This window comes from Capra hircus, chromosome 18 (assembly GCF_001704415.2).
Source record: "Capra hircus breed San Clemente chromosome 18, ASM170441v1, whole genome shotgun sequence".
NCBI lineage: Eukaryota > Metazoa > Chordata > Mammalia > Artiodactyla > Bovidae > Capra > Capra hircus.
This window is the reverse complement of record NC_030825.1, coordinates 58,792,156-58,936,334: the sequence shown is the minus strand read 5'-3', so window position 1 is coordinate 58,936,334 and position 144,179 is coordinate 58,792,156. Positions and strand designations below refer to the sequence as shown.

The window sequence follows — 144,179 nt, the reverse complement described above, 5'->3', positions numbered from 1 at the left end:
TTGCAAACTCAAACCAAGGATCTCCAGGGAGTCCCTCCGCAATCACGAACCCCACAGGCCTCCCAAAGCAAAGACTTCCATGAGCTCACCTGTCAGACACCGATACTTAGGTCTCCCCAGTCATGAGAATATGCTAACACCAATCTCATTCCATCGCCTGCCTCAGTAATAGTTCTAAACGCTGACTCCAGTACCCATCAGTGACCCTCCTCCAAGCCCCTAATATCCCTCAACAACTCCATCACTGCCCTCTAATACCTCATCCTCAACCTCTATGAGGTCCCCAGACCTCCACATTAGTAATAACCACACTCTCCCATAATAGACTTCAAGGCTCCCCATCACAAACCCTAAGTCCTGTCAGCTACCATACAGACAGCGTCGGTTACCAGCTCTCACAGACTTCCCCATCAGCGACCTCGTAAACGTCCATCCCTCATTCTCCAGGCCCTGACATTTGAACCCGCGGATTCACCATGCCGTCGCTGATCCCACGTTCCCTCCATCACTGAACCATAGATTCACGCAATGAAAACCTGCACAGATCACTAATTTCAGCACTCCTGGACAGTCCCAGATTATCGACTAAACAAACGGCCTATCAACCCAATACGCCCGCTTCCTCGACCCTCACAGAGTGTTGCCACTGACCCTACCAAAACAACATGCAACGCCACGGAAGTCTCTCCTCTTACCAGGTCTTCTCACTAACGCGGCTAAAACAATACGCTTCCAAAGTCTACCTTTAGAATCAGGTCGCCTGGCAGCGCCGCAGCGCCTCAGCAGCAAACACTCGGCAGAGAACACTCCAAAACTACAAACCACCTGAGAGCCAGCAACAGCCACCGGTCACGTGATGAACCGCCAGGAAACCAGATTCTGCAAGATGGTGGTCAGCGCCTGTGGAGAATCTGTTTTCCAAGTTGCGCTCTCTTTTGAAGCTGTGATCTTTTCAGCCGGACACCTGAGCTCTGAAGCCTCCATTTCCCCAAGTGCCATCAATAGTGTGGCACACGTACAGACTCTGACCATGCAGCCTAGGCTTCTTCTCTGTCAATTAAGTGGGACCAAGACCTAAAATGCCTGTGTCCACCGAGTCTGTCGCAGGAGGCTGTGGCCATGTTGAAGGAAGTGGTTGTGTCCAACTGGCTGAGGTCTTTTATCCTTAGCAGAGAAGAGTCTGGTCAATAGGCAGACCTTGAGAAAGTTTTTGGCTAGAGAAGGCTCTAGAATTTGACATTCATTTGTTGCCAACATTCAACATTCCAATTTGTTGGCAAGTGTCTAATGTCTAATGTATGTCAACATTAGGTTGTTGTCTAGAATGTATGGAATGTGGTAAAACCATCAAAATGTCTCAACTAACTGTACACCAGAGAACACATACAGGAGAGAAGCCATTATAAATGCCTTAAATGTGGTAAAGCCTTCTGCAGGAAGGCAGAGCTTAATATACACACGCAAGTTGAACGAGAAGTAAAACCCCATGCGTGCAGTGAGTGTGGGAAAACCATCTCCAGGAAGTCTCAGCTCCTTGTACATCAGAAAACTCACATGAGAGAGAAACCCTATATGTGCAGTGAATATGGGAAAGGCTTCATTCAGAAGGGTAACTTCCTTATACATCAGCGAATTCATACTGGAGAGAAGCCCTATAGATGCAAAGAGTGTGGTAAAGCCTTCAATCACAAGCCATGTCTCGTTGCACATCAAACATTTCCCACTGGAAATCCTCCCTATGAATGCAGTGAGTGTGAAAAAGCCTATTTTCAGAAGTCTCATTAGACATCAAAGAGGTCACACAGAAGAGAAGTCCCACAAATGCAATGTGTGTGGGAAAATCTACTCCACGAAGTCCATACTTAGAAGACACCAGAGAGTCCATACGGGAGACAAACCCCATGGGTGCAGCAGCTGTGGGAAAGCCTTCTGCCACAAATCCTCCCTCACTAAACATAAGAGAACTCATACAATAGAGAAATGTGTCGATTCAGTCAAGGTGGAAAAGGATTCTTTAGAGAGCCATGACTCATGTACCACAGAACCCAAACAGGAGAAAACCTCTCTTGAGACAGTGACAGTGCAGGGGCCTGCTATGGCAGTGCAGGCATCATTAAACATCCATGGGCTCCTTGCCCAAGGGAATGTGGTTCTTGTGGGAGAGCCTGTGGCCAGATGTGTCCCTTCAGGAGATGGCAGAGAGTTTTCACAGGAGAGGAACCTCATGAATGTTGTTAATGTGGTACTGCCTTCAGTTACCAATTATGTCTTTTATGTCACAGGAAACATGTAAGGAGGAGTGTATTCAATATGGACAAGTCTTTGGAGCAAATTTTAGCTTTTTATGTAGTTGAAAACTGTCACTGAGAGAATGCTAATGAATGTAGCGATAGTGGAAAGGTCAGTCAGTCAGTCAGTGTTAGTCGCTCAGTTGTGGCTAACTCTTCGTGACCCCATGGACTGCAGCCCGCCAGGCTCCTCTGTCCATGGAATTCTCCAGGCAGGATTACTGGAGTGGGTTGCCAATCCCTTCTCCAGAGGATTTTCCCAACCCAGGGATCTAACCTGGGTCTCTCCCATTGCTGGCAGATTCTTTACCATCTGAGCCACTAGGACAGCCCAGTACAAAGAAATGTCTCATTAAACATCAGCAGCTCTTAGTAGGTTGAACTGTAGCAAGCTTCATTTTAAAAGCATCATAAATTCACATCAGAAAGAAATTTTGGGAAGGCAAATATGTTCAGTCCATAATACCACCCTCATGTTTGATTATTCTCTGAAAGCACTGACTCAAAAACTAAAAAACCCTGCCGAAACCTCAAAAACTCAAAAAGAAGAAAAAAAAGAAAAGAAAAACTCAAAAGCTGCTATACTTATGATTACAAGTTATGACAGTGAATAGTTACAGATTAGCAAGTCTAAAAGGTGCTTAAGGCAGACTTTAGGAGAAACCAGGTACATCCATTGTGCTCCCAGTGGAGTTGTATGGACTCCGAGTAATTCTGCCAGCAATGATGTGACAACTCATGTGCATATTGCCAACCAGAGAAATTCACCTGAGCCTTTGTACCCGGGGACTTGAGGGGTCAGTAAGGGTGCTCCTTATGCCAGCATGGAGAAACCACATGACTGACTTTAGCTTTTCAAGCTCTAGCCTTCTTGAAGTCAAACCAATACAGCATGGCCAAGAGACCCCCAGGCAAACAATAGCAAGTGTTCACCAAAAATAATTGCTGGCATAAACTGTATGACATGGTTCAAACCCCAGGTATACAAAGATGCTCTTGGCAGGCAGGCTGTTCCAAGGGCTTAGAGGTTCCCTCTCAGGTGCGGATCAAAAGACAGGCCTTTATTTGGAATGTGCAGGATCTGAACACCCCCAACCTGCCAAGTCACCTTCTAATTTGCACACTAGTGAAAACAATAAGGTTTTTAATAACATTGTTCCTCATCATGTGTCAGAAATAAATGTCTATGGATACATGGAATGTGTAGAACCTTTAGCAGAAAGGCAGCCAATCTCATAAAGGAGATAAGCTTGTGATTGCAGTGGAAACTTGGAAACTTGTTGATGTAAAACTACCCTCATTTTCCATCATATTAACACCCTTAATGTGTGTGTGTGTGTTTTCATTGTTTGGCTGCACCCCCTATGGCATGTGGAACTTCCCTGACCAGGGATCAAACCCATGCCCCTGCAGTGGAAGCATGGAGTCTTAACCTCTGGACTGCCAAGGAAGTCCTTAATGTGTAGTTTGATAGAGAAAGACTCTTTTTCATTGCTAGGGGATGACTCCATAACTCACCTGATGTTGGTTCATAGGCAGCTTCATAATAAGTTCTGCCAATGTGGGGACACTAAAAAGAACAGATAGGCAGAATGAAGATGGAGATGGGCCTTGCTTTTTCCTGTTTGTCTCCCTGCTGCAGAGAAAACAGTTGGTGTTTTCAGTTTTTATCCAGTCTCAGAATCATCTTCATCCCATGTCCTCAGGCATTCTAGCAGCAGCCAGCCATATACTCTCCTCAGAGAGTGGAAAAAGAGTTCCAGGGTGGAGAGGGGAAACTGAGAGGAGAGCAGTGGGGGAAGAAACTGGGGAGGGGGGGAGGGGGTGTAGTAATTGTTCATCCTCCAGGGTCCTGACTCGGCACAAAGTTTCAAGTGAATAACTGGTAAGCAGTGACCTCTAGCTAAATCCCTCCTATGTAACAAACAAGGTGACATTTATGAGATTTTCTTAGTCAGGACCCTCCTCCCATGAGACTGGGTGTTCTCAATGGTACTGGTGTTGTTGAGGAACGCCAGGGAGACAGATTTTTAATGTAGGAAAATCCGTGTGTATTTTGACACAACCATTCTGAGGTGGGTATCTTAGTACAGACATAAAGAACTCAACTGGAAAGAGGAACTTGGAGAAGATTTTGGTTAGAGGACAAACATGGGGTTATCTGTACGGGCATAGCTCAGAGATATTCCAGGTTCAGTTCCAGACCTCCACAATACAAGTATTGCATAAAGTTAGTGACATGAATTTGTTTCCCGGAGCGTATAAAAGTTATGTTTACACAAGACTGTAGTCTGTTAAGTGTGCAGTAGCATTATGTCTAAAACAGAGTACATATCTTAATTTCAAAATACTTTCTCATTAAAAATTGCTAACCATCATCTGAGCCTTCTGTGACTTGTAGAAGTAACATCAAAGATCATGGATTACAAATCAGCATAACAAACAATAATAATGAAAAAGTTTGAAATATTGAGAGAATTATCAAAATATGAGAAAGACACAAAGTGAGCAAATGCTGTTGGAAAAAATGGTGCCAACAGATTTGCTCTACACAGAGCTGCCACAAACCTTCAATTCAATTTGGTTTTTTTGGCTCCACCACACAACTTGCAAGGGATCTTAGTTCCCTGACCAGGGATCTAGTCCGGTCCATGCCCACTGCAGTGGAAGCACGGAGTCCTAATCACATGACTGCCAATGAATTCCCTCTTTGGGTAATATTTCTACACAAACACAGCTCATTTTATTGTGCTTTGCTTTATTGTACTTTGCAACATTCATTTGACATTACTTTGTCAACAAATGAATGTCTAATGTCTTAGTTATAGTCACTAACCAGAGTTTGTTGACCCATACATATGACTTGAATTTTTATAAATGATAGATGCTTAGTCTCCCCTTAGGCCTCAGACAGATTTATTTCATCTAGGATCTTGATTTGTTTTGCTTAGATTTTTGCTTTTTTCCTTTCTGTGGATTCTCAAGTTTTTGCTACTCCAAGAGGAAAGCTACTTCCAAGGTGTAGCTGCATAATCTGTTAATATAAATGGGATCATTGAACAGTGTTTAGATTTCATGCCCAAAGATTTTGCTAAATAGTATGTTATTTTTTTGTGAATAGGGTATCAAAGTCCCAAAGCAATTGAAATCTTCAAGTTGAAGCAAGGAGACAAACCATGGATAGAAAGGGGAAATATCTATGATCCAGGTAAGTGAATGAGAAACATCCAGGTAGAAAAGAAGTAAATTCTTAGATCTGTGAAGGCCTCACACCTTTAAAATCGTGTTATGATGACTCATCTTCTAGTTTCTAAACTTTGACAGTATCTCAACAGAGCCTCTGAGGATTCCTCTCCTATGTTAGTATTCATGACTTAATCATTTAAAGGAAAATACTCATGTTTTCACCTCTGGATTTCATCTGATTTATTTCATCTAGAGTCTTGATTTGCTTTGCTTAGATTTTTAAAATTTCTATGGATTCTCAAGGTTTTCCTTCTTCATTGACTGCCATGGTACCACTGCTTATTCCTTCCTCTTACCCTGCTTTGAAAATTCAGTCCATTATTGAAACCCATTCAAGTCTTCTGAGAACTGGAGATACAAAAATATTACAGAGTTTCTGTCTGAGGAATTCATAGTACCTTTTGGAGGGCAGTCAAGTCAGCATGATGGTCTAGAAAGATGATCATCTTCAGTCATCCCTTGTATTGACATGTTGTCTATTGGATGCCTTTTGTACTTTCTATTGTTAGTACCACAATGTAGTTGCAATTTTATATTTAATGTATTATTGTTTTTGAGACTGGCGTAGAAGGTGTACCTGACTGCTATCTGAAGAAGTAACAACTAAGATGACTCATGAGAGAACAGCCATAGTAACTAATATTCTCTCATTGCTTCCTGTGTGCCAAGGACTTCAATGGAGGGAAAGTATTCACAAATTCTTGGTAGCCTATGAGACCACAAGGTCTTGGAAGCAAGCAGAGTAGTGGAAGAATTAAGTGGGAGGCAGGGAGTAATGAAGATGATAATGGAGAATCTGTTCAGTGTGTGCCTCTATATAGCCTTAAAAGCATTCTCTTGAGATCTTGCTTTAGTCTGTTATCAGTAAACTAATTAAGGGTTTTGTGGAGGGTATAATAACAAAGATGGTTGCAGTACGGGAAAAGAGGTGGTTGGAGAAGCATTCACTTCTGAGGCTGGTGTGGTGGGCAAATTCAGTAATAATTCATATGAACGGAGTAAAGCAATGAGGGTGAGCACAGGGAGTGATTCTGGAGTTATTTTTGAGATGGTATTAACAGGAATCAGTGGCCAGTGTGATGGTGACACAGGTTATATTTTGGGTTGATCCTCTGACCTTCACATCAACCTACAATCCAGGTAACACATCTCCATTCTTGATTTACTGTGTAGTAGTAACTGCTAGATGAGAAACAAAATAAGGGAAAATTCAATCTGGAAGGGAGAGGGCTTACATTTTAGAGTTGTGCACTTTTAGGAGCTTCCAGACTGGAGCAGGCAGTATGTATGTTGTGATGCTATGTTAATCTTTGAGTTTAGTGAAGATTCCATCTCCAAGTCCATACCCCAAATATAACCAAACTTTTAAGTTTTTCTTAATCCCTTCAAATTTTTGAAATGCTTAGTAATGTTTGCCGTAGGATCACATTATGATGAATGCTGTTCTGGAGGTCAATATTTCATCCTTTCAATAAGTCACTTAAAAAATACAGGTAATTCCATAATTGGCTTATTTATTTATATTATTTTCAGTTTGGCCACACCACATGGTATATGGGATTGTAGTTCCTGGTTCAGGGATCAACCCGCAGGGCTGTACTGGAAGCATAGTCATCACCACTGGACCACAGAGGAAGTCCCTATAACTGGCTTTTTAAAGGTTACTGTAGACTGTTCTGTTGAAGAGATCTATGTTTAATTTACCAAACTATTCACCTGCTGACTGTATACTCAGGTTATCCCTAGTTAAAAAAAAAAAAAAAAATTACCAAACAAAAATTCCTAGCATTGGAAATTCTGCATCAATGAGAATGAAAAATTTAAATTGTATAGATAATTTCTAAATTGCCCTCTAGAAAGGATGTACAGATAATATCCTCTACTACCTGTGTAAAATAATGGCTAATATTTAAGTGTTTTATTTGGGAATGATGCCAAACACTGAAATACTTTACATCACCATGTAATTATTCGGAATTGCCCTTTGTTTTCTAAGGAAATATTTGCATTTCTTTTAAGCCTCGCCCCTCTCGGTTCGCAGTTGGAAACAGCCACATTCCCAGCCCCCGGTATATGTGTTTACAGTGCTGGGCTCTTCAGCATCGGCGGCTCCGCCCCTTCAACAGGTCTCAAACCGACCTTACTCATTCTCCATCCCCGCTCCACCTCCTTTCCAGATTTCACCCTGTCTTTGACAGCCGCGTTTATAACGTGTCTTCACTCCTACAAACTTCATTGACCTTCCAAAGGCGGCTCCTAACGCTAGCTCCTCGTGTCTTTCCGCCGTACGGAACTGCACTTCCTGCAAGATGGCCGCCCCCATAGTGCTTCTCCGTGGTGGTGGCGGGCGCTGCCATCTCTCCGTATGCCCCAGAAAGCAAAATAGAATCCAGCCCGCGCCGCCACGGTCTTGGATAGGGTCCAGCCTCTCAAAACTTGTTCAGCATGGTGCGTTTGACCGACAACAAGGAGGGAAAGGGAAAGTGTCCCACGGTGATTTCAGTTCCCGCTCTGAGCCCTAGCCTCTGCGATGACCGTTTCCTCTCGCATCGCTGCAGTGGGCGTGGTCTCGTTACGTCATAGAGCTGGGCGGGAGGCCAGAACTCCAAGACCTCAAAAGGCTGAGGTTGCGCCGGTTCAGAAGCGTCCCTAGCGACAGCCAGAGAGGGGAACTTGCGCTCGACAAGATGGTAATGGGAATCACTTTGGAAGTGAATTCAGCCTTTGGTAGCTGCCCGGAGCCTTGAGAATCTCAGGGTCAGGTGGGTAGTGTTCGGGACGTCTAACCGGAGTGGGGCCTGCGAGGCCAGTGGGAGGCCTTCAGGCGGTTTTTTGGGGTTCAGTCACTGGGGAGGCTTGGCTTTAGTCTTACGCCCTTTGGCAGTCAGTGCTATTAAATCTCTGAAGAGAGAAGCGATCGAGGCGCTGACTGAGGGTTTGTGTCTGTGTTTTGAAACCAAGCCTTCCTAAAATCCCTTGCTGACTTTATAATTGACCTCTCCAACCAAAACTTTTATTTTCCGTGTCCCACCCTGTTCCCCTCAGGATTGAGGACTATCAAAGGAAAGGGGGATTGAAAGTGAGCTGGATTCTGAAGGGCCCTCTTGGGTACCAAAGGCCCTCTCTATCAGCCCCCTTTCTTGTTTGTAGAAAAAGGCTTTGATCTCCTGGACTTTGAGGGATATCCAAAGAGCTGACTAATTAGGGAAGTGCGAAGTGAGGGAATGCAGAAACTAAGGAAAAAGAGGCAAGAAACAATAGTTCATGGAATCTTAGTTCCTCCTTAAGGGATATGCATAGGATCTGATGCATACCTTTGCGTTCTGCAGAAACTCAGACACCTGCCGGGGTGGAAGATGTGGTTATTTGCTGAGCACAAGCTTGTAGACTGCAGACTGATTAGAACTAGAAAGTTGATGATGAAGGTTCCTGAAACTTACCTCACCACCAACCAATAAGTAGGAAGTCATGAACCCTGCATCCCTCATCACAAATAATTGCTTTAAAAAACCTTCCCCTGAAAGGCATCAGGGAGTTGAGGTCTTCTAAGCCTGAGCTGTCAGTTCTCCCAGCTGGGCCTTGCGGAAAATGCTGGGCTTTGCTTCACAACAAAGTGGTGTCAGTAAATTGGCTTTGCTGCTCAGCAGCTGAGCCGACCCAAGTTTGACTTGATAATGATTTCTGCTCATGAGGCTCAGTGATTAAGAACTGGAGTGGTAGGTGAATATCAATGAATTCAGTGTTTTGTCTAGGTGGGAAATAGATGGGGAAACAGTGGCAGACTTTATTTTTGGGGGCTCCAAAATCACTGCAGATGGTGATTGCAACCATGAAATTAAAAGACGCTTACTCCTTGGTAGGAAAGTTATGACCAACCTAGACAGCATATTCAAAAGCAGAGACATTACTGTGCCAACAAATGTTGACATTCTAGAGCCTTCAACATTAGACATTCATTTGTTGCCAACAACCTAAGGCTGTTGCTTGCCAAGTCTCCCTTGGCAATATCAACTTTGCCAGGTTTAAAGGATGACATCCCGGTTTTGAATTCACACTTCACTTTGGCTGGGGGTAACTGAATTGATACCAACACACCCCATATGCCACCAACTGAGTATTAGCCCTCTTGTGCTTTTTCCACATACACATTATATGCTTAAAAATTCACCTCCTCATTTCCCCACTTAGTTGAATTCAAGCTTCCTTCATTTGCTTTCTCAATGGTTCAGCAGATAAAGAATCCGCCTGCGATGTAGAAAACACAGGAGATGTGGGTTCCATTCCTGGGTCAGTAAGATCCCCTGGAGAAGAAAATGGCAACCCACTCCAGTATTCTTGCCTGGGAAATCCCATGGACAGAGGAACCTGGGGGACTACAGTCTATGGTGTCACAAAGAGTCAGACACGACTAACCACACACTTCTTACCTTACCTTCCTTCATTTATTTGACACAGTAGAACAACTGAAGTGTATCTGTTGGGTTAACATGAGATTATTCCTCTGTACCAATGCATATATCTAACTGGATGAGGACATTATGCCGTTCCAGTCTCCACATTCATATGAATTCTTACGGTGTATACTTTCAGCCACCGTCTGAGGTAGAAATTTTTGCTCAACCCTTTTCCTCAGACAATGTGTTTTTTTTTTTTTCCTACTAGTTTCCAGTGACATAAAATAAAATGCAATTGACCACTGAAGGCACGACCACATTCACTGAGTTCATAAGGGTCCTCTCCTGGGCCAGCCCCTGGTTGTCTCCAGTGGGTGGCCATCGGGTCACAGGCTGTCCCACTAAGACCATGCTCCTGTTAGCCAGGAGCCCACTGATGCCAACTGGCGACTGAGGGGCCAGAGGAGGCAGGTGCATTTTCACCGTGTTCAGGTTTTTCTCCTGGAGGACAACACTGCTCTGGGGGGACTTCGCTGAGGGAGGGATTTCCTTGACTGAGTGAGTTCTCAGGTGTTTATTGAGGACCGACTTCCCTCTGAATGATTTCCCACACTTGCTGCATCTGTAGGGTTTCTCCCCCGTGTGGATCCTCTGGTGTATCACGAGCTGTGGTTTCTCGATAAATCCCTTTCCGCAGTGGCTGCATTCAAAGGGCTTCTCTCCTGTGTGAGTCCTCTGGTGCTTGATGAGACCCATTTTCTGGGAAAGCGTCTTCCCACACTCACCACACACAAAGGGACTCGTGCCAGTGTGAATCCGCTGGTGTGCCGTGAGACACGTCTTCTGGCTAAAGCCTTTCCCACACTCGGTGCACGTGTAAGGTTTCTCGCCTGTGTGGATCCGCAGATGGACCACGAGGTTTCCCTTCTGGATGAAGCCCTTGCCACACTCAGTGCAAATAAATGGTTTCTCTCCCGTGTGGGTTTTCTGGTGCACATTGAGCCCTGATTTCTTGAGGAAGGCTTTGCCACATTTAGCGCACTCGTAAGGTTTGTCCCCCATGTGCATCCTCTGGTGCTCAGTGAGCTGGAACTTTCTGAAGAAGCCTTTCCCACAGAGGTTACATCGATGGGGCTTCTCTCCTGTATGAAGATTCTGGTGATCAGCGAGCCAAGACTTCTTGACGAATGCTTTCCCACATTCACTGCACACATGAGGCTTCTTCATTTGTTTAGTGTGCTGATGCTCCATGAGTTGGGACTTAGTGCTGAGGAGTTCAGGATGAAATGGTTCCCTGTCAGCATGGGGGCAGTATTTCCCATCTGCAGGAGGCTCAGCGGGGCTCTTTATTTCACAGTTCGGACTCTTGGAGAGTAAACTTGAATTTGATGTCACGCTTCTTCCATGTAAGTCAAACACATCATGATTGTGCCTGAACAGAGTTCTGCTCTGATGACCAGAATTGTCCAGTGGGTTCTGTTCAAGCCATTGTTCTAGTCTTTTCTCCACTCTCTTGTTTTGTAAGTGTTCCAGCAGGTGGCCATGAACTTTCCAGACTTCTAGGGAAGAAAAGAAGAATGAATTCCTCTATCTTTTAGATCTGGAATAAAAGGTTTGTTTGTTTGTTTTTTGCCTCATGGCATGTGAGATCTTGAGGCTTCCCTGATGGCTCAGATGGTAAAGAACCTGCCTGCAATGCAGGAGACGCCAGTGTGATCCCTGGGTCGGGAATATCTGGAAAAGCAAATGGCAGCTAACTCCAGTATTCATGCCAGGAGAATCCCATGGACAGAGGAGCCTGGCAGGCTGCAGTCCATGGGGTCGCCAAGAGTCAGTCAGGACTGAGTGACTAATAGACACGTGGGATCTTAGTTCCCCAACCAGAGATCAAACCTGCACCTCTGCAGTGGAAGTGCACAGTCCAAACCCAGGGACCACCAGGGGAGTCCCAGAATAAAGGTATTTTTAAAAACACTTCGATGTGAGATGTCTTTTTAGTGATGAGCCTATAGTATGAGTGTAAATAAGACTCTGTTTAATATTCTTCATACCCTGGGGGTGGGGGACAAAATAGTCATAATGAATAAAGACAGATTTGGTTACTTTGTAAATAATGTAGAATACAAGCAATGTCCTGTGAGCACGAGACTGCAGGCTACAGGGCCACCTCATCTACATTGTGACGGATCATTCAGTCCACAGATCCTGACTGATGTCCACAGTGGACCAGGAATGGTGCTAGTGTTGGGGAGTCACAAACGTACTCCTCAGGTGCACAGAGCCTATGTTATAGTGGGGTCAAACCACTTCACAGGGCAGAGACAGAACACGAGGAAAACAGCTGTAAGCTGTGAAAACTGGTGGGAAGGAGCAATGAAGAGGGAGGGGGTGGAGGAAATCCAGGCTCAATTTGGAGGAAGATAGGCCTCCCCGTGGATCCTGCATTGGGGTTGCCGGGAGGGGAATGAAGAAAATGATACAGCGACTTCCCTGGTGGTTTAGCAGTTAAGACACTGTGCCTCCAGTACAGGGGGCTTGGGTTCAATCCACAGTGTGTTAGTTGCTCAGTCGTGCCCATGACTCTTTGCAACCCCATGGACTGTAGCCCACCAGGTTTCTCTGTCCATAGAATTCTCCAGGCAAGAATACAGGAGTAGGTAGCCATTTCCTTCTCCAGGGGCTCATTCCAGCATCACAAGCAGATTCCTTACCATCTGAGTAAGATCCCATATGTCATATGGCAAAAAAAAAAAAAATTTTTAAGGGGGGGGGGGGGGAACAGAAAATGACACAGCAGAGAATTGCAACCACACCTAAGTTACATCCTACATCCCAGAAAGCTGCTCCCTCTCCTAAAAGAGGAGCCCCAGCTCACACTGGTCCATGACGCAATTTAATTCCATCACAGCCCTTTTCACCCCCTGGTCATATTATTTATTTTAAATTTTGATTAAATTGATGTCTCATCCTCTTAGAACGAAAGCTCTCAGGCTATTAGTTTTCTCAGCTGCTGTAACATTCCAGTTTACAACAGATTATCAAAAAAATTCATAGAGGAAGGAATCAAGGAAACAGTCCCATGTATGAAACAGACTGGGAGGTTTAGGAATAAGACAGAAATCTCTGGGAATAAAATGATCTATCATGATGATCACAGAAAGGAGAATTTTTATGTCATAAGAGGGAACATGATTGCTGCTGCTGCTGCTGCTAAGTCACTTCAGTCGTGTCCAACTCTGTGCGACCCCACAGACGGCAGCCCACCAGGCTCCCCCGTCCCTGGGATTCTCCAGGCAAGAACACTGGATTGGGTTGCCATTTCCTTCTCCAATGCATGAAAGTGAAAAGTGAAAGTGAAGACGCTCAGTCATGTCCGACTCTTCATGACTCCATGGACTGCAGCCTACCAGGCTCCTCCATCCATGGGGTTTTCCAGGCAAGAGTACTGGAGTGGGGTGCCATCGCCTTCTCCGGGGAACATGGTTACCTGGGACTTAATGCTATCAGGATATGAGGGGGAAAAAATGAAAGCTTTCAGGAATACAATGTTAAGGTCTACAATAAATGAGAAGAAAGTTCAAAACTAGTACATACACAAAGGAATTAACTGGAAGTAGGCAAGAGTTAGGGCTTCCCAGGTGGCTTTAGTGGTAAAGAATCCACCTGCCAATTCAGAAGATATAAGCGACGCAGGTTCAATCCCTGGGTTGGGAAGAACCCTGGAGAAGTGAATGGCTAACTCCATCCAGTATCTTGCCTGGGGGAGCATAACATCAGAAGAGAGATGCACAGAGCCTCCAACCCCTGGCAGCTGTGGCTCTTCTCTGACAGGGTCATTTCCACAGCCTGTCCTCTTGCTGATCTCTCACTCACCTGAAAGGGTTTGACAGTGGATTTCATCATCCATCATCCATGGTTCTCCTTGATCCAATTTGGAGAGTACCTCTGATGTGCTTGCTTGAAAACCTGTTCATCGGAAATGACAGACTATTTAGGCCCAGTGAGTTCACCTTGGGGTCTGTGAACATGGCAGAATGCTACATGTGAGGCCAAAACAATTTCACAACCTACAGAGTCAAGGCTTTTCTTGCAGAAGAGAGAATACACCCACTTCTCTTGAGCCAGAGAGGACATACGAGCATTACAGACCACTCCAGAGCTTTCAGAAGCTGAGAAAGGAAAGGCCACTGACTGGGGACCTGGTCAGTGACCCAGGGGAGCCATCCTCACCCGCAGACACCAGGTTGCTATAGTTCTCCAGCATCACGTGCCAGTACAGGGCCTTCTGAACAGGGGCCAGGAGCTGCCACTCCTCCCATGTGAAGTCCACGGCCACATCAGCAAATGTGAGGGTTTCCTGTAATGAGAGGGGTGTAATGATGATGTCATCTTGATGATATGGAAGAAATGTTAAAGGTGTTCTGCTCATTTCCACTTTACAGGCTGCACTGAGATATCCAGTAGGGCTTTTATTTTAATGTATCATTAGAGAAGCAAATGCTGAATACAATATTTTCTAATTGCGTAGTCAGCCATCCATTCCTTTATCCAATTGGAACTTTCTATATAGTATGTAGAACTAAATCTTCTTGTTAAGCTAGAAACACTACAACCTCACATATATATACGCACATATATATATACGACACGAAAAGATATACAAATTTATACTTTATGGAATAATGAAAGTGATTTTTTACAGGCCTCTAAAAATCCATTAGGGAACAAAGGAAAGAATAAAACAAATCAAAAGTCACCTGGGCCTGGATCATTTTCTTCTGTTCGCTGAAAACACCTGGTACTGTTGATGTGTCTCGTGGATCTGCTCTCAATTTCTGCTCTGAAACTTGTCTTCAACCGAGCATATCCCAAGAAAATGCTGCTACCAAATCTGTAACTTCTTTCTCCTTCAACTGATTATTTTGCTCCTGGGAACTCAGGACCTTGGGTGGAGGAGAAAATTCAAGCTGAGGGTACGTTTCCACTGGGCTCGGATACTATTGCTGCTCCTGGGTGCTCACCTTAGCCCAAGACCCATTGCTGAGTGTCCCTTCGTTTGCTGGCCCAGAAGAGTTTATACCTCTGGCCAAGAAGTCTAAGCTTCTCACTGTGCTGGTGATATATTCTTTTATTCTGTGAACTTGAAGTGGTGTGACTATCAAAGGAGATGAGGGAATCGAGATCCATCCCAGTAGCAGGCCTCAGGGGCATGAGAATCACAAGTGGCTCTGTTATACAAAAGGGACCACGTGGCAGGAGAGGCGCTGAGCACTGTTTTCTTTAAATCGTGTGCACTCAGGGACCTTGTCAAATGTTCTTATACGCCCCGTGAGTACATGCACTCATTTTGAAAACCAATGCACTGGTCAAACCAGAAATGTATTCTTATAAGCAATAATGGTAATATCTTAGGAGGTTTCAAATACATGAAAATTAAAATACAAAATAATTATACATAATTAAAGTTGAAGTGCTCTAAAACTACCATATCGTCCAGAAGAAAGCACAAAAGTACAAATTAACAAGAATTTGACAAACAAAAATTATATGTGGTACATACTCTTCAGTGTCATAATGCACACTAACAACTGTCTTAAAGAACATAGATTGTGGTGCTATCAAAACAAAAACTCATATACAACAAGGTGTGATTCTGACACCAATTTGATACATAGTTCTTTTCTAACACATCACGAAGCAGGTCTATAACACAGGCTGGATGTCCTACACTTCAGCTCAATTCTGCCACTATGAACCTGAAGATAATATCAATTGCACGAGTTACAGATTCATCCTATGAGACTGGCCTCTACCCTCTGCTTCATGTGCAAACACAAATCCACGTTGTCACCTGTGCTTCTGAGCAACTGGCCACCGATCCCAGGTCCCAATGACCCCCTCCCTGGGCTGATTAATTTGTTAGAGCAGGGAATTCTCTGGTGGTCCAGTGGTTAGGACTCCATGCTTCTATTGCAGGGGGCATGAGTTTGATCCCTGGTCTTAGGACTATGATCCCACATGCTGTGTGGCACAGCCAAACACAAAACAACAAACAAAACCAAGACCAAAAACAAACAAAAATATGCTAGAACACCTAACAAAATGTAGAGAAATATTTTAGGTTCTATATTTATTTATAAAAAGATGTAACTCAGGAACAGATAGATGGAAGAGGGTCCCAAGACAGGGTATGTGTGGAAGGGTGAGGTGTGCCCCCTACAGGAGGGTCACTCTCCCTGCATCTCCACATGCTCAAGCCAGAAGCAACTTCACTCTGAAGAATATATCTAAGAAATAACATCCCTCCAAAAATCTGGGTTGAACCAGAGGACACTGTCATGAATTTCCATAGTAACATTATTCATAATAAACCAAAATGTAAACAACACACATTTCATAAATAGTCGGAAAATCATATATTCAAACAATAGAATAATATTGGAAAAGTACAGTCTTTGCTCAGCTTCAAGCTAAAAATGCCTTTTACACTTCTCAAAGACTATAAAACAAAAATAAAGAAGTATACATGAGAGAATGGTGCCATGAAAACCCCAAAATATTTACTATGTGGATATTTAATATTTTCCTGACCCTGTTACACAGGGGGGAAAAAAAGTACACCTATGTGCAAAAACATGAATGATTCTCACAAATATTGAACCTGACATTAAAAAAAAAAAGCATGATGTGGAGAAAACTCTAATTTGAAAAGATACAGGTATCCCAATGCTCACAGCAGAACTAACTTGTAATAGCCAAGACTCAAATGCAACCCGTATCCTTCAACAGATGAACAGATAAAGAAGACGTGCTGTATAAATATAAGCAGTTGAAATTTTAAAAAATAAATAAACTATAATGAGGAATGAATAATTATAACACCATAAAGAAAAATGCGAAAGAATAAGTTAACATTGAAAATCGGGCCAATACTTTTCAGCAATATCATTATCAACGTGAAATGATACTTATTTGAAAGAAAAAATGCTCCCCTAGAAACCCCAAAGGACATCTACATACATAGCTGGTTAGAAATGCCCAAGCTCATTTCTTAGTACTAATTGGGTCACTAGCAATGGGAACTTGAAATACACGATTGACTAAGACCAGCCAGGACTTCCCAATAAACTGGGATATGGGTGGCCTTTCCAGAGGTCACCTTGCCAGATAATTAAACAAAAAGAAGATTGTTAGCAGATAACAGAGAGTTCATGTATGTCAAGGAGGTAAGTAATGGTGCTCTTGCAACATACCAATATTAGGAGGTGAGTGCAGGTGTTGGCAAATATTTTCTGCAAAAAAGAACAGACAGATTTTCAAATTTGCAGGCCAGAATGTCTGTCACAACTATATTCTGCCTTTGCTGTGTGAAAGCGGCGCAGGCGGTACAAAACAGATCGGCATTGCTGGTTCAGCCTCTCGTCCTGTAGTCAGTGCCTCGATTAAAGCTAAACAAGGTCCTACAGTATAGCACAGGGAACTATATTCAATGTCCTGTCATAAATCATAATGGAAATTAATATCAAGGAGAATGTGTGTGTATATATATATATGTAACTGAATCACCTTGCTGTACAGTAGAAATTAACATACCATTGTAAATCAACTATACTTCAGCAAACTTAAAAAGAAACACACACACACAAAAGCTAAAATACAGATGGTTTGGAACTACTGCCCTGGGATGTACAGTCTTCCGTTGCACCAGCACAAACTGGAGCCTCAACGCAACTACCAACGCAACCATCTTTGGCGTCCAAATCTTCAGTCATCACACACCTCTCTGTACCAGACACTGACTACACTACACACTTTCTTATTAACCCAAACCCTGGGCCAGACACCCTCATGTTATGATCCAGTCCCCGCCACCACTGTAGCCCGAATTAAATCCCCAACCTGAATCCAACACTGCGATCGTTGTCAATGCCACTGAAGAGGAAAAGTTAAAACTTTACATAACCTCCTGCTTGTTCTGCCTCTGCTTGCTCCTTGCAAAGTCTGGATCACAGGTTACCTCGTCTCAGGAAGTGGGGACTTACAATACTAGGAACTGGAGCTTATCTCACTCACCCTTGTCCTGCTCTTTGCAATTACCCGGCCCCTGCAATCCTGCTTAATCATGCCTGTCCCTGTAAAGGTCAGGCATCCCCCTCCCCGTCTTGACCGCTGTTCCCGCGCGCGCGAAGTCCCTTAATTTAAACCACCCTATTAGCAGCTAATGTTGCCTACTATAGTCTGTCTATAAAAACTCTATAAACCCTTTGTTTATGGCTCAGAACTTGGAGTGTTAACTCCTCTGGGCCCACCTGCTTAATAAACCTGAGTTCTCCAACTCAGAGTGCGGTGCTTGGTTTCTCCATTACTGGTTTCTGCAACACATGTACACCTTGCAAGCCGAGTGATCTACAAAACCCCAAGGCCTGACAACTGGAAGTTTGATCTCTACACAATCTAATTACACTGATTCACAGGACACGCTCCCAATCCAAACCACAGACAAACTCCACGTCTGGTTCTCCACAAATCCGGTACCCACCTGGTTCCCCTTAAATATAACCACCTCGGCATCTCTACCCTCCCCCTCTGCCCTCTGGCAATAATCTCACGGGTCCAGACGGCACCAAGTCCATCTAGCACCCTGGACGAAACAATACCACCACTGTGATAACAACAAAAGCAACAACAAATTCCAGGGACAAAAATTGCACACTAACCTGATTTTCCTCAGACTGACCAACCGCCTAAACAGCATCGTGCTTCCGTGAACTGCTTTGACCTCCAGAACTGTCTACGGAAGCCGAAGTGGATCTGGAGTGTGCAGGAGCAGAGGACCCGACTTCCGGTACGTCCTAGAGAAGCAGTATGTCTGCGCCCAGCTCACAGCGGCCCGTGGGAGCAGCCATGTTGGCACACCTGACGTACACAACACCCAGGGATGCGTGTGTGCCCCAGAAGCTGGGGATGCCTGGAGGGTGAGAAGCCGCTGAACTTCTCTCATTTCCTGGCACTTCGATTATTGCAGAAAATAGGTACATTTTCAGTCTCAGGCTTCGCGAGACAAAACTGATGCTGACTAAGATGATTTCAAGCCTGCTAGGCAGGGAAGTAAAAGGCCACGGTGTATATTATCCACTTTGTATTTAAAAAAAAAAAAAAATCCGAACAGAAAGGTAAGAGTTAAATCGTCCAGTTGGCAGCGGAGATGCACTCCCAGAAAGGGAAAAAATACGTCTGGTAAACGGATACCACGGAAAGCTTCTAGAGGGAAAACAGTTTCCAGGAAGCTGGTTTTTTTAGAACAGAAAATGATTACCGGGAGCTGCACAGTATGGGGCTTGCCATTAACAGGGAAAAGAGCAGCAGGGACTACCCAAGTTGTGACTGGGGGTGGGGGCTGGGGAAAAGGCCCCCAGAAGTGACGCCATTAATGGTGTGGAGTTGATGGAAAAAGCTCGACTTGAATCCATCCCACTATAATGTAAGCGTGGTGATGGGGACAGTAACCCAAAATGTAGGGCAAAGAACGTCAAAATTAAGTGGGCCTCAGGCCGTTGTTAAAAATGAGGGGTCCTCATTTGTAGCCCCCAGAGGTTCTGGTTTAAGAGCTGGGGGGACATGGCTAGGATATTTGCATTAAGTTTCTCAGAGAATCTGAGGCAGGAAGGTTGTCAAATACAATCACTAGAAACAGTCCTGGAATATTTGCTCATTTCAGTTCAGTCGCTCAGTCGTGTCCGACTCTTTGCGACCCCATGAATCGCAGCACGCCAGGCCTCCCTGTCCATCACCAACTCCCTGAGTTCACTCAGATTCACGTCCATCGAGTCAGTGATGCCATCCAGCCATCTCATCCTCTGTCGTCCCCTTCTCCTGCCCCCAATCTCTCCCAGCATCAGAGTCTTTTCCAATGAGTCAGCTCTTAACATCAGGTGGCCAAAGTACTGGAGTTTCAGCTTTAGCATCATTCCTTCCTAAGAAATCCCAGGGCTGATCTCCTTTAGAATGGACTGGTTGGATCTCCTCGCAGTCCAAGGGACTCTCAAGAGTCTTCTCCAACACCACGGTTCAAAAGCATCATTCGGCGCTCAGCCTTCTTAACAGTCCAACTCTCACATCCATACATGACCACAGGAAAAACCATAGACTTGACTAGACGGACCTTAGTCGGCAAAGTAATGTCTCTGCTTTTGAATATGCTGTCTAGGTTGGTCATAACTTTTCTTCCAAGGACTAAGCGTCTTTTAATTTCATGGCTGCAGTCACCATCTGTGGTGAATTTGGAGCCCAAAAAATAAAGTCTGACACTGTTTCCACTGTTTCCCTATTTATTTCCCATGAAGTGATGGGACCGGATGTCATGATCTTCGTTTTCTGAATATTGAGCTTTAAGCCAACATTTTCACTCTCCTCTTTCACTTTCATCAGGAGGCTGTTTAGTTCCTCTTCACTTTCTGCCATAAGGGTGGTGTCATCTGCATATCTGAGGTTATTGATATTTCTCCTGGCAATCTTGATTCCAGCTTGTGTTTCTTCCAGTCCAGCGTTTCTCATGATGCACTCTGCATATAAGTTAAATAAGCAAGGTGACAATATACAACCTTGACGTACTCCTTTTCCTGTTTGGAACCAGTCTTGTTCCATGTCCAGTTCTAACTGTTACTTCCTGACCTGCATACAGATTCCTCAAGAGGCAGGTCAGGTGGTCTGGTACCCATCTCTTTCAGAATTTTCCACAGTTTATTGTGATCCACACAGTCAAAGGCTTTGGCACAGTCAATAAAGCAGAAATAGATGTTTTTCTGAAATTCTCTTGCTTTTTCCATGATCCAGATGTTGGCAATTTGATCTCTGGTTCCTCTGCCTTTTCTAAAACCAGCTTGAACATCTGGAAGTTCAGAGATCACGTATTGCTAAAGTCTGGCTTGGAGAATTTTCAGCATTACTTTACTAGCTTGTGAGATGAGTGCAATGGTGCTGTAGTTTGAGCATTCTTTGGCATTGCCTTTCTTTGGGATTGGAATGAAAATTGACTTTTTCCAGTCCTTTGGCCACTGCTGAGTTTTCCAGATTTGCTGGCATATTGAGTGCAGCACTTTCACAGCATCATCTTTCAGGATTTGAAATAGCCCAACTGGAATTCCATCACCTCCACTAGCTTTGTTCGTAGTGATGCTTTCTAAGGCCCACTTGAATTCACATTCCAGGATGTCTGGCTCTAGATGAGTGATCACACCATCGTGATTAGCCAGGTCGTGAAGATCTTTTTTGTACAGTTCTTCTGTGTATTCTTGCCACCTCTTCTTAATATCTTCTGCTGAAGAGATAACCCATGGCCAAAGTAAGAGAAACCCAAGTAATATGGTAGGTGTTACAAGAGGGCATCAGAGGGCAGACACACATACTCACAGAAAACTAGTCAATCTAATCACACTAGGACCACAGCCTTGTATAACTCAATGAAACTAAGCCATGCCCGAGGGGCAACCCAAGACGGGTGGGTCATGGTGGAGAGGTCTGACAGAATGTGATCCACTGGAGAAGGGAATGGCAAACCACTTCAGTATTCTTGCCTTGAGAACCCCATGAACAGTATGAAAAGGCAAAATGATAGGATACTGAAAGAGGAACTCCCTAGGTCAGTAGGTGCCCAACATGCTATTGGAGATCAGTGGAGAAATAACTCCAGAAAGAATGAAGGGATGGAGCCAAAGCAAAAACAATACCCAGCTGTGGACATGACTGGTGACAGAAGCACGGTCCAATGCTGTAAAGAGCAATATTGCATAGGAATATTCTCTAGTTACCTATATTATGATGCAGGACTCCCGTTAGTAGTTAAGTCTTAGTTCAAATTATATCCAGAAAACCTTGGGATGGGGAACCTCCCTATTATTACCAAAGTATCCATGCATGTGTGCTATCTCGCTTCAGTTGTGTCTGAGTCTGTGCCACCCCCGTGGACTGTAATGTAGCCCGCCAGGCTCCTCTGTTCATGGCATACTCCAGGCAAGAATACTGGAGTGGATTGCTGCATTCCTCCAAGGGAAATTCCCAATTCAGGGATTGAACCTGGGCCTCCTGCATAGCAGTAGATTTTTTACTGTCTGAGCCACCAGGGAATCCTTTGTTGTATACTTGAAACTAACACAGCATTGTAAATCAACCATATTCCAATAAAATTAAAATATTAAAAAGAAAATAGAATGGTATTAAGAAGTGGGGCATTTAAGAGGCAACTGGGTCCAAAAGATGCAGCCCTCATGATTGGGAATAGTGCCTTTATAGAAGAGAACCCACCCCCTCTTTGCCCCTTCCCCAACATGAGGATACAGTGGGATGACCATCTTCTATGAACCAGGAGCCCTCATTAGATACCAAGTCTGTCTCTGGCTGTAATACCCTGAATGTGCTGATCTCATTTGAGCTGAAAAGCTCAGAGGATCAGGCCTGCTTAGTACTTGGATGGGAGATACTAAATCTGCAGGCCCCTTAATCTGGGACTTTTTAGCTTCCAGAACTTGAGAAATGAATTTCTGTTTCTATAAGCTATGCAGGTGATGGTCTTCTCTTATGGTAACTGGAAGGGTCTAAGATCTATTTCATTTAGTGTATGTATTTACATCCTCTTACTATTAACAGATTAGCTGATGTGTTACTTAAAAATAATAGTTATCTCAGAGCTCTATCTGGGAGACCATAGGTTTTCTCATGGGCTTAATCACCACTGTATCCTCAGCTACTAGGACAGGACCCAATAAAAAGGGAAGTATTCAACAAATACTCAGTAAATGAATACAATGACCCAATCTAAGACTCAAGCAAACTGGCTCAATCTAAATCCTTCTGCATAATGTAAAATTTCTTAGAGTTTAAGGTAGACATCCCAGTTTTCAGTCAATCCTTCACCTTGCCCTGGAGAAACAGAACTGATATATATATATATATATATATATACACATGTCCCATAGCCCACCAAACCAGTATTAGCCCTGTTTGTTCACAGGAACCTTCCACATACAAATTGTATGCTTAAAAACTTCACCTACTTATTTCTTCCACTTAGTTGGATTCAGGCTTCCTTCCTTCATTCAACTGACACAACAGAGCAATTGATGTGTTTGTGTTTGGGTTAACATCAGATTGTGCCTCAGTATCAATGCATATATTTAACTGGATGAGCATATCATGGGTTCCTGGCCTCAGCATTTATACAGTTTCTCCCAGTATAAACTTTTCAGCCACCATCTGACCTAGAAATTTTTGCCTACACATAGTATGTCTCAAGTTTTTTTCCTAGGGGTTTTCTGTGACACAAAATAAAACGTAGTTGACCACCGAAGGCACAACCATGCTCACTGCACTCTTAAGGGTTCTGTCCTCTGCAGACCCTCTGTCATCTCCTGCGGGTGCACACCTGCCCACGGGTGGTCCCGTTATGATGACGTTCCTATTTGCTAGGAGTTCACTGATGTTGACTGATGGCTGAAGGGCCATGGAAGGCACATGCACAGCCACCAAGTTAACAAGGTTCTTCTTCTGCATGGCATCACTTGTCTGTGAGGCAGGATTCTCCCCCTTGATTGCATCTCCATGTTTCTCTCTTGTGTGTATTTTCTTATGTTTACCAAGGCAAGACATGTAGGCAAAGGCTTTCCCACACTCATTGCAGGTATACGGTCTCTCTCCCGTGTGAGTCCTTTGATGGACAATGAGCTTTTGCTTTGTAGCGAAGGCTTTCCCACAGTCACCGCATTCAAAGGGTTTCTCTCCTGTGTGAATTCTTTGATGTTTAATGAGACCTGACTTCTGGGAACAGGATTTTCCACACTCACTACACACGAAAGGAGTCTTTCCCGTGTGAAATCTCTGATGGGCGATGAGGCAGGTCTTCTGGATGAAGCCTTTTCCACATTCACTGCATGTGTAAGGTTTCTCACCTGTGTGAATTCGCTGATGTACAATGAGATTTCCCTTCTGGATGAAGCCCTTTCCACAGTCACTGCAGATATACCGTTTCTCTCCGGTGTGGGTTTTCTGATGTATATTGAGCCGTGATTTCTTGAGGAAGGCTTTGCCACAATCAGTACACTGGTAAGGTTTCTCTCCTGTGTGCGTTCTCTGATGTTCAGTGAGCATGAATTTTCTAGAGAATGCTTTGTCACAAAGATTACATCGATGGGGCTTCTCTCCTGTGTGAATTATCTGATGATCAGTGAGCCAAGACTTTTTGATGAAAGCTTTCCCACATTCATCACATACATGAGGCTTCTCTGTTTTTTTAGTTTTCTGATGCTCATTGAATGGGGATTTGGAGCTGATGAGTTTTTGGCTTTGGGGGAATTTAATTTTAGGATGAAACTGTTCACTGTCAGCATGGCGACAGGATTTCTCATCTCCAGTAAACTCACTGGAGCTCTTTATTTCATAGCTGAGGTTTTGAGAAAGTAAAGTTAAATTTGATTTCATACATTTACCATGTAAACCAAACACATCATGATGCTGCCTGAGCAGAAAATGAGTTATGCTCTGATGAAAAGCATTTTCTAGTGGGTTCTGTTCATGCCATGGTTCTAGTCTCTTCTCCATGCTCTCATTTTGTAAGTACTCCAGCAGGTGGTCATCAAATTTCCAGACTTCTAGGAAAGAGAAGAAAAATGAATTTCCTAAAAATACCTTATATGAGGAATCTTTCTGGGGATGTTTTTATAAGTGTAAATAAAATTCTATGTTTAATGTTCCCTGCACATTGGAATAGTGCCACAAACCAGTCAAAAGGAAAAAGTAGTTAGCATAAAACACAGGGTTGGATAATTCACAATGAAAAAATACAGATTTGAATACCTTCTAAACACTAGCCTTGCAGACATGCAGAGACTGTAAAATACAAGCAATATTCTGTGAGAAGGAGCCCAGAGGTTGCAGGGCACCTTATCCACATTGTGATATGGACTCATCCAGTCCACAGATCCTGACTGCTGATCATGGTGGACCAGGAGTGGTGCTAGTGTTGGGGAGTCACAGACACATTCCACAGGTGTACAGAGCCCATGCTGTAGCGGGGATAAAACCACTTCATGGGGCAAAGACAGAACACGAGGAAAACAGCTACAGGCTGTGAAAACTGGTGGGAAGGAGTGATGGAGAGGGAGAGAGGTGGAGGAAATCTGGATCAATTTGGAGGCAGACAGGCCTCCCTATGGATCCAGTGTTGCTGGCATGAGGGGAATGAAGAGAATGATACAGGGACTTCCCTAGCAATTTAGCCATTAAGCCTCTTTGCTTCCAGTACAGGAGGCTTAGGTTTAATCCCCAGTGTGTTAGTTGCTCAGCCGTGTTCAACTCTTTTGTGACCACATGGACTGGAGCCTGCCAGATTCCTCTGACCATGGAATTCTCTAAGCCAGAATTCTGGAATGGGTTGCCATTCCCTTCTCCAGGGCATCTTCCCAACCCAGGGATCAAACCCAGGTCTCCCACATTGCAGGCAGATTCTTTAGCATCTGAGTAAGATTCCACATGTCTTTTGGCAAAAACACTTTTTAAAAGAAGGGAAAAAAAGAAAGAAAGAAAATGACACAGCAGACAACTGCAAGCACATCTAAGTTACAATCTGCACCTCAGAGAGCTGCTCCCTTTCCTAAAAGAGGAGCCCTGGCTCACACTGGTCCATTATGCAACTTAATTTCATCACAGCACTTTTCAGCACCTAGACATATTATTTACTATAAATTTTGATTAAATTCATGTCTCATCCTCTTAGAACAAAAGCTCTCGGTCTGTTTTTTCAACTGCTGTGTTTGTGTATGTGTTAGTTGCTCAGTTGCATCCAACTCTTTGCAGTCTCAAGGACTGCAGCCCAGCAAGCTCCTCTGTCCACGGAATTTCCCAGTGGGTTGGAGTGGGTTGCCATTTCCTTCTCCAGGGGTCTTTCCAACCCAGGGCTTGAACCTGGGTCTACTGCCTTGCAGGAGAATTCTTTCCCATCTGAGTGGCTTAGACTGCTGTAACGTCCCAGTTTACACTTCACTATCAAAAAAGTTCATAGAGGAAGGAATCAAGGAAGCTAGCTATTCCATGTATGGAACAGACCGGGGGTTTAGGAAGATGAAAGTCTCTGTGTGAATAAGATGATCTGTCATGACGATCACAGAAAAGAGAACTGTTTTGTCCTGAAAGGGAATGTGGGTACCTGGTACTTAATGTTATCAGGATACCAGGGGAAAGAAATGAAAGCTTTCAGAAGTGAATGAGATGGTAAGGTCTACAACAAATGAGAAGAAACTTCAAAACCAGTAAATACACAAAGGAATTAACTGGAAGTAGGCAAGAATTATGATAAAGTTGAGGCTGGAACTAAGAATGCAGGATGTTAGAATAATTTTCTAGTTAAAAATTCATCCTGAACAGCTGAGTCCTTTACAGAGGAGAGCTCTGCAAGGGGGGACAGTGGAGGTAAAGTCTGACTAGCCAGGATGGAGGCTGCACAGGAGTAAGGGAGACGCTAACTTGTAGGGTTTCCTGGGAGGGAAGATAATCCACAACCAGGTAGTTACGAGGAACTAGGGAGAGCTGCCTTCGAGATGAGGAAATCGTACAGAACCAAGTCTGTGCTGGATCACACTGGGGAGGTAACAACTTGGGAGTTTTCTCCAGTCAGCCAAAGGAATTTGTTAGCTTATTAGAAAGAAGAAAACTTGGAAGGTCAAGAGATCATTGAGTAAGAGGGAAAGCAAAACACTAGTAAAACCTCAGAGCGGAGAGAAGGCCCAGTGAAGACCAGTTTACTTTGGGGCTGGCATCCAATGGGATGGTTGTGAGAAAGGAAATCAATATGAGCAGTGGAGCAGGAAGGGGCAGCAGACGGCAGCAGACAGAGAGGAATTAAAAGTTTTCTCTGTGGAGGGCTTCACTGGTAACTCCGTGGGAAAGAAACTGCCTGCCAATGCAGGAAACACAAGTTTGATCCCTGATCCGGGAAAACCCGACATGCTGGGGAGCAACAAAGCCCGTGGGCCACAACTATCGAGCCTGTCCTCTAGCACCTGGGAACTGCAACAACTGAAGCTCTTAGCTCTAGAGCCCATGCTCCACAGAGAAGCCACCGCAATGAGAAGCCTGTGCACCAAAACTAGCGAGCAGCGCCCCTTCACCGCAACTAGGGAAAGCCAGCATGCAGCAACGAAGGCCAAGCACAGCCAAAAACAAACATTTTTAGAAAAAGTCTTCTCTGTGGCGAGAGGTCCTGGAAGGGGGAATTTCATAGAAAATGAGGTGGAAGAGTATGGAGGAGGAAAAGATATGAAAATGGTAGGAAAAAGAACACTAGGCAAACAAAACTCAACATGACAGTAAAATAAAGAAACAGATCCCAGAAGACACAGCATGTTTCCTAAAAAGGGCTATATTCTTCTCTAAGCTCCTACAATACTTTGGCCACCTGATGCAAAGAACTGACTCATTTAAAAAGACCCTGATGCTGGGAAAGATTGAAAGCGGAAGCAGAAGGGGACAACAGAGGATGAGATGGCTGGATGGCATCACTGACTCAATGGACATGAGTTTGAGTGAACTCCGGGAGTTGGTGATGGAGAAGGAGGCCTGGCGTGCTGCCGTCCATGGGGTCGCAAAGAGTCGGACACGACTGAGCGACTGAACTGAACTGAAACTCCTACAAAGAAAAGTTCTCTGATGCCAGGAGAGAAATGCAGGGAGGCACTGTTCACCCATCCTCCAACCCCCTCGCAGCTGCGGCTCTTCTCTGACAGGGTCATTTCCACAGCCTGTCCCCCTGCTAGTCTCTCACTCACCTGAATGGGTTTGACAGTGGATTTCATCATCCATCATCCATGGTTCTCCTTGATCCAGTTTGGAGAGTACCTCTGGTGTGCTTGCTTGAAAACCTGTTCATGGGAAATGACAGACTATTTAGGCCCAGTGAGTTCGCCTTGGGGTCTGTGAAGACAGCAGAATGCTACATGTCACAACCTACAGAGTCAAGGCTTTTCTCACAGGAGAAGAGAGCATACACCCACTTCTCTTGAGCCAGAGAGGACACTGAGCATCACAGATGCTCCAGAGCTTTCAGAAGCTGAGAAAGGAAAGGCCACTGACTGGGGACCTGGTCAGTGACCCAGGGGAGCTGTCCTCACCCACAGACACCAGGTTGCTATAATTCTCCAGCATCACATCCCGATACAGGGCCTTCTGAACAGGGGCCAGGAGCTGCCACTCCTCCCATGTGAAGTCCACGGCCACATCAGCAAATGTGAAGGTTTCCTGTAATGAGAGGTGTGTAATGATGATGTCATCTTGATGATATGGAAGAAATGTTAAAGGTGTTCTGTTCCACTTTACAGGCTGCACTGAGACATCCAGTAGGGCTTTTATTTTAATGTATCATTAGAGAAGCAAATGCCTAATACAACATTCTCTAATTGCGTAGTCAGTCATCCATTCATTTATCCAATTGCAACTTTCTATAGTATGTAGAACTAAATCTTGGTAAGCTAGAAACACTACATTTGCACATATATATGTGTGTATATATATAACAGGAAAAGACATACAAATTTATACTTTATAGACTAACAAAAATGATTTTTTACAGGTTTCTACAAACCCACTGGGGAACAAAGGAAAGAATAAAACAAAAGTCCCAGAAAAATAAAGCCCCAGAAGTCACCTGGGCTTGGATCATTTTCTTCTGTTCTCTGAAAACACTGTTGATGTATCTCGTGGATCTGCTCTCAATTTCTGTTCTGAAACTTGTCTTCAACCAAGCATATCCCAAGAAAATGCTGCTACCAAATCCTATAACTTCTTCCTCCTTCGACTGATTCTTTTGCTCCTGGGGACTCAGGACCTTGGGTAGAGGAGAAAATTCAAGCTGAGGGTACATTTCCTCTGGGCCCAGAAGCTATTGCTACTCCTGGGTGCTCATCTTAACCCAATGCCCACAGCATTGCTGAGTGTCCCTTTACTGGTAGCCCCAGAAGATTTTATACTTCTGGCCAAAAAATCCTAAGCTTCTGACTGTGATGGAGGTAGTGTCCTTTGTTCCATGAATCTGAAGTGGGGTGACTGTCAAATGAGATGAGGAACAAGAGATTCACCCAGCAGCAGGCCTCAGGAGCAGGAGAATCGCAGGCACTTCAGTTATACAAAAGGGACCACATGTGAGGAGAGGTGCTGGGCGCTGATCCTTTAAACCATGTGTGGTCAGGGACTACTCAAAAATTTTTATACATCCCGTGACTACACACACTTCCTTTTGAAAACCACCATACTGCTCAAAGCAGAAACACTTTGTTATAAAAAATACTGGTAATATCTTAGAAGGTTTTAAAATACATAAGAAATTAAAATACAAAATAATCATATATAAATGAAGTTGAAGTGCTCTAAGACTACTGTGTTATCAGAAGAAAGTATAAAAGTACTAATTAACATAAGAATTTGACAAACAAAAATTATATGTCATATGTATTCTCCAGTGTCATAATGAACACTAATAACTCTCTTAAAACATGGTTTGTGGTGCCATCACAAGAGGGAAATGTAATAACAAGAAACTCATCCACAACAAGGTGCGATTCTGACATCAATTTGATACGTAGTTCTTTTTTTAACACATCAGGAAGCAATTCTACAACACCAGCTGATGTCCTACACTTCAACTCAATTCCGCCACTATGTACCTGGAGATAATATCATATTTCATGAGTTACAGGCTCAGTCCTATGAGACTGGCCTCTACCTTCTGCTTCAAGTGCAAACACAAGTCTAGGTTATCACCTGTGCTTCCAAGCAACTGGCCACAGAGCGCAGGATCCAATGACCCCCTCCTTGGGTTGATTCATTTGCTAGAGAAGGGAATTCTGTGGAGGTCCAGTGGCTAGGACTCTGTGCTTCTCCTGCAGGGGGCGTGGGTTCCATCCATGGTCAGGAAACTAAGATCCCACATGCTGTGTGGCACAGCCAAAAACAAAACAAAACCAAGACCAAAAACAAAACAAAGAAAAATATGCTAGAATGGCTCCCAGAACTCAGAGAAACATTTTAGGTATTATATTTACTTACAAAAAGATGTAACTCAGGAACAGGCAGATGGAAGAGGTGCCTGCCTAGGACAGGGCAAGTGTGGGAGGGTGAGGAGTGCCCCCTAAAGGAGGGTCACTCTCCCTGCATCTCCACATGTTCACCAAGCCAGAAGCAACTTCACTCTGAAGAATACATCTAAGAATACATCCCTCCAAAAATCTGGGGCATCCCTCCAAAAATATGGGTTAAACCAGAGGACACTGTCATGAATCTCCATAGTAACATTATTCATAATAAACCGAAATGCAAGCAACACAAATTTCACAAGTAGTCGGAAAATCATATATTCAGACAATAGAATGCTATGGAAAAACAACAGTCTTTGCTCAGCTTTCATGCTAAGAATGCCTTTTACGTCTTTCAAGGACAATAAACCAAAAATAAAGACTTATACATGAGAGAATGGTGGCATGCAAACTACAAAATATTTACTATGTGGATATTTATATATTTGCATAATCCTGTTACATGGCGGGGGTGGGGGGAGTACATCTATGTGCAAGAACATAAATGAGTCTCACAAATATTGAACCTGACATTAAAAAAAAAAGTACATGATGTGGAGAAAACTCTAATTTGAAAAGCTACAGGCATCCCGATGTTCATAGCAGAACTACTTACAATAGCCGAGACACAGATGCAACCCAAGGGTCCATCAATAGATGAACAGATAAGGAAGACGTGGTATAAAAAAATATACAGTTGAAAACAGGCAAAACTAAATAAACTATAATGATGAGGAATGAATAATTACAACACCATAAAGAAAACCTGAAAGAATAAGTTAACATTAGAAAACTGGGCCAAAATTTTTCATCAATATCATTATCAATATGAAAAAAGAGATCCCAGGCCTTACTTCTTTAAAAGAAAAAAATGCTTCTCTAGAAACCCCAAAGCACATTTCTACACACACAGCTGTTTAGAACCGCCCCATATGCATAAGCTCTTTTCTTAGTACTAACTCAATCACTCCCAATGGGAACTCAAACACTCCCATGGGAACCCATGATTGACTAAGGCCAGTCAGGACTTCCCAATAAACTGGGATATGGGTGACCTTGCCAGAAGGCACCTTGCCAGATAATTAAGCAAAATGAAGATTCTGTTAGCAAAGAACAAAGTTTTCACGTATGTCAGGGAGGTAAGTAACAGTGTCTGTTAGTTGCTCAGTCGTGTCCTACTTTTTGCATCCCATGGACTGCAGCCCGCCAGGCTCCTCTGTCCATGGAATTCTCCTGGCAAGAATACTGGAGCGGGTTGCCGTTTCCCTCTCCAAAGTAACAGTGCTGTTGCAACATATCGTTATTAGGAAGTGAGTGCAAGTGTTGACAAATATTTTCTGCAAAAAGTACACAGGGCTTTTCAAATTTGCAGGCCAAAATGTTTCTGTCACGATATACTCTATCTTTGCTGTGCAAAAGCCGCACAGACAATATAAGACAGATTGGCATTGCTGGCTCAGTCTCTCCTTCTATAGTCAACTTCTCAATTAAAAGCTAAACACCAGGATAACCAAGGTCCTACAGTATATCACAGGGAGCTATATTCAATGTCCTGTCATAAATCATAATGGAAAAGAATATTAAAGAGAATGTGTATATATATATATATATATATATATAACTGAATCACCTCGCTATACAGTAGAAATTCACAATGTTGTAAACCAATTATACTTCAATAAATTTTAAAAGAAAAACACACATACACAAAAAGATAAAATATAGATGGTTTGGAACTATTGCCCTGGGATGTACGGTCTTCTGTCGCTTCCTTATGAACCCGAAACCTGGTATAGACACCCTCATGTGACGACCCAGGCACACCCCGCCATCACTGAGCCCCGAATTAAATCCCCAATCTGAATCCGACACTGCGATCGTCGTCAATGCCACCTGTATACCCTGCAAGCGGAGTGATCCACAGAACCCCAAGCCTTGAAAACTGGAAGAAGAGCACTGATCTCTACAGAATCTAATCATACTGACCCCCAGGACACCCTCAAAGCAAACCACAGACAAACGCCGCGTCTGGTTCCCAAATCCAGTACCCACCTGGTTCCCCTTACATATAACCACCTCGGCACTTCTGCCGTATGCCTCTGCCCTCTGAAGATAATCCCAGGGGTCCAGACAGCACCAACTCCACGCATCACCTTGGGCGAAACAACACCACTACTGTGACGACAAAAAAAAAAGGAAGAAAATCCAGGGACAAAAATCACACACTAAACAGATTTTCCCGACACTGACTGGAACCTAAACGCCCTCCTACTTCGGCGAACTGCTTTGAAGTCTAGACCTGTCTACGGATGCCGAGGTGGATCTAGGCTGTTACTGGAGCCGACGAACCAACTTCCGTTACGTCCTAGACAGGCAATATGTCTGCGCCCAGATCACAACGGCCCCCAGGAGGGCGGCCATGTTGGCACACATGACGTACGGAAAGTCAGGGATGGATTTGGAGGCCAGGAGCTGGGATGGCTGGAGAGTGAGGAGCCACTGAAATACTCTCATTTCCTCACATTTCGACTCTTGCCGAAAATAGGTAAGTTTTCAGTCTCAAGCTTCGTGAGACAAAAATAATGCCGGCTAAGGTGATGCTAGAGGGATTGGGGGCAGGAGGAGAAGGGGACGACAGAGGATGAGATGGCTGGGTGGCATCACTGACTCGATGGACGTGAGTCTGAGTGAACTCTGGGAGTTGGTGATGGACAGGGAGGCCTGGCGTGCTGCGATTCATGGGCTCGCAAAGAGTCGGACACTACTGAGCGACTGAACTGAACTGAACTGAAGGTGCTTTCAGAAGGCTAGTCATGGAAGTAAATACGGCCTCGGCATATATTATCCGTATTTTGCATAAATTTTTGTATAAATTGTATAAATTTTTGTGTAAATTATATACAATGATATACAATATACAATTTTGTATAAATTATATACGTAAATTGTATAAATTTTTGTATTAATACGTATTTTTATACTTTGTATAAACATAAAAAATTCCAGAGAGGTAGGCGTTCACTGGTTGGCTTGGCAGTGAAGAACACCCTCCCGGAAAGGGAAAAGAAAATACACTGGGTAAACGGACTCCAAGGAGAGCTTCCGGAGGGAAAATAGCTTGCAAGAAGCTGATTTTAAGACGAGAAAAAAGATTTCCAGAAACTGCTGCAGTATGGGGCTGGCCATCAACGAGGGAAAAGAGCGGCAGGGGCTACCCACGTTGTGACTAGGGGTGGGGGCTCAGGAAAAGGCCACCAGAAGTGAGGCCATTAATGATGTGGAGTCAATGGGAAAAGCTCGACCTGAATCCATCCTGCCATAACGGAAGGGTGGTGATGAGGACAGTAACCCAAGATTTACAGCAAAGAACGTGAAAATTAGGTGTGCATCAGGCTGTTGTGAAACTAGGCCGTGGTTAAAAGAAACAGTCCTGGAATATTCTCTAGTTACCAATATTTTGATGGGGGACTTTCTTTAGTATTTCAGTGTTGGCTCAAATCTTATCCAGAAAAGCTTGGGGTGGAGAGCCTTCCCTATTATTACTAAAGCATGCATATGTGTGCTAAGTCACTTCAGTGGAGTCCCACTCCTTGCGATCCTATGGACTTTAGACCACCAGGCTCCTCTGTCCATGCAAGAATACTGGAGTGGGTTGCTTTGCTCTCCTCCAGTAGATTTTCCCCACCCAGGGATTTAACCGGAGTTTCCTGTCTCCTGCCTGAGAAGGCAATGGCAACCCACTCCAGTACTCTTGCCTGGAAAATCCCACGGACAGAGGAACCTGGTAGGCTGAAGTCCATGGGGTCGCTAAGAGTCAGACACGACTGAGCGACTTCACTTTCACTTTTCACTTTCATGCATTGGAGAAGGAAATGCCAACCCACTCCAGTGTTCTTGCTTGGAAAATACCAGGGACGGGGGAGCCTGGTAGGCTGCTGTCTATGGGGTCACACAGACTAGGACACGACTGAAGTGACTTAGCAGCAGCAGCAGCATGTCTCCTACATTGGCAGGTGGGTTCTTTACCACTAGCTCCACCTGGAGCTTCCCGGATAGCTCAGTTGGTTAAGCATCCACCTGCAATGCAAGAGACTCCGGTTCCATGCCTGGGTCGGGAATATCCCCTGGAGAAGGGATAGGCTACCCACTCCAGTATTCTCTAGCTTCCCTTGTGGCTCAGCTGGTAAAGAATCCTCCCACAATGTGGGAGACCTGGGTTTGATCCCTGGGTTGGGAAAATCCCCTGGAGAAGGGAAAGGCTACCCACTCCAGTAACATTGGACACGACTGAGTGACTTTCACTTTCTACCTGGGACACCCAATAAATTATTATTACTAGGCTTTTTCTTCAAAGGACTTATCACTTGGTGACATAGTATCTCTTGACTGTCTCTTCTTCACTGTTCTGTAAGATCCATAAGGGGTATTCCCTTGCCTGTGTTGGTCTCTGATGTATCTTCAGTGTGGAGTACCGTGTTTTGCACAGTGTTGCTTTAAAATATATCTGAAGGAGTGAATTGTCCAATAACCCAACATTTCAGATTGAATTCCAAGACAGCCGCAGCATGGCAAATTTCCATTTCCTTTCCTGTGAATAAGACCCAAATGTTTATAACTTGGATAGGTGGATAACTACAGGGTAGTTAGGAAATTAAGGGAAAGTAGGGCTTCCCTGGTCGCTCAGACAGTAAAGAATCTGCCTGCAATGTGGGAATCCTGGGTTCAATCCTGGGTCTGGAAAATCCCCTGGAAGAGGGCATGGCAACCAACTCCAGTATTCTTGCCTGGAGAATTCCACAGACAGAGGAGCCTGGCGGGCTATAGTCCATAGGATCACAAGGAATCGGACATTACTGAATCGACTTAGCATGCATGCGCTCAGGATAGTGAGAGGCCAACAGCCCCACTCTCAGAAGAGGGAGAAAGAAGAGAAAGCACATCTCAGTTCAGCAGGTGACAGTGAAGCTGGAATTTTTGAAATGCCAGCAGCTCTCAAGAGTTTTGAGATCTTTGCCCTTTAGACAAAGTTTTTTCATCACATCCTTTAAGAATGTCACCTCCCATCTCCTATATTTTCCTCCATTCTTAGACATGAAACCAGTCAATCCTAAAGGAAGTCAACCCTGAATATTCATTGGAAGGACTGACGCTGACCCTCCAATACTTTGGCCACCCAATGCAGAGAGACGACTCAATGGAAAAGACCCTGATGCTGGGAAAGGTTGAGGGTAAGAGAAGGGGGAGGCAGAGGATGAGATGGTTAGATAGCATCACGGACTCGACAGGAATTTGAGCAAACTCTGGGAGATAGTGAAGGTCGGGGAAGCCTGGCGTGCTACAATCCTTGGGGTCACAAAGAGTTGACATGACTCAGTGACTGAACAACTTGGAAAGTGCAATTCTTGTCCTTTCTATCTGAGGATCCTCTTTCATTTTGCTTTTCCCAGTTTATATTGAGTCTTTAATCACACACAATTTAGAAGACAGCTATGTTATTTAGAACTGTCTTCCAGTGGCTCACTGCCTTAAATGACAAAAAACTGATTAGTCCATTAGCTTGTTCATTCAAGTCCCAAATAAATAATTGGTTTTTATCTTTCTGCGCTGGGAAATATAACTTTCTAGGATGATGGAAATGATGACAGATTTCTCTCAGTATGTACTTTTCAGCCATATCACTCAGTCAGTTCAGTTGCTCAGTTGTGTCCAACTCTTTGCGACCCGTGGACTGCAGCACGCCAGGCTTCCCTGTCCATCACCAACTCCTGGAGCTTGCTCAAACTCATGTCCCTGAGTCAGTGATGCCATCCAACCATCTCATCTTCTGTTGTCCCCTTCTCCTCCTGCCTTCAATCTTTCCCAGCATCAGGGTCTTTTCTAATGAGTTAGCTCTTCAAATCAGAGGTGGTGACAGTATTGGAGTTTCAGCTTCAGCATCAAAGGACAATCAATCAAGTCCTTCCAATGAATATTCAGGATTCATTTCCTTTAGGATTGACTGGCTGGATCTCCTTGCAGTCCAAGGGACTCTCAAGAGTCTTCTCCAACACCACAGCATCAATTCTTTAGCACTCAGCCTTCTTTATGGTCCAACTCTCACATCCATACATGACTACGGGAAAAACCATAGCTTTGACTAGACAGATCTTTGTCAGCAAGGTAATGTCTCCGTTTTTTAATACACTGTCTAGGTTGGTCATAGGTTTTCTTCCAAGGAGCAAGTGTCTTTTAATTTCATGGCTGCAGTCACCATCTGCAATGATTCTGGAGCCCAAGAAAATAAAGTCTGTCACTGTTTCCGTTGTTTCCCCCACCTATTTGCCATGAAGTGATCAGACTGGATGCCATGATCTTAGTTTTCTGAATGTTAAGGTTTAAGCCAGCTTTTTCACTCTCCTCTTTCACACTCATCAAGAGGCTCTTTAGTTCCTCTTTGCTTTCTGCCATAAGGGCCATGTCATCTGCATATCTGAGGTTATTGATATTTCTTCCAGCAATCTTGACTCCAGCTTGTGCTTCATGCAGCCCAGCATTTCACATAATGTACTCTGCATATAAGTTAAATAAGCAGGGTGATAATGTAGGGAACAAGGTATAAAGAAGGTTGAGAAGTGCTTGCAAACGAGACTCTCAACCAGGGCTGAACATTCTTGCAAACGAGATGTTCAGCTAAGAATCCTGTTTGTTCCCATGGGAAAAGAACATTGCTTGCACACAAGGATGTTTCTCTGATTCCTCAAAAACAGACCCTGGGACAAAACGGATTCTAAGTTGATAAGGAAGTTCCCCAAAACAAAGTCTTAGCTGCAGTAAATAAGCCAAGGAAAAGGTTATCTCGCCCTGCGCCTGCGCACTGTATAGTCTCTGAATCGTAGTGCTTGGCAGCTTGCCCTGTAGGTGGTTGTGCAAGGGATATAAAATAAAGCAGCTGTAAGAAGCAAGTGTTAAAATATAAAGATTTAAACCACTCTGCAGTGTTGGTGTTTCATTCCGTCGCCGGCATGATAATATACAGTCTTGACTGTGTGGATCACAACAAATTGTAGAAAATTCTTGAAGAGATGGGAATACCAGACCACTTTACCTGCCTCCTGCAAAACCTGTAAGCAGGCCAAGAAGCAGCAGTTAGAACTGGACATGGAACAACAGACTGGTTCAAAATTGGGGAAAGAATATGTCAAGCCTCTGTATTGGGAAAGATTGAAGGCAGGAGAAGGGGTAGACAGAGGACAAGATGGTTGGATGGCATCACTGACTCCTGAGCAAGCTCCAGGAGATGGTAAAGGGCAGGGAAGCCTGGCATGCTGAGTCACTGAACAACAATATATTGGAACATCTGATGTATAGAAGGCCAAGGGGATGGGTTTGGGGACCAGGAACCAGGGATGAATGGGATGGTGACAAGCCAGTGCAGTTGTCTCATTTGCTGGCACTTAAGCTGTTCAGAAAATTAGTAGATTTTCGGGGACTCAGGTTTGCAAAGCAAATAAGGAGCTACCTAAACGGTTCAACAGACTAGGCAGAAAAGTAATAGTGCCATGGCCTTTATTTTACACTTTGTAATTTAAAAGGAGACCCAAGTTCAAGCCCTGAATTGGGAAAATCCCCTGGAAAAGGGAATGGGTGCTTGGAAAGATTGAGGGCAGGAGGAGAAGGGGACGACAGAGGATAAGTTGGCTGGATGGCATCACCGACTCGATAGACGTGGGTTTGGGTGGACTCTGGGAGTTGGTGATGGACAGGGAGGCCTGGTGTGCTACAGTTCATGGGGTCGCAAAGAGCTGGACACAACTGAATGACTGAACTGAACTGAACCCACCTGAGTATTCTTGCCTGGAGAACTCCATGGACAGAGGAGCCTGGTGGGCTACAGTCCATGTGGAAAAGACTCGTCAGAGCCCCTTGGATAGCAAAGAGATCAAACCAGTCAATCCTAAAGGAAATCAACCCTGAATATTCACTGGAAGGACTGATGTTGAAGCTGAAGCTCCAATACTTTGGCCACCTGAGGCAAAGAGCTGACTCATTGGAAAAGACCCTGATGTTGAGGAAGATTGAAGGCAAAAGAAGAGGGCAGCAGAGGATGAGATAGGTAGATAGTATCACTGATGCAAGGGACATGAATTTGAGCAAACTCTGGGAGACAGTAAAGGACAGAGAAGCCTGGCATGCTGCCCTCTATGGGGTCACAAGAATCAGACACGACTTATCAACTGAACAACAATTAAAGAGGAGGGGGATGAGTTTCAACAGGGACTAAGACTTCTGGTGTTGGTACCCCAACAGAGAACGAACTCCTGGAAAGTTAAGTTGCTAAGTCCATGGACTGTGGCCCACCAGGCTCCTCTGTCCATGGGATTCTCCAGGCAAGAATAGTGGAGTGGGTTGCCATTTCCTTCTCCACTCCTGGAAAGAGAATTGGCAATACATCTAGTAAACAGACATCCCCAAAAAGCTTTGTAGGAAAATTTCTCTCAGGAAGTATCTTTTAGGTCAGAATAAGATTTCGAGGAAGTGACACAGTGTGGAATAAGTCATCATGTTTCAAAAGAAAAGAGCAGCTGGTATGAAGCTTAATTTTTTTTAAATATAAATTTATTTATTTTAATTGGAAGCTAATTACTTTACAATATTATATTGGTTTTGTCATACATCAACATGAATCCGCCACGGGTGTACACATGTTCCCCATCCTGAACCCCCCTCCCATCTCCCTCCCCATACCATCCCTCTGGGTCATCCCAGTGCACCAGCCCCAAGCATCCTGTGTCATGCATTGAACCTGGACTGGCGATTTGTTTCATATATGATATTATACATATTTCAATGCCATTCTCCCAAATCATCCCACCCTCGCCCTCCCCCGCAGAGTCCAAAAGACTGTTCTGTACATCTGTGTCTCTCTTGCTGTCTCAAATACAGGGTTATTGTTACCATCTTTCTAAATTCCATATATATGCGTTAGTGTACTGTATTGGTGTTTTTCTTTCTGGCTTACTTCACTCTGTATAATAGGCTCCAGTTTTATCTACCTCATTAGAAGTGATTCAAATGTATTCTTTTTAATGGCTGAGTAATACTCCATTGTGCATATGTACCACAGCTTTCTTATCCATTCGTCTGCTGACGGACATCTAGGTTGCTTCCATGTCCTGGCTATTATAAACAGTGCTGCGATGAACACTGGGGTACACGTGTCTCTTTCAATTCTGATTTCCTTGGTGTGTATGTCTAGCAGTGGGATTGCTGGGTCGTATGGCAGTTCTATTTCAAGTTTTTTAAGCAATCTCCACACTGTTCTCCATAGTGGCTGTATTAGTTTGCATTCCCACCAACAGTGCAAGAGGGTTCCCTTTTCTCCACACCCTCTCCAGCATTTACTGCTTGTAGACTTTTGGATAGCAGCCATTCTGACTGGCATGAAATGGTACCTCATTGTGGTTTTGATTTGCATTTCTCTGATAATGAGTGACGTTGAGCATCTTTTCATGTGTTTGTTAGCCATCTGTGTGTCTTTTTTTTTTTTTTTTCCTTATGGATCATGTTCCTTCTTATCTGTATCAAAACTCATACTGAACAATGAGTTGTGGGTTGCAAAAGAGGATTTACTTTCGCACTTGTTTGTTAAGTCTTTGTCCACAAATTAAACAAAAACAAACACAAGTGCTACTGTAAAATACATTATATACAGTGGTGATGAAAATGATATTTGAAATACAGGTAATTAGGAAGGGAAAATTAAGTTATTACAGTACTCAGCATTTCACACTAAACTCGTCTAAGTCAAACAAAAACAGGAAGTTGTAGGTCCCCTAAGGTGAAAAAAAAATTTGTTTATGCAAACTTTTCAAGATTACAATCTGTTATTTGATTCAGTGCTCAAATGGTACCTTTAAGTTCTCTTACCTAGAAATAAACCATCATAGGCAAAAACAGTAGGACTTTTGTTTATTATTTGTAAAGTCAATCTCTGCAGTAACAGCTTCAATTTTTTCTACATAATTTTTCTTATAATTACTACTTCAAGAGTTTCACAAATCTGTTTAAGTATTCTTTATTTTCTTACAGGGTTGTTTTTTTCCAAGGCTGGCCTATATAGACACTTATCTTCGCTTTAATTCTGTTTACCTTGTCTGGTATTTATAATCCTATCTCTCTTCAGGCCATTTTGTCCTCTGTCCAGTGTTTAGATTTTGATGTTCTCTTTTTAAGCAAAGCAGTTTCTTCAGTATATTCCTCTTGATCTGAATATACATTCTTCTTCTTTGGAAATTCAGAACTTATTATGAAATAACTATTCTCTACCAACTTAATATCACATTCATCATGTTCAAGGTTTGCTGCAACCTCCTCCTCTGCTGCTGGCTCTTCAATAGGAGAGAGAGATCCATCGTCATCCAAGTATCTGTATCTTCGACTATCAAGGTCTTCTTTTTCTAAATCTTCAGCAACATTCATCTGTTTCAAGGATTCCTTGAGGTAGTATTCATACTTCAGTTTTTCAAGGTAATTAAAAAATCCTCTTGCCACTGCTTGCTCAAAGGTTAAAATTTTTCTCCAAGGTAATGGTTTTCTTCCATTTTCTGATTCTAAAAATGGGAAACCAGGTCTTTTGTCTTTAAATTGTTTCTCAGTAATTTGTGAGTATCTAGTGGTTCTCCTTCCTTTTGGTCTTCCCACTGATCTTCCTGTTGGCTTGTATTTCTTTTTACATTTACGTTTCTTATTTTTGAACCTTTCAAAAATAGCCTTTAAAGTCAGTGGTCTTGGCTCTATAGATGAGTCACTAGATGACTCTGTTGCCTGAGTACTTTTGGGTATGTGAACGAACTTTCTAATAGTGTTTCTTTGCCTCCGTTTAGGTGGGACAGGAACACACTGAGTTTTAAACAAGCTGCTACCAGAGGAAGAGTTGTCACTTTGATTCTCAGTTTCCACAGCTGAATCAGATGCCGTTGTATAGTTAAGAGAATCCATTCTTGATCCAAGTCCCTCTCAAATTATCTTTTGCTTTCAATAGATTTCTGACCATGTAAAATCTGGTAAATGTGGTGTAGTTTCCTGCGCCGGCTCGGCACGGGCCTCTGGTGCGGACAGCAACCTACCTGACCATAGCACTCCCTCTGTGTGTCTTCTTTGGAGAAATCTGTTTAGTTCTTTGGCTTATTTCTTGATTGGGTCATTTATATTTCTGGAATTGAGCTGCAGGAGTTGCTTGTATATTTTTGAGATTAATCCTTTGTCAGTTGCTTCATTTGCTATTATTTTCTCCCATTCAGAAGGCTGTCTTTTCACCTTGCTTATAGTTTCCTTTGTTGTGCAGAAGCTTTTAAGTTTTATTAGATCCCATTTGTTTATTTTTGCTTTTATTTCCAATATTCTGGGAGGTGGGTCATAGAGGATCCTGCTGTGCTTTATGTCAGAGAGTGTTTTGCCTATGTTCTCCTCTAGGAGTTTTATAGTTTCTGGTCTTTATGTTTAGATCTTTAATCCATCTTGAGTTTATTTTTGTGTATGGTGTTAGAAAGTGTTCTAGTTTCATTCTTTAACAAGTGGTTGACCAGTTTTCCCAGCACCGCTTGTTAAAGAGATTGTCTTTTCTCCATTGTATATTCTTGCCTCCTTTTTCAAAGATAAGGTGTCCATAAGTGCATTGGTTTATCTCTGGGCTTTCTATTTTGTTCCATTGATCTATATTTCTGTCCTTGTGCCAGTACCATACTGTCTTGCTGACTGTGGCTTGGTAGTAGAGCCTGAAGTCAGGCAGGTTGATTCCTCCAGTTCCATTCTTCTTTCTCAAAATTGCTTTAGCTACTCGAGGTTTTTTGTATTTCCATACAAATTGTGAAATTGTTTGTTCTAGCTCTGTGAAAAATACCATTGGTAGCTTGATACGGATTGCATTGAATCTATAGATTGCTTTGGGTAGTATACTCATTTTCACTATATTGATTCTTCCAATCCATTAACACGGACGGTATATTTCTTGATCTATTAATGTCCTCTTTGATTTCTTTCTCCAGTGTTTTATAGTTTTCTATATATAGATATTTTGTTTCTTTAGGTAGATATATTCCTAAGTATTTTATTCTTTTCATTGCAATGGTGAATGGAATTGTTTCCTTAATTTCTCTTTCTATTTTCTCATTATTAGTGTATAGGAATGCAAGAGATTTCTGTGTGTTGATTTTATATCCCGCAACTTTACTATATTCATTGATTAGTTCTTGTAATTTTCTGGTGGAGTCTTTAGGGTTTTCTACGTAGAGGATCATGTCTTCTGCAAACAGTGAGAGTTTTACTTCTTCTTTTCCAATTTGGATTCCTTTTATTTCTTTTTCTGCTCTGATTGCTGTGGCCAAAACTTCCAAAACTATGTTGAATAGTAGTGGGGAAAGTGGGTACTCTTGTCTTGTTCCTGGCTTTGGGGGAAATGCTTTCAATTTTTCACCATTGAGGATAATGTTTGCTGTGGGTTTGTCATATATAGCTTTTATTATGTTGAGGTATGTTCCTTCTATTCCTGCTTTCTGGAGAGTTTTTATCATAAATGGATGTTGAATTTTACTAAAGGCTTTCTCTGCATCTATTGAGATAATCATATGGCTTTTATTTTTCAATTAGTTAATGTGGTATATTACATTGATTGATTTGCAGATATTGAAGAATCTTTGCATCCCTGGAATAAAGCCCACTTGGTCATGATGTATGATCTTTTTAATGTGTTGTTGGATTCTGATTGCTAGAATTTTGTTAAGGATTTTTGCATCTATGTTCATCAGTAATATTGGCCTGTAGTTTTCTTTTTTTGTGGCATCTTTGTCAGGTTTTGGTATTAGGGTGATGGTGGCCTCATAGAATGAGTTTGGAATTTTACCTTCCTCTGCAATTTTCTGGAAGAGTTTGAGTAGGATAGGTGTTAGCTCTTCTCTAAATTTTTGGTACAATTCAGCTGTGAAGCTGTCTAGACATGGGCTTTTGTTTGCTGGAAGATTTCTGATTACAGTTTCAATTTCCGTGCTTGTGATGGGTCTGTTAAGATTTTCTGTTTCTTCCTGGTTCAGTTTTGGAAAGTTATACTTTTCTAAGAATTTGTCCATTTCTTCCAAGTTGTCCATTTTATTGGCATATAATTGCTGATAGTAGTCTCTTATGATCCTTTGTATTTCTGTGTTGTCTGTTGTGATCTCTCCATTTTCATTTCTAATTTTATTGATTTGATTTTTCTCCTTTTGTTTCTTGATAAGTCTGGCTAATGGTTTGTCAATTTTATTTATCTTCTCAAAGAACCAGCTTTTGGCTTTGTTGATTTTTGCTATGGTCTCTTTTGTTTCTTTTGCATTTATTTCTGCCCTAATTTTTAAGGTTTCTTTCCTTCTACCAACACTGGGGTTCTTCATTTCTTCCTTTTCTAGTTGCTTTAGGTATAGAGTTAGGTTATTTATTTGACTTTTTTCTTGTTTCTTGAGGTATGCCTGTATTGCTATGAACCTTCCCCTTATCAATGCTTTTAAAGTGTCCCACAGGTTTTGGGTTGTTGTGTTTTCATTTTCATTCATTTCTATGCATATTTTGATTTCTTTTTTGATTTTGTCTGTGATTTGTTGGTTATTCAGCAGCGTGTTGTTCAGCCTCCATGTGTTGGAATTTTTAATAGTTTTTCTCCTATAATTGAGATCTAATCTTACTGCATTGTGGTCAGAAAAGATGCTTGGAATGATTTCTTTTTTTTTTTTTTTTAATTTACCAAGGCTGGATTTATGGCCCAGATGTGATCTGTCCTGGAGAAGGTTCCATGTGCGCTTGAGAAAAAGGTGAAATTCATTGTTTTGGGGTGAAATGTCCTATAGATATCAATTAGATCTAACTGGTCTATTGTATTGTTTAAAGTTTATGTTTCCTTGTTAATTTTCTGTTTAGTTGATCTATCCATAGGTGTGAGTGGGGTATTAAAGTCTCCCACTATTATTGTGTTATTGTTAATTTCCCCTTTCATACTTGTTAGCATTTGTCTTACATATTGCGGTGCTCCTATGTTGGGTGCATATATATTTATAATTGTTATATCTTCTTGGATTGATCCTTTGATCATTATGTAGTGGCCTTCTTTGTCTCTTTTCACAGCCTTTGTTTTAAAGTCTATTTTATCTGATATAAGTATCGCTACTCCTGCTTTCTTTTGGTCTCTATTTGCGTGGAATATCTTTTTCCACCCCTTCACTTTCAGTCTGTATGTGTCCCTTGTTTTTAGCTGGGTCTCTTGTAGACAACATATATAGGGGTCTTATTTTTGTATCCATTCAGCCAGGCTTTGTCTTTTGGTTGGGGCATTCAAACCGTTTATGTTTGAGGTAATTATTGGTAAGTATGATCCCGTTGCCATTTACTTTATTGTTTTCCGTTCGAGCTTATACACCCTTTTTGTGTTTCCTGTCTAGAGAAGATCCTTTAGCATTTGTTGGAGAGCTCATTTGATGGTGCTGAATTCTCTCAGCTTTTGCTTGTCTGTAAAGCTTTTGATTTCTCCTGCATATTTGAATCAGATCCTTGCTGGGTACAGTAATCTGGGCCATAGGTTATTTTCTTTCATCACTTTAAGTATGTCCTGCCATTCCCTCCTGGCCTGAAGAGGTTCTATTGAAAGATCAGCTATTATCCTTATGGGAATCCCCTTGTGTGTTATTTGTTGGTTTTCCCTTGCTGCTTTTAATATTTGTTCTTTGTGTTTGATCATTGTTAATTTGATTAATATGTGTCTTTGGGTGTTTTGCCTTGGGTTTATCCTGTTTGGGACTCTCTGGATTTCTTGGACTTGGGTGATTATTTCCTTCCCCATTTTAGGGAAGTTTTCAACTATTATCCCCTCAAGTATTTTCTCATGGTCTTTCTTTTTGTCTTCTTCTTCTGGGACTCCTGTGATTGAATGTTGGGGCATTTAACATTGTCCCAGAGGTCTCTGAGGTTGCCATCTTAGGACCACCCCTCCGAAGCTTAAATTTTGATTGGGAAAGGCCACTAAAAATTAGACCAGTGAAGGTCTGGAGACAATGAGAATGGCACAACCAGAATTGAGAGTTCAAAACTATTAAGGTCAATAGCTATTTGGCCAAGACATTAAGATAATTCCATGGGCTTAGTCTTTTCAACAAAAGATGCTGGTATATTTATATAATTATCTGCAGAAAAATAACTTCAGACCCTTAACCCTAATGATACACAAAATTTAACTCAAAATAGATCTCAGTCCTAAATATAAGAAGTAAAAGCATAAACTTAAAGAAGCACACAGGAGACAAACTTCATGAACCTAAGGGAGCCAAAGGGTTCTGCAGCAAGACAAAAAAGGCTGAGCCATAAAGTAAATGAGTGGAGCTAGAGATTGGGAGAAAATATTTACACATTTAACATCTGACAAAAGATATTCAGAATATATAACGAGTACTCAAAATTCATCAAGTCAAGTATCGAATTATTTTGGGGGGTTATGAAAATTTCTACATATTAGATCATGGTGATGGATGCACAATCCTATTGTTAAATGTTAAATATTAACACAAGTGTTAATGTTGTGTTAAATGTCATTAACCTATTGTTAAATGTTAATACAAATGTTAATGTTGTGTTAAATTGTAACACAACTTATTAAATGTTATTTAATTATACTACTGACAAATGTTACATATAAATTATACCCATAAAACTGTTAAAAATCAATTGCTGTTCTGTACTACAAAATTTATAAGATATGGACATTTTAAAATACACCAGCTATAACTGCAAAATTATAAGGCTGTTTAGGATTTTAAAAATTGGAGCTATCTGGGATATATAAGAAAAATTGTACAACAAATCTTGAAGTGATAATGTAAGAATGTGGATAATGAGAGGGTCATAATATAAACTGAACATAACTGAATGCCTTATGTTTTTCAAGTATAACCCTATTTAATGCACATCTTTTATATATGGCTCAAATTACTACCCTACTAGTTCACCCATCATATTATTACAGACACATAATATAAATTATAGATATACAAGAACATTTTATAATATGGAAATACATTTATAATGAGAAATTAAATGATGAAACTAGATCAAACCTATTTTTTACAGCTTTGAGATATAATTGATATAATTTATACCTATTTTAGCTATGACAAACCTAGACATTGTTTTGAAAAGCAGTGACATTACTCTGCTGACAAAGGTCCGTATAGTCAAGGCTATGGTCTTCCCAGTGGTCACATATGGATGTGAGAGCTTGTCCATAGAGAAGGCAGATCACCAAAAATTTGATGGCTTCGAACTATGGTGCTAGAGAAGACTCCTGGAAGTCCCTTCGACTGCAAGGAGAACAAACCAGTCAATATTAAGGGAAATTCAACCCTGAATACACTTTGGAAGGACTGATGCTGATGCTGAAGCTGAAGCTCCAGTATTTTGGTCATCTGATGTGAACAGCAGACTCACTGGAAAAGTCCCTGATGCTGGGAAATATTGAGGACAGGAGAAGAGAGCGCCAGAGGATGAGATGGCTGGATGGCATCACCGATGCAATGGACGTGAACTGGGGCAAACTCTGGGAGATGGTGAAAGATAGGGAGGCCTGATGTGATACAGACCATGGGGTCGCAAAGAGTCAGACATGACTGGGCAACTGAACAACAACCACAAATACCTATTTTAAATTTTTATTTGGAGAAAACTTCAGATTTACACAAAAGTCACAAAGTACTACAAAGACTGCATATATACCTTCATTTGACTTCCTCTCATGTGAATATTTTATATAACCTTGGTGTGTGTGTGCTCAGTTGCATCTGACTCTTCATGACCCTATGAACTGTATCCTGCTAGGCTCCTCTGTCCATGGGATTCTCCAGGCAAGAATACTGGGGTGGGTTGTCATGCCCTCCTCCAGGGGATCTTCCTGACCCAGGGATCAGACTCAAGCCTCCTGCATCTTTTGCACTGCAGACAGATTCTTTACCCAGTGAGCCACCTAGGTAGCCCCTATGTAACCATCATACGTTTGTCAAATTGAGATAGTAACATTGCTATGACACTCAACTAAATTAGTTTCTATTTGGATTTCACAAGTTTTTCCACTACTGTCCTCTTTCTGTTTCAGGATTCAACCCAGGGAATACTGCCTTTAAACATCATGTTTTCCTGAATTCCCTTGTTCTGTGACCATTTCTCACCCTTTTCTCTTTTTCCTGTCTTCATTTTGAGGAGTACTGATCAGGTATTTGGGATATTGAGCTTCTTTTAGGTCAGTCTGTTTTCCTCATTAAACAAGGGTTATCCATATTGGAAAAGACACTTCTGAATCGAACTCCCTTTCTAATAACATCATGTCTAGGGGTATAGGCTATTAAAGGGACAACAATGGTAATATTTGCCAGATTTTTCTACTGAAAATAGCAAAAAAATTGACCAAAAAGAACCAACATATAGAGCTCACATCAACAGATTTCCAGATTTATAAACCTTCAGCAGTATTGGTGAAAGGATAAAACAGAACAAAGGAATACAATAGAGATCCCAAGAAGACCCACATAAGTCAATTACACTCAAGTGTTTCAGAGAGGTAAAAAGTTTATTCAAAATGAAGAAAGATAGACTTTTCAGCAAACAACTTAGAGGTTCATAGCCCCCCCCAAAAAAAACAATTCCAGTGGCGGGGCCGGGGCGGAGTAGGGGGGTAGGCAATGCGGGGGCAGGGACTCTCAAATGAATCTCAACACATTCATCCCATAAGCCTTATACTGATAAAGAACTGATATCCAGAACAGAGTTCTTAAAAGTCAGTTAAGAGCCTGCTGAGCAGTGGGCTGATTTCCTTTAGGATTCACTGGTTTGATCTCCTTGCTGTCCAAGAACAGGAGCTGGATATTAAATTGCTAACCTAGGGGAGAAACCGTGCTCATTAGTTTCACACCTTCCATCCAGTTTTCAGTTACTGAGTCTTGCAGAGCTTAACACATGTACCCTAAACCCTGGCCAACAGAACCACTGATCATTAAACACTTCAGCTTAAGCCTTAATCAAAGGCCCATTACTAACACCCAGATTCCTCAGTGACTCAACCCAAAGGAAACCCCCGATATGGACACTGACACGCATTCCCTCTTCACTGACCCTCCACAGACCCCCTCACTGGGGATTCTTACCCAGAATCAGGCTCACCAGCCTGAGCCCCCAAAGAGTCGTTCCGTAGCTACCAAAGCCTGAACCTGGTCCAAAACCAGTTCTGCTTCTAATGTGTTCTCCCCAGAGTGCATCTGTGGCTGTTGCTAGGGACTTGGAGGGCCTGGGAGGAGGCATATCTGCTGAGGGCTCTGGGTTAGTTTCCTGAGTTCTGGCCTCACACAGGTTCTATGACATCATATGGCTCCGTGACCTCAGAGAGGTTCTGGCCTTTAGGATGGGAATGGCTTCAACAGCTGTTATCACTTTGCTGGGTGGGAAGACATGGAAATATCATATGGGTACCCCAGTCACAGGCACCTTAAATCTTCTGAGGCCGGCACCTTGCCAAGGCCAATGGGGTATGAGATGCGTTCTAGTCATCAGTTTGGGTAAAACGGGCAAGTTGATGGTGCCCTTGAGCCCTTAGGCAGTAACACCTTGAGTGCGGCCAGTTTACCTGAAGTCTGATATTCTTGTGGAAGGAAAAATTGTGCAGAGAGCTTCTGGTTGGATCAAAGGTTGAATCTACTTGAGGTCTATGTTGGAAAAAATCTATGCTTGTATTTCTTTTTCTCACACTACTGCCACAATTGCAACACGTGTGACATGTCTGTCATCTCCTCTATACCAATTGAGTCCTTAAGTCTGAGAGGGTAACAGGCAGGAAGGCCAGGGGTCTCCAAATGGAGGAAATAGCCTGCAAGTGTCAGACATTTTTATCTCTCTTAAGCGGCAGGAGGAAATGAACTAGCAATATTTTTTCCCTCTCTATACAAATTTAAAAGGAGATTTCTCTTAAAATACTATGTTGCCATGACACCTGGTTTCACCTGAAGTTAACTATTCTCAAACCTAGAGATAACCAATGCCTTTTCTTATGGAAATGTTTATCTTAAGCTATGCTAATATACTATGCTTTTACCCCAAACTCTGTCTTCAAATTGGTTCTGCCTTTTGGCTCAGAAACTACTTGACAAACCAGTATGTTATACTCAGATATTGTTCCTGCAATCTATGTAAATGAAATTATTTGTATGGTGATCTGCCCTTTTTCAAGATTCAAGTTAATCATTTTATGGTCCAGGATGAACTATTTGGTGCCAAGATTATCCCAAAATGCATCTTATGGGTGAGGGGCCTGGTGCCATTCCTTTCTTTCATTAACAAACTGCTAGTGACTATATAACATCCAGCTGAAGACAAGCAGGGGGGGTACTCTTTCTGCCCCTTTCTGATGCCTATGTCAGAAGCTTTCTCTATCTCCTTTATACTTTAATAAAACTTTATTACACAGGAGCTCTGAGCGATCAAGCCTCGTCTCTGGCCCCGGATTGAATTCTTCTCCTCGGGGGGCCAAGAATCCCAGCGTCGTGATTCAACAACCTTTCAAGTCTGACTCAGTTATAACCCTGTCTATGCAGAGATATTGCCAGACCCCAGAAGTAAAGGGCTCGGTCCTAAATGCTGCTGCCCCAGTACAGATGCCAGTTCTAAGTAGCAGGTCCCCAAGTTACCTACAGCTTGTCTGACTTGGCTACAAATCCTTGCCTGGAGAGTCTCACAGACAGCCTGTCAGTGGGGTCCACGAACTTTGCAACACTCCAGGGGGTTGCAAAGAGTCAGACATGACTGAAGTGACTTAGCACGGCACAGCTTGCTGAAAAGCTCACAGAACTCAGTTTATTAAAGGAAACGATAAAGGACAAAGATGAATGACCAAATGAAGAGAAAAACAGGACCGGGAGGGTCTCGAGCACAGAAGCTTCTGCTCCTACGCTGTGGTGTGTTCCTCTCCCCAGGCCTGTATGTGTTCATCCATCTAGAAGCTCTCCAAAGCACACACTATTGGGACTTTACGGAGGCTTCCTTACATAGGCATGATCAATTAGTAACTCCGTTTTTAGCCCTTCTCTGCTCTCTGGAGGATGGAAAGTGTGCTGAAAATTCCAAACTTCTAATCATGGCTTGATCTTTCTGGTGACCATCCCCCATCCAGGAGCCCACCCACAGCCACATCAATAGCATAAGAGACATTCCAGATGCTCTCATTATGTAGAATTTTCGAGGGTTCAGGAGCTCTGTGCCAGAAACTGGTAACACAGACCAGCAGGTCAATTTTCTATTATTTTACAAGGTCAAACTCAAAAGGATATATGCTAAACAATTCTGTTTTTCTAATATTCTCCAAATGAAAAAAGATAGCTGCAAAAAGATCTGTGATGCCAAGGGTTAGGGTCGGGGAAAGGTTGTGACTATGAGGATGTATCATGAGGGAGTTTGTGTTGACAAAGCATTCTGAATTTTTACTGTGGTGTTGGTTATATGAACCTACATATATGATTGTTTCTTGAAGTGATATATAAAAATCAAGCAAAACCGAGTGCATGGTAAAACTGGTGCAATCAACCCAATTGTAGTTAATAGCACTGTAACAATTTCCATTTCCTCTGTTTATGGTTAACTGTGTGCTTATATAACATTTTAGCTTTGGGAAGAGTGGGCTGAAAAGCATTTAGAAAATTTCTGGAATATTTCAGTTTTTGTAATTCTAAATTTATTTCAAAATTCTAAATTCTAAAAATATAACATTTATATTAATTTTATAAACCCCCAAATGCTACTTATAAATTTGGCTAAATACATCCAAATACATGGAGTAGTACTTATGAAACGAATAAAGTGTTTCATTTTGAAGTACTTCAAATACTTTGAAATAACACAAACTTAGAACCAAAGAAATGCAAAAGTTAAATAATAAAATACTCATTGAACACTCCTGCACTGTATATATTAAAATTCAATCTGGGACACGACTGAGCGACTTCACTTTCACCTTTGTGCTTTGGAGAAGGAAATGGCATCCCACTCCAGTGTTCTTGCCTGGAGAATCCCAGGGACAGGGAAGCCTGGTGGGCTGCCGTCTATGGGGTCGCACAGAGTCAGACACGACTGAAACGACTTAGCAGCAGCAGCAGTGACAACACTAACTACTACTACTTAAAATGTATTAGATCAATGACAAGGCAACTAGAAATGTGGTTGAAATTATCCTTTTTCTTGGGGCTTGTGAGGTGTATCATCCCTTAAGTTTAGACTTATGACATAATGCTCTTCATCCTTTCCCCAAGGCTACTTTCCTTCATTGTTATCAGATATTTTGTTAAAGCCCACGATATTGAATGGGTTTCTGCACATATTTCCTGACAAATGATGTGCTGATATTACTCAAACTTGCCATATTCATCGCCATAGTAAAGTATTTCTCCAGAGTTAACTGACATCTGTTGAAGTGTTATTTCTGGGCAAAGGCTTCCCCACAGTTGTATTTCTATTAATTTCTAATTATAGAAATATTCACTCACCTGTGATTCATGATGACCACATATGATCTGGTCTATTCCCAGTGAAGGCTTTCCTAGACTTTCACACTACATAGGTTTTATCTCAGTATATTTTTTGGACATAAAATGTCCTAAAATATTTTCACCGAGGTTGGTTTTCAGTTCAGTTCAATCGCTCAGTCGTGTCCAACTCTTTGCAAACCCATGAACTGCAGCACGCCAGGCCTCCCTGTCTATCACCAACTCCTGGAGTCTACCCAAACCCATGTCCATTGAGTCAGAGATGCCATCCAACCATCTCATCCTCTGTCGTCCCCTTCTCCTCCTGCCCTCATCTTTCCCAGCATCAGGGTCTTTTCCAATGAGTCAGCTCTTTGCATCAGGTGGCCAAAGTATTGGAGTTTCAGCTTTAACATCAGTCCTTCCAATGAACACCGAGGACTGATCTCCTTTAGGATGGACTCGTTGGCTCTCCTTGCAGTCCAAGGGACTCTCAAGCGTCTTCTCCAACACCACAGTTCAAAAGCCTCAATTCTTCGGCATTCAGCTTTCTTTATAGTCCAGCTCTCACATCCATACATGACTGCTGGAAAAACCATAGCCTTGACTAGACAGACCTTTGTTGACAAAGTAATGTCTCTGCTTTTTAATATGCTGTCTAGGTTGGTCATAACTTTCCTTCCAAGGAGTAAGCGTCTTTTAATTTCATGGCTGCAGTCACCATCTGTGGTGAATTTGGAGCCCAGAAAAATGAAGTCAGCCACTGTTTCTACTGTTTTCCCATCTATTTGCCATGAAGTGATGGGACCAGATGCCATGATCTTCGTTTTCTGAATGTTGAGCTTTAAGCCAGCTTTTTCACTCTCCTTTTTCACTTTCATCAGGAGGCTATTTAGTTCCTCTTCACTTTCTGCCTTACGAGTGGTGTCATCTGCATATCTGAGGTTATTGATATTTCTCCCGGCAATCTTGATTCCAGCTTGTGCTTCCTCCAGCCCAGCGTTTCTCATGATGTACTCTGCATATAAGTTAAATAAGTAGTGTGACAATATACAGCCTTGATGTACTCCTTTTCCTATTTGGAACCAGTCTGTTGTTCCATGTCCAGTTCTAACTGTTGCTTCCTGACCTGCATACAGGTTTCTCAAGAGGCAGGTCAGGTGGACTGGTATGCCCATCTCTTTTAGAATTTTCCACAGTTTATTGTGACCCACAGTCAAATGCTGTGGCATAGTCAATAAAGGAGAAATAGATGTTTCTCTGGAACTCTCTTGCTTTTTCAGTGATCCATCGGATGTTGGCAATTTGATCTCTTGTTCCTTTGCCTTTTCTAAAAGCAGCTTGAACATCTGAAAGTTCATGGTTCACATATTGCTGATGCCTGGCTTGGAGAATTCTAAGAATCACTTTACTAGCGTGTGAGATGAGTGCAATTGTGCGGTAGTTTGAGCATTCTTTTGCATTGCCTTTCTTTGGGATTGGAATGAAACTGACCTTTTCCAGTCCTGTGGCCACTGCTGTTTTCCAGATATGCTGGCATATTGAGTGCAGCACTTTCATGGCATCATCTTTCAGGATTTGAAATAGCTCAACTGGAATTCTATCACCTCCACTAGCTTTGTTCATAGTGATGCTCCCTAAGGCCCACTTGACTTCACATTCCAGGATGTCTAGCTCTAGATGAGTGATCACACCATCGTGATTATCTGGGTCATGAAGATATTCTTGTACAGTTCTTCTGTGTATTCTTGCCACCTTTTCTTAATATCTTCTGCTTCTGTTAGGTCCCTACCATTTCTGTCCTTTATTGAGCCCATCTTTGCATGAAATGTTCCCTTGGTATCTCTAATTTTCTTGAAGAGATCTCTAGTCTTTCCCATTCTATTGTTTTCCTCTATTTCTTTGCATTGATCGCTGAGGAAGTCTTTCTTATCCCTCCTTGTTATTCTGTGGAACTCTGAATTCAAATGGGTATATCTTTCCTTTTCTCCTCTGCTTTTCACAGCTATTTGTAAGGCCTCCTCAGACAGCCATTTTGCTTTTTTTGCATTTCTTTTTCTTGGGGATGGTCTTGATTCCTGTCTCCTGTACAATGCCATGTACCTCCAACCATAGTTCATCAGGCACTCTAGCAGATCTAGTCCCTTAAATCTTTCTCACTTCCACTGTAGAGTCATAAGGGATTTGATTTAGGTCATTCCTGAATGATCTAGTGGTTTTCTCCACTTCCTTCAATTTCAGTCTGAATTTGGCAATAAGGTATTCATGATCTGAGCCACAGTCAACTCTTGGTCTTTTTTTTTTTTTTTTTTTTTTTGCTGACTGTATAGAGCTTCTCCATCTTTGGCTCCAAAGAATATAATCAATCTGATTTCAGTGTCGACCATCTGGTGATGTCTGTGTGTAGAGTCTTCTCTTGTGTTGTTGGAAGAGGGTGTTTGCTATGACCAGTGCCTTCTCTTGGCAGAACTCTGTTAGCCTTTGCCCTGCTTCATTCGGTATTCCAAGGCCAAATTTGCCTGTTACTCCAGGTGTGTCTTGACTTCCTACTTTTGCATTCTAGTTCCCTATAATGAAAAGGACATCTTTTTTGGGTGTTAGTTCTATAAGGTTTTGTAGGTCTTCATAGAACTGTTCAACTTAAGTGCAGCCAAGAGGAACTACCCTACATCCGAGGTCAGGGGCAGCGGCCGAGAGGAGATACCCCATGTCCGAGGTAAGGAGCAGAGGCTGTGCTTTGCTGGAGCAGCCGTGAAGAGATACCCCACATCCAAGGTAAGAGAAACCCAAGTAAGACGGTAGGCACTGAGAGAGGGCATCAGAGGGCAGACAGACTGAAACCACAATCACAGAAAACTAGCCAATCTGATCACACGGACCACAGCCTTGTCTAACTCAATGCAACTAAGTCATGCCATTTGGGGGCCACCCAAGATGGACGGGTCATGGTGGAGAGGTCTGACAGAATGTGGTCCACTGCAGAAGGGAATGGCAACCCACTTGCCTTGAGAACCCCATGAACAGTATGAAAAGGCAAAAAGATAGGATACTGAAAGATGCACTCTCCAGGTCGATAGGTGCCCAATATGCTACTGGTGATCAGTAGAGAAATAACTCCAGAAAGAATGAAGGGATGGAGCCAAAGCAAAAACAATACCCAATATCCACAATGTGGATGTGACTGGTGATAGAAGCAAAGTCTGATGCTGTAAAGAGCAATATTGCATAGGAACCTGGAATGCTAGGTCCATGAGTCAAGGTAAATTGGAAGTGGTCAAAGAGGAGACAAGAGTGAACATCGACATTCTAGGAATCAGCGAACTAAGATGGACTGGAATGGGTGAATTTAACTCAGATGACCATTATATCTACTACTGTAGGCAGGAATCCCTTAGAAGAAATGGAGTAGCCATCATGGTCAACAAGAGTCTGAAATGCAGTACTTGGATGCAATCTCAAAACAGAATGATCTCTGTTCATTTCCAAGGCAAGCCATTCACTATCACGGTAATTCAAGTCTATGCCCCGACCAGTAACGCTGAAGAAGGCTGGTTTTACCTGAGTTGTCTCATACATTTTTTCATCAATATAAAATATGCTGTAATCACTAAAGATAATACCACATTCTTTGCATTGCAATTCTTCTCTGCATACTATTTTTTGAGGGTCTGCAACTTACTACACATTTGCCCAAAGAGACTACCTGTGATTTCATTTATGTTTAACATGGATTAACAAGTGAGCAAAAGCCTTCCCACATTTGCTGCATCCAAAGGGCCCCCCTCCGGTATGTTTTCATCGATGAACCTTGAGCCCTGACTTTGTGGTAAAGGCTTTTCCACATTCACAGCATTCATATGGCCTCTTTCCCACGTGAATTCTCTAACAGGTGATGAGATCATTTTTGTGTAAAGAGAATTTTCCACATTCAGTACATGCAAAAAAGCATTTCCTGAATAAAATCTCTGATGTTCTATCAGGCATGTCTTCTTTCAAAATGCTTTACCACACTCGCTGCATTTGTATAGTTTCTCTCCAGTGCAAATCTGCTGATATATACCTAGAGTACTCCTTACAGAAAGTGAAGTCGCTCAGTCATGTCCGACTCTTTGTGATCCCATGGTCTGTAGCCTACCAGGCTCCTCTGTCCATGGGGTTTTCCAGGCAAGAATACTGGAGTGGGTTGCCATTTCCTTCTCCAGGATATCTTCCCAACCCAGGGATTGAACCTGGGTCTCACAAGTTGTAGGCAGATGCTTTACTTCCTGAGGCACCAGGGAAATCTAAGCCCTTGCCATGTTCATTACACATATATGGTTTCTCTCCAGTATGAGTTCATAGGTGTGCACTAAGCTTCCTTTTTGAGAATAAGCCTTTGCCACACATTTACTGCATACATTGGGTTTCTCTACAGTGAGTTCGTTCATGCACAATGAGACTGCCTTTCTGAACGAAGCCTTTTCCACAATCACTGCATATATAGGGTTCCTCTCCAGTGTGAGTTCACTGATGTCTGATGAGGTGGGCCTTGGCTGGAGAGGCCTTCCTGCATTCACTGCATAGGTAGGATTTCTCCCCTGTATGAGTTCACTCATGTACAATCAGTTGGCTCTTCACAGTAAAGCCTTTCCCACAATCACTGCATATAAATGGTTTCTCAGTAGTATGATTGCACTAATGTACAAGATCACCCTTCATAGTGAAGCCTTTTCCGCAGACACTACACACATACGGTTTCTCTCCTGTATGAGTTTGCTGATGTATGATGAAGTAGTGCTTTGTTGAAAAGCCTTTCCCACATTCACTGCACATATATAGTTTCTCTTCTCTGTGAGTTTGCTGATGTGTGCTAAGACTGTTCTTCAAGGTGAACCTTTCCCACATTCACTGCATATAAAGGGTTTCTCGTATGTATGAGTTCAATGGCGTGCAATAAGACATCTCAGTGAAGCCTTTTCCACAGTCACTGAACATGTAAGGTTTCTCTCCTGTGAGATCCAACCAGTCCATCCTAAAGGAAATCAGTCCTGGATCCTCATTGGAAAGGCTGATGTTGAAACTGAAACTGCAACACTTTGGCTGCCTGATGCGAAGAGCTGAGTCATTTGAAAAGACCCTGATGCTGGGAAAGATTGAAGGCAGGAGAAGAGGATGACAGAGGATGAGATGGTTGGATGGCATCACTGACTCAATGGACATGGGTTTGAATAAACTCTGGGAGTTGGTGATGGACAGGGAGGCCTGGCATGCTGCAGTCCATGGGGTCACAGAATCAAACGTGACTGAGCAACTGAACTGATCAGGCTTAGCCTCTCATTTTTCTCATTTGCATAGTTAATTAACAGACGTGTCCAACATCCACAGCCTTGAATGAATTGAGATGATATTATCAAGTTTGTCATAGTTCTAGTTCAAAAAATGCTTACCAGGGACTTACCTGATGGTCCAGTGTTTAAGACTCCCAATGCAGGTACCTATGATTCAATCCCTGGGCAGGGAACTCAGTACCACATAATGCAGCTAAAGACTTGGCATGCTACAACTAAAAGACCTCATGTGCCACAACTAAGACCCCACGCTACCAAAAAAAAAAAAAAAAAAAAACTTCAATAAATTTTAGGTATTATGTTCAGTGTGCTTTTCAAGGGGGGGTGGGCAGGATTGAATCTAGAGTGTAAAAATAAAATGTTTTTGGAGTACAACTTGCAATTGCTCAGTTTCATTCTCTTAAAGCCACCAATCAACTTTTCATTCTCCTAAAGCCACCAATCAACTTTAAAGAACTCAAATTCAGCAGAAATTATCGTTGTAAGAACAAACATGCACAAGGATATTTATGGCATCAATTTTGACAGTTTTAAGGAAGAAATCTTGAGATCATTACATAAACTCACTCTTGCATCTCTGCATTCATACCTTTCAACAGTGCCGCAGCATAATGACTGATCAACGTGTCCCATGGGACAATAGTAAGCTTGATGCAGAGGGAAGAAAGACTTGCTCATTGAAGCATGTTCTACTCTCTCGGAGCTCTCCTAACACATTGTAATGGAGCCCAGGCGAGGCATGGGATGAGATACTATGTGAAAAGTCACCCCATCCATTCCAGGGATACCAGAGTCCAGCCCCGGTTGGATCCAGGGTATCCGAAGTGTGATGGCATCAGCGACTAAGATTTATTTAGAGATATATATAGAGAGAAAGAAAGAATATTGCAGTTAATAAAATAGAGGAAAGAGGCTGATATTCCTTGGTTTACACAGAAAGCCAATAAAGCCCCAGCATAGGACTTGCTCTGTTCACGTAGGCCACAGGCGCCCTCCCAAATGGGGCACCCTCTCGAGTGGGTCTTAGAAGCCTGGGCAGAGAAGTGAACTCAGAGCGCCCCTGCACTCCAGGGAGTCAGCCTGAAAAGGAAAGAGAAAGGGAGAAAGAGAACGAAAGAAAGAATGACATGGGGAGACCAAGCTTCGGTGAGCAAGGCTTGCAACTTGATTTTCCAAAGGAGCTTTTATACCCTAAGTTGTACTTAGAGAATAATGGAAGATGCAGAGTCAGCAGTCCTGACCCTTATTGAGACCAGGCTTTCTTTCTGCATACCTATCTGTATACACAGGTCTTAGGTGATTTACATCATCTTCTGGCCAGGATGCCTATTAGCATTTTATGACCCTTTTCTGATAAGAGTTCGTCAACCAGAAAACTTATTTTCCCTAAAAGTGTTGTTCTTTCCAAAGTCTGGTGCGACTCTCAGAAAGCACTAAATAGTTACATTCCTATAGGGCAAAGGTGCGGGCTATAACAAGTAAAGAATTTATTAACTCAAAGTTTAATGTTGTTAATATCAAGGCTACTACTTATATTTCTATATATCAGCTATATTAATTAATGCACTCCCAGGTACACAACGAAAGATATGAAAACTTGGCAGCAAGCATTGGCTCAACAATGAAACCCTTAACCAGTTCTATTGATTTTTAACTCCTTGAAAGGCTCTACATTCCTAGAATGTTTTAAGCTGCCCGTGCCTCTCACAGTTCAGTTCAGTTCAGTTCAGTTGCTCTGTCATGTCCGACTCTTTGCGACCCCATGAATTGCAGCCCTCCAGGCCTTCCTGTCCATCACCAGCTACTGGAGTTCACTCAGACTCACGTCCATCGAGTCCGTGATGCCATCCAGCCATCTCATCCTGGGTCGTCCCCTTCTCCTTCTGCCCCCAATCTCTCCCAGCATCAGAGTCTTTTTCCAATGAGTCAACTCTTCGCATGAGGTGTCCAAAGTACTGGAGCTTCAGCTTTAGCATCATTCCTTCCAAAGAACACCCAGGACTGATCTCCTTCAGAACGGACTGGTTGGATCTCCTTGCAGTCCAAGGGACCCTCAAGAGTCTTCTCCAACACCACAGTTCAAACATATCAATTCTTCGGCGCTCAGCCTTCTTCACAGTCCAACTCTCACATCCATACATGACCACTGGAAAAACCATAGCCTTGACTAGACGGACCTTAGTGGGTAAAGTAATGTCTCTGCTTTTGAATATACTATCTAGGTTGGTCATAACTTTTATTCCAAGGAGTAAGCGTCTTTTAATTTCATGGCTGCAGTCACCATCTGCAGGGATTTTTGGAGCCCAAAAAAAACAAAGTCTGACACTGTTTCCCCATCTATTTCCCATGAAGTGTTGAGACCAGATGCCATGATCTTCGTTTTCTGAATGTTGAGCTTTAAGCCAACTTTTTCACTCTCCTCTTTCACTTTCATCAAGAGGCTTTTTAGCTCCTCTTCACTTTCTGCCATAAGGGCGGTGTCATCTGCATATCTGAGGTTATTGATATTTTTCCCGGCAATCTTGATTCCAGCTTGTGCTTCCTCCAGCCCAGCGTTTCTCATGATGTACTCTGCATATAAGTTAAATAAGCAGGGTGACAATATACAGCCTTGACGTCCTCCTTTTCCTATTTGGAACCAGTCTGGAGGCTGTAAACAATCACATGCCTAGCTGCAAGAGTCCGGAAAAACCTGTCAGGCAAGTTAGAAAGCTATCAGAGGGATTTGAATTGAAACACTATTATGCCCAGGAGACTTATTAACTAGAGCTCTAGGTTGATTTTCTTCAAAGGGTGGTCAGGGACAGCCCCCATTAATATCAGAAGAGTTTGGCGAAAAGCCTAAGATAGTAAGACAGACAAATTCTGGTTTTGCGGTAGCCTGATTCACCTTTGCCCATCAAGTCTCTTCCTCGTGACCTTTGCCATGGGTGGGATCTCCTATGCTGGCTCCCGGCACAGGGATATTTCCAGATATGTGGAAAAAAGCCATCTAGATCATGTAGCCACCAGTCAGGACAGCCCACACTAGACAATTTAACTCTCAATCCACATACTGCTGCTGCTGCTAAGTCACTGCAGTTGTGTCCAACTCTGTGCGACCCCATAGACGGCAGCCCACCAGGCTCCCCCGTCCCTGGGATTCTCCAGGCAAGAACTCTGGAGTGGGTTGCCATTTCCTTCTCCCAATCCACATACTAGAGAATTAATAATTAATGTTTGTTGTCTTTAGATATTAAGTTTTTAGGGAGGTAGGTTTGTAATGCAGTCAAAGGTAACCAAAACCAATAGGAGTGTATATTAGTAGGTGATTGGTTAAATAAATCATGGGATGGATCTTCATGAACACTATACAGATATAAAAAGAATGAAGAAGCTTGTAATTGGTACAGATACTAAGTTAAACAGTCCACAGTTTCCTCAAAAAAATGAAAAATAGGAGTACCATAAAATTTAGCAATTTGGGTATATATCTGGAACAAAATAAGAACTCTAACTTGAAAAGATATGATGTTACAATGTTCAGGGCAGTGCTATTTACAACAGCCATGACATGGAACCAGTCTTAAGTGTTCATGGACAGATGAATGGATAAAGAAATTCAACCATAAAAAGAAGGAAATCTTGCCATTTGCAACCATGAGGGATACTAAGTGAAATAAATCAGGCCAAGAAAGCTGAATATTCTATGATCTCTTTTATTTGTAGAACGCCCCCCCCCCAAACCCAAACTTATAAATAATAAAGAACAGATTGTGTGCCAGAGGCTGAAAGTGGGGTGGGAGGGCAGAAATGGTGAAGGTGGTCAAATGGTACAAACATCATTATACCGTTTGAGCATCATTAGCTGTGAGGGATTGAACATCGTTAGCCATGAGGGAAATGCAAGCTCAAGATCAGATATGACTACAAACCCAATAGAATGGGTAATGTAACATATCACAATACTAAGTGCTGGTAAGGATGAACAATTGAATCATGTGTTGCTAGCAGAATGACTAAAATATACTGAAAATACCAAGTGCCAGAGAGGATGTGGAACAAGTGGATATCATACACTGCTGGTAAAGTCACTCTGGAAGCGAGTTTGGTAGTTTCTTTTAAAGCTAAACACAACTTTCTTTATGTCCCAATAATCATACATCTGAATATTTATTACAGAGGAATGAAAATTTATGTCCGTCCAAAACCCTGGATGCAGATTTATAGCACCTTTCTTTATAAAAATTGAAACCAGGAAACAATACAAATTTATCTGAAGAGTTAATGGATAAACAAACTGGTACATCCAATAATGTATACTACTCAGTAATAAAAATCAAGCAATTCAACTCAAAAAAGTCTTAGGAGCAATTTCCTGAGGGACAAAAAATAAAAAGATTACATGGCCCTTATTAATAAAAAAAATTATAAATTTGTATAAATACAACATATATAATGTTTAAAATCCAGTTACAAAAATTAATTTCACAAATGACAAAATTATATTGATGGAAAACTGACACATAGTTGCCAGAGGTAGGTTAGGATAGGAGTGACCATAAAAAGGTAGCTTGAGGGTGTCTGTGTTGATTAAAGTTTTATGTTCTGGAAACAGCAGTTACACAAAATCTATGAATGTAATAAAGCAGCTTAGAATTCCAAAAAAAAAAAAACTATTTAAAATTTCATGTAAAAAATCTAGTGAAATCTAAATTCCAAAGCCTGAGTTAATGGTTACACAAAATGTTTTAATGGGGATAAGTTACATAAAGTATACAAGGGAATTTTCTGGACTACTTTTGCATTTTCTTATAAGTTAAAAATGATCTCAAGTTATCCATTTTATAAAAACAACTTTGAAGGCGGTTTTATAAAATATTTGGTTTTATTTATAAACTTAGTTAAGCAAGCTGCAAATGTGTATTCCTATTTCATTTCCTTTTTAAAAAAGTTCAGTATGCTTATAATTAGTTTGGAGCCAAAGAAAAATAAGAGCTAATCACATATTGGGGTAGGCATGGAACACTTGCAGTAACAATCAGTGATAAAAGCATAAAACTGTTATTTATAACTATGGAATTACTGGAACTTCCCTGGTGGTTCAGTGGTTAAGACTTTGCCTTCCAGTGCAGGGGGTGTGGGTTTGATCCCTGATTGGGGAGCTAAGATCTCATATCCCTTGCAAAAAAAAAAAAAAAACACAAGCAATACTGTAGCAAATTCAATTGGAGTTGGAAAATGGTCCACATTAAAAAATATATAACACAAAACTATGGAATTATTCACAAGAAAATCAGAAACAAGACTCGGGTGCATCATCTGATGTCTGATGAGGTTACATTTGTAACAAAAAGCACTCATTTATTTTCATAAAAATTCATTCCTTTGTAAGTCCACTAATATTTAACTAAAGGTACTCTACCTTTAGCATGCTCCTAAAAGTTTTAATTTCTATATGATTCCCTGACAAATGATGAAGCAGAATGCTTCACTGAAATCTTGCCATATATACTGTCTTCTTAAAAATATTTCTCCAATGTGACCTCTGACACTCACTGAGATCTTCTTTCTGGGTAAAGACATTCCCATGGTCATCGCATTTTTCTTTTCTAAATCATATTTCTACAATAAGTTCACTGATGATCAACAACAATCCCTGATAATAAAGTCTATCTTCCCACTGATGACTTTTCTAGTCTCTGCATTCACAAAATCTGTCCAAGTGTGTATGGAATACATACTTTTCAGATATATAATGAAGCCAGAAAGTTTTTCCCAAGTCATCTCCACCCTGAACATATCAAGGGCTTTTCCAACATGTTTTCACCAACAGAAAATGTGAGGTAGGATCATTAAGGCACTACTACATTTACGATATTCACTGGGTTTCACTGAGTTTATCTCTTGGGCAAACCCTTTCATCTCCTCATGGCCCCCCCATCTGATAACAGGTGGTCCCATGATTACATTCTGCTCTGCTAGAGGCACTGATGTTTAAAGTCTTAGCTGTCACAAAAGGCATTTCCCCAATCATTGCATTAATGGGGCTTTGGTTCACTCATAAATGATCTGGGACTCTCTGTTAAAGGCATTTCCAACTTGACTGGATCTACCCATTTCTCTGATGTGCATTTTCTTATGTTTCACAAGGTTTGACAAGTGGGAGAAGGCTTTCTCACAATCACTGCACCCATACGGTCTCTCTCCTGTGTGAGTCCTTTGATGGACATTGAGTACTGACTTTGTGGTGAAGGCTTTTCCACATTCATCACATTCATAGGGTTTCTCTCCTATGTGAATTCTCTGATGGGTAATGAGACCATACTTGTGGGAATAGGATTTTCCACACTCAGTACATACAAAAGGAGTCTTTCCCGTGTGACACCTCTCATGTTGTATGAGGCATATCTTCTGACTGAAGGCTTTACCACACTCATTGCACTCATAGGGTTTCTCTCCTGTGTGAGTTCGTTGGTGTATAATAAGAGTGAGCTTTGTGGTGAAGCCTTTCCCGCATTCGTTACACTGGTAAGATTTCTCTCCCGTGTGAGTTCGCTGGTGTACCATGAGATTACTTTTCACGGTGAAGCCTTTCCCACATTCACCGCATATGTAAGATTTCTCCCCTGTGTGAGATCGCAGGTGTACCGTGAGATTACTCTTCACAGCGAAATCTTTCCCACATTCACTGCACAAATATGGTCTCTCTCCGGTATGAGTTCGCTGGTGTACAGCAAGATAGCGCTTCATGGTGAAGCCTTTCCCACACTCACTGCATACATAGGGCTTCTCCCCTGTGTGGGTGCGCCGATGCACAGTGAGATTACTCTTCCCGGAGAAGCCTTTTCCACATTCACCACATACGTAAGGTTTCTCTCCACTATGAGTTTGCTGATGTGCAATCAAATAGCGCTTCATGGTGAAGCCTTTTCCACACTCACTGCATACATAGGCTTTCTCTCCTGTGCAGGTTTGGTGATGTACAGGAGAGCTGCTCTTCACAGTACAGCCTTTTCTGGGTGCACTGGTTAAGTGGGATGTGTCTTGTGTTTGAGTTTTCTGATCTTTAGTTAATGTGACATTTCTGGAGAAGGATTTCTCACATGGACCACCCCTACTGGGTTTCTCTCCAGTATGAACACTCTCACGAGAAATAAGCTGAGATTTCCTGCTGCATGGCTTCTCACTTTCAACACAGGCTAGAGATTTCTCTATTTTGTGAGTCCTCTGATGCTTAAGGACTTGGAATTGAGCGCTAATGTGTTCTGTACTTTCAGGAAATATAATTCCAGAATACAACTGTCCATAATCACTATGTAGAAAGGATTTCTCATCTCCATTAAACTCCACAGGGTTCTTTATTCCATAGCTGCTCTTCTGGTTAACTAAACTTAAGCTTGATTCCAAAGCTTTTCTATGTAAGTTAAATATACAATCTTGAACTAGGGTGAAATGTGTTTTGCTCAAATGAACACTCTTTCTAAATGCATTCTGTTCACTGCACTGTTGCATGCTCTTCAGAAATCTTTGGTTTCGAGAGTGCTCTGGCAAATAACTGTCACCTTTCCCAATTCCTAAGAAAAAAGGAGATGATCAATTATTTCATGAGACTGGTATGGGATGAAAGGCTTAAAAAATGACATGGTGTGTAGGGGTGCTCTTTATTATCTACCATGTAATCACAGTATAAAATTATAAAGATGTATGAGGAAGTGAATGAATATCAGATCCAAAAAGAGACAAGGAATATATTTAAAGCTAAATACCCAGAAAGAGTTCTCATCTGGATAGATGAATATGGGGAACAGCTGTTGAGGGGGTGCCTCAGTCACCCTCACAGCTGTGACTCCTTCTCTAGAAGGAACTAGAATATGACTTCCATGGTCACTCCCCTTGCTGATTCTAACTCACTCACCTGGACAAATTCTATTCTGCATTTCATTTTCTATTATGCATGGTTCTTTTCCATGTTCCAACTTGGAAAGCAAATCTGGTTTGGTACCTTGATATCCTGATCATGAGAAATGATAAAAGACTTAGATGCAAGAACTGGGTTATGGTATGTCAAGATGGGAAAATACTGCATTTTATTTATTTAACATTTACTGAATTTTTAACTTTACTGGATTCCTATTAAGCATATCACATTTTATTAGATTCTACTTTTTTAATTGGCATATAATTGCTTTACAATGTTGTGTTAGTTTCTGCTGTACAATGTGAATCACCTATGTGGATACATATATACCCCCTTTCTCTTAAGCCTCCCTCTCCGCCCTCCCCCCTTACCTCCACCCTTGCCAAATACTGCATTTTAGAAACAAAATTTCTTGTATGCAAAGCCAATGTTCTCTTTCAAGGTACAGGAGATTACACCTCTTTGGAGCCAGCCAGGGGACAAAAAATCTAACTCTTTGGAAGACCACAGGGGCTGCAAAGCTTTCATCAGGTGATGGAGAAAAGTCCAGTGACTCGACACCTCATAAATGACATTGGGAGTCATCCTTACCCAGTGACACCAAATTGTTATAGTTCTCCAGCATCACATCCCAGTATAGGTCTCTCTGAGAAGAATCCAGGAGCTGCCACTCCTCCCTGTTGAACTCCACAGCCACATCTTCCAGTGTCAGCAATTCCTATAATAATAAAGTCCTGTATGATGTGAATTCCTTTTATCAATATGGAAGAAACATGAGAGAAGTTATTCTGATTTTCACCATACCTCCTGCATCAATATACTTTTCTCAAATACATTTCAGTTAAAAGCAAAATCCTATCTTTCTATGTATATATTTTAGCGCCTACCTATTTGCATAATATGCAAATGACATCAGAACAAATAAAACAGTCCTACATTACCATGAAACTTCACAGCCAATATAAGAATCAACTCTGAACAGACTCCACATCTGAAATTTACAAGATAATGTTTTTAATACATGTAAAAAATAGCAGAAACTATACAAGATACATCTGCAGCAAAGAAAAAAAATTAGTTGATTAGGAAGATTTGAAAACAAAAACAAAGAAGAAATATAGTAATGAAGCAGTATTCCAACATCTAAAGGTGAAAAATTTCAAAACTGATTAAACTCTCCAAACCCCAGGCTCAGGAATCCCAACAAATTCCAAGCAGGAAATCTCTAGGTAGGGACATCAGACTAAAACTATAATACACAAAATACAAAAGGGAACTATAAAAGCATCCAGACACAAAAGATAGATGACCTACAACAGAACGCAAAAAACATGGAATATTATCTTCAAAGTTCTGATTTTTGTGCCAAAAAAGTCAGACATGACACTGCTTGGTACTGAAACACAAGACTCCATAGAATCCTGGGCAGCATTCTCTCCTTCCAGCCACACTGTGTGACAGTACTCAGGAGTACTGCCAACCAAGAAAGCTCACCTAAAGTCCAGTGTCCAGAATTTTTATTGAGGCTCCCTTAAATATGCATGATTTACTGAATCACTGAGCACATGGCTGAACCCCACAACCCTCTAATCACACGGCTGGTCTCTGGGGCATGGACAGCCCTCACCTTGAATTGTCTTATTAGCACAAATCCTCTAGGGCCCACATGAGTCACCTCATAGCATAAACTATAAAGTGTGGTTGCAGTGATCTGGGATGAAAAACAAGACATTCTCAACACACGGGTAATTCCAAGGCTTTAGAGTTTACCTCCCAGAAATTAGGGACAAAAGTCAGTTAAATTCCTTACTACACACTAGGTACTCATGACCCCATGAGGTACCCTTCCCTTGAGCATGGGCTGAATTGCTTCTAAAAAACAAAATACAGCAAAAATGCTGTGATACCAATTTTAATATATATATATATTTTTTTGGTCTGCATGGTATGTGAGATTTAGTTCCCTGACCAGTGCTTGAACCCACACCCCCCTGCAATGGAAGTGTGGAGGGTTAACCTCTGAACCACCAGGAAAATCAAGACATGCATTTTTAAATTAGGCTATATATATGATTTCCATCTTGCTAACAGAATCTGTCTGTTGATGACTTTGACGAAACAAGATGGCACGTTGGGAGGCCCATGTGATAAGGAACTCATAGTGGTCTTACACAAGCAGATAGAAACTAAGGATTTCATTTGATTTCTGGAAATGAATTCTGCCAATAACTACGTAAGTGAACTCAGAAGTGTATCCATCCCCAGCTGAGCCTTGGATCATGGTCAAGGAGTGCTGAGCTATTATCAGTGAAGCTTGCATATTTCACACTGAATCTATTTCTCAAACTCAGAGTGAATCTCCACCACTGTTCACCAAAACATAGGTTGGATTGTTATTTGATCATTTCAAAGGTTAAATATTTCACTTCTATCAAACTCCAATGGCTGTTTTATTGAGAAATAACTGACATATATCACCATACAAATTTAAGATGTAAAGCATGATAATATGATTTACATATATTGTGAAATCATTATCACAACAGGTTCAGTCAACATCTATCTTCTCGCATAGATACAACAAAAAGAGAAGGAAAAAGCTTTTCTCCCTGTGATGAGAACTCAGGATTTGCTCTTAACAACTTTCCTATATATCATACAGCAGTGTTAGCTATAGCCATCATGTTGTTCATTACATCCGTATCTTACAACTCGCTTTCTTGAGGATGATTATGAAACTCATGGAATTTTATATACCTATATAGGTAATGCTCTTCAGTAAACTACATTCATCTTTCTTTTAGATGTGTGATTGGTACCAGGCCAGTGGGGAGCCCCTCAGAGTCACCAATGTTGTTAGGAGTATCACTCCATTCACTTAAGTGACATAAGCCATTGAAAACCCCAGAGAGCTGATCTGCTCTCTCCTCATAGTCAACATGTATCATGGAGCTTTTCATGTTTTTCTGGTTGTGATGTCTGCTAAGATAAAATCCACAGGCTCCACCAAAATCACACATTCTCTTCTAATACCAATCATCTGATGCGACCCCTATGAACAATATATTCCTGATTCACTTTGTCCTGATTCTGAATTCAGAGTCCAAATTAATTTCTCCCCAGCCAATCATCCCCAATTTATACGCTGAGTTGAGCTGTTATTTTTTTTCAGCTTACCACAAATCTATTAGACAATAAAGGAAAGATATAACAAAAAATCACCTGGGCCTTGATCATCATCTTCTGTGCTCAGGAAATAGTAACATGGATTCTGACTTCTGTCTCTTCTGCATTTACTGTGTCATTCTTAAAGACAGAAATCTTGGTGTTCACTTAAAGATGTCCCCTGGAACGACGATATCCAACTTCAAAAACCTCTTTCTTCCCTCACTCTTTCTCCTGGAGAGCCTGTGGGCTGAAAAGCAAACTGACTTTGAGTGTACATTTCCTCTCGGCCCAAACACTGTCACTGTCGATATGCACTTATCCTTAAAGGAACCTCAGTATTTCCAGCTGTTCCTTTATTTGCTACCCTAGAGGCTTTCATACTCTGAGGCAATAAGACAAGGTTATGAATAGGTGAAAGGTGTGGCTTTCTTTTGTAAAGAGGAAGTGGCATGACTATTAAAGGGGAAGAGGGAAAGCATAAGCAGAGCATGATACCTCAGAGCCTGATGAAAGCTCAGGGCAGATCAAGTTTATGGAAGAGAACACATGGAAGGTTCCAAGTATCTGGACACTCTATCTGTAAAATGCATGTGTACCCTTACACCACTCCAAAAATTTTTATATGCTCAGTGGGTACACACACTTCAGTTTCAAGAGGATAGCATGAAGCTGATCTTTAAGGTTGTCTTACTTCTCTTTGTGTATTAAAAGGATGAATCTTGCCCAATAGAGGTTGAGATTTGCCCTTAGTTCCTGGCAGGAAACCTCTAAGCCCTCAAAATGTCAGGCCTGATTAAGAATGTCTTTCTTTACCTGAGAGGCTAGGGCCATACAGTCTATGCTAATCATGTGGTGAATGCTTATGGTGTGAATTAGAATATGCTATGCTAATTACGGTGAATGCTTATACTAATCTAGTTCAACGTTTACTTTAAAGCCATGGTAAAATTTCAGAAAAACATCTATTTCTGATTTATTGACTATGCCAAAGCCTTTGACTGTGTGAATCACAATAAACTGTGGAAAATTCTGAAAGAGATGGGAATACCAGATCACCTGACCTGCCTCTTGAGAAACCTGCATGCAGATCAGGAAGCAACAGTTAGAACTGGACATGGAACAACAGACTGGTTCCAAATCGGGAAAGGAGTACGTCAAGGCTGTATATTGTCACCCTGCTTATTTAACTTATATTCAGAGTACATCATGAGAAATGCTGGGCTGGAGGAAGCACAAGCTAAAATCAAGATTGCTGGGAGAAATACCAATAACCTCAGATATGCAGATGACACCACCCTTATGGCAGAAATTGAAGAAGAACTAAAGAGCCTCTTGATGAAAGTGAAAGAGGAAAGCGAAAAAGTTGGCTTAAATCTCAACATTCAGAAAACTAAGATCATGGCATCCAGTGCCATTACTTCATGGCAAATAGATGGGGAAACAGTGGAAACAGTGTCAGACTTTATTTTTCTGGGCTCCAAAATCACTGCAGATGGTGACTGCAGCCATGAAATTAAAAGACACTTACTCTTTGGAAGGAAAGTCCTAACCAACCTAGACAGCATATTAAAAAGCAGAGATATTACTTTGCCAACAAAGGTCCGTCTAATCAAGGCTATGGTTTTTCCAGTGGTCATGTATGGATGTGAGAGCTGGACTATAAAGAAAGCTGAGCACAGAAGAATTGATGCTTTTGAACTGTGGTGTGGGAGAAGACTCTTGAGAGTCCCTTGGACTACAAGGAGATCCAAACAGTCCATCCTAAAGGAGATCAGTCCTGGGTGTTCATTGGAAGGACTGATGTTGAAGCTGAAACTCCAATACTTTGGCCACCTGATGCGAAGAGCTGACTCATTTGAAAAGACTCTGATGCTGGGAAAGATCGAGGGCAGGAGGAAAAGGGGACAACAGAGGATGAGATGGCTACACGGCATCACCAACTCGATGGGCGTGGGTTTGGGTAGACTCCGGGAGTTGGTGATAGACAGGGAGGCCTGGTGTGCTGCAGTTCATGGGTTCGCAAAGAGTTGGACACGACTGAACTGTACTGAACTGAATGAATGCCAGGCTGGATGAACCACAAGCTGGAATCAAGATTGTTAGGAGAAATATCAACAACCTCAGATATGCAGACATCACTCTAATGGCAGAAAGGGAAGAGGAACTAAAGAGCCTCTTGATGAGGGTGAAAGAGAAGAGTGAAAAAGCTGGCTTGAAACTCAAAATTAAAAAAACTAAGATCATGGCACCTACTCCCATCACTTTAGTACAAATAGAAGGGGGAAAAGTGGAAGTGTTGACAGATTTTCTTTTCTTGGGCTCCAAAATCACTGCAGGTGCTGACTGCAGCCATGAAATTAAAAGACACTTGCCCTTGAAAGAAAAGCTATGACAAGCTTAGCACATTAAAAAGCAGAGACATCACTTTGCCAGCAAAGGTCTGTATAGTCAAAGCTATGGTCTTCCCAGTAGTCAAGTAAGGATGTAAGAGTTGGACTATATCAATTAAAGAACGTTGAGTGCCAAAGAACTGATATTTATGAATTGTGGTGCTGGAAAAGACTCTTTTGAGAGTCCCTTGGACAGCAAGGAAATCAAACCAGTCAATCCTAAAGGAAATCGACCCTAAATATTCATTGGAAGGACTGTTGCTGAAGCTCCAATAATTTTGCGACCTGATATGAAGAGCTGACTCATTGGAAAAGATCCTGATGCTGGGAAAGATTGAAGGCAAAAGGAGTAGGGGGTGACAGAAGATAAGATGTTTAGACAGCATCACCAACTCAATGGACATGAATGTGAGCAAACTCCAGGAGATACTGGAGGACAGAGGAATCTGGTGGGCTATAGCCCATGGGGTTGCAAAGAGTTGGACACTTCTCAGCCTCTGAACAATAACAACACAGATGATCTTCAACAAAGGTGCAAGATTAGAGCAATGAGGAAAAAGATGGTCTTTCCAACAAATATACTGAAACAACTGAATATCCAATTCCAATTAAATAATAAGATAAATTTAAATGTAATAGCTAAAAATACAAACTACTTCCAGAAATTGAGAAATAAGCCATAGGCTGGGAGAAAATATTTGCAAGATAAAAGACTGCTATCCAAAATACACAAAGAACTCTTAAAAACTCAACAATAAGAAAACACAAAGATAGGCAAAAGACCTGAACTGACATCTTACCAAAGAAGATACACAGATAGCAAATAAGCAAATGAAAACATGTGTAATTGGGAAATTACATCATATGTAATTAGGAAATAACAAATTAAAGAACAATGAGATACCATTACCTACTTATTAGAATAACCAAAATTCAAATTAATGACTACATCAAATGCTAAAGAGTACATGAAGCAACAGATTTATTGCTTATGAGAAGGCAAACTGTTACAGCCACTCTGGTAGACAGTTTGGCAGTTTCTTACAAAACTATATATATACTCTGAAAATTCATGTCTGGACAGAAACCTGATCATAGGTATATATCACAGACTTATCCATCCAATGAGTGAACATTATTCAGCACTAAGAAGAAACCAGCTATCAAAGCATGAAAAAACAAGGAGGAGCCTAAAATACCTATTATTAAGTGAAAGAAGCCAATCTAGAAAGGCTATTCAAAAAAAAATAAAGTAAAATAAAAAGGCTATTCACTATACAATTCCAACTATTGTAAATGACATTCTGGAAAAGGCAAAGCTAAGGAGACAGTAAAAAGATCAGTAGTTGCCAAGAGTTGGAGGGAAGATAGAATGAACAAGCAGAATCCAGAGGGCTTTTTAAAGCAGTACAACACTCTGTATAACACTAAACAGTGGACACGTCATTTTACATTTGTCAAGACACAAACAACATATAACACCAAGAGTGAACCTAATGTGAATTATTTATTTTGAGTGATAATGAGTCAGTACGTAAATTGACTGTAACAAATTCACCACTCTGGGGCAGGATGCTGACAGTGGGGAAGGTTGCATACGTTGGGGCACAAAGGTATGGTATTCATAGCTTACAGTGAATGGTTTCGGATTCATGATCTCTGAAGAAGATTTAGCTTCAGGATCAGGGACCAGGCTTGATAACTCAAGAGCTTTTGTGTAGCAGTTGTATTCAAGTCTGAAAAGGGAGAGACACAGACACTCAAAGGGGGATGCAGAGTGCCCCCGGCTAGTCTTATTAAGGCCTTATATACTTTTACCAGACCCACTCCCACAACATACATCTTACATTAACAAGATTAGAACAACAGAAAGATCTTACCAGACCTACTCCCACAACATACATCTTAAGATAACAAGATTCAGTTCAGTTCAGTTCAGTTCAGTCGCTCAGTCATTCCTTCCAAAGAAATCCCAGGGTTGATCTTCTTCAGAATGGACTGGTTGGATCTCCCTGCAGTCCAAGGGACTCTTAAGAGTCTTCTCCAACACCACAGTTCAAACACATCAATTCTTCGGCACTCGTCCAACTCTCACATCCATACATGACCACAGGAAAAACCATAGCCCTGACTAGACGGACCTCAGTCGGTAAAGTAATGTCTCTGCTTTTGAATATACTATCTAGGTTGGTCATAACTTTTCTTCCAAGGAGTAAGCGTCTTTTAATTTCATGGCTGCAGTCAGCATCTGCAGTGATTTTGGAGCCCCACAAAATAAAGTCTGACACTGTTTCTACTGTTTCCCCAACTATTTCCCATGAAGTCACGGAACCAGATGCCATGATCTTCGTTTTCTGAATGTTGAGCTTTAAGCCAACTTTTTCACTCTCCTCTTTCACTTTCATCAAGAGGCTTTTTAGTTTCTCTTCGCTTTCTGCCATAAGGGTGGTGTCATCTGCATATCTGAGGTTATTGATATTTCTCTCGGCAATCTTGATTCCAGCTTGTTTCTTCCAGTCCAGCGTTTCTCATGATGTACTCTGCATATAAGTTAAATAAGCAGGGTGACAATATACAGCCTTGACGTACTCCTTTTCCTATTTGCAACCAGTCTGTTGTTCCATGCCCAGTTCTAACTGTTGCTTCCTGACCTGCAAACAGATTCCTCAAGAGGCAGGTCAGGTGATCTGGTATTCAAATCTCTTTCAGAATTTTCCACAGTTTATTGTGATCCACACAGTCAAAGGCTTTGGGCATATTCCATAAAGCAGAAATAGATGTTTTTCTGGAACTCTCTTGCTTTTTCCATGATCAAGCGGATGTTGGCAATTTGATCTCTGGTTCCTCTGCCTTTTCTAAAACCAGCTTGAACATCAGGGAGTTCACGGTTCACGTATTGCTGAAGCTGGGCTTGGAGAATTTTGAGCATTACTTTACTAGCATGTGAGATGAGTGCAATTGTGCAGTACTTTGAGCATTCTTTTGCATTGCCTTTCTTTGGGATTGGAATGAAAACTGACCTTTCCCAGTTCTGTGGCCACTGCTGAGTTTTCCAAACTTACTGGCATATTGAGTGCAGCACTTTCACAGCATCATCTTTCAGGATTTTAAATAGCTCGACTGGAATTCCATCACCTCCACTAGCTTTGTTCGTAGTGATGCTTTCTAAGGCCCACTTGACTTCACATTCCAAGATGTCTGGTTCTAGATTAGTGATCACATCATCATGACTATCTGGGTCGTGAAGATCTTTTTTGTACAGTTCTGTGTATTCTTGCCAGCTCTCCTTAATATCTTCTGCTTCTGTTAGGTCCCTACCATTTCTGTCCTTTATCGAGCCCATCTTTGCATGAAATGTTCCCTTGGTATCTCTAATTTTCTTGAAGAGATCTCTAGTCTTTCCCATTCTGTTCTTTTCCTCTATTTCTTTGCATTGATCACTGAAGAAGGCTTTCTTATCTCTTCTTCCTATTCTTTGGAACTCTGCATTTAGATGTTTATATCTTTCCTTTTCTCCTTTCCTTTTCGCTTCTCTTCTTTTCACAGCTATTAGTAAGGCCTCCCCAGACAGCCATTTTGCTTTTTTGCATTTCTTTTCCATGGGGATGGTCTTGATCCCTGTCTCCTGTACAATGCCATGAACCTCATTCCATAGTTCATCAGGCACTCTATCTATCAGATCTAGACCCTTAAATCTATTTCTCACTTCCACTGTATAATCATAAGGGATTTGATTTAGGTCATACCTGAATGGTCTAGCGGTTTTCCCTACTTTCTTTAATTTAAGTCTGAATTTGGCAATAAGGAGTTCATGATCTGAGCCACAGTCAGCTCCTGGTCTTGTTTTTGTTGACTGTATAGAGCTTCTCCATCTTTGGCTGCAAAGAATATAATCAATCTGATTTTGGTGTTGACCATCTGGTGATGTCCATGTGTAGAGTCTTCTCTTGTGTTGTTGGAAGAGGGTGTTTGCTATGACCAGTGCATTTTCTTGGCAAAACTCTATTAGTCTTTGCCCTGCTTCATTCCACATTCCAAGGCCAAATTTGCCTGTTACTCCAGGTGTTTCTTGACTTCCTACTTTTGCATACTCTCACAACATACATCTTAAGATAACAAGATTAGTCAGAAGGTTCTTTTAAGGAGAAACATACCCTCAAGATACATTGTTATATTGACTACGAGAAAGCAAGGAAGGAAAAAACATTTGTCCTTTTCTCCTTGAGAGCCCCAGAGCCCTTTCTCCTCCTGGGCGTCGGTGGGTGCATGTGTGGGGGAACCCTGGACTTCTTACCAACCTGCCTAGAAATTGACTCTCTCAGTATCCCTACTGCACTTCCCACTCAATGTTGCTGTGAATCTAAAACTCCTCTTAAAAAATAAAGTCATATCCTTATCTATTTATATCTATATACACACAGTTTTCAGAAAACACATGAGGAATTTCTCATGACCTTGGGTTAGGCAGAGAAGTCTTACACAACACCATATCAGCAAACCATAAAAGAAGACAACTGATAAACTGGACTTGTATTACCTTTTGCACATCAAAAGACACTATAAAGCTAAAGGAAAAGGTAAGCTACAAGTTGAGAAAGAAAATTTGCAAACCATGTATCTGATAAAGGACTTCTATGCACAATATCCAAACAACTCAAAAAATGCAGTTTGTTAACCAAACAACCTATTTTTAGAAAAGGGGAAAGACTTGGATAGTTTCCTTGAAAGAAGGAAACTACACAACAAAGGAAACTATAAGCAAAGTAAAAAGATAGCCTTCAGAATGGGAGAAAAAATAGCAAATGAAGCAACTGACAAAGACTCAATCCCCAAAGTATACAAACAGCTCATGCAGCTCAATACCAGAAAAATAAAGGACTCAATCAAAAAATGGGTCAAAGAACTAAACAGACATTTCTCCAAAGAAGACACACAGATGGCTAACAAACACATGAAGAGATGCTCAACATCACTCATTATCAGAGAGATGCAAATCAACACCACAATGAGGTACCATCTCACGCTGGTCAGAATGGCTGCTATCAAAAAGTCTACAAACAATAAATGCTGGAGAGGGTGTGGAGAAAAGGGAACCCTCTTACACTGTTGGTGAGAATGCAAACTAGTATAGCCACTATGGAGAACAGTGTGCAGATTCCTTAAAAAAAACTGGAAATAGAACTGCCATATGACCCAGCAATCCCACTGCTGGGCATACTCACGAGGAAACCAGAATTGAAAGAGACACGTGTACCCCAACGTTCATCGCAGCAGTGTTTATAATAGCCAGGACATGGAAGCAACCTAGATGCCCATCAGCAGACAAATGGATAAGAAAGCTATGGTACATACAAATACATAATGGAATATTACTCAGCTATTAAAAAGAACTCATTTAAATAGGTTCTAATGAGGTGGATGAAACTGGAGCCTATTATACAGAGCGAAGTCAGTCAGAAAGAAAAACACCAATACAGTATATTAACACGTATATATGGAATTTAGAAAGATGGTAATGACAACCCTATATGTGAAACAGCAAAAGAGACACAGATATAAAGAACAGACTTCTGGACTCTGTGGGAGAAGGCAAGGGTGGGATATTTGAGAAAATAGCATTGAAACATGTATATTACCATATGTGACATAGATCACCAGCCCAAGTTTGATGCATGAAACAGGGCACTCAGGGCCGGTGCACTGGAACAACCCAGAGATAGGATGGGGAGGGAGGTGGCTTCAGGATGGGGGACACATGTACACCCATGGCTGATTCCTATCAATGTATGGCAAAAATCACCCCAACATTGTAATTAGCCTCAAATTAAAATAAATAATTTTTAAAAAAAACATTTCAGATAAAAATGCTCAAAAGAATAGGAATAGGAAGATACTTAACATGAAATAATAATACATTTGAATCAGACATTCCCACTGAAGTCAAGAACAAGACCAGGTGCCCACTGTCAGTACTGTTACTGAGCATTATACTGGAATTGCTAGACTATGCAGTTCATTTAATTCAAATATTTAGTGGGCATATACTCTGTGACAAACACTATTTCATTTCCTTCTTTGTAACAAAGCAGATAACAAAGTAACAAATGTCTCTGAATTTATGGGATTGATATTCTGGGACCCATAGACTATGTTAGATAAAAGAGAAATAATTGGGGTATAATAAATATTGCTATTGGTAGATGATATAATTGTATATATGGAAAACCTAAGAAAATCAACTGAGGAACTACTATCAGTTCAGTTCAGTCGCTCAGTTGTGTCTGACTCTTTGCGACCCCATGAATCGCAGCACACAAGGCCTCCCTGTCCATCATCATCTCCTGGAGTTCACTCAAACTCACATCCATCGAGTCGGTGATGCCATCCAGCCATCTCATCGTCTGTTGTCCCCTTTTCCTCCTGCCCTCAATCCCTCCCAGCATCGGAGTCTTTTGCAATGAGTCAACTCTTCGCATAAGATGGCCAAAGTACTAGAGTTTCAGCTTTAGCATCATTCCTTCTAAAGAAATCCCAGAGCTGGTCTCCTTTAGAATGGACTGGTTGGATCTCCTTGCAGTCCAAGGGACCCTCAAGAATCTTCTCCAACGCACAGTTCAAAAGCATCAGTTCTTCGGCACTCAGCTTTCTTCACATTCCAATTCTCACATCCATACATAACCAATGGAAAAACCATAGCCTTGACTAGACAGACCTTTGTTGGCAAAGTAATGTCTGCTTTTGAATATGTTATCTAGGTTGGTCATAACTTTTCTTCCAAGGAGTAAGCGACTTTTAAAATTTCATGGCTGCAGCCACCATCTGCAGTGATTTTATAATTTGGTAAGGCATTGGAATTGAAAACTTAATATGCAGAAATCATTAGTAGATGTTGTTATGTATATGATCTGAACCATTAAGAGTGTAAAGTAGATAATGATGCCATTTAAAAATATCTAACACTAACCAATGCTAAGTAATAAATGTGGAAAAATAGGAACAAAACTTTAGAATACATACTAATGAAGGACACAAAAGAAGACCTGGACAAATGGAAAAATTAAATCATTTTCTTGGATGCAAAAAAAGGGAAAAGACTAAGACTACACTATATTACACTAAAGAAGACCTATGAATGTCTATAAACACAGGAGAAGATGATCAACGTTATTTGTCACTAGGGAAATAAGGTGAAATTCTACTACATGCCAACTAGAAAGATGATAATAAAAAGACTAATAATTGTAAATGCTGATGAGAATGAGGAGAAATTAAGCTCTCATACAATAATGGTAAACTGGTATAGGCACTTTTCAAACTTTGTAAAACACCTGCTTAGGAACCAGTCAGAGGAATCTAACAAACAGAAATGAAAACATTTCCAACTTGTACCTGAATGTACGTAGCAACATTATTCACCATAGTCTCAAACGGAAAATAATTCCAATAACTGATTTTATATATGAAATGCATTATATACATTCACTAGATCACCCATGAATAGAATTGAAGAGGATATTTCCCAATTCACTATATGAGGCCATTTAGTTTTTAAAAATACAATTCTATCTAGTCATAATTTCAGAAGTTTTTCTATAGAAACCGACAGCCTGATCTTTAAATACAAATAGCAGTGTAAAAGATCTAGAACAGAAAAAAGAAAAAAAAAAAAAAAACTGTGAAAAAGAACAAAGTTGGTGGGTTGACATTACCTGACTTCAAGAATTTATAGCAAGCTACAGTAATCAAGACAGGGTGTTATCCATGTCAATGTAGACAAATGAGTGGAGCAGATTAGAGTTCAGAAAAGACCCACATATATATGGCCAAATGACATTTTTAAAAAGGAGCAAAGACAATAGAGTGGAGAAAAGCCTTTTCAACAAATGTTTTCTGGAACAAACATAAATTTATATCAACAAGAAAAGAACTTGGATCCATATGAGAGAGTCAACTCCTAGGTAGGTTGATAAAAAGTCCGGGGTCCCAGAGGAGGAGAGAGGGGTCTGGAGTTGTGAAGTAGGAGAAAAGGACAAAGGCTTTTTTTCTATATTGCTTTGTCTTAGGCAATATAACAATGTATCCTGCTTGAGGACATGTTTCTCCTCCTTGAGAATAATGACTAATCCTGTCATCTTAAAATGTATATGATGGCAGGGGGTCTGGTAAGACCTTTCTACTGTTAGTTCTAATCCCATTATCTTAACATGAAAATGGTGGGAATGGGTCTGATAAGATCTTTACAATCCTGAGACATTCTTTTGATTTACTCTAATAACCAATTGAAAAAAGTATGTAACTCCCTTGCTAAGACTAGCAATGGGGGCACTCTCTGCCCCCTTTTGATGTCTATGTCAGAGGCTTTCTCTGTCCTCTCGCTTTAATAAAACTCTGCTACACAAAAACTCTTGAGTGATCAAGCCTGGTCTCTGGTCCCAAAGCTAAATCTTCTTCTCCGGAGATCACAAATCTGACATCGTTCACTGTAAGTTATCACATACATTACACCAGCTACATAACTCAAAATGTATAATAAGTCTAATGGAATAATAGGTTCATATTTCATAATGAAATAATAATAAACCTAAATGAACCCCCCCCAAAAAAACTCCAAAACTTCTAGAAGAAAAAAACCGGTGAAGATCCTCTGAACTTGTAGTTAGGTGTAGCTGTACCTAGATTCTTAGGCACAACATCAAAAGAATGAGTCCTTTAAAAAAAGTTCAGACACTGGACTACATAAAAGCTAAATTCTTCTGCTGTTCAAAACATATTGTTAAGAGAATACTGAAAGTCAAGTCAAAGACCAGGAGAAAATCTTTGAAAAGCAAGTAACTGGTAAAGGAAGAATCTGTATTCAGAATATACAGAGAATTCTCAAAAATCAACAAGAAAACACAAGAAAATTGCAAAAGACTTGAACAGATACTTCAAGGAAGATATACAGATGGCCGCTAAGCACATGAAACAATGCTCAGGATCATTAGCCATAACTAGGTAAATAAACATTAAAACCACAAGCTACTGTTCCATACCTATTAGAATTAAAAAGAAAAACTATACAAAATGTGGAGACACCCAACAGCCACCCATCTGTTTCTCCTGGATATAAAGTACAGCCATTTCAGTAAACAGTTTAGCAGTTTCTTGAAAAGTTAGATATACACCTACTACAGGATTTAGCCATTCAACCACTGGGAATTTACTCAGGAGAAAGACAAACATATAAATATAGACTTGAACATGAGTGTTCATAGAAGCTTTATCTGTAATAACTAAAAACTGGAAACACAACTAGCCACCAACAGGTGACTTAATGAATGAACTAATCATTCCACGATGGAATACAGACCAACAAAAAGGAACTATGGATACACATAAGGATGAATTTCAAAATATTCAAGAAAATTAGAGATACCAATGGAACATTTCATGCAAAGACAGGCTCAATAAAGGATAGAAATGGTAGAGACCTAACAGAAGCAGAAGATATTAAGGAGAGCTGGCAAAAATACATAGAAGAACTATACAAAAAAGATCTTCACAACCCAGATAATCATGATGGTGTGATCACTCACCTAGAGCCAGACATCCTGGAATGCGAATTTGAGTGGGCCTTAGGAAGCATCACTATGAATAAAGCTAGTGGAGGTGATGGAATTCCAGTTGAGCTATTTCAAATCCTGAAAGATGATGCTGTGAAAGTGCTGCACTCAATATGCCAGCAAATTTGGGAAACTCAGCAGTGGCCACAGGACTGGAAAAGGTCAGTTTTCATTCCAATCCCAAAGAAAGGCAATGCAAAAGAATGCTCAAACTACTGCACAACTGCACTCATCTCACACGCTAGTAAATTAATGCTCAAAATTCTCCAAGCCAGGCTTCAGCAATACGTGAACCGTGAACTTCCTGATGTTCAAGCTGGTTTTAGAAAAGGCAGAGGAACCAGAGATCAAATTGCCAACATCCACTTGATCATGGAAAAAGCAAGAGAGTTCCAGAAAAACATCTATTTCTGCTTTATTGACTATGCCAAAGCCTTTGACCGTGTGGATCACAATAAACTGTGGAAAATTCTGAAAGAGATGGGAATACCAGACCACCTGACCTGCCTCTTGAGGAATCTGTTTGCAGGCCAGGAAGCAACAGTTAGAACTGGATATGGCCAGGTTCGATGCATGATACAGGATGCTCGGGGCTGGTGCACTGGGATGACCCAGAGAGATGGTATGGGAAAGGGGATGGGAGGGGGGTTCAAGATGGGGAACATGTGTACACCCGTGGCAGATTCATGTTGATGTGTGGCAAAACCAATACAGTATTGTAAAGTAATTAGCCTCCAATTAAAATAAATAAATTTATATTAAAAAAAAAAGAACTGGATATGGAACAACAGACTGGTTCCAAATAGGAAAAGGAGAACGTCAAGGCTGTATATTGTCACCCTGCTTATTTAACTTATATGCAGAGTACATCATGAGAAACTCTGGGCTGGAGGAAGCATAAGCTGGAAGCAAGATTGCCGGGAGAAACATCAATAACCTCAGATATGCAGATGACGTCACCCTTATGGCAGAAAGCAGAAAACTAAAGAGCCTCCTGATGAAAGTGAAAGAGGAGAGTGAAAAAGTTGGCTTAAAGCTCAACATTCAGAAAACTAAGATCATGGCATCCGGTCCCATCACTTCATGGCAAATAGATGGGGAAACAGTGGAAACAGTGTCAGACTTTATTTTGGGGGGTCCAAAATCACTGCAGATGGTGACTGCAGCCATGAAATTAAAAGATGCTTACTCCTTGGAAGAAAAGTTATGACCAACCTAGACAGCATATTAAGAGACATCACTTTGCCAACAAAGGTCCGTCTATCAAGGCTATGGTTTTTCCAGTAGTCATGTATGGATATGAATTCAACTATAAAGAAAGCTGAGCACCGAAGAATTGATGCTTTTGAACTGTGGTGTTTCAGAAGACTCTTGAGAGTCCCTTGGACTGCAAGGAGATCCAACCTGTTCATCCTAGAGGAAATCAGTCCTAAATATTCATTGGAAGGACTGATACTAAAGCTGAAACTCCAATGCTTTAGCCACCTGATGCAACGAACTGACTCATCTGAAAAGACCCTGATGCTGGGAAAGATTGAAGGCAGGAGGAGAAGGGGACGACAGAGGATGAGATGGTTGGATGGCATCACCGGCTGAATGGACATGAGTCTGAGTAAACTCTGGGAGTTGGTGATGGACAGGAAGGCCTGGCATGCTGCAGTCCATGGGGTCACAAAGAGTCAGACACAACTGAGCAACTGAACTGAACTGAACTGAATGCTGATGAAACAAGTTAGAATGAAAATGAATGTACACTGTATGATTCAATTTACCAAAATGTTTTTAAAAATATAAAGTGACCTATTGTAACATAGAATAGATTGGTGGTTGAATAGTTCAGCGGTTGCTTGGAAAGGTGTTCGGAATATGACAGGCAGAGATTAAAAAGGAACACAATGAAACTTTTCAAGATGACAGGTATGTTCACTGTCTACATGGTGTTGATACTTTCATGAGTATATGGGAGTGGAAACTTGAGTGCACAGAGAATCAAGGAAAATTTCTGGGGTGAGAAATGTTTTAAAATTGAACTGTGTAACTGTAGAAATTCAAAGTACTGATATGTATATTTGTACTTAATGAATTTTACAGCAAATAAAAGTACAATTAAAAAAGACTTCCTTTTCTACAGTAAAAAAAAAAACAACAACCAAAGAAAGAACCCATCAACTGAAATTTCAAAAGAAGGTCAAGGAAAAGAGTTCACCAAGAAATAAAAGTAGCCAGAAATCTCGGGGGGGGGGGGGGGGTAGAAAAAAAAGGGCACCATAAATTTTTAAGTGAAGTGGTAGAATCAGAAGTAATCAGAAAGTCAAAATGGATTAATGAAATTATAATCCAATACTTTTGAATACTGTATGTCAACACTACCTCCATTTTTGAATACATTTGATTCCAGACACCATGCCAGTGGTTCACCAACCTGAGTTGATACTACTGGAACTATTTTTAGAAAGTATAAATATCTCAGATGCAAATGTGTTGAGAACAGAGAAATTAAGCAATACAGTCACCTATCATGCTTACACAGATAATCCAAAAAGTTAAAAAAAAATCTCCTTTGATATAAAACCACCTATTAAAAAAATTCGCACTGTAGAACAGAATATAGGGTAAGGGAGAAGCTTTTACTTGAGTAAGAATGACCCTAGGTGGAAATATCCGAAAGTATAATAAACTTGGGTACAAGAGGAACGGAAACTATATTAGATTACATTAAAAACAGTAAATTTATAACTGCATCAACCACACTGAATTTTGTGAGGACGGTGAGAACAGTGGTGATGCGGGGAGCCAAAGTTTTTAGTAGGGTCCTTGAGGACAGACAGGGCTTCCGTGTTGGTGCAGAGGTTAAAGTGTCTGCCTGCAATGTAGGAGACCTGGGTTCGATCCCTGGGTCGGGAAGATCCCCTGGAGAAGGAAATGGCAACCCACTCCAGTATTCTTGCCTGGAGAATCCCATGGACGGAGGAGCTTGGTGGGCTACAGTCCACGGGGTCGCAAAGAGTCGGGCACGACTGAGCGACTTCACTTGGAGGACAGACTACAAGGAGAGAATTGTATTCGGATTAACTGGGGAAATGCAGCCTTCAAGTCTGTTTCCGGCATTCGCCCCTGATCCTACGGATTCTCCAGGGACCCCGGACCTCCTCAAATACTGAAAGCCCCCACCAGGCCGTCTAAATGCCAGATTAAACTCCAAACATGACCAAGAAACCGAGACAGCCCCTAACCCAGGTGTCTCTAACAGAGTCGCAGGTTAACCAGGACAAGATATCGCGTTCACCGATACAAACTTTCATCACAGTTCGCAATCACGGAGCCTCACAAGCAAAGCGATCCAAACCCTGACTGAGTTGGACCTTAGGTCAATGATTTCTTCAGACTCTTAATCACAGATTGTCAAAGGCTTCATCATTAACTCCCAGTAGTCTCTGAGGCCGAATCTAAATAAAATCCCAATTACGGTCCTTCACACATGCTCCGGTTTCACAGACCCCACAGGCCGTGAATACAAGCCCAGAACCCGACTCACTTGATCCCAAACCCGTCCAGATACCACTGGCAGCAACAGAATGCTGGAGCCCGCTGTCTCTACCGACGCCTTTCACGGTCCCTCGGGACGCATACCTGCTGGTTCAGGTTATCAGCCAACGACCTTGGAGCGCTGCCGGATTTCCGGATTCCGTCAGCGGACTCCGCTTTATGACGTAACATGACCCCACCCACCACGGCGTTTCTGACGAGACAAGCCGTAACGGCTGTGGGAAGAAAATGAAATCATTCCTGGCACCCTCAATGCTTTTGCTTCCTGGTTGCAAGGAATGACCAACCATTCTGTACTAACTGCGTTAAGATTTCAGAGGTCAATGTAGTTCCAAGGACAACGTGGCGAGTTCAGCCGGCTGAGACAAAAAGAAAAACTGTAGCGCCCTTTGTGAACTTTAGAACTAGAGCCCGACGGGCACGGCCGTCTTAGAAGGCAGGTGTCCGTACGACGGAAAGGGCTCAGGCGCCCGGTAACTTGGGAAGATTAAAGACAGAAGCTGCGACCTCTCTGGAGAAGCAGCGGCCACTTGAGTTGACAAAAGTAGTGGTCACTTATAATCCTAGGTTTGTGGAGATAGCAGTTAAATGTGGAGTGGGTAAAGGCTTATGTAGTTTAGAAGAATTAACAGCTTTTGTAAAGGTGTGCATGCAAAGTCACTTCAGTCGTGTCCGACTGTTTGCGATCCCATGGGCTGTAGCCTGCCAGGTTCTTTTGTCCATGGGATTCTCCAAGCAAGAACACTGTTCTGCGGGGGATCGTCCGGACCCAGGGATCGAACCTTGGGCATCTGCATTTCAAGCAGATTGTTTACCTTTAGTTCAGTCGCTCAGTCGCGTCCGCCTCTTTGCCACTGGCTAAACCGGGGGAATAGCTAGAGGTGTATCTCGATAAAAATGTTAAGATCCGAGTGGGATGGACACATAGCGACATCTAGTGGGTAAGTGGATGAGGTGAAAATGTGTGAACTATGTGTTTTAAAAAGTAAATGGTGACAGTGGGGCATTTGAGAATGTAAAATTATGAGATCATGCAATTATCATACTTGGCATAGTTCACAAATGAAAAAAAAACAATGCTTTAAAATGTTATTTTTATGTAGGCATGGGAAGTTTAATTCTAGAGGGTTTAAAGATGATTCTTTTAGAAGGCAACCTAGATCCAATTTAAATTTTTCATTCTTTGACCCAGCAATTCTGATTCCTACAATTTATTTGGTAAAAAGTTTTATTAACCACAGAGGCTTTTTTAACAAACAAAGGAAAAGCCTAAGTGTACAGTAATAGATGCTTTGGTAAATTATGGGCTATCCACTCAGTATAACAGTATATAATATTTAAAGATTGTTACTATAAATAAGGAAAATGGTTTTTCCAGTAGTCATGTGTGGATATGAGAGTTGGACTATAAAGAAAGCTGAGCACCGAAGAATTATGCTTTTGAACTGTGGTGTTGGAGAAGACTCTTGAGTCCCCTGGACTGCAAGGAGATCCAACCAGACCATCCTAAAGGAAATCAGTCCTGAATATTCATTGGAATGACTAATGCTGAAGCTGAAACTCCAATACTTTGGCCACCTGATGCAAAGAACAGACTCATTTGAAAAGACCCTGATGCTGGGAAAGATTGAAGGCAGGAGGAGAAGGGGACGACAGAGATGATTGGATGGCATCACTGACTCAATGGACATGAGTTTGAGTAAACTCTGGGAGTTGGTGATGGACAAGGAAGCCTGGCTTGCTGCAGTCCATGGGGTTGCAAAGAGTTGGACACAACTGAGCAACTGAACTGAAGTATTCTTCAGAAGATAAAAAGTATCGGCAGGATAGTATATATATTTTGATCCTTTTATGAGAACAAACCATAAACGTTTGTCTTTTTGAAAATTCTGATTGGTTAAATATTTAGCTTGGATTACTTTAGGGTTTGTGCTTATGAGTAGGGAATATAAGTTTATAGACTTGTCTCATTTTTCTTTTGTAAAAAATATACTTACCTGCATTTAAAATTTGGAGGAGAATATATCGTTAACAGTATTTTGCTCTTAGGTACAATAAGGGTGACAAAATTTGTTTATATATGCCTTTTAATTTTTATATATTAAGAATTTGTTTTCATAATTTCTTAATAGTATTACATTCCCTTCAGGGATTAAATTTCAGCCCTATTCACCTGAGATGTCAAACTCTGAAAGGTGAGTTGAACATGTGGTCCAGAGAACTCGCGGCAGCCCATTCTGTGACTGACTGATCAGTTTCAGGAATGAGCGGCTGTGACCCTGCCATGGCAGCATGTGTAGGTTCACAGAAAGACAAGTAGAAAGCATCTGAGGACCTGGTAGGTGGGGCCCTCATGTCTGATTCTTTGTTGTAGAGTATCTGCCCAGAATCCATCCTATGACAATGTGGGGCGGGAGTGGCTGCACTAATCCGGGATTTAGGGCAGAGTTGTTCAAATTTAAGTATAGATCAGAAAGGTCATTTTATAAACCCGGATTCTGGGGTCCCCAGTCTCACAGGTACTGGTTTGGGTCTGCAGTGTGACTCAAGAGCTTGCATCTTTTACAAGCCTCTCAGAGAATCCTGAGGCAGGAAGCCCATAGAAAACACTTAGAAACACATCTAGAGTGTTCTTGGGTCACAACAGATCTAGTTGGCTCCCCCTGGTACATTTAGGTGTTGATTCAAATTACATTTGCCCAGAAGAGCCTTCCTTGGAAACCCTTTCTAAAATAGCTTCCCCGTGACAGCGTATGTACTAGGCTTAATATTTCTCCAAAACGTTTATCAGAACTGATATTCTGATGTGTATTTACTCAGTCACCTTCACTAGACTGTATGCTCCATGAAGGCCATGGCTTTGCCTGTTTTGTTCACTGATGAGTCTCCAGTGACTAAAACAGTGTCTGGCCAAATGTAGATGCTTAACAAATATTTTTAAAGGAATGAATTACTCACCATGCAATTGGATATTGAATACTGCCACAATACTGTATGGCAAATGTCCTTTTCTTTTTCCCCTAAAAGCAAGACTCATTATTTGTAAACTGGGTTAAATATCCTTATTATATCAAAGAAAATAATTGGATAGAGACAAGAGATCTATTGCTTGGAAAACTAAGAATTTGTTGCAAGCAGACCTGCCCAGAAGGAATTGATAAAGGAGACTGACAAAAAGAAAATAACAGAAGGAAACGTGACATCAGGAATGAAGAAAAAGGAATGGAAAGGGTAAATAGATCATCAAATAAAATAGGCTAGTCTCCTTTTGAATTTTTTTAAAATTACATTGGATGGTTGAAAGCAGACATGATAACTTTACCTGATATGGTTCTCAATGTAAGTAGAAGTGTTGAGATATCATTCCGTTAGGGAACTGTAAATTAAGGCCATCATTATCTACTACCACATACGTGACAGGATGGCTGGAATCAAGTATGACAGTGCCAACTGCTAGAAAAGACATGGAACATCCAGGGTGTTCATACACTACTGGTGAGAATGTAAATTAGTACAGCCACTAAAGAAAAATTTGGCAGTTTCTTATAAAGTTAAACACAAATGTAACATATGACTGCTGGGTATTTACCCCAAAGGAACAAATACTTACTTTCCCATAAAGTTGGGTCCATAAATGTTCATAGGGTTTTATTCAAAACAATGAAACACTGGAAAACAACCCAGACATCTGTCAATAGTAAACAGACAGTCACTGTATATCCATACAAAAGAATATTATTAACAAGTAAAACCACTTATACACCAAAAAAATTGGATGGATCTTAACAGCAATTTGCTGAGTGAAACGAAGCCTATCTCAAAGGCTACATATGGTATGATTCCATTTTAACAGCATTGTTGAAATAACCAAGCTGGAGTGATGGAGTTTGACCAGTGGTCACCATGGTCAGGGGTGGGGGAAGAGTGTGACCACAGAGGGGTAACATGAGGATGTTTCTTTGTGTTGGCACAATTCTGCATCCCAATTGTGGTGGGGTTTACAGAAATCTTATGTGTAAGATAAAATTTCTTAAAACTATATACTAAAAACAAAAAACTTCATATAAATTAGTGCATGCAAAAACCTACTAAAATCCAAATAAGATCCAGTTTACCTAACAGCACTGCACCAATGTCATTTTATTGGGTTTGATGATGCATTATGGTTATGTAAGATAACACCACTGAAGAAACTGAGTAAGGGTATGTGGGAACTTGGTATATTTTGTAATTACTTGGGAGTCTAAAACTATTTCAAAACGAATTTTAGAAAAATCATTTTTAAAGTGTTTGTAAACTACCTAATGCTACTTATAAACTTAGATAAATACATCCAGTTATGTTGGATTTCATTTATGAATATATTCCTTTTTACTTTGAAGTACATTGTAGACAGAGCTGAATTTAGAACCTAAGAAATGCAAGAGTGAAAAATATAATAATATAAAGTGGGCACAGAACACTCCTGTATTGTATATAACATTACAAATTAGTGTCGAGACTAGCCCACTTTAAAATTATGGAATCATTGATATGGTTCAAGGTATTCTGCCCCAAAATGGACATCAGGTGTATAATAAATTTAGACTTGTGATAGAAAGTTCAAGTATATGTCATTTTCATGAGGTTTCTTTCCTTCAGAATTCTGATATTTTGCTAAAGTTACTCCATATTTAGTGGGTCCATAACCATTTTATTTCTGTGTGAATTCATGAAAAGCAATGAGGCAGAATGTATCACTGAAATCCTGCCATATTCATTGCCATCTGAAAATTTTTCTCCAGCATGCATATCAGGCAACTTACTGAGGTTTTATTTCCAGGCAAAGTCTTTCCCACAATCATCATATTGTTACTATGTATGAGCTCATTGGTGATCTATTATGATCACTGATGAGATAGGGTTTTTATTTCCATAGAAGGCTTTCCTAGTCTCTCCAGTCATAGGATTTATCTTAGCACACACTTTTCAGACATATAATTAGTACCTAAAAATGCTTCCTTGAGCTTTTTCTGCATTGAATGTATCAGAGCTTTTCCTACATGTTAATTTAGACATACAGTGTGAGGTAACTGATCACTGAAGGCACTAGCATATTCTCTTCATTCATTAAATTTCACCCCTATGCAAATTTCATATTTCCTAAGGGTGAAATTAGCAGCAGGCTAATCTACGCTGACAATAGTCAAGTATGCTAGGAGCACACTGATGTTTAATGAGTTCACTGAAACATCATCTTTTTTATCCTAAAAAATACACTTGTATATAATGAATTCAGAGTTTCTACAAAGAATTATGTACTTTGACCTATATGTTTCTCATGTGTATTAACAAGGGTCGACAAAAGATTACCCCCAATCACTGGATTCATAGTCGGTCTCTTTTATGAGTTCTTTGAGGTACAATGAGTGTTGAATTTGTGTTGAAGGCTTTCTCACATTAATTGCATACATACAGTTTGTCTCCTGTGTAAATTTTCTGGTGGGTAATGAGACCAATACCAATGCTGAATAGGATTTTCCACAGTCAGTATATATAAAGGTTAGAAATCTCTGATGTTGGACAAAGCATATTTTCTTCCTGTAGGTGTGATCATAGTCATCGCTTTTATGGTTTGTTTCCATTATGAGTTCTCTGATGTACAAGGAGATTCCTTTTTGAGGAGAAGCCTTTTCCACAATCACTGCATACAAAAGGTTTCTCTCCTGTATGAGTCCGCTGATGAACCACTAGACGGCTTTTCACAATGAAGCCTTTGCCACATTCACTGCAGGCATAAGGTTTCTCTCCAGTATGAATCTGCTGATGTAAAATGAGCTCTGTTTCCATGACAAAACCTATTCCACATTCACTGCATACATAGGACTTCTCTCCCATATGAATTTGTTGATGTACGATGAGATAGCGTTTCATGGTGAAACCTTTTCCACACTCACTGCATGTAAAGGGCTTCTCTCCAGTATGAGTTCGCTGATGTACCACAAGATTGCTCTTAAAGGCAAACTCTTTTCCACATTTATTGCATCTATAGGGTTTCTCTCCAGTGTGAGTTCGCTGATGTAACATCAGTCCACTGTTCACAATGAAGCCTTTCCCACATTCACTGCATCGGTAAGGTTTTTCACCAGTATGTGTTCGCTGATGCACGACCAGCCGACTCTTCAATGGGAAGCCTTTTCCACATTCACTGCAGATGTAGGGTTTCTCGCCAGTGTGAGTTCGTTGATGTATGGTAAGCATGCTTTTCATGGTGAAGCCTTTTCCACATTCACTACATACATAGGATTTCTCTACTGTATGAGTCTTCTGATGTACAATCAGATTACCCTTCCTGGGAAAGCCTTTTCCACATTCATTGCACACATACGGCTTCTCTCCTGTATGAATTCGCTGATGTTCGGTCAGACGGCTTTTCATGATGAAACCTTTCCCACATTCATTGCATATGTAGGGTTTCTCTCCTGTATGATTCCGTTGGTGGATGATGACATAGTGCTTTGTGGTAAAGCCTTTCCCACATTCACTGCAGATGTAGGGTTTCTCTCCGGTGTGAGTTCGCTGGTGTACAGTGAGCATGCTCTTTCCAGTAAAGCCTTTTCCACATTCACTACATACATAGCATTTCTCTCCAGTATGATTTCGCTGATGTAAGATGAGATTACGCTTCCCTGGGAAGCCTTTTCCACAGTCACTGCATACATAAGGCTTCTCTCCTGTGTGAGTTCGCTGGTGTTCAATAAGACGGCTCTTTGTAGTGAAGACTTTTGCACAATCACTGCATATAAAAGATTTCTCTCTCTCATGAATTCTCTGATGTTCATTGAGCCTGGACTTCCGGGAGAATACTTTTGCACACAGACTGCATCCATAAGGTTTCTCTCCTGTATGAACTCTCTGATGATCAGTGAGCTGAGACTTCTTAACAAAGGCTTTCCCACATTCACTGCATATATGGGCTTTCTCTATGTTGTGAGTTATTTGGTGCTTAATGACTTGGGACTTAGTGCTGATGGGTTTTGCACTTACAGGGCATTTAACTGGAGAATGACATTTTTCATGTTTACCAAACAGAAATGATTTCCCATCTCCATTACATTTAATAGAGTTTTTAATTTCATAGCTTTGGCTCTGGATGACTAAACTTAAATTTGACTTCAAAGTTTTTATATAGTACTCAAACATATCATGATTTTGCCTGAAACAGAAATAACCTTGGCTTTGAGGAACAGGATTTCCAAATGCATTATGTTCCTGGCATTGTTCAATACCTTTCAGCATTTTTTTATTTTCCCAGTCAACCTGCAGATGATTACCAATGTTGCCAGTTTCTAGGAAAGAAGAGAATAATGAATCGTTTTTATTCCTGTTTGGAATAAAATTGATTAAAAAATTCCTTAGTGTTTTTAAAAAATGGTACTTTAGTGGCAACCTTATGATAACAGTATGAAACAAACACTCCCTGTATAAATGTTCCTTATTTCTAACACATTGGTAAAACCAAAGTAACACAGGGACTTCCCTGGTGGGCCAGTGGTCAAGACTCTGTACTTCCACTGTAGGGCACATGGGTTTGATCTCACATGCAGTGTGGCCAAAAATTCAAAACAAAACAAAACAAAACACCACAAAGATTTCTTCTTGAGCTGAGGCCTGGAAGGTGGAATTCCACAGCCAGGGAAGTGAAAGGGATTTGTGATAGGGTTCAAAGGAGTGAGTATAACATCCAAGGAAGGTGAAAACAAGGTAAACAAAAATCTAGATGTGAAATAAAATCAAGGATCAAATCTCAGAAGTGAAAACGGGTATATTTCCCTCTCAAGTCTAAAAGTTCTTTTATGGGAGAGAGCTATGCAGAGGCACAGTTTCTCTATTTTCAGACACTCCCCAGCCTCTTCTCCCTGTCTAGCTCAGGACATCTGCAGTTACCAACCAGTGCTCACTCACCTGGCCAGGTACGACTGTGGATTTCATCTTCTGTCATCCATCGTTCTTTCCCTTGTTCCAACTTGGACAGTACATCTGATTTGCTGACTCGATATCCTGTTCATGGGAAATGATAGAAGATTTAGTCCCACTGAATTGGGCTAGGGCTGGTCAAGACAGGAGAATTTTACATTTGAGGGATTGGTTTTCCCATCTGCCAAGCAGAGGCTTTGCACTCAGGAGAGACTCATGGGATGTTATGATATGCTGATCTCTTTGGTCTCCACCACTGGTTTTTGGCAGACAGCTTCTGCAGCCCTTATAGGGATTTCCCTGGTGGTTATGCAGAGGGCCTGGGTTTGATCCGTGGTCATGGAACTAGATCCCATATGCTGCAACTAAAGATCCCATATGCCACAACAGAGCTTGAAGATCCTTTTTGCCACAACTAAGACTTGGTATGCGTACTAAGTCACTTCAGTTGTGTCCGACTCTTTGTGACCCTATGGACTCTAACTTGCCAGGTTCTCTGTCCATGGGATTCTTCAGCATGAATACTGGAGTGGGTTGCCATGACCTTCTCCAGGGGATCTTCCTGACCCAGGGATCAAACCATAGTCTCTTGTATCTCCTACATTGGCAGGCAGGTTCTGTACCACTAGCGCCACCTGGGAAGACCTGGCGCAGCCGGATAAATATTTTTAAAATTAAAATAAAAATGATGTCCTTGTAATTTCCTATGTGAGAGGCATGGCAGAAACCTCTTTTGTTACAGCATTTGGTTTAAATTCCAGTTTCTGGAACAAGAACTTCCAACACCCTTGGTCTCCAAGAGTGATGGGTGTCTTCTGTGTGCTGATAAGATGACTGGTGACTAGGGGCCCTAGGGAGTTTAAGAGTGGAGACTGGCTGCCAGAAAAACCAAGGGATGAACTGAAGGTTAGAAATTTCAGCTCCTCCTACCCCTGCCACGAGCTTCCCTGATAGCTCAGTTGGTACAGAATCCACCTGCAATGCAGGAGACCCCCGTTCAATTCCTAGGTCAGGAAGATCCGCTGGAGAAGCAATAGGCTAACCACTCCAGTATTCTGGCCTGGAAAATTCTGTGGACTGTATAGCCCATGAGGTTTCGAACAGCTGGACATGACTGAGCAACTTTCACTTTCTTTCACTTTTCACCCCCGCCGCACAGAGAAAGGGGACAGGAGACTGAGTTAACCACCCACAGCCAGTGATTTTAAGAAACATGCCTACACAATGAAATCAGCATAAACACCCCTACACAACCAGGCTGGGGGAGCTTCTGGGTTGATGACCACATCAAGGTGACACACTTGGAGCACTCATGGAAGGACCATGATCCCTCCCCCTTAACTCTGTCCCAGCATCTCTTCCATTTGGCTATTCCTGAGTTTATCCTTTATAATAAACTGGTAATGGTAAGTTAAGTGTTTTCCTGAGTTCTGTGAGCCATTCTGTCAAATGCTAAGGGGTGGAGAATGGGAATGCCTGATTTTTTTTTTTTTAATGTAATTTTTTTTTTTTTGGCCATGCCCTGTGGTATGTGGGACCTTAATTTCCCAACCAGGGATCACACTTGTGCTCCCTGCATTCGAAGTGCGAATTCTTAACCACTGGACCACCAGGGAAGTCCCAAAGGCTCAGTTTATAGTCAAGTCAGACAGAAGTGTGGGTACCCTGGACACCTAATATGTTTAACTTACATCTGAAGTGAGCCCATAAGCTTCTGGGGTACGATGCTGAATTTGGGTGGTTAGTGTCAAAAGAGGATTAAATTGCGGGACATCCAGGCTGTACATGGAGAGTAGGAGAATTGGTTACTAGTATAGAAAAAACCCAGACATTTGGTATCAGTCGTGTTGGGCGTAAAAACAGTTCACAGCACATTGTATATATCCTTTCATCAGGAGTTAGAAGAGGCAATAAGAATCTGCCATAGGGCACTGCAGTGATTTCAAAGTTTAAGCAGCTGAGAAAATAAAGGCCACTGACTGGGGACCCTATGAAGGACCCAAGGGAGCTGTCCTCACCCACGGACACCAGGTTGCTATAATTCTCCAGCATCACATCCCGGTACAGGGTCTTCTGAGCAGGGGCCAGGAGCTGCCACTCTTCCCATGTGAAGTCCACAGCCACATCTTTGAATGACAAGGTTTCCTGGAGTAACAGATTCCTGGTTTAATATGAGTGTTTCTCTTCAATTCATTCATAAAGAATATAAAGGAAGCTGTCCTGCTCATATTAAGTACGATTTTGACACCAATTCTCATGTGTATGTTTTTTTTTAAACAAACCACCAAGCAATTGTCTGACACCTGCTGTGTGCCCTACCATTCAATTCTGACACAATCAACCTGAAGAGAGTACCATGTGGCATAGGGTAAGGGCTCAGTCCCCATGTCTAAAATATGACACAAAGGAACCTAGCTACAAAATAGACAGATTCACACAGAGAATAGACTTATGGTTGCCAAAGTGGGAGTTGGAGGAGAAATGGGTTGGGAGTTTGGGATTAGCAGATGCAAACTATTGTATATATAGAATGGATAAATAAAGTTCTAATGTTCAGCACAGAGAACTATATTCAATATACTGTGACAAGCCATAACAGAAAATAGTATGAAAAAAGAATGTATATACATGTATAACAGAATCACTTTGATATACAGCAGAAATTAACACAACATTGTAAATCAAATATACTTCAATTTAAAAAAGATTTTAAAGAAGATATCATGAGCAAAGCTGAAATAAAAGTGACAAGCCAGGAAAATATTTTTTATAAACAAAAGAAAGAGGACTTCCCCAGGAGTCCAGTGCTTAAGACTCCATGCTTCCACTGCAGGGAGCGCATGTTTAATCCCTGGTCAGGGAAATAAGGTCCCACATGCCATGTTGTGAGGTTAAAATAAAAGAGAGAGAAAGAATCAATATATAGTACATAGGAATGACTCACTAATCAGAAGAAAAAGATAATCTTGTTAATGTAAAAATGATAAGGACAGACATTTCTCAAGAGAAAAAATACAGCTGATCAATTAATATACAAGACAGATTTCAACTTCATCTATGATGAAGGTAAATGCAAAATATGTAAAAAAAAAACTGATTACTGAAAATCATACAATTTGATAATATCCTAGTATAAAGTGCTGTCAAAGACTAAAGGCATGGATGACCTCATACAGTGGCAGGCACTCCTCTAAATGCTTTACGTAGCTTAACATACTTTTTGAGTATGACTATAGACAAATGGCTCAGTGGGTAAAGAATCTGTCTGCAATGCAGGAGACACAGGAGATGTGGGTTCAATCCCTGGGCTGGGAAGATCCCCTGGAGGAGGAAATGGCAACCCACTCCAGTATTCTTGCCTGGAGAATTCCATGGACAGAGGAACTTGGCAGGTTAAAGCCCATGGAGTCACACAGAGTCAGACACGACTGAGTGACTAAGCACAGTACAGCACATAGACAAATGGAATTTTATACAGCTAATATTTACTGAACAATTGCAGTCATTATTCGCTTAGATGTTTAAATTATATCATCTTGGGCAATAGGATGTCCTTTAAGAATGTAATTTTTTGCACAAAACGTCCTAACAGATGTGTACACAGATATATGCACAAACCCACATACATTTGTAAATAGACACACATCTACACACTCTGTGTGAACACAGAGTCAGTGATAGATACACATGATGTTCTAACACTAGTTTCACAGGAATCACATAAACACTACATTCTTAATCCCACTTTGCCATGGTGTTGGGGTTAGATTCAGTTTATTTCTCTCTACTGAACTGGATTTTTTTATAGGCTCTACAAATCCATTAAGGAATAAAGGAGAGAATAAAATAAGATATGAGTCACCTGCGCCTGGATCATATTCTCTGTTCTCTGAAAACAGTTGGCAATGCAGAGGTTCTGTCTCTGTCTCTTCTGGATATTCCTGTTAATTTCTAGTTAGATATCACAGCTGCCAGAGTGTCCCCAGAAATAACAATACCTAGGTCCTGGAACCTCCTCTTTCTTCATTCATATCTTATCTGTTGTTTAAATCTGTGGGTTGAAAAGCAAAATTACTTTTAGGATTATATTCCTTTTTTCTGTGTACTCACCTTAATACTACAGTCCCCAGTATTTCTGTCTCTCCATTTAGTTTCCCAGAGAATTTCACACCTCCAGCCAGTGAAACCTAATTCCCTGAATATGTGGGAGTAACATGAATTTGATGGGGGGAAGTGACCAAGGAGAATTAACACAGCACTACATTTCAGTGGCAGGTAATTTTCAGTTACACAGACGAAGCCATCTGGGCATTGAGAAACTGTAAAATTCTTCCTTTAAATTTTGTTGCCCTGACACCTCTTTAAAAGTCTTCATATCCCTTGTTTAAATACATTTTCAACATGAGGGCCAATGAGCAAATCAGAAAAAGAATATGCACTATACAATCTTGAGAAAGAAGAATGGAACTGGAGGAATCAACCTGCCTGACTTCAGGCTATACTACGAAGCTACAGTAATCAAGACAGTATGGTACTGGCACAAGACAGAAACATAGATTAGTGAAACAAAATAGAAAGCCCAGAGATAAATCCACACACCTATGGACACCTTATCTTTGAAAAAGGAGGCAAGAATATACAATGGAGAAAAGACAATCTCTTTAACAAGTGGTGCTGGGAAAACTGGTCAACCACTCGTAAAAGAATGAAACTAGAACACTTTCTCAGAGAAGGCAATGGCGCCCCACTCCATTACTCTTGCCTGGAAAATCTCATGGATGGAGGAGCCTGGAAGGCTGCAGCCCATGTGCGTTGCTGAGAGTCAGACATGACTGAGTGACTTCCCTTTCACTTTTCAGTTTCGTGCACTGGAGAAGGAAATGGCAACCACTCCAGTGCTCTTGCCTGGAGAATCCCAGGGACGGGGGAGCCTGGTGGGCTGCTGTTTATGGGGTCGCACAGAGTCAGACACGACTGAAGCGACTTAGCAGCAGCAGCAGTAGCAGAACACTTTCTAACACCATACACAAAAATAAACTCAAAATGGATTAAAGATCTAAATGTAAGGCCAGAAACTATAAAACTCCTAGAGGAAAACATAGGCAAAACACTCTCTGGCATAAATCACAGCAGGATCCTCTATGACCCACTTCCCAGAGTAATGGAAATAAAAGCAAAAATAAACAAATGGGACCTAATTAAACTTAAAAGCTTTTGCACAATGAAGGAAACTATGAGCAAGGTGAAAAAACAGCCTTCAGAATGGAAGAAAATAAAAGCCAATGAAGCAACCGACAAATAATTAATCTCAAAAATATATAAGCAGCACCTGCAGCTCAATTCCAGAAAAGTAAACGACCCAATCAAAAAATGGGCCAAAGAACTAAATAGACATTTCTCCAAAGAAGACATACAGACAGCTAACAAACACTTGAAAAAGATGCTCAACATCACTCATTATCAGAGAAATGCAAATCAAAGCCACAATGACGTACCATCTCACACCGGTCAGAATGGCTGCTATCAAAAAGTCTACAAACAGTAAATGCTGGAGAGGGTGTGGAGAAAAGGGAACCCTCTTACACTGTTGGTAGGAATGCAAACTAGTACAGCCACTATGGAGGACAGTGTGGAGATTCCTTAAAAAACTGGAATAGAACTTCCATACGACCCAGCAATCCCACTGCTGGGCATACACACTGGGGAAACTGGAATTGAAAGAGACACGTGTACCCCAATGTTCATTGCAGGACTGTTTACAATAGGCAGGACATAGAAGCAACCTAGATGCCCATCAGCAGATGAATGGATAAGAAGGCTGTGGTACATGTACACAATGGACTATTACTGAGCTATTAAAAAGAATGTATTTGAATCAGTTCTAATGAGGTGGATGAAACTGGAGCCTATTATACAGAGCAAAGGAAGAAAGAAAAACACCAATACACTATATTAACACATATATATGGAATTTAGAAAGACAGTAACAATGACCCTATATGCAAGACAGCGAAAGAAATACAGATGTAAAGAACAGACTTTTGGACTCTGTGGGAGAAGGTGAGGGTAGGATGATCTGGGAGAATAGCATTGAAACATGTATATTATCATATAATAGATCACCAGTCCAGGTTCAATGCATGAGACAGGGTGCTCAGGGCTGGTGCACTGGGAGGACCCTCAGGGAAGGGATGGGGAGGGAGGTGGGAGGGAGGGTCAGGATGAGGAACACATATACACCCATGGCTGATTCATGTGAATGTATGGCAAAAACCACCACAATATTGTAAAGTAATTAGCCTCCAATCAAAATTAAAAAAAAACTCACAAAACTAAAAAAAAAAAAAAGAATATGAGCTATAAACAACAAATATAAAAACAATTCAAAAATATAAATACGGGGGAAATGAATAAGGCAGTCAACTTGCAGGAAGAATAAAGACAAAATTTAAAGGGACTAGAAAACTGGTGGGTCAGGGACTTGGACCTGAAGTTTTCGGGGAATGTTATGTTCATTAGCCAAAGTCTGAGCTAAACACACAACCTACCAGGGCTCCTGAGCCTCCAAGCCTTCTGCGTCACGCATTTCTGCGCGAAAGACAGTGACCACTACCCACCCAACCCCCCACCCGACTAATACCAAACCAGGTCAGATACACACGTATACTGACCTCCCTTAATGGTTCCTCGACTTTGCTGCCAAGTCGTTTCAGTCGTGTCCGACTCTGTGCGACCCCAGAGACGGCAGCCCACCAGGCTCCCCCGTCCCTGGGATTCTCCAAGCAAGAACACTGGAGTGGGTTGCCATTTCCTTCTCCATCCTCGACTTTGAGCTCCAAATTATTCGAAAACCCGAACAAGACGCCGCATTCACTGACAATCCCCACCACACTAGTTGTCAACCGCCAAGACGCTAAACCCTGACCTCAGGACTCTCGGTAGTTGATCTGTTCAGACTTTTAATCGGTGACCACCAGAGCCCATGACTGACCCCAAAGACACCCCGATCACGGACGTTCAGTACACGCTCCCCTCAAAAACAAAATCAAACCGCCACCCGCCCTCGAGCTACCTTCACGGGCTGGAAGGAGCCACAACCCACCTAAAGGCCGACAGACCGCCCCCGTCCCCGCCCTTTTTACAGCCAGACACACAAACCCACCTGGTTCTCTCCTGAACCTGCAGCCACCTCTTCAGGGCCTGACTTTCTTCCCTAAGCTTCTTTCACTTCTGGTCCCCTCGCCCAGCCCCCCCTACAGACACCAACCGTCAAGGGTCAGCGGCGTTTCTACCGCGTTTCTATGGTGAACGATAGGGCGTTTCCGGCCTTTCCTTATGAGCTAATATATACGCGCCACCACTGCCGCCTCGGCCCCCTGGGGGCCGCCATCTTTGCCTATCTGTCGTATAGATGGCGTACGGAAATTCTATTTCCTGGCCCAAGGAAAATGGGGCGATTTTAAGAGGTTTGCGCTCATACAAAGCAATCATGACGTGAAGGTAAATTCGTTTGAATGGACAGGGCCCTCTTTCTAAGGTCGGAGCCCATCAAGACCAGAAGGGTGCAGGCATACATTCTAAGCGGCTGTTAATGGCTGTGGCGTCTCAGCTCCGTGGGAAGTTAAAATTACTTCCGGACATCTCGATCAGTGGTTTTACCCCGAAAAGATCTAGAGACGTATGAAAACTTAAGCGTGCTTGGAAAAAAACAAAAACTGGAGGCGCTCTGTAGCCACTGGGCAGGAGCACCGTGGAAGCAGCCATCTTAGAAGAGGTTCGGTGTCCGTACGCAGAGCAAGTGCTTTGTGCGGGGCGGGGCTAGGCGTGGAATTGTCAGGAAGTGTTTGCGGAAAACCGAGGTTTGGGAAACTGATTAGTATAGCGATCACAATGAGCAGAAACAGTGGACGTTGTGAGCCACTTCTCAAGTGTGCTAATTACACGGCCGAAATACAAAACTTGCCTTCTGTCACTATACATTAGTCTGTATTCTTTTCATAAAATTAGTACTATAGGTTCTGGCTTCTTTCACATAGTATAATTGTTTTGAAATTCATCATTACTAAAGTATCAATAGTTCGTTCCTTTTTGTTGCTTTAGTATGCATTGTTGGGTACTCATTGGATAATCATTTACCAATGGGTGGACCTTTGAATTGGTTCGGTTTTTTGGATACTGCAAATAGAACTGTGAATATCCGTACAACAATGACCTCAAAGAACTGTTTTTCCCAGTCCTGTGCATCTTTGTCACCTCCCGAAGAAGTCTTTGCCAGTCATTTACAGGGGTACTACCCATTTTATGCCCTGCTCCAGCTCCTTTTACTCCCATCACCCCAGCCCTAAGCTCGAAGACTCACTCACCCTGAGGAAACAGATCTTGAGGACACAGGCTGTGGCACAGACCCCAGGTTCACCTGTTGGCCTCAATATGTTTAACCCTATAGCCAATGCCATAAACAATTCTCAGAAAGTGACTGATAGTCATGTAACCAAAGGTCATAGCAAGAGGCTAGTTCCATTTTCCAATATTCCCTAAAATGACAATAATTTGCAAGAAGGGCTCAGGATTACTGAAAGCTGTTCTACTCAGAGTGAGGGTTCATAACAGCTAAAGGATACACATTAACATCAGCCAAGGGAAGAGACTGGAAGGGCAGAGTCTGGGGAAGTTCCAAATGGAGATTCCAGCTGCCTTTCCAACAATGGAATCATGGGCAGTGTAACTTTTTTCCCCCTTACTTTTTAATTGAAGTATAGCTGATTTACAATGTCGTGTTAGTTTCAGATGCACAGCAAAGTGATTCAGTTTTACATGGTGTTAGTCGCTGAGTAGTGTCTGACTCTTTGCAACGCTGTGGACTGCAGCCGGCTAGGCTCCTGTATCCATGGGATTCTCCAGGCAGGAATACTGGAGTGGGTTGCCATTCCCTTCTCCAGATCTCAACCCAAGGATCAAACCCAGGTCTCCAGAACTGCAGGCAGATTCTTTACCATCTGAGCCACCGGGGAAGCCAGAGTTTGACATATACGTAATAAATCCCTTTAATTTAAAAAAACATTAAATTTTTAAAAGTGAAGTATAGTTGATTTACATTGTGTTAGTTTCAGATATATAGCAAAACAATTCAATTATTCATATATATTGGGCTTCTCACATGGTGCTAGTGGTAGAGAACCCACCTGCCAATGCAGGAGACATAAGAGACGCAGGTTTGATCCCCAGGTCGGGAAGATCTGGAGGAGGGCATAGCAACCTACTCCAGTATTCTTGCCTGGAGAATCCCATGGATAGAAGAGCCTGACAGGCTATAGTCCATAGAGTCAGAAAGCGTCAGACATGATTCAAGTGACTTAGCATGTACATACGTGAATATATATTCTTTTTCAGATTCTTTTCCTTAATAGGTTGCTACAAAATATTTAGTATAGTTCTCTGTCCTATAGTATAGGCTCTTGTTGGTTATGTTTTTTGTTTGGCCACACCTTGAGGCTTGCAGAATAGTAGTTCCCCAACCAAGGATGGAATCTGTGTCCCCTGCAGTAGAAGGGCAGAGTTCTAACCACAGGACTGCCAGAGAACTCCCATGGTTATGTATTTTGTATATAATAGTGAGGGTTACTTTCCTGACATAAATGTGTGACAGCAGGCAGGCAGGGGGCATCACCAACCTGGAGCTCCCCTGAACCCCAATGTCCAGTCTTTATCTGGGGCTGGATCCCAGCGGGCTGGAAGGAAACCCACAGGCCTGATTTTAGTTTCCAGTCCCTGCAGAGGTCCACTGACACCATGGGATCTATAGCTTCTGCCCTAAATCAGTGTGGGTGTGGTTTTTCCTTTTTCCCTTGCTGATTTTAGTGTCTATTCTTTCTATAATACACGTAACCTTGAGGATAACACGTTTTCTGAGTTCTATCAGTCTTTCTAGCAGATTATCAGACCTGAGGGTAGTCTTGGGGACCCCCAACACAATAGTGAAAGTCACTCAGTTGTGTCCGACTCTTTGTGACCCCACAGACTGTAGCCTGCCAGGCTCCTCTGTCCATGGAATTCTCCACGTAAGAATACTGAAATGGGTAGCCATTCTTTTTTCCAGGGGATCTTCCCAACCCAGCGATCGAACCCAGGTCTCCCACATTTTAGGTGGATTCTTTACCAGCTGAGCTACCAGGGAAGCCCCCCAATACAATATGGAAGGTCCTTTTTTGACAAACATGTAAATATCATTACACATATTATTAAATATATACATATGTATGTTGCCTTTCCTTTAAAAAATGATATACTTGACTCATGGCTACATTTTAAAGATAGGAAATTCAAATGACACATATATATTTAAATGAATAATTATTAACTCAATTTCTAGCCCCTCTCCCATCCCCATAGTATATGAGGATAAAGTAGAAAGTTCCAAGCTTCTAATCATGGTTTGGTCTTTCTGGTGACCAGTCGCACTTAAGAGATAGGCAGAAACCCATCCAGAGTCACTTTATGAGAGCAGACGTTCCTATCACCTAGGAAATTCCAAGGGATTTAACAGTTCTGTGTAAGATGTTCCTGAAGGTGAAGGTGAAGTCACTCAGTCGTGTCCGACTCTTTGCGACTCCATGGACTGTAACCTACTAGGCTTCTCTGTCCATGGGATTCTCCAGGCAAGAATACTGGAGTGGATCGCCATTTCCTTCTCCAGGGGATCTTCCTGACCCAGGGATCAAACCCGGGTCTCTGGCATCGAAGGCAGATGCTTTAACCTCTGAGCCACCAGGGAAGCCCCTTCACTCAGGAAATTCCAAGGGTTTCATGACCTTTGTGTCAGGAACCAAGAGCAGTGACCAAATACATTCATCATTATGCCACACTAAGACGTTAGGATTAAATATCTTACTATTCCTTCTCTGATCTGCCCATCATATATTCTGACAGGAGCCTCTGTTCAAAAAGGATTTTTGCAATAATTCTAACCCTGAGAATCGCTTTCCAGTAGGTCCTTTCCTTCAGTGACAAAATAACTTTGATTGGTTAGTTCCTGACGTCATTAATTTTTCAAATCTACATATAATTCATTCATATCTTGCTATGAACTAGGGACTATACCGTTATGTATAAACTAACAAAGAATTTATAATCTAGGTGGAATGATGTGAATATTTTTTAAAAGTATCCATACCTTTTTCTATGTAAAATTAAGTGAATTATTTCCCCTTTCTCTTCTAATATGTCCCTTTGAGAGGGTAACAGGTAGGAAGGCCAGGGATCCTAAAGGGAGGAAATAGGCTGCAAGTGTCAGAATTTTTTATCTCTCCCTTACGCAGCAGGTGTCAAATTTTTTTCCTTCTCTATACAAAAATAAAAGGTTTCTCATAAAACTGTGTTGCCATGATGACACCTGTTTCCACCTGAGCTGAACTTTTCTCAAACTTTGAGCTAACCAATGCGTTTTCCTTATGGAAATGTTTTACTTCAGCTATGTTAATGAAACTACGTATTTGCTTTAGAATTTGCCTTTCTTCAAAATGGTTCTACCTAACTTTTTCTTTTCTCAAACCTTGGGCTGATAGTAGCTCAACAAACCAGTATTCATATCAATTGTTTTATGGCTGGGGGATGACACACCTCATTCCATCCTATCTCAAAAATGTATACTGGGAGAGGGGCCTGGTAAAACTCCCTCAGTCTTGAGGTGTCTCTCTTATCTGATTAATACCTTTCTAACAGACATAAAACAGCTTGCAAAAAACTAGCAAGGGGGCATTCTTTCTGCCCCCTTCTGATGTCAATGTCAGAAGCTTTGTCTATCACTTTTATACTTTAATAAAATTTTGTCACACAAAGCTCTGAGTGATCAAGCCTCATCACTGGCCCCGGATTGAATTCCTCTCCTCCAGAGGCCAAGAATCCTGGCATCTTTCATGCAACAACCTTTCACCTTGAAGAGAAAATTATCAGAAATACTTTGTTTCTTATATGTCCTTTTCAACTCATGTAGGTGTACACATACTTTGATTATCTTTGACTGTGGGTAAAATTACCATAGGCATGAAATCTAGCCTTAAAAAAATTGCCAGCTCAAAGGTGGAAAGGATTTCCTCTTAAGTTCATCACTGTCATCATCTCTAGGTACTAGGACAGGACCAAGTCAAGGGAAACAGTTGTTTAAAAGTTTTTTTTCTGGATGGTATGTGTACAGGAAGGGAACTGTCTTCTAGAGCCAGAGCTTGGCTGATAGATTATTTATGAATTTTGAGCTCTGTTCCTCCAAGTGAGATGTATAAAGTTAAGCACATCCAAACATGCTGTGTTACATTGTCAGATTAAACGTATTTCATTTCCTTTTGAAGGACTTTGGTAGGCTGAAACAACAAACTGAGTAAAGTTAGAACTGAAGAAATGCAAGAGCTAACCATATAATGATCCTGGGCGGGAAAAGAAGACTCATGTCCCTTTCAAAGAGGGGAGTGTTTGTTAGTGTTAGCTGCTCAGTCATGTCTGACTCTTTGTGACCCCATGGTCTGTCCATAGGATTCTCCAGGCAAAAATACTGGAGTAGGTTGCCATTTCCTTTTCCAAGGGCTCTCTCCAACCCAGGGATCAAACTCAGGTCTCCTGCAGTCCAGGCAGATTGTTTACCATCTGAAGCCCACAGGGAAGCCCACAGAGGGGAACATACCACATTATAACTTTCAGAGATGAAGTGCAAGAGAGACGCTTTTCTTTTAATTAAGGAGTCACTGAGGTCAACATGCAGAAAACTAAGATCATGGCATCTGGTCCCATCATTTCATGGGAAATAGAAGGGGAAACAGTGGAAACAGGGTCAGACTTTATTTTGTGGGGGCTCCAAAATCACTGCAGATGGTGACTGCAGCCATGAAATTAAAAGACGCTTACTCCTTGGAAGAAAAGTTATGACCAACCTAGATAGCATATTCAAAAGCAGAGACATTACTTTGCCAACAAAGGTCCATCTAGTCAAGGCTATGGTTTTTCCAGTGGTCTCGTATGGATGTGAGAGTTGGACTGTGAAGAAAGCTGAGCACAGAAGAACTGATGCTTTCGAACTGTGGTGTTGGAGAAAACTCTTGAGAGTCCCTTGGACTGCAAGGAGATCCAACCAGTCCATTCTAAAGGAGATCAGTCCTGGGTGTTCATTAGAAGGACTGATGCTGAAGCTAATGCTTTAGGACTCCAATACTTTGGCCACCTCATGCTAAGAGTTGACTCATTGGAAAAGACTGTGATGCTGGGAGGGATTGGGGGCAGGAGGAGAAGGGGATGACAGAGGATGAGATGGCTGGATGGCATCACCGACTCGATGGACATGAGTTTGAGTGAACTCTGGGGGTTGGTGATGGACAGGGAGGCCTGGCGTGCTGCAATGCATGCGATCGCAAAGAGTCGGACACGACTGAGTGACTGAACTGAACTGACATCAAGACTAGGAATTTGATTCCAGGTGTACTGTCCTAGACTGTACACTATGTATACAATTTGATATATCATGTTAAAATTGTGACAGACATCTCTAAAAGATTCATTTTAACAGGGTTTATTTGTTATTTGCTTCATGCACTTTCTGATATTTTGCTGAAGACGTGCCATAGTTGGTGTGTTCAGAGTTTTATTTCTACGATTTCCTCTGCCAACCGATGAAAAGGAACATACCACTGACCCATTTACTGCCTTCAGGGGTCCAACAGTTTCTCTTAGTGTGAACTCTGACACCTACTGAAGTCTTATTTCTGGGGAAGGACTTCTCCACAGTCATTACATTTCTGCCAACTATGACCTCACTGACATATGTGACCTATGAAAGCCCTGTTAGGGTCTATCTTTCCATGAGAGGCTTTCCCAGTCTCTGTGTTTATACTATTTGTCTCAGTATACACTCGCCAGCCATACAAAGAGCTAGGATTTATTCAAGGGTTTTCCAGCTTGATTGAATGAGTTTATTCCTGGGTGTCTTTTGTGACAAAAATAAGATGTAATTGACCACTGAGGGTGCTACCACATTCACTGCATTCACTAGGTTTCTCTTCTGTGCAAATTCTATTATCTGCTGAGGGTGCATATCTGCCCCCTAGCTGTCCCACAAGGGTTATGTTCTCATCTTCTAGGGGCTTATCACTGTGGGATGGAGTCTGAGTTGCCACAGAAGGCATCTGCACAGTCACCACACTAACAGGGTTTTTCCTCTGTACCATATCACTTGGACGTGATGGGCTGAGATGCTTTGAGAAAGGATTTTCCAACTTGACTGAGTCACCACGTTTCTCTCTTGCATGTAGCATCCCCTTGTGATACACAAGGCATGACAAGTGGGAGAAAGCTTTCCCGCAGTCGTTGCAGCCATAGGGTCTCTCTCCTGTGTGAATTCTCCGGTGTCTGTTGAGACACGACTTATCCCTGAATGCTTTCCCACAGTCATTACACGTGTAGGGTTTCTCTCCTGTGTGAATTCTCTGGTGGTTAATGAGACCCGATTTGTGTGAACAGGATTTTCCACATTCGGTACACACAAAGGGAGTCTTTCCAGTGTGAAATCTCTGATGTGAGATGAGGCAGGTTTTCTGGCTGAAGCCTTTCCCACATTCAGTGCATACATAGGGTTTCTCTCCAGTGTGAGTTCGCTGATGTATCAGGAGATTGCCCTTCTGGATGAAGCCTTTCCCACATTCAGTGCATACATAGGGTTTCTCTCCAGTGTGAGTTCGCTGATGTACAATGAGATTGCCCTTCTGAATGAAGCCCTTTCCACAATCGCTACATATATATGATTTCTCTCCTGTATGAGTTTTCTGGTGTGCATTGAGCTGCGATTTCCAGCGGAAGGCTTTGTCACATTCCGTGCATTCATAAGGTTTTTCTCCCGTGTGAGTTCTCTGGTGTTCCATGAGCCTGGACTTCCTGGAGAATGCTTTGTCACACAGGCTGCACCCATGAGGTTTCTCTCCTGTATGAACTCTCTGATGATTAATGAGCCGAGACTTCTTGACAAAGCCTTTTCCACAATCATCGCATATGTAGGGCTTCTCACCTGTATGAGTTTTTTGATGGATAAGCAGCCGTGACTTCTTAGGGAAGACTTTGTCACACTCAGTGCATGCATACCGTTTCTCTCCTATGTGGGTTTTCTGGTGCTCAGTGAGTCTAGACTTTCTAGAGAAAGCTTTCCCACATACACTGCATCTGTGGGGTTTTTCTCCTGTGTGAACTCTCTGATGATCGATGAGGCGGGACTTCTTGATGAAGGCTTTCCCACATTCAGTGCAAACATGAGGTTTATTTATCTGTTGAGTTCCCAGACATGTAATGATCTGTGAATTTGTGCTCATAGGAATTCCACACTCAGGAAGCTTACTTTCACTGTGAAATTCCTCATGCTTTGCATGGAGGAAGAATGTCCCATCTACATTAGCCTTAACGGGGTTCTTTACTTCATAGTTTCTGTTCTGGCTGATTGAACTTAAGTTTGATTTCAGTGTTTTCCCATGTAAGTAAAGTATATCATGATTCTGGCATAAAGGACAGTGACTTTTGCTCTGATAAACATTTCCAAGCGCATTATGTTCGTGACATCGTTCCGCTCTTTTTGGACAGCTTTGATTTTGCAAGTTCTCCTGTAGAAGACAGTCATCTTTCCTCATTTCTAGGAAAGAAGAGAAGAATGAACCTTCCCATGAACTTGGTAAAGAGTGAAACTGTTTAACAAATTTTGGGTAGGTGGGCTCTTTATAGACAACACTATGACCTCAGTTTAAAGAAACTCCAAGTAGAAAAGAGAACCCTCCTACATTGTTGGTGGGAATGTAAATTAAATTGGTGTAGCCACTCTGGAAAACAGTATGGAGGTTTTAAAAAACTAAAAATAGAGATGCCATACAATCCAGCAATCCCACTCTTGAGCATATATCTGAAAAATCTATAATTTGAAAAGATACATGCACCCCTATGTTCATAGCAGCAGAATTCACAATAGCCAAAACATGGAACAACCTAAATGTCCATCAGCATTCGAATGGATAAAGATGTGGTACATAATGTAATACTACCCAGACATAAAAAAAAGAATGAAATAATGCTATTTGTAGCAACATGGATGGACCTAGAAATTATCAAACTAAGTTAAGTAAGTCAGAAAGAGAAAGATATGATATCACTTATATGTGGAATCTAAGATATGACACAAATGAATTTGTCTACGAAACAGAAAGACTTACAGACTTAGAGAACAGACTTGTAGTTGCCAAAAGGGAAGCAGGGGATGAATTGGGATTTTGGGATGAGCAGATGTAAACTATTATAAACAGGATAGATAAACAACAATGTCCTCCTGTATAGCACAGGGAATTATATTCAATATACTGTGAGAAATCATAATGGAAAAGAATATGAAAAAGAATGAAACACTTTGTATAGCAGAAATTAACACAAAGCTGTAAATCGACTATACCTTAACTCAAAAAAAAAAAAAAAGAAAGAAAGAAACTTCAAGTAAATATGTTTGTTATTACCGGGACAAGAGTACAACACAGTAATATAAATAAAGGGTAAAATAAAGGGTAAAATAGGGCACAAATGAGGTTAGAGCATTCAAATTGAGCAAATACAGATTTGGCTGCTTTGTAATTGTGAATTTATAAAGTATGCTGAGAGAGTAAAATAAAATCAAGTTATTATGAGGTTCAGACAGTAAAGAGTCTGCCTGCAACATGAGAGACCAGGTTCAATCCCCGGGTCAGGAAGATCTCCTGGACAAAGAAGTGGCAACCCACTCCAGTATTCTTGCCTGGAGAATTCCATGGACGGAGGAGCCTGGAGGGCTGCAGTCCATGGGGTCACAGAGTGAGACATAACTGAGTGACTAACAGTTTCATTTTCATTATGAACAAAGACAGAGGGCTATTTGTTTCCAAATGATGTGGCACACTTTCATACATCCATAAATCTTTATTAAATTATGGCTATGTATCAAGCATTATGCCAGTGATGAGGAAATAGAAACAGAGTCCTTATTGTCACTGAGCATAAATTCCAGTTAGGGTAAAACTGAACATTAAAGCAACAATTAAGAAAGCAGGAGCAAATTGCGAATAGTGGTTTGAGGAAGCAATAGAGAACCAGGTGGAAAAAATTAGGATATAATCTAGGGAGAGAAAAAACAAGATTCATTCATGGTTGCTATGATAAATGTAAGGAATCAAGTGTTATTCCTGATTACCTGACCTAGGCCACTGGATAGATGAGTAGTGGTTTTTAATGAGATGGGGACTATCACTGAGGTTCACAATGTTGCTAAATCAAGTGTGCATTTCAAAGCAAATCAATCTTCAGGTAGGTTCTGGATATTCAAAGCAGACATGAAGAATTCAACTCAACATACAGATCCTGATAAAGGTCCTCACTGAAAACAACACTGTAGGAATCATCTGTATATAAATATTATATAAGGATAGGGGATACGATGAGATATTTGGAAAAAAGTGTAGATTGAAGTAGATGAAGGCCTGGGTCAAAATTTATAGTTTTTGTAACATTAAGACTTTGGGTTTTTTTTGAAAATATTTATTTATTTATTTGGCTGCGCTGTGTCTTAGTTGCAGCATATAGTATTTTTTTTTTAAGTTGTAGCATGCGGGCTCTAGTTCCCTGACCAGGGATCAAACCCAGGCCTCCTGCATTGGGAGCTCAGAGACCCAGCCACTGGACCAACAGGAAAGTCTCACAACTTTGAGTTTTAAAAAGCCCAGCGAGGAGCATTCAACATTGATGATACCAATACTGATAAAGGAAATAAGCAGTCCTGTACTCAGGAAACTACAAGGGTTTTAGGAGTGCTAAACCAGAGTCAAAGACCAAGATATATATGTATCTTATATCACAATTTCATACTAGGGAACTGGCACCTTTTTCTTTTACCCTTTGTACATGTACACATGTAATATCCAAATTGTCCCCATTTCATTGTAACAATCCCTAAGCCTACCTCTTGCCACTAACAGCATTTTCTTTCAACAGCTTACATATTCATCCTGGTTTCCAACATTTAAGGAATCCTAAAGGATCACTGGACTGATCTCAGGGCTCTTGACAGTTCACCTGCCATTTGTCTCAGAACTATTGGATGTACTTAACTACAGCTCACACTACTGCCACCCAATTAAAAAGTAAGACTACATATCCAAGGATAATATAAACCAAACTCACAACGCCACCACTATACCTCAATCACAGCTGACCCTTGAACGACACGGGGTTACGGGTACAGACCCTCCTCAAAGTCAAGATCCATATAAAGATAAAATTTATAGACATCCCTCCATAGTCAAGGATTCAAGCAACCTCAGATAGCATAGCATTCCATTATGTATTTATGGAAAAAAATTCCACATATCAGTGGACCCATTCAAACCTGTGTTATTCAGGGGCAACTCTACTAACAAAGACCCGAACAGTTAGCCTGGAAATTAAAGTTATATGACCAACATCTACTTTATTTATTTATTGTACACATTCCACTTGTTCCTGTACAACTACCTCCTAAAACTGGCCTTCAAGGGGCTTCAGGCCAATCTTTCAACAGTTCCCTCAAGACCTAGCATCTTTCCAGCTTCACACCTTCATTCTTTGCTCTCCATCACCTTTACTCAAATCCCAGCTATGCCTTCTATATAGCAGGCTATTGCTTTCTCATTCTATGTCATTTTGTTAACTCTATTTCCCCTATATTTTGGGGTGGGGGATGCTGGGTAGGGTCGATCACCAGAAAGACCAAAGCTTGATCAGATGCTTGGATCTGATCCAATTTTCAGTCTTACCTCCACCTCCATTTTCCAGAGGGGGGAGAAGGGCTGGAGACAAAGTCAGTGATCAATCATGCCTAGGGGGATGAAGTCTCCATAAAAATAACAAAATTACAGGATTTAGAGGGCTTCTGGGTGCCTGAACACATGGTGGTGATGGGAGAGCATTACGCCCAGACACGTTGTGGAAGTCCCTAAGCCCCTTCCCCACACCCTGCCCTGGGCACCTTCTTCATCTGGCTCTTTCTGACTTAGATCCTTTCATAACAAACTGGTGATCTAGTATGTGCAATGGTTCTCTGAGTTTTATGAGCTGCTCTAACAAATGAATTGAACCTGAGGGAGGAGGGAGTCTTGGGAAGCCCCAGTCTAGAGCAAGTGAGTCAAAAGCACAGGGTACAACCTGGACTTGTGTTTGGAAGTGGAGTTGAGGGGGGGTGTCTGGTGTGATGGAGCCCTTAACCTGTGGGATCTGATGCTTTCTCCAGGAAGACAGTATTGGAACTGAGTTAAACTGTAGGACATTCTGCTGATGTCAGGCTTCCCAGGGGGCGCTAGTGGTAACGAATCCACCTACAAATGCAGGAGATGCAAGAGACGCAGGTTAGATTGCTAGATCGGAAAGATCCCTTGGAGAGGGAAACAGTAACCCACTCCAGTATCCTTGCCTGGGAAATCCCTTGGACAGAGGAGCCTGCTGGGCTACAGTACATGGGGTTGCAAAGAGTCAGACACGACTGAGCACACAAACATACAGCTGGTGTCACAGAGAACTGCTTATTATGGGGAAAACCCAACACAGATCCGGTGTCAGACGTGCTGTGAGTGTAGCAGTGGTGTGAGAACAGAGGAGAAACACAGAAGACCGAGGCTTTCCCAACACAGATCTATGAAGAAAGAAATCGAAGGTTCCAGAGACTGCCTTAAGGGTTTATCTTTCCTCCCTCCACAGTTTATATGTTGAAACTCTATCTGCCAATCAAAGATGATGTGAATGTTAGGACTGGAAATAAATATTATCCAAAGGGGCAAGAAGGTACAATTGCCAGAAGACAGTGCTAAAAATCTTGGGACTTCCTTGGTGGTCCAGTGGTTAAGACTCCATGCTTCCAGTGCAGGGGCCCCAGGTTTGATCCCTGGCCAGGGAACTAAAAAATTTCCCTAAAACAAGTTTTGACTGAAAAATTGTGTGGCCAAAATTTTTAAAAAAGAATTAAACGTGTCTCTTCAGAGAGAGGTGTGGAAGGTGTAATTTCATAGCAAGGAAGCAGAAGAAACCGTCAGTGATACAGTGCTGGGGGCAGGAGAGCAAGATTTGAGAATTCTAAACAGAACCTTCAGAGAAAAAAAAAAAAAAAATCAAGACCAAGATGAAATAAACAAGGATGAAATCCAAGAAGAGAGACATTCTTCGACACACCTAAAAGATAAAGAGTTCTTCTATGAGAGTATCATGGAAGCCAAGCTTCCACGTTATCAGACGCTCATGGCTGTGACATCTCTGAATGATGAGAATGTAAGTCCTGCAGCCAACCCAGTGCTGGTGCTCTCACTCACCTGGACAGATTCGACTGTGGACTTCGTCTTCCATGGGCCACAGTTCTCCTCGTTCCAATCTGGAGAGAGCAGCTGGCTTGCTGGCTTGATACCCTGTTCATGGGAAATGAGAGACAGACAGGCTCTTGACTTGGGTTGTGGTCTGCCAGCGTGGAGTTATATTTTAGGAAGTACACAGTGTGCAGCTCAGCCAAGAGAAGGCTCATCTCTCAGGAAAGGGCATGTCATACTCTCTAGTCTGGGACCAGAGAAGAAACTGAGACTCAGGTACCACTTCAGGGCACCATGGACACTGCAGAGCTTTCAGAAGTCGAAGCCAAAATAGGAAAGGCCACTGACTGGGGACTCTCTGAGGGACCCGCAGGAGCCATCCTCACCCACAGACACCAGGTTGCTATAGTTCTCCAGCATCACGTCCCGGTACAGGGCCTTCTGAGGAGGGGCCAGGAGCTGCCACTCCTCCCACGTGAAGTCCACGGCCACATCCTCCAGTGTCAGAGATCCCTGTAACAACACAGTCCTGCTAGAGTGTTTCTCTGGTTACCATAATGGAAGGCATGTGAAGGAAGTTGCTCTGCTCTCTTCCTGTTTATCATGTAGGCTACATCTATATACAGAGGTGTTTCTATTTTTTTTTTAATTACATTGTCATAGAAGCAAAATCTAACCAAGTTCAAACCTGTCTCCCAAAATATTCTGTAACTGTTCAGTCAACCATCATTCAACAAATCAGAAGTTTCTATAATAAGTCCTCATTAAATCCTTTTGCTAAACTAGAAACATTTGCAATATAGAGTTGAACCATTTGCTACATATGTAATTTTTTTGAAGCAAGTACATATGTACCAGGCACTAAGTATATTCTAGTGACACCAGGATGAATGGAACACATTCCTACATTCATCATGAATCTTTGTAACCATTATCAGAATCAACTGTGAAGAAACACCACACACTATAATTACAAGATAGGTATGTTAGGAGGAATAAAGACATCTTTCTAAAACATGTCCAAACAGTGAGAGACTAGGAAAGCACATTATGCAAACTAAGAAAATAAATAGCATCCTTCAAAACACACACAAATACTTACATACCTATGTACATTATTTATATTTACATTACCAGTCAGATTCACAGCATATCAATACATTGAAGAGATAATAAAATGAATGGTAAGATCGGAAGAAATTACTCAAAATGCAGCACAAACATATAATGATGGACCAGAACAATATAAACCGGAACAATAAATAGAGAGGATTGAGAGAGATCTCACATTCCCCAACTCACTTTATGAAACTGTAAATACAGTCAAAGAAGGGCACTATCCAAAGGCCTAAGAGCTGAGCGAGATCCATGCACAAACATCTGTACAGACACAGAGGTAGACATACTCAGGGGATTAGGAAAGAAGCCTGTGAAGAGGACTCTTACTTTTTTGCTAGATGTACTTTGTAATCACTGCAGGTTTTTTACAATTATTATTATTTATTAGGCTGCACTGGGTCTTCAATGCGGCAGGATCATCTATTTGTAGCTGTGAACTCCTGGGCTTCCCTGCTGGCTCAGCGGTAAAGAATCCACCTCCCAAAGCAGGGGATGTGGGTTTGATCCTTGGTCTAAGAAGATCCCCCATGCCTCGGAGCAACTAAGCACAACCACTGAACCTGTACCTGAGAGCCTGTGCTCTGCAACAGTAGAAGCCACGGCAACGAGAAGTTCTCGCACTGCAATTAGACAGCAGCCCTTGTTCGCCACAACTACAGAAAAGCCTGCACATCAATGAAGACCCAGCACAGCCAAAAATAAATAAAATTATAAAGAAAAAAAAGAAATGTTAAGCATAAGTTGACAGCAAATATAATCCATAGGATACTCCAATCACACACGTTGTTCCAACATTAGTCCTTCAGTGTAGATCCCGCTAACAATATATTCCTGGTGCTACTTTCCCTTGATGCTGAATTTAAATCTAAATTTATTTCTGCACAAATCCTACTTTTCCAATTTGTTATTTTCTATTGAATTCCATTGCATTTTATACTCCCCCCCCCCCCCCCGCCAAGAAACCAACTGCAGAATGATGGAAGGAATAAGACAAGCCAAAAAGTTACCTGGTCCTTGATCATTTTCTTCTGATATATTGAGAACTGGCCAAAGACTAGGATGTGTCTTGAGTCTCTTTTTGGACTTTCCTCAATTTCAGGTTAGAAATCTTAGTGCCAAGGCAGTGATGTCCCTGCAAGTGATGATGTCCAGGAAGGGAAACCTCCTCATGTCACTTGACATATCTTGTATCTTGATGTATCAGGGAGCCAGGACCTGTGGGGTGAAAAGTAAATTCACTTTTGAGTGTTCATTTCCTCAGGGCCCAGATGTTTGTCATTGATATCGTCACTGACCTAATTTCAAGGTCACTTGTCCCTTTATTTGGGGACTCACAGGCTATTACATGCTGGAGCAATAAAATAGAAGACTGTAAATGTGTGGATAGTTGTTTCTTCCTTCTGTGAGGTGGAAGTGGGGTGACTGTGAAATGGGAGATGGGAAAAGAGAACCAGCACAACATGAAGCTCCCGCAGCAGGGGAATCATCACAGGCCAGTTTCTGGAAAGAGAACATACAAACATGACGACCTGGACAGCTTTGCCCTGGAAACCATGTGTGCTCGTGGACCTGCTGAACTACTCCACAGTGTGAAAGAAACAAATGAAGGAAAACCAAGGGGAAAAAATTCAAGTGTACAGATCAAGATTATTATTTGTGGATATATCCACATTTAGTGGGCTTCCCAGGTGGCTCAATAGTAAAGAATTCACCTACCAAGCAGGAGACACAGGAAACAAGGGTTCGATCCCTGGGTTGGGAAGATCCCCTGCAGAAAGAAATGGCAACCCACTCCAGTATTCCTGCCTGGAGAATCCCATGGACAGAGGAGCCTGGTGGGCTACAGTCCATGGAGCAGCAAGAGAGTCAAACACGACTTGGCAACAAAACAACAATAACTCATTTAGTAAAAGTATAAAAACAAGTTCAAGACATGTGGTTACAGTAAAAATCACTAAATTGTACACTTGAAGCAGATAAACTGTATGATGTTTGAATAAAAAAAGCTATTAGGAAAAAACTATGAGTAGAGCTCTAATTATTTGCTTACTAAAATATTTAGAGGGAAATGCATAAGTGTCTGCAACTTACAGTGAAATATACCCCCAAAAAAGTAAAAAGGTGGGTTGATGATGAATAGAAGAGTGATATATGGATACATATACAATAAAGGAAACACAAAAAAAATCATGATGATAAAATCTAGGTGACAGGTGCACAGGAATTCAAATGTTTAATTCTGTAATCCTTGATATATGTTTGAAAATTTTCATAATAAAATCACAGGGGATGGGGAAGCCTGTAATAATGAGCAGGGTGAGCAAAAAAAAAACAAATCTTTTCAATATAATTGCTCTTCTATGCAATAGAAAATTAAAAGTCAGTAAAAAGATCCAAAGTAAAAAGACACCATTCACAATGGCAAAAAAGTTAAAAATCAAGATGGAGATGAGGGACCGGGAACCATATTCTTGTGTAAATCCAGAATCATAACCTGTTCTCAAAAGTGCTGACTATTTAAGCATTTAAATTCCAACTAAATGAATGTACATATTGAGTGACGCCAGTCATTAATGGCTTAAGTTTGTCTCTTGGTATTTTGTTAGGAATTTTTTAAAAAGAATTTTCACACACACAAAAAATTGTATGATACATTCATTATGAATATTTATGATAGGAAATTAAATAATGAGGCAAATTATATCAATATTTCGGCAGTTTACTGGAACTGTGAAAATCAAGCACAGAAAAATGAAGACTAAAAAGTAAACTTAAGAAAACTTTAAAAAACGTGATCATTGGAGAACAGAATTGGGGTAACAGAGTTGCTATTGTACTCTTGCTAGAACTCTGAAAGGAAATATTTACAAGTGTGTGCATGTACACACATAGTAAACGAGCAGAAAAGGCAAAATCCTCGTTTTTAGCAGAAACCTTACCACTTTAGATGTGCTTAGCCCTCGGTCTCCGACAACGCTCTCATTTCTACCGGCCCGAGAGGAAAAGATACAAAAAGCCAAAGGCGATTTTACAAACGAAGCCCTTGGACTTGACGAACTGAAGGAGAAAGTAACGTTTGAAACACCCACCCACCGAACAGCTTCAGCTTTCACAAACCTCTCAACGACTGACACAACTGGACACCACCCCCGCTCCCGCAAACACTGGATTATCCCCAAGCCTGCACTAGACACCCAGGTTCGCTAACCAGGAGTCCCCCGATCCTGTCATTAAACGCCTACTAAATCCCGAATCCAAACCAGACACCACTTTTATTGACAAATATCACTCCCTGCCGCAGTCCTCAATCAAGCACGGCCAAGAGACACAAAACCCCGATTACGGATTTTCAATCCTTGATCTCGACTGGACTAAACGCCAGAATCCTTCAGAACTGACTCCAACGTCACCCCAACCATAAATAGCCCAGTCACCAACTCCCACTTGCTTCCTCTCCCTCTACGGACAGCATGGCTCCACCCCACCCGGACGCGAACTTCACCTCAGTCCTCTCATCCTATTCCACGCAGAAATCCACACACTATCCTGATTTTCTCCTGATCCCACCGCGACCTCCTCGAACCCGCACTTCCGAGAATTCTTTTTACTACTGCGCCCTAGCTGGACTACGGCGGCCGACTAGGGGCTGCGGCGTTTGTACGGAGAACGCGGAGAACGCACAACGGTTTTTTTGTTTGCTTGCTTGTTTGTTTTTTCCGGCTTTTCCAGGGAGCTAATGTCTGCGCCCTGCTCGCCACGGTACCCGAAGCTGCCATCTTTTAGGAATTGCCGTACAGAAAGCCAGGCACAAGCACATAAGTGACAAAAGCCAAACCACCCTCACGTCTCTGCTCCTCTTTGCTCCTTCGCGTCCGATTGTAGCCCGACACGCTCCTCTGTCCATGGGATTTTTTTTTTTTTTTTTTAAGGCAAGAATACTGGAGTGGGTTTCCACTTCGTTCTCACGGAGAATTTTCCCAACCCAAGAATGGAACTCGCGTCTCCTGTATTACAGGAGGATTCTTCACGCTGAGCCAGCAGTGATTTGCACCTTAAACGCTCCTCGGCAAACTACACTAATTTCCGCCCAGAAAAGGGGAGAAGAGTAGCCAGGAGCCAATGGGAACAGGGAATCCAACGTCTGGGGAAATTTTTTGCCCCTGATACCGGGCTAAGCTTGAGCCAGTATCAAGGGCCAGGCTTTCTGAAAACGAGAGTCCAGAAATTTTGTAAGGAATAAATAAGATAATTCCGGGCAGAATAAAAAGTCGTACAAGAAAGGAAAAGTAATCATAGTATACTAGTGGTTGAACTACAGTGTTATACAGTATATAGTAGTATATAGTCATATATAAATAAATACTACTTATAGTTCCCAGGTCCGGCCGCAATGCAAGAGACACAGAAGACGCGGGTTCGATCCCTGGATCGGGTATCTCCCCTGGAGGAGGGCATTACCAACGCGATGGACATGAGTTTGAATAAGCTGCGGGAATTGGTGATGGAGAGGGAAGCCTGGCGTGCTGCAGTTCATGTGGTTGCAAAGAGTCGGACATGACTGAGTGACTGAACTGAACTGAACTAAAAGATGGGGAGAATGGAGGCTGAATTGATAGTTATAAATATCTACAATATGATTAAGAAAAAGATAATCAACCTAAAACAAAAAAGCAATAATGATATAAGAAAATAAATAATTTATAAAAGTAATAAAAGAATTCCCTTGTGGTCCAGTGGTCCACTAAAGGGGACTGGGGTTCAATCCCAGGTTGGGGACCAAGGTTCCGAAAACCTCCAGCACACGAAGAATACAACAAAAGACTTAATAAATGTTACCAAGTAAAATAAATAAGCAAAGTTAAAATAATATTTTTTCACTCTTTAGAACAGGCAAAGACTAAAAGATGGATGAGGTATTTAGAAAGCAGGCACTCTGATAGAATTAGACCTTTTTTCCCCATATCTAAAATGAGGATAATATTTCTGCCCACCATTGACAGCTTTCATAATATTAAGTAAAAAAATAAAATTACTGTTTAAATACACCCCTAATCAAAAAAAATGTGCATACATTTAGTAAAAATTAGCTTTTACTTTTCAGTTGGAGTTCTTGAGGGAGGATAGATTAGTAAAGTGGACTCAACTAATAGAACAGTTTTGGACAACCTGGAATAATCAATCCAATTCAAACTTTTCATTCTCTCTGACTCTTTCAACAACTCCAATTCTAAACAATTCTTCACTAGACAAATGTGAAAACATTTCAACTGAGATAAAGCCTGCACAGAAACTTCTCCCAACAATTTCTGGTCTGGAAAAAAAGTGTGTTTGTCACTCAGTGGTGCCCCACTCTTGCTCCTCTATCCATGGGATTCTCCAGGCAAGAATGCTGGAGTGGCTGTAGTCGTTCCCTTTTCCAGGGATCTTCCCGACCCAGGGATCGAATGCGATCTTCTGCATGGCAGACGGATTCTGTACCCACATTTTCTGATCTTCTATTCCTCCCCAATTCACTACCTTTCATCTTAGTCAGAACAAAACCCCTCCAAGCTAGCTCAACCCTGCCAGCAACCCTCTCACCTTCCACCCTAGGGATGTCATCAAACTTCCACCCCCAACTTTGACTGAAGACCTTTTCCTTCAACTAAATGTGTTTCCTGTGTGTCTGCAGAAAGGCATGCTGCCTTCCTCTACCACCTTGGCTTCTGCAAACCCTGTACCGTTCCCTGAAATCGCTCCTGCTGCTGCTGCTGCTAAGTCGCTTCAGTCGTGTCCGACTCTGTGCGACCCCATAGATGGCAGCCCACTAGGCTTCCCCGTCCCTAAGATTCTCCAGGCAAGAACACTGGAGTGGATTGTCATTTCCTTCTCCAGTGCATGAAAGTGAAAAGTGAAAGGGAAGTCGCTCAGTCGTGTCCAACTCCTCGCGAACCCATGGACTGTAGCCCACCAGGCTCCTCCATCTATGGGATTTTCCGGCAAGAGTACTGGAGTGGGAGGCCACTGCCTTCTCCGCCTGCTCCCAACTCCCTAAAGGACTCCTTTTGCGGTTCGGACATGCGCACCTTTTTAAATATGGCTGCGCCCACTGTGAAGTTTTGTACCTCGGACGTAGCAGCGGCAAAGCGAAGGCGTACATGTTTGAGTTTAGTGCGCCTTACTAGGAGGACACCAGTATTCCGCCGAGATAGACTAGAGCATGCTAATTCCCCTTTGCAACGCTAGCGATTGGCGTAACAATCACTACAAAACAAGTTTAGAAGGGCAGGGAAATTGGTTGTACGGCTGGCTTCTAAAATGGCGGGCCCCATAGATATCAGCTAATAGGGTACCGCCATACTCTTGTCATAGTGTCTCTGTTTAAAAGACGCGAAAACTAAACGGAATTTTCGTTGGTGGAAGGACGCCCCGGGGTGACGGTTGTCAGACTGCAGACTAGGGTGCTATAGAGAATAAACTTGACCTGCGAGGTGGAACAGCCGGGCTTGTGACTCTGAAGAAAGTGATGGACTGTGCCTATTGCTACCCACGCAACGGTGCGTGAAGAATCTATTAAGGAGTCTCAGTTTCGCTTTCTGGGAGCAGAATCAGTTTGAGCTTTGTGGAGATATGAGCTTTGAGTTAAGGAAGGCCTATGGGGAGTCTTTAGGAGAAGAAAGCCCTTGTTGGGGAGGGGATGCATTCCGTTAATGAGGGAACAGAATGGTCAGAAATAAGGCAGCCCTGGGGGTCACGGTATCACAGTAGCGTGGAGACAGATTTGGGGTGGCTTGGGGTTAGCATTTATGGGAGAGGTCAGTGACTTTGCGGTCTTGGAGGCAAACCAGTGTTTGGCATGGTTTAGCGGGGTAGTCAGCGATTGGAATGCACTTAGGGGATAGGTCAGAGATTTGGGGCATCCTTCGGGGGAATGTTATTGATTGGGGGTGAATGACATGAGGTGTTAGAGGAAGTCAGAAATTGGGGTTTGAGAGTGTGTCAGAGCCTGAAAACGTCTTCTGGAGGAAGATCAGTTCTTAGGACAGCCTTAGAGGGATGTCAGCGATTGGAGCTTTCCTGGATGAAGGTCAGTGACTGGGGAATCTTTGGGCATAAGTCAGTGATTGAGACGTCTTTTGGGAGGTTCTCTGATGAAGTGTCCACAATGGCAGGTTCGTGATTCAGACATTCTTGGTTGGCAGTTCAGTGTTTTTGATGTTCTTGGCCTGGGCGAATATTTGGGATGTACTTAGTGAGGGGTTCAGTGGTTGGAATATCCTTCTGGGTGGCCTTGTAAGGGAGGTTAGTGCTTGGGGCAACTGTTTCTTGTCTTTGAGTCCCCAGTGCTCACTGAGAGTCATGGGGATCTATGTATTTGAGTCTGGATAAACGAATGATAATCTGTTAGAAGTCATGAACTATGAAATAGCCATGTGGTCCATATTTTGGGTATGATGTTGTTAGGCATTGATACATAAGAAATTTATGGGAGTTGGAACTTGAGAGATCTCTGCATTTTAGAGGACTTTGGTGTTTTAAAGCCCATTGACTTCTCATAGTCTACATTACTGCCTTCGTAAAAACCTGCTTTCCTCTGTCCTTTAAATCACCTCCTCCTCTTGCTGTCTTCACAGTGCTTTGCAATGACCAAGATTTACATAAAATCTAAGGTTAAATGCTTATTCTGAAGGATGTGGTATCTGCCCCTCTAATTTTCAAACTTACTGCATATTTCTCTGGGATCCTTCGTTTTTTCATCCTTCTGATGCATGAGAGGACTTTCCTACATCCAAAATCTTGATAACCAGAAATACACATTGTTAAAACTTTGATGTTTCCTTTTCCAATTTTTTTCTATGATTCATTTTATTACAAAAATGTGATAACAGTGCATAAATAGCTTATAATTTGCATTTTTAAAGAAACTTCAAAACCTTCAAAAAAGAAAATTAACCTTATATGGTAGAATTGTTCCAGATTACTGACTTTTGGTACAAAGTCTTATTGATAGCTGCATAGTATTCTACAATGTGAATCTCCTCGCAGTGTTGACTGAAGTTATATTCTTTGCACTAATTTGGATAGACATGACTTTGAAATATTCACATAGGTCTGGACATTGCTTGTTAAGTTTATGCCTAGATCTTATCTATGTTTGCTGCCATTTCAAACAGCTTCTCTTTCTTTTGAACCTTCAGTTATTTTTATTTTATAGCTATAAAAGTAATCAACTTTTTTTCTCTTCTATAGCCTTAACTGAGGAGAAGGCAATGGCACCCCACCCCAGTACTCTTGCCTGGAAAATCCCATGGACGGAGGAGCCTGGTAGGCTGCAGTCCATGGGGTCGCGAAGAGTCGGACATGACTGAGCGACTTCCCTTTCACTTTTCACTTTCATGCATTGGAGAAGGAAATGGCGACCCACTCCAATGTTCTTGCCTGGAGAATCCCAGGGACAGGGGAGCCTAATGGGCTGCCGTCTATGGGATCACACAGAGTCAGACACGACTGAAATGAGTTAGCAGCAGCAGCATAGCCTTACTGAACTCCTTTTATTACTAATGTGTTTGAACTGATCCTTTTAGGTTTTCCAGGTGAGCAGTCAGAACACCTGCAGATAAATTTAACTCAGAGAAAAGAATATGGACTTCAGATTTGGGCAGACCTAGGTTTTTATTCATATTCTGCCACTTACTATGTGAACTTGGGCCTTTCTAAACCTATGCTGCTTTTCCCATTTGGTTAAAAAACTATCAGTACTACCTATTCAAATACTTAGAATACCTAGCACATAGTAAGTACCCAAGAGAGGTTAGCAAGCACTATTCCAGTATACACACACACACTTACATGCACACATGCTTCCCAGATGGCTCTAGTGATAAAGAACTCACCTTCCAATGCGGGAGACATAAGAGACTTGGGTTTGATCTGGGCCAGGAAGATCCCCTGAAGGAGGGCATGGCAACCCACTCCAATATTCTCGCCTAGAGAATCCCATAGACAGAGGAGCCTGACAAGCTATAGTCCATAGGGTCACAACGAATTGGACATGACTGAAGCCAGGCTTCAGCAATATGTGAACCATGACCTTCCTGATGTTCAAGCTGGTTTTAGAAAAGGCAGAGGAACCAGAGATTAAATTGCCAACATCTGCTGGATCATGGAAAAAGCAAGAGAGTTCCAGAAAAACATCTATTTCTGCTTTATTGACTATGCCAAAGCCTTTGACTGTGTGGATCACAATAAACTGTGGAAAATTCTGAAAGAGATGGGAATACCAGACCACCTAACCTGCCTCTTGAGAAATCTGTTTGCAGGTCAGGAAGCAACAGTTAGAACTGGACATAGAACAACAGACTGGTTCCAAATAGGAAAAGGAGTACATCAAGGCTATATATTGTCACCCTGCTTCTTTAACTTATATGCAGAGTACATCATGAGAAATGCTGGACTGGAAGAAACACAAGCTGGAATCAAGATTGCCAGGAGAAATATCAATAACCTCAGATATGCAGATGACACCATCCTTATGGCAGAAAGTGAAGAGGAACTCAAAAGCCTCTTGATGAAAGTGAAAGAGGAGAGTGAAAAAGTTGGCTTAAAGCTCAACATTCAGAAAACGAAGATCATGGCATCTGGTCCCATCACTTCATGGGAAATAGATGGGGAAACAGTGTCAGACTTTATTTTGGGGGGCTCCAAAATCACTGCAGATGGTGACTGCATCCATGAAATTAAAAGACGCTTACTCCTTGGAAGAAAAGTTATGACCAACCTAGATAGCATATTCAAAAGCAGAGATATTACTTTGCCGACTAAGGTCCGTCTAGTCAAGGCTATGGTTTTTCCAGTGGTCATGTATGGATATGAGAGTTGGACTGTGAAGAAGGCTGAGCACCGAAGAATTAATGCTTTTGAACTGTGATGTTGGAGAAGACTCTTGAGAGTCCCTTGGACTGCAAGGAGATCCAACCAGTCCATTCTGAAGGAGATCAGCCCTAGGATTTCTTTGGAAGGAATGATGCTGAAGCTGAAACTCTAGTACTTTGGCCACCTCATGCAAAGAGTTGACTCATTGGAAAAGACTGTGATGCTGGGAGGGATTGAGGGCAGGAGGAGAAGGGGACGAGAGAGGATGAGATGGCTGGATGGCATCACTGACTCGATGGACGTGAATCTGAGTGAACTCCAGGAGCTGGTGATGGACAGGGAGGCCTGGCATGCTGTGATTCATGGGGTCGCAAAGAGTCAGACACAACTGAGCGACTGAACTGAACTGAACTGAAGCAACTTAGCACACACACATATATACACATATATATACTGTTTCTCTGGATTTTAGCCTTTTAAAAATTTAGTTTAAAAAAATTTCTTTGTAGTGACCCTTCTCTAAATGTAGATTTAGTTTTCAATACAGTTTTAGCACAATTACATAATTTAATGAAGATAGCTTTGTTGCTTGTGTTTCTTTCTTATAAAATAGACCATCAGGTAGTATATGGTACTTTTTTTCTCCTTAAACTATCACGTTAACCTACCACCACATACAAATAAAAACTCATACAACTCAGAAAAATATTGTGCTCCCAGTTATAGTTTGTCACAGGAGTGAATTTCTGTAATCCCCAGGTCGTGGCTTCCTGGGATGAAACAGTTCTTGAGGGAAGGAACTGAAGGTGCCAGAGCAGCCTGGCGTCCTTCACCAGAGACTCTGTACTGGAGCTGCAGGGAGGTAGCCAGAACCAACAACAGAGCAGATACAAGAGGTGCTAGCTGAACCTAGGGCTCCAGAAAATGCCTGCATCCCAAGTGAGTAGTATTCTGCATATTTATTTTCCTTTCGGCTTTCTAGTGGATTTTAGGAGGTTAAATCATACATATATTAAGAGAAAATGTTTATTCAGTATTTATGAAGGTTACTCTGTACCAGACACAGCATGGAAAGATGAATGTCTGAATTCAGAAAAAAGTACTGAGACAAAAGATCAACTTCACAGTAAGGTTTATAAATTTATAAAATTTATTATTTTTATAATTTATAAATTTTTATAATTTATAAAATTTATAAATAAGAATTTATAAATCATGTTTATATAAATTGTTTGAAGTTAGAACATAGATTATAGCCTGTGAGGCTCTAAATGTTTAGTAAAATTGAGCACATGGGAGTCCTGTGTGCCAGTCCTGGCAGTCCAGTGGTTAAGACTGTCCTTCCACTGCAGGGGGCCTGGGTTTGATCCCTGGTTAGTAAACTAACATCCCACCATGCCTCACAGTGTGCCAAAATAAATAAATAAAGAGTAGAAACTTGTCTCTGGTATCCCCTGTTTTTCTACTTATCTATTGTTGCCTTGTTAGTCACCCCAAAATCTGGTGGTAAACATTTATAATCCTCATGGATTCAGTGGGTGTAAATATTCTGTCCACATAGTTTTTGTGTGACACTGAATTCTAGGATGGATCTTCGAGTGTTTACATGTGTCCCATTAGTTATGATTGTTTCCAGAGAGCTTATGTAGGAGCAACACATTACAAATTTTGAAAAAAAAAAAAAATTAAGTATCAGCCTGGTAGACTGCAGTCCATGGGGTCGCTAAGAGTCAGACACAACTGAGCAACTTCACTTTCACTTTTCACCTTCATGCATTGGAGAAGGAAATGGCAACCCACTCCAGTGTTCTTGCCTGGAGAATCCCAAGGACAGCGGGCCTGGTGGGCTGCCGTCTATGGGGTCGCACAGAGTCGGACACGACTGAAGTGACTTAGCAGCAGCAGCAGCAGTTTTTTTGGATACATAATACTTTTGTTCTATAATGAGTGAGAATTTCTTAAACATTACAAATGGTGACACAAATATACTAGCTTACAGATATGTACAATGTACTACTTTATGCTTCAAAAATGCAGGAAGGTGTATATATATATATATATACACATATATATATATATAATTTTAGATCTAATGAACAATTTAGTGGGCCCTGTGGCGATGGCATGTATCTTTTCAGGTTTCAAAGACCATCCTCAGTTTCAGTGATTTGCTATAAGAGCTCAACAGTATTCAGCAAAGCATTTATTCTCATGGTTATGATTTATTACAACAAAAGGATACAGATTAAAATCAGTAACAGAAAATGGTGCGTAAGGCCAGGTCTAGAAGACACCAGGCAGAAGCTTCCTGTTGTCTCAATAAAGTCATATGGATTTTGTTTCCTTTTCCCAACAATGATTTGTAAGAACACATCTCATGTGTGTGCTCAATTGCTTCAGTTGTGTCCAACTCTTTGTGACCCTATGGACTGTAGCCCACCAGACTCCTCTGTCCATGGGATTTGCCAGGCAAGAAGACTGGAGTGGGCTGTGCCCTCCTCCAGGGGATCTTCCTGACCTGGGGATCGAACCGGCGTCTCTTACATCTCCTTCACTGTCAGGCGGGTTCTTTGGTTCTTTACCACTAGCGCCACCTGGGAAGCCCAACAACACATCTCCGGTATTGCTAATTAGTGTCTAGGCTTTTTATTTGCAGTGGGTCACATAGGGAAGGCTGACTACATCAATGGCTGACGTTGGTGTCCAGGCCGTGGACAGCTTCAGAAGTCAAGCAACTTCCAGAAGTCAAGTTGCTACAATGTGGCCCAAGACCCCTAATATAAATCACATTGATAATATTAGTGAAGCTTAAGATATTCTCAGTGTCAAAGTTTCATATAGTCCAGAAGTTTATAGAGTTAAACCCATATGTCCCCTATCAGTCCTTTTTCTTTACCTGCAAGATAAATAATCCAAAAACTTTTTATGTATATTCTTCTGACTTCCTGTGTCAGTACTCACATATGTAAATGTGTATTTGTATGAATTTGAGTTGAGGGCCCATGACTCAAACTCAGTGATTCTCTAGAAGACCTCACAGGACTCAAAAGAGCAATGTGTTATATTTCTCTCTCTGTAAGCTAGTGTGTTCCTTCAGGGTAAAAGAAAGTCTTCCTTATAAAGGAATACTTAATACGTTGTCTGTCATAGGTGCATACACACAGGCTGTAGGTGGTTTCCAGATTAAAGATTTCAGGATGTTCTCTGTTCTATTCTTCTTTTGTGAATCGATGAACATGTGAGTCTCAGAATGACTGAATAGAAGCACAGGCAGAAGACACCAGGCAGAAGCTTCTCAATGAAGTCATGTGGATTTTGTTTTCTATTCTCAACAATGATTTGTAAGAACACATCTCGGGTGTGTGCTCAGTTGCTTCAGTTTTAAATTTTAAAAAATTGGCTTTTCCTACAAAGTAAAATGCAAAACTTATTACACAGAAAGCAGTCAAATAGCTCATCATGGGAAAACTTACAGGAAAACTTCTGAGACATTCCTATTTATCTTCATAATAGTAATCAATGATAATTCCTTTAGAATTTATAGGAATGTTCTATTACAGGGCTCAGTGTCATTCAAGGATGTGGCTGTGGTTTTCAACTGGGAGGAGTAGCAGCTACTGGACCTCCTTCAGAAGAACTTGTATCAAGATGTGATGCTGGAAAATTTTATCAACTTAGTATCAGTGGGTAAGAAGAGCATTCTGGGTACTGTAGGCAGTGGACTGCCTTTTCTTTCTCAGGGATGGAAGGGGTGGAGTCTTACAGCTGCCGTACTTTTCTAGACTTGAGTTTCATACGTCATAGATTTTAGTACCTTCTGGCCTCTTAGTTTTCTTCTCCCACTCCCAAAGCAAAAGTCCTTTACTTGGCCAAGTTGGAATTTGTTCAACCCCTTAAATATAACCTTATTCTACAGAGGACTTGTATTTGAGTCTGTGGGTCCTCTGTAATTCCCCTTGAGTAGGGTATGATGTTACCAAAGCACATGCATTCTACCAGTTGCAACAAGCACCACGGATAACAGGAAAAAACCCAGAGTCAGACTCATTCCGGTGAATGAAAAACCAGCGCCATGGGATAAAGGGAAGTATCAGTCTTTGCTGGCCAGAAAGAGGGAGGCACCTCAAAAATATCCGGAGAAATGTTCTTGAAATTTTTAAGCTCTCAATATGACTCGGAACAGCTGACCTGAGTTCCCACCTAACGTGAACATTGACTCCTTTTCTCTTTTTCTTGGCCATGCAGCATGGCTTGTGGAATTTTAGTTCCCTGACCACCAGGGATCCAACTCGGGCCCTTGGCAGTGAAAGTGCTGTGACTTCATATTTTAATCTCTCCATGTTAGGTCTCCTGCATTGGCAGGTAGATTCTTCACCACTGAGAAACCACCTGTAATTATCAACTTGCCTGTATTAGGTCTCTTTTGCCTGATTTAAAAAACACACACACACATTATTTTAGATATTCTGATCAGATCCCTCTCTAGTCCATCTTGGAACTTGCTCTCCTAATTAATCTTTCTCTCTGTTATCCTCAGTGTACTTGCCTTCTCCTTGTCTCCATCTCCTTAATCCATGTTTATATTAATAGCTCTCTTTTCTTATATATTCAAGCATACATAAATTCTCCATTCTTCTCCTTCTGTGTATCTCTCACGCCTCTTGTGTGTGCATGCTAAGTTGCTTCACTCGTGTCCGACTCTTTGTGACCCCATAGACTGTAGCCTGCCAGGCCCCTCTGTCCATGGGATTCTCCAGGCAAGAATACTGAAGCTGGTTGCCATGCCCTTCTCCAGGGGGATCTCTTGGACCCAAGGATTGAACCTGCATCTCCTGCATTGGCAGGCGAGTTCTTCACCATTATCGTTACCTGGGAAGATGCTTGTAGTTTATTCCTTTTTTCTTTTCCCATCTTTAAATCTCCTTTTACTTATAAATGTCACAGACTTTAGGTTTATACTCACAGTCTCCCTTCCTCTTTTCTCTTTGGCCTTTGCTGAGATCCTCTTCCTTCTGTTACATGGTCATTGTGGATTCATTGGTCTGTTTCTAGAAGACACCTGACAAGTTGATAATTACAGAGACTGGCACGAAGTAAACCATGGCAACCTGGAAACTATGGAGAGTCACCACAGAGATAATGCATGTGGAAAAGTATCTTCTCTGAGCTTAAACCTTGAAGTTTCTTTAGCACAAATATCTCATACACCTGACATACTTGGGAAATACTTGAAACCTAATCTAGAATGTATTACTCAGAATAAAAGCTACACAAGAAATGAAGTGGAATTTAATCAATGTGACAAGTTATTTCTTTATACTAAGCATGAGAAAATTCTTAATAGACAAAAATACGACGAATATAGGGAACACATTAAAGCTTTCAGCCGTAAGTCACAGCTTATTAAACACTGGAAAACTCAAATGGCAGAGAGACACTACAGCTGCACTGACTGTGGGAAAGCTTTTTCCCAGAAGTCAGACCTCATTAAGCATCAGAGAACACACACCGGAGAGAAACCCTATGGGTGCAGTAGGTGTCAGAAAGCCTTCAGCCAGAAGTCCCATCTCATTTTACACCAGAGAACCCACACAGGAGAGAAATGGTTTGAGTGCTGCATGTGTCAGAAAGGCTTCAGTGATGAGTCACAAGTCACATTACATCGAAGAACACATACAGGAGAGAAGTCCTACAGATGTGATGAATGTCAAAAAAGCTTCGGCAATCAGTCACAGCTCATTATTCATCAGAGATCTCACACGGGAGAGAAACCCTATGGTTGCCATGAATGCGGAAAGACATTTCCCCTTAAGTTTAGCCTCATTTTACATCAAAAAACACATACAGGGGGAAAACCTTATGGATGCAGTGATTGTGGGAAAGCCTTCATCCAGAGATCTGAGCTCATCAGACATCAGAGAACTCACACAGGAGAGAAACCTTATAATTGCAGTGAATGTGGAAAAGGCTTTAGTGTAAAGTCATTCCTCAACACTCACTGGAGAACTCATGCAGGAGAGAAGCCCTATGGATGCAATGAATGTGGAAAAACATTCTCCATCAAATTTAGTCTCATCCTACACCAAAGAACTCACACAGGTGAGAAACCCTACGAATGCCCTCAGTGTCAGAAAGCTTCCACCTAAAAGTAACATCTCACTATTTATCAGAGGTCTCACACAGGAGAAAAACCCTACAAATGCAGTGAATGCCACAAAGCCTTCAGCCAGAAGTCGTATTTCCTTATTCATCAGAGAATTCACTCTGAAGAGAAGCCTTATCAATGCCACAAATGTGGGAAAACTCTCCCACAAGTTTAGCCTCATCATTCATCAGGGAATCCATACAGGTGAGAAACCCTATGGATGCGGTGAATGTGGGAAAACTTTCCCTATGAAGTTTAGCCTTGTTTTACATCAGAAAACACATACGGGAGAAAAACCCCACGAATGCCATGAGTGTCAAATCTTTTGCCCAGATGCCACATCTTATATACCTCAAAGAACTCACACAGGTGAGAAACGTTACAGATGCAGTGAGTGCTAGAAAACTTTCTCCCACAAATTTAGCCTCATTTTACATCAGAAAACTCATCAAGAAAAGTCATGAAGAAAGTTAATATCCAAAAGTTGTCACTGAAAGGAAATAGCTCATTACACTCCAGAGTTTACGTAGGAGTGAAACCTTAAGAATGAAGCAGATTTGGACACTTTCCAGATTCATACCACGTTACTTTTATCAGACAATGGTACTACATAGAATGCCAGACAGGAGGAAATACCTTTCCTGATAAATGTCAATTGAATGTAGGCTAGAGGGAACAAATAGGAACTTCTGTGTATGTATTAATGGTGGGGATGTTGTTGGTATGAAATTTAGCTACAGAGAATTGACATTTAGGGGAAAGTCATGCTTTCATGGTATCATTTATGAGGGAATTCATTTCCTGTACTTTTGACATAATACACAGCATTACAGAAATTATTAAATATGTAAATAAAGACAGTAGTTAGAAAACAAAGCAAAAATTATAGCAGAACCATGTGAAAATACATAAGTGTTCTGTACCTATTTTAATAATAACATGATTTTTGTATTTGGGAATTGTGTGTGTGAGCATTAATGATTGTGACTCCCTAGTTCATGTGCTTAAATGTCATAAAATTTTACCACAGAATATCTGCACTGTGTCTTTGTATCATCATAATGCTACATGAATTGTAAATGAACTACATGGTTCATTATTTTAGTAAAAGAATATTATGACTTAATATCTTGCCACCTCTACCATGCCCCACTGTATGCTTTATTAGTAAGTGGGCCTGGAAATTTCTGAATCTTTCTTGAGTAAAACTTTTGTTTTCATTGATCCGAAGATGGAAAAATTGTCCCATGTATTAACAACGCTTAAGTGAAAATGCAGCACACAGTTGATTGCTTGACATATTTAAAGGGAGAAATGGGTACACAAAATATTAGTGTATCATACAACCAAAGGTACCTTAAGTGAAAGTGAAGTCACTCAGTTGTGTCCAACTTTTTGCGACCCCATGGACTGCAGCCCACCAGGCTCCTCTGTCTATGGGATTCTCCAGGCAAGAATACAGGACTGGGTTGCCATTTCCTTCTCCAGGGGATCTTCCCAACCCAGGGATTGAACCCGGGTCTCCTGCATTGCAGGCAGACGCTTTATGCTCTGAGCCACCAGGGAAGCCCAAAGGTGCCTTAGATTGGATGAAATACAGTAGAAATCATCATCTTTATAATAGTCTGTCTTCTAAACCAGCCAGATATTTAGGGTTTGAAGATGATGACTATTCATAGGTTTTATATACCCCCTTTGAATTCTGAACAGTTTGAGATAAAGTCCCTGGTATCAGAAGATAAAATTAAATATTAGCTTGAGTCCTGGTATTGCCTGATAGGATGTGTGGTTTGTTCCTAAGGACAAATAAAATATTCCCCCCATACAGCTCAAGATGCACTTCCTTTTGAAAGAGTATAAACCAAACTTTAGAGATGTTTTTATTAATCCCTTTCTAGAATGTAATACAAAATCTCAATTTTTTTTTCTTAAATGAGAATTAAACTCTTAAGTTACAAGGAGCTTGACTCTGGTTTCCTTTTGAAGCACATTTTACATTAAAGTAAAACACAAACCTCAAAGAACAATCCGCAGACTGGGAGACTATACCTCAACACTTAACTGGAAAAGATGAAAACTTAGAGTGTATAAAGAACTCTTATGAATCCATGGGTGCAGAAAAATTAGGATCATTAAGACAAAGAGGGTTGCTCAGCATCCAGTTTTGACAGGGGGTTAATGGCAACCCACTCCAGTATTCTTGCCTGGAGAATCCCATGGATGGAGGAGCTTGGTGGGCAACAGTACACGGGTGGCAAAGAGTCGGACACGACTGAGCGACTTCACTCGCTCACTTCACTCTAAGCTGTAACCCACTACGGTTGCTGACAGTGCACTGAGAGGAATTTAAATAGGAAACAACAGGCATTCTGTGCTTAGAATGCAAGAGAATGGGCAGGCAGGGCTCACAGGCCATTAGATGTATACCTCAGGAAGGATTTTAGTGACACTGGATTCCAGCATCTTCCCATACAGAGATAAGCCTTAAAAAGATTAACTTGAGACTTTTTTTTTCCTTTATGATTAGCAGTAAATCTTTTACCAAGATGTATGCCTAACTGCATGTATTTCTATCCAGAAAGTATATATAAACGGGCTTCTCCCTTACCTTTTCGGAGCAACCTCCTCAGAGCTAATGTCATCCCCAAACTGGGTTCACCTCTTGGTGGGTGTCAAGCCAATAGGTACACCCAAGCCAAAGAATAGAAGAAGGAAGGATTTATTACTTGCAGCAAGTAAGAACACCAGGGATCTTTACCAAAGCAGTGGCTCCTGGGAACTGCAAAAGTGAAGGCGTTTTAAGCTAAGGGCACATGCACATTCATGAAGGGGCTTGAGCAGAGAATTCAGCATAAAATTGGGCAAAAGTTGAGTGTCCAGCTTTAGTAGATTGAAGTCAGAGGGTCAAGATCATCAGTTTGGTCCTTTACCTAGTGAAAGTGAAAGTTTAGTTGCTTAGTGGTGTCCAATTCTTTGCGACCCCATGGACTCTAGCCCACCAGGCTACATTGAATTCTCCAGGCAAGAATACTGGAGTGGGCTGCCATTCCCTTCTCCAGGGGATCTTCCTGACTTAGGGATCAAACCCATGTCTCCTGTGGCTCCTACACTGGCAGGTTGATTCTTTACCATTGTGTTACCTGGGAAGCCCCATTGTCCCCTTAAGATCATTGATTACGGAGACTGTTTAAGGGCAAGAATTATGGCCAGGCTTAGACGACAAAACGGCTTAGGCTAAAATGGGTTCTCTCATGTCAAGAAAGCCACGCCTGGTTCTCTTTCTCTGAGAAATCTCCCTAACCCATATGCTTACACTAACTGGGTGGCTGTGGTCCTTAGCAAGAACCTGAATAAAACTTAAAGCTCACAACTGTTATTTTGTGTGTTTTCCAGTCAACAGATCAATAAGGAAATAAGAGTAAAAATCAATAGGTAAATATCCATAGAAGAGATGATTCTGAATAGCCAATTAACATGAAAAGATACCAAACTGCATTTTTAACTGAGAGCAGGCCCATTGTTGGACAGCCAATTCTCAGATTTTACTTCTTTTATCTTAAAAATTACAGCAATTCCTGCTGGATAGGATAGTTTTAATAGTTTTGGGGAACATATCTGTAAAGTGACAGCTGACCAACTTATAGTATCCTAAAAATTTGTAAGGAACACTTGATGTGTCTTTGCCAAAGTATGACAGGATGGAAGGGGGCAGGGCACAGCCATTACAAGAATGACACAGCCACTGAAGATACGACAAACTGGTTAGAACCTACAAGGCTTTGACTAGCCTACACAACTGCCCATAGACCTTGAGCCTCATTATACACTCATTGTAGTACATTAACAGAGAAGGCAATGGCACCCCACTCCAGTACTCTTGCCTGGAAAATCTCATGGGTGGAGGAGCCTGGTAGGCTGCAGTCCATGGGGTCACAAAGAGTCGGATACGACTGAGCAACTTCACTTTCACTTTTCACTTTCATGCATTGGAGAAGGAAATGGCAACCCACTCCAGTGTTCTTGCCTGGAGAATCCCAGGGATGGGGGAGCCTGGTGGGCTGCCGTCTATGGGGTCACACAGAGTCGGACACGACTGAAGCGACTTAGCAGCAGCAATAGTACATTAATATGCTAAATAACACACCCACCAGTGCCAGGACAAGGTTGACCATTTTAAAAGACCAAAAAGGGGGTGGTGGCCCAATTCCTGAAAACTGTTTTTCCCCACTAATAGTTTAAATAATCCTCCCACTTGTTAGCCTATAAAATTATTCAACCCATAAAAACTAACAACCCTCTACCCCTAGACTGCTCTCACTTGCCTAGGGCATGTGTATTTCTCTGAATAAACTCACTTTCACTTTACTATGGCTCACTCTCTCCTGAGACCTGGGATATGATCATTCTCTTGCTCCTCCCTTCTCCTGCAACCACAACCCACTGCTGCTACAGCTGGAAGAAGCTTGGACTAAGATGCACAGATAGGGTGATGGGTGAGCAGAGAGAAGGGGCTGTACATTAGTTCAGTTCAGTCACTCAGTCGTGTCTGACTCTTTGCGACCCCATGAACCACAGCATGCCAGTCCTCCCTGTCCATCACCAACTCCCAGAGTTTACCCAAACTCATGTCCATCGAGTTGGTGATGCCATCCAACCATCTCATCCTCTGTTGTCCCCTTCTCCTCCTGCCTTAAATCTTCCCCAACATCAGGGTCTTTTCAAATGAGTCAGCTCTTCACATCAGGTGGCCAGACATTTTTGGCTGGACATTAAAAAGTAACAAAACAGCACAAAGATGCCCCAGAATTGTCTCCCAATAATATTAGATGAAAGCAGAGGTGCTAAGGCCTTAATGATGTTGTCGCAGAAAGAATGGTTGTGTGTATTTTGAGACCTACCAGAACCCTGTGGGGCTTCCTGTTCGTAGGAAAAAGGCTTTGGGCTCCTTGACTTTCCAGGAGTTCAAAAGAGCAGATTCAAATAGTTTTTCTAATTAAGGAAGTAAGGGAACTCAGTAACAAAGGAAAAGCAGTCAAGAAATAATATTGCAGCAATATTATTATAAATAATATTAATATAAAGCAGGGTCCTGGTTCTTCTTCCAAGGATATACATAACAATATACCTTTCAGCTTTGGGCTGAGCACAACATTCCTGGAACACTATCCATTACCTCACCACCAACCAAACAGAAGAAAATCACATATCCTGTAGCCCCCCTGCCCCGAATTTTGCGTTTAAAAACTCTTCCCCAGATTTCCCTGGTGGTCTAGTGGATTAGAATCCTCCTGCCAATGCAGGGGACAAAGTTTCAATCCTTGGTCTGGGAGGATCTCCACATACCTGTGGGCCACAACTACTGAGCTGGCAAGCTTCAACTACTGAAGCCCTTGTACCTAGAGCTGTTGCTCTGCAACAAGAGAAGCCACCGTAATGAGAAGCCCATGCCCTGCAGTGAAGAACTGCCCCGACTCTGCCACTAGAGAAGGCCAGCACACAGCAACAAGGGCCCAATGCAGCCAAAAATTAATTAATTAAAAACAAACAGGGACTTCGCTGGTGGTCCAGTGGTTAAGAGTGCCTTCCAACATGGGGGATGCATTTTTGATCCCTGGTCAGGGAACTAAGAGCCCATATGCTTCAATTAAGCATGGTGACTAAGCTCCCATGCTGCAATGAAGATCCCATGTGCCTCAACTAAGATCTGATGCACCCAAATAAATAAATTAAAAAAAAAAAAAAAAAAAACCTCAAACAAATACTCTTCCCTCAAAACCATCAGGGAGTTCAGGGGTTTTTTAGCACAAGCCATCCTTCTCCTTCCTTGGCCCTGCAGTAAACCTCTCTCTGCTCCAAACTGCAACATTTTGGTTTGTCTGGCCTCACTCTGTATCTGGCACATGAACTTGTGGTCAACAACATGTGTCTCCTGCATTGCAGGCGGATTCTTTACCTGTTGAGCCATCAGGGAAGCCCCTGTATTGCCTTTAATTACACAAATGACTTATTGTCACATATTTGGTCTTTGTACATACTTGGTCTTTGTCGCTGGTTCTTGGGACAGAGTTCCTAAAACATCTGCAATTTCCTGAGAAATAGAGGAGTATCTTTTTTTATTGATACCAAGCCCCTCTGAACCATCTGTGAGTGTATGCTAATGAGGTGACTCAGGACAGGTCCCTAGAAAACTTTAAGACGGGAGCTGATCCCAGAAAGACCAAGCCTTGACTGGAATGTTTGGCTCTACCTTCTGATCTCAATAGACAGGAAAGGAACTGGAGATTGAACTCTGTCACTAGTAGGCAGGGGTTTAATCAATCATTCCTGTGTAATAGAACCACCATAAAAACCCCAACAGGGTTCAGAGAACTTCCAAGGAGGCAGGCCGATCCCCATGCTGGGAGGGTGACTCATCCCAACTCGATGGGGAAAGAGGCCCTTGCACTCAGGACCTTTTTACACTTGGCTCTCCTTACCTTTTCATGTGGGTGTTCATTAATATCCTTGATGAAAGTGAAAGTCGTTCAGTCATGTCCAACTCTTTACAACCACATGAACTATACAGTCCATGGAATTCTCCAGGCCAGAATACTGGAGTGAGTAGCTTTTCCTTTAGGGGATCTTACCAACCCAGGGATTGAACCCAGGTCTCCCACATTGCAGGCGGATTCTTTACTCGCTGAGCCACACACAGGAGGCCCTATATCCTTGATAATAAACTATAAAGGTAAGCATAACATTGTCCTCAGTTCTGTCAGTTCTTCTAGCAATTTATCCAATCTTAGCACGGAAATTATGGGAACCCCTGAGTTGTAGCCAAGCTGGACACAAATGCAGGGAACCTGGGACTTTGGACTGGTGTCTGAACTGAAGGCACTCTTGTGATACTGAGCCCTTTAGCCTGTGGAGCCTGATGCTAATTCTGAGTTGTCAGTGTCAGATTAGGGTTGAAGCTGAAGACCAAATATTAGAACAAAAGATGTTCCTAGTGCTTTTACCACTTAGGAGACTACAAGGGTTTCAGGATCTCTAAGCTAAGCCAACAACCAGGGATAGACACCTCTATTATTTCACACCCTCCATTTTAGTGATAAGAGAAACACTCATATTACAGGGGACTGTGTTGTTATAGAGATCGCTGACACTGTAACACGGATGTGGCCGTGGATGTCATGTTGGAGGAGTGGCAGCTCCTGGCCCCTGCTCAGAAGGCCCTGTACCGGGACGTGATGCTGGAGAACTACAGCAACCTGGTGTCTGTGGGTGAGGACAGTGGCTTTTCTTTCTTCAGCTTCTGAAGGCTTTGTTGTGTCTGTCATGCTCTGAAGTGGTAGATTTTTGGTCTCGTCTCTTGTCCCAGACAAGAAGGTATACTCTCTTTTCATTTTAGAGAAAAGCCTTTAATTTACAAACATACAAATTGCGTAGTCCCTAAAAAGCATACTGTTCTCAGCATCACAAATCTCTGGTGACATCTGATGAGCCTGAGTCTTCTGGCATTTCCCATGAACAGGGTATCAGGTTAGCAAACCTGATGTACTCTCCAAGTTGGAATGAGAAGAACCACCATGGACCTCAGATGATTAAGTTCCCGGTCACCCTCATCCAAGTAGGTGAGAGAGAAGCAGCAAGACGGGCAAGGCTGTGGAAATCACCTTTCAGTTCCTTAGAGAAGGCATCCCAGTGGGGAGGGGTGCAGAGGACACAGAAACAGCCTCCATGTAGCCCTCTCTCCATAAGAACTCTTTTTCTGGGTGGGAATTTAAAGGAAAATATACCCCTTTATCTCTTCTTGGAAAGAATCCATGTATTTCTCCTTAGATGTCAACGTTCCCCCCGCCACACCCCACAGTCTTGCTTGGATTTTCAAATCTTCCCATACTTCAACATTTGTCAGAGTATGATTTTATGTTCCTTTCATGTCTCTTGCTATGAAACTCCTCCTTCTGTGTCTCGCTTCTAAGAGGAAACTTTGAATTCATCATTGTCTTCTGACACATACACGTTCCTGCCCCATTGGAAAATATTTCCCCTTATGACATCCAGCCACACCTTGGAAGCCTTTATTCTTATGGTGACATGATCTCTTAACATGTATTTATGTTTTTCTTTTTTCCCACTCTGAGCTGCTTCAAAGGTTCTGTTGTTATCCTCTGCTCTCATAGACTATAAAACCTTATTTATTTAAATGTGTTAAGCCCTTGTTCTCTGGCCCATGTTCCGTAACAATGTCTAATACACCTGCTGCTACCATATATTTTACCTGTCTCCATGGCAACTCCCAGTAAGTTCACACTTTTTGTGTGAGATACTAGAAGCATCTTCCCTCCAAGAAAATCCCTTTCCAACATCCTTTCGGAAATTGAGACTCTGCTGCACCTCCGTACATCTTAAATCCTGACATTACCTTGAATCTTCTTTACCTTCTGCGTGTGCATGTGTCACTGCAGTCATCTCCAGCTCTTTGCAACGCTATGGACTGTAGCCTGCCAGCCCCATCTGTCCATGAGATTCTCCAGGCCAGAATACTGGACAGGGGTGCCATTTCGTTCGCCAGGGGATCCTCCTGACCCAGAGATCGAACCTGCATCTCCCACATGTCCTGCACTGGCAGGCGGGTTCTTCACAAGCACCACCTGGGAAGCCCCTCTTTACCCTCTGTGCTCCTGCGTTTAACACCTTTGCTGTTCCTATTCTTTGTTTCATTAGAGAAGATCTTTCTAAAATTTCTCATTCTCAGTTCGTTAGGCTAGGGAGCCTAAACAAAATCGTAAAATCTCGTTAGTGAGTCTTATCCTTCCTTGTAAATAAATCCTCATTTCTTCTACATCTCGTTACTTCCTTTGCTTCTTCAAACCACTGTCATGTTTGAACTGCCTACTTTATTCCTTATCTTGTTTATTCTGTTTCCTTTCCACCTGCAGAATATGACTTCAGTTTAAGAATTTTTTTGTGTTTCTCCAGTACCGGCACCATGTCTGGTTTGTGGAGTAGCCATTAATTAAGGATGTGTTGAATGAATGTCTTTCACCATTTTGAAATTGGGTGTCCCTCCAGTCTGTGAGGTGATGCTAACAGTGACGGTATTTAACTGTCCCCAGGGCCTTATTTATAAAGCAAACAAATCTATATTTATTCATTGTGAATTTACTCTATTTTACACTGATGGCTGACATCTTTTGGGTTGTTTGGTGTTTTATATTATCATGTTTTTAACCATTTCCAAGAGACAGGAGTTAATGCTTAATGGATGCAGAGTTTTTCAGTTGGAGAAGATGGAAAAAAAAAAAATCAGCGATGAAACATGCTGATGGTTGTACAACATTGTGATTATACTTAATGCCACAGAACTGTACACTTAAAAATGGTTAAGGGACTTCCCTGGTGGTCCAGTGGTAGGACTCTGCTTCCACTGCAGGGAGCTTGGGTTCAATCCCTGGTCAGGTAACTAAGATCCTGCACGGCCCAGCCCCCCTAAAACCATTAAAACAGTAAAATTTATCTTATATATATTTAACTATAATTTTGAAAGGTTTTTTAAAGATAAGGTACTTTTATGCTTGGAATTTCTTTTCTATTTGATATCTTGAGTTTTTCATTAAAGAGCCAGATCACCCAAAGGTATTTTTGAAATAGTTTTATTCCATCTGATGCTCATAAAGTGTTCATTGTTATCTTTCCTAAACGTTAAGGAAGTGGATGATCATGTGCAGTTGCACTGGCAAAACCAAAATATGCTGAAGTGTTATGAACAGAATGCATTTGGGAATATTATTCATCACAGCAGAAGTTGTTTTTCCTTTAAGGCCAAATTATGATGTATTTGATTTACACAGGAAAACTCTGAAATCATATATAGATATAACCAACCAGAATAAAAGCTGCAACAAAAAGGAGCCTGCTGAGCTTAATCGGGATAGGAGATCCTTGCTCCATGCTCATCATGAACAAACTCATACTGAAACTGAACATCAGGAAATACACAAAACAGAGAACGCCCATGAATGTACTGAATATGGGAAAGCCTTCCTCAAGAAGTCTCAGCTCAATGAACATAAAATAATTCACACAGGAAAGAAACCCCATGGATGTAGTCTGTGTGGGAAAACCTTCTTCAAGAAGTTCAAGCTCACTGAACATCAGAGAACTTACAAGGGAGAGAAACTCCATGAGTGTTGTGAGTGTGGAAGAGCCTTCCTCAGGGAATTTTAGCTTATTGAACATCAGAAGACGCATATGGGAAATAAACTCCATGTATACAGTATATGTGGGAAAGCATTCTACAGAAAGTTCAAGCTAACTGAGCACCAGAGAACTCATACAGGAGAGAAAGCCTACAAATGTACTGAATGTGGAAAAGCCTTCTTTAGGAAGGCAAAACTCACTACACACCAACAAAACAAAACAGGAGAAAAACTCCATGTATGCAGTGAGTGTGGAAAAGCTTTCTCCAGAAAATCACAGCTCATTCTGCATCAGAAAATTCATACAGGAGAGAAATCTTATATATGCAGTGAGTGTGGGAAAGGTTTCATACAGAAGGGCAATCTCCTCATACATCAACTAACTCACACTGGAGAGAAACCCTATGGATGCACTGAATGTGGTAAGGCCTTCATTCAGAAGGCATGCCTCATAGCACATGAGCGATTCTATACAGGAAAGACTTCCTTTGTATGTACTGACTGTGGAAAATCTTGTTCACAGAAATCAGGACTCTAAACCTCAGAGAGTTCACACAAGAGAGAAACCTTATGTGTGCAGTGACTGTAGGAAAGCCTTCACCACAAAGACAATGCTCACTGTCCATCGAAGAACTCACATGGGAGAGAGGCCCTATAGATGCAACAACTGTGGGAGAGCTTTCTCCCACGTCATGTCTGGTTAAACATAAGAGGATACACATAAGAGAGAAACAAGTAGATTCCGTGAAGCTGGACAAAGGGTCACAGCTTCTTAGATACTAGTGAACTCTTGCAGGGGAAAAACCCTGTTAATATAGTGACTGTGCAGATGCCTTCTGTGACCCCTCAGACATCATTACACATCAGTGGACTCCTAGCAGGTGGGAATGTAGTCCTGATGGAACAGCCAGCTGCCAGATGTGCACCCTCAGGAGGTAACAGAGAGTTTGTGCAGGAGAGAAAGGTTTATGGATGCCATGAATGTGGTTATGCCTTCAGTGGTCAATTACATCTTATTTTATGTCACGAAAAATACATAGGATGAAAACTGGTGCATTCTCTTTGGAAAAGCCTTGGGCCATAATGTATAGCTGATTGCATGGTTATATGTAAACAGGAAGCCTGTGAATGCAGAAGTTAGGAAAGCTGTGTTTTGGAAGAAAGACTGCATCATCAGTGATTACCATTGGTCATAGGTGAGCTTATAGTGGGTAAAAAATATGAGAGTGGTAAAACCCTTGCCCCCAATAGGTATCATTACATACTAGAGAGAAACTGTTGGAAAGCAGTGAATGTGGCAAGGTTTTCAGTGGTACATTCTGCCTCATCCATCAGCTGGTGAAATCATACACAAAACACTGTGAACATCACTACTTGACAAGTATCTTAATTAGTTCTTGTGAGGCAAAGCCTGTGAAAATGAGGGGTATTTGAGAGCTTTATGTACCATTTCCCACTTTAATGCATTACAAAATATACCTGATGTACATTTTTGGATAGGAAACCTGGAACCATATTCTTCGTTACTATGCTTAAAAGTGGAAATGTTAGTCACTCAGTTATGTCTGACTCTTTGTGACCCCATGGACTGTACCTGCCAAGCTCCTCTGTCCATGGAATTCTCCAAGCAAGAATACTGGAGTAGGTTGCCATTCCACTTGCCAGGGGTTTGACCCAGGGATCGAACTAGGGTCTCCTATATTGCTGGCAGATTCTTTCCTGTCTGAGCAACCAGGGAAGCCTGGTTACTATGCTTATGTTTCCATAATTTTAAGGAGATAATCTACCTCACATCACTGGTTATATTCATTTCGTATATTCATTCATTTCTCCCAACTGAAAAAAAAATTATCTTCAACACCCACCCAGTATATGATAATTAGCTGCTACATTTCTTTGACTCTAAATATATTTAAATATTATTTCAGCAAATTGTATTTTCTAATAAGAAAAATGAATATTAAGGTCATAAATGCAACTTAATGTCCTTGAATAAGCTTAACTTCAACTGATAAATAAGACCAAGCATTATACAATAAAGGTCACCTTAAATGTGATTTTTTAAGATTTCCTAGACTTGCAAAGGTAGTGAAATGAAGGTTTGCAAAGTGAACTGAAAGCCCAAAAACAATTAGTAATTTAAACCTATAAATTAGATAATAAAATACATTGCAACACAGACCTTGGGTTTTTTTGTTTTTTTCTTTTCCCTTAAAACATGAAAAGATGGGCAATCTGAACACAAATTAAGATTGCTTCTCTCCTAGCTCTCCCCTTCTCTGGTTATCCAGATTATTCTCAGAATCCTGGGAATATGAAAGTCTACACTGGTTAACTCAGCTGCATTCTTCCTTCTGGACATAGTTCCCTAACCCTATCTTTTGCCTCACTGATGGGATGGAAACAGATGCCAGGAAGAAAGGTGGGTAGTTCCATTTCCTCCTAACTCAGGCACTCTTGAGTCTAACATGTTTGGGAGTCACATGAGGAAGAGAGAAGTAAATTTTGTAGAATCAACTTTGGCCTGTTACCTCATTCTCCACAGAGCTGGAGAGACTGAATCAGATCGAGAATGAGTCGAGGAGCCCTGCAAGAGTGGGCTGAATCTGGTTCTAGCCTGGAATACTACAGGCCTTTAACCTATCTGGCAAATGTTTTCTGAATCTCTATAATCACTGAACTGTAGCCAGGAGTAATGTCAGTAGTGACTACTGCTGGAAAACTGGGTTTGAGGAAGGGCATGATGTCAGGTTCCTTAGGGAGAAGCTAGTGGTTGAGGCATGTAAGTAGATAAGGTATCTTAATGGCATTGTACATGTTCTTTAACAATTAACACATGATGTGAAAACTCAAGACTCACTTGGAGTGAACATCTTAATTGTTTTCTTAAGGGTTGTAATGTGGAATATATTAAGATCCTAGGCCATACATAAACATTCCTGTATTACACTGCTCTGGCTGCCATACTGAAATACCAGTGTAGGTGGCTTAAACAGAAGTTAATTTTCTCATAGTTCCAGAGACTAGAAGTCCAAGGTCAAGGTTCCAGCAGATACAACTGGAGTAGAGCCCCACCCTTACAACTTCATTTAACCTGAATTACTTACCTTAGGAGTCCCATCTCCAAATAGAGCCACAGTGGGTTTCAGGGCTTCAGCATGTGAATCTGAGGGGACACAAACATTCAGTCCTTAAAATTCCACCACTGGCCCTGTCCCCTCCAATCACGCCCTTCTTGCATGCAAAATACATACATTTCATCCCAATAGCATCCCAATAGCCCCCTGGATTAACTCTAATCCAGGACTTCCCTAGTGGTTCACTGGTTAAGAATCCACCCAAGGGAAATGGGTTTGACCCTTGGTCCAGGAAGATTCCACATGCCTATGGCAACTAAGCCTGTGTGCCATAACTACTGAGCCCACATACTGCAACTAAATAAAGCCCCTGCCCAACAAGGAAGACCCAACACAGCCAAAAACAATACCTTAAAAAAAAAAAGTCTATATCCAGAGTCTCATCTGAGCCAAATATAGGTGAGACACGATGTCCAATTCATCCTGAGGAAAAATTCCTCTCCATCTTTGGACCCGTGAAACCAGGTAAGTTATGTTCTTCAAAAACACAATGGTGGGACAGAGGTATGATACATACTTCCATCATAAGACAGATAAATCATAAGGAAAAAAGAGTGACTGGTCCCAAGCAAGTCCAAAAGTTAGAGAAACAAATTCCATTAAATCTCAGGGCTAATGTCTTTGGTTCACTGCTCTGCCCTCCAGGCACGATAGATCACATTGTAGGTGGGAATCAAAACTCTCACTATAATGAGGAAGACAAGCCAACAACTTTCCTTTTACATTCTGCACACCAGTACTGAGACAGGCTGGGACCCAGGACACTTTGCTGCAGTGCCTGCATCTGGACAAACGGCCCATCCAGGATACAGAGGAACTATAAGGGACTAAAAATAACTGCCTGGCATAGGCAATAGGGGCAAATTATGAACAAGATACACAAAGATCCAAACCCAACTGCTACTTTTGAGGTACTGTGAGCAAAAGCAGGCTCCTATGTGTGTTCCCTGCAAACAGTCCTAAAAGGAATGGGCAGACCACCCAAGCCACCCCTCCCCTGGACCTGCCCTCCCCTCACACCATTTAATGGACCAGATCACCACCTGCCCTGTAGCAAGAAAGTGTACCTGTTACTTGTTTTCACTTCCTCCTGCTACAGCACCAGGCCCAGTAAAGCATTGCCTGAATTTATCTGACCTCTTACCAATTTCTATTGGCTAGAATCCAAGAACTTGGTCAGTAACAGAATGTACAGCTCAATGAAACCATGTTATTTTTCCTGTACTTATACCTTCTATATTTCCAGCACCCAGATCCCTGTTTGCCACAGAGTATGCATTTTATAAACATGTATGAATGTTCTCTGAACCAAGTTGTATAATTACAGGGTTGTTGAGTTGGTACATCGTGTCCGACTCTTTTGCGACCCCATGGACTGTAGCTCTCCAGGCACCTCTGTCCATGGGATTTCACAGGCAAGAGTACTGGAGCGGGTTGCCATTTCCTTTTCTGACCTTCCTCACGTAGGGAGCGGTGCTTTAGTCAGTTGCGTCACAGTACTCAACAGAATCACTTCCCTTAGAGCTTTTGATTCAAGTATTTCTCACCTTGGTGCAAGTGTGCAAGTAAAACCTTACCCCATCTTTGGCTCATCCCACTGTGGAAGGGGGGAACCATGCTTCTCCGCTGGCTTTGCCCCTGATCAAAAGTGTTTCCCATTTCCTCTACACCAGTCATTACAAGAGCTGTATAATCCCGCCGTTTTACCCACTTTCAGACCTGTGCGCTTCTGAACGGTTCTCTAAACCCTACAACACCCTCTCCAGTCCGCATTCCTAGAATACTGCTCGGTTCTCCTTCAATTGTTGCTAGGTTTGGCTTGGGATCCCTCCCTGTTGGATTTCTTTGAGACGGTCGCGCTTCTTAGCTTCATCTTAAATCAAAGGGCCTTCATGTCCGCGAACATCTCTGCCCAGCCTGCAGAGAT

The 144,179-nt window shown here is 41.7% G+C and overlaps 7 protein-coding genes, 1 long non-coding RNA gene and 1 pseudogene across 12 annotated transcripts; 4 read left to right on the top strand and 5 right to left on the bottom strand.

The window, feature by feature from the left end:
* LOC108638077 lies at window positions 1,329-2,293 on the top strand (annotated as a pseudogene).
* Window positions 9,937-32,371, bottom strand: LOC102175434 (zinc finger protein 521). The gene is made up of 11 exons (XM_018063203.1): window positions 32,089-32,371; window positions 29,726-29,895; window positions 28,614-28,793; window positions 28,081-28,207; window positions 27,739-27,831; window positions 23,228-24,567; window positions 17,182-17,220; window positions 14,686-14,781; window positions 14,159-14,285; window positions 13,802-13,894; window positions 9,937-11,487 (listed from the first exon to the last, which is right to left on the bottom strand). Exons 2-11 carry the CDS (start codon window positions 29,864-29,866, stop codon window positions 10,193-10,195), a joined length of 3,531 nt encoding a protein of 1,176 aa, XP_017918692.1. The 5' UTR covers window positions 29,867-29,895; window positions 32,089-32,371; the 3' UTR covers window positions 9,937-10,192.
* On the bottom strand, window positions 39,968-41,164 carry LOC102175708 (TATA box-binding protein-associated factor RNA polymerase I subunit D). The gene has a single exon (XM_005692884.3). The coding sequence runs from the start codon at window positions 41,011-41,013 to the stop codon at window positions 40,195-40,197; it is 819 nt and encodes a 272-aa protein (XP_005692941.1). The 5' UTR covers window positions 41,014-41,164; the 3' UTR covers window positions 39,968-40,194.
* ZNF614 (zinc finger protein 614) lies at window positions 60,585-84,529 on the bottom strand. 3 transcript variants are annotated; one of them, XM_018062937.1, is made up of 5 exons: window positions 83,498-84,528; window positions 68,025-68,217; window positions 65,394-65,520; window positions 64,800-64,895; window positions 60,585-64,458 (listed from the first exon to the last, which is right to left on the bottom strand). In XM_018062937.1, exons 2-5 carry the CDS (start codon window positions 68,040-68,042, stop codon window positions 62,939-62,941), a joined length of 1,761 nt encoding a protein of 586 aa, XP_017918426.1. In that variant the 5' UTR covers window positions 68,043-68,217; window positions 83,498-84,528; the 3' UTR covers window positions 60,585-62,938. The 3 variants fall into 3 exon arrangements, with proteins under 3 accessions (XP_017918426.1, XP_013827056.1, XP_017918427.1); XM_013971602.2 differs by having other exon boundaries at window positions 83,593-84,528; XM_018062938.1 differs by lacking the exon at window positions 64,800-64,895 and having other exon boundaries at window positions 83,498-84,529.
* On the bottom strand, window positions 87,135-98,768 carry ZNF432 (zinc finger protein 432). The gene is made up of 5 exons (XM_005692878.3): window positions 98,627-98,768; window positions 95,327-95,515; window positions 93,483-93,609; window positions 91,453-91,548; window positions 87,135-90,836 (listed from the first exon to the last, which is right to left on the bottom strand). The coding sequence occupies exons 2-5, from the start codon at window positions 95,339-95,341 to the stop codon at window positions 89,116-89,118; spliced, it is 1,959 nt and encodes a 652-aa protein (XP_005692935.2). The 5' UTR covers window positions 95,342-95,515; window positions 98,627-98,768; the 3' UTR covers window positions 87,135-89,115.
* On the bottom strand, window positions 104,998-116,837 carry ZNF613 (zinc finger protein 613). 3 transcript variants are annotated; one of them, XM_018062925.1, is made up of 6 exons: window positions 116,437-116,831; window positions 113,942-114,149; window positions 112,202-112,328; window positions 111,825-111,917; window positions 106,130-107,113; window positions 104,998-106,045 (listed from the first exon to the last, which is right to left on the bottom strand). In XM_018062925.1, exons 2-6 carry the CDS (start codon window positions 113,954-113,956, stop codon window positions 105,414-105,416), a joined length of 1,851 nt encoding a protein of 616 aa, XP_017918414.1. In that variant the 5' UTR covers window positions 113,957-114,149; window positions 116,437-116,831; the 3' UTR covers window positions 104,998-105,413. The 3 variants fall into 3 exon arrangements, with proteins under 3 accessions (XP_017918414.1, XP_013827052.2, XP_017918415.1); XM_013971598.2 differs by having other exon boundaries at window positions 104,998-107,113; window positions 116,437-116,830; XM_018062926.1 differs by lacking the exons at window positions 104,998-106,045; window positions 106,130-107,113 and adding an exon at window positions 109,932-110,840 and having other exon boundaries at window positions 116,437-116,837.
* LOC108638020 lies at window positions 119,312-127,539 on the top strand. The gene is made up of 3 exons (XR_001919553.1): window positions 119,312-119,470; window positions 123,546-123,725; window positions 126,347-127,539. It is a non-coding gene; the product is annotated as an uncharacterized LOC108638020 (long non-coding RNA).
* LOC102181713 (zinc finger protein 239-like) lies at window positions 127,876-130,208 on the top strand. Its single transcript, XM_013971607.2, has one exon. It carries the CDS (start codon window positions 127,904-127,906, stop codon window positions 128,930-128,932), a length of 1,029 nt encoding a protein of 342 aa, XP_013827061.2. The 5' UTR covers window positions 127,876-127,903; the 3' UTR covers window positions 128,933-130,208.
* LOC102181423 (zinc finger protein 350) lies at window positions 139,119-141,285 on the top strand. Its single transcript, XM_018062961.1, is given in 4 exon segments — window positions 139,119-139,649; window positions 139,651-139,803; window positions 139,805-139,867; window positions 139,869-141,285. Coding segments are annotated over 4 exon segments (990 nt in total). The 5' UTR covers window positions 139,119-139,167; the 3' UTR covers window positions 140,161-141,285.

What these genes read in the sequence shown, in the direction of transcription:
- LOC102181713 (XM_013971607.2), top strand. Translation starts at nt 127,904, where the DNA reads ATGGAGAGTCACCACAGAGATAATGCATGTGGAAAAGTATCTTCTCTG.
- ZNF613 (XM_013971598.2), bottom strand. An exon ending in TAGCAACCTGGTGTCTGTGG is followed by an intron (nt 111,918 to 112,201) that starts GTGAGGATGGCT and finishes TCCCATGAACAG; the next exon opens with GGTATCAAGCCAGCAAGCCA. An exon ending in CCACAGTCGAATCTGTCCAG is followed by an intron (nt 107,114 to 111,824) that starts GTGAGTGAGAGC and finishes CTTCTTTCCTAG; the next exon opens with AAATGAGGAAAGATGACTGT.
- ZNF614 (XM_018062937.1), bottom strand. An exon ending in TAACAATTTGGTGTCACTGG is followed by an intron (nt 64,896 to 65,393) that starts GTAAGGATGACT and finishes TCTCATGATCAG; the next exon opens with GATATCAAGGTACCAAACCA. An exon ending in GCAGAATAGAATTTGTCCAG is followed by an intron (nt 64,459 to 64,799) that starts GTGAGTGAGTTA and finishes CTTTTTTCTTAG; the next exon opens with GAATTGGGAAAGGTGACAGT.
- ZNF432 (XM_005692878.3), bottom strand. An exon ending in TAGCAACCTGGTGTCCGTGG is followed by an intron (nt 91,549 to 93,482) that starts GTGAGGACAGCT and finishes TCCCATGAACAG; the next exon opens with GATATCGAGTCAGCAAATCA. An exon ending in CCACAGTCGTACCTGGCCAG is followed by an intron (nt 90,837 to 91,452) that starts GTGAGTGAGCAC and finishes CTTCTTTCCTAG; the next exon opens with AAACTGGCAACATTGGTAAT.
- LOC102175708 (XM_005692884.3), bottom strand. Translation starts at nt 41,013, where the DNA reads ATGGATTCTCTTAACTATACAACGGCATCTGATTCAGCTGTGGAAACT.
- LOC102175434 (XM_018063203.1), bottom strand. Translation starts at nt 29,866, where the DNA reads ATGGAACCCACGCCCCCTGCAGGAGAAGCACAGAGTCCTAGCCACTGG. An exon ending in CCAGTTGCTTGGAAGCACAG is followed by an intron (nt 28,794 to 29,725) that starts GTGATAACCTAG and finishes CCTCTACCCAAG; the next exon opens with GTCCTGAGTCCCCAGGAGCA. An exon ending in CCACTGTCAAACCCTTTCAG is followed by an intron (nt 11,488 to 13,801) that starts GTGAGTGAGAGA and finishes TTTCTTCCCTAG; the next exon opens with AAGTCTGGAAAGTTCATGGC.